Source organism: Lathyrus oleraceus, chromosome 3 (genome assembly GCF_024323335.1).
Source record: "Lathyrus oleraceus cultivar Zhongwan6 chromosome 3, CAAS_Psat_ZW6_1.0, whole genome shotgun sequence".
NCBI lineage: Eukaryota > Viridiplantae > Streptophyta > Magnoliopsida > Fabales > Fabaceae > Lathyrus > Lathyrus oleraceus.
The window spans coordinates 412,750,090-412,894,268 of NC_066581.1; the positions used below are offsets into that span (position 1 = coordinate 412,750,090).

General features: G+C 38.2%; 2 protein-coding genes across 2 annotated transcripts; one reads left to right on the forward strand and one right to left on the reverse strand.

Moving 5' to 3' along the window:
- Positions 1 to 5,846: 5,846 nt before the first annotated feature.
- LOC127127981 (uncharacterized) lies at positions 5,847 to 7,172 on the reverse strand. Its single transcript, XM_051057240.1, has one exon. The coding sequence runs from the start codon at positions 6,972 to 6,974 to the stop codon at positions 6,075 to 6,077; it is 900 nt and encodes a 299-aa protein (XP_050913197.1). The 5' UTR covers positions 6,975 to 7,172; the 3' UTR covers positions 5,847 to 6,074.
- A 9,072-nt stretch (positions 7,173 to 16,244) lies between these two features.
- Positions 16,245 to 119,290, forward strand: LOC127131493 (uncharacterized). Its single transcript, XM_051060411.1, has 2 exons — positions 16,245 to 16,397; positions 118,997 to 119,290. The coding sequence occupies exons 1-2, from the start codon at positions 16,245 to 16,247 to the stop codon at positions 119,288 to 119,290; spliced, it is 447 nt and encodes a 148-aa protein (XP_050916368.1).
- The last annotated feature ends 24,889 nt before the right edge of the window (positions 119,291 to 144,179 follow it).

The window sequence follows — 144,179 nt, forward strand, 5'->3', positions numbered from 1 at the left end:
TCAAGTATCTTTGACATCTTCAGTAGATTATGATGAAATCTTGAATACAACAGCCTTTCATCCACATGAGGGGAAACTACATCAGAGTTTGAGTTTTGCCAGGTATTATGCAGCGGAAATCATAATACAACTCAACCTATGAACACACACTTCACCAGATCAGCCTCCAAGAACATACCAAGTTTGAATATGATTCAATACTAGCACAATTGTCCCACACAAAGGCCAATTGCCAACCTCCAGAGACAGGTACACACAGTTCCTATCATGAATAGTCCATCCACCTACTTCAAGGGACCATTCAGGTAAATCACAGAACCTTCCACAGGTTCCAACAACAGTACTAACATGACGCCTTGCAAGATACCAGAAAGTATCACCCATGGATCTCATCCAGAAACAGACCAAGATGCCTGCTCTGATACCAATTGAAATTCTGGTGTAGTCAGAGTTCAGATGTTCTACTCCAAGTAATGACATCTGATCCAACATTGTTACTAATACAGCAAGACAATTATACAAATTAAAACCCAGTACTGATATGCACACATTCACAGATGTCACGACTTCTGCTACTATATCACCATTGAATGGAAGAACACCCAGTTCTGTCCATCTGGTACAAAGACACAGCAGAGGTCAAACATAGCACTTACTTCTGTTGAGCCTGCACAGTTATCAGCATGATGTCTCAACATTGATTTGAACATCACCTGTTACAACATTACAGGTTGACCCAGTGGACCTTATTTTATAACAGACAGAATTATAACGTGCAGAAGGTAAAAACACAAGTAATTGTTAACCCAGTTCGGTGCAATATCACCTACTCTAGGGGCATACCAAGCCAGGAAGAAGATCCACTATCAGCAGTATTAATTCAGAGTTAAACTCCCCCGTTTACAACTCTTCACTTAATCCCTACCCAATGCAATCTATACCTAGGAACTCCTAGATAGAAACCTCTAGTTTCCATTCCTATCACTACAATTACAATGTAATGCTAAACAACTTGAACTTGCTTCACAGCTTCGTTCAAGACCATAACAAACTCTTACCTACAGGCTTTGAGTTACAAATACTCTCAGCTTTGAACACTGAGAAACACATGGTAACCTTCCCACAGGTTGGGAGGTTTACCTCACACACACCCCTAATTTTTCATTCTATGAGACTTACAAAACCTAGGTTACAATCTGTTATTTATAACCTAAACACCCAACTGGATTTGGGCCTTGTACTTGTATTTCCTAATATTAAGGTTAGGCAAGTTACCTAATTTCCACATATTAGGGTGCTAACAAATAGGCTATTTGTTAGGGCTCTTGAATTCAGATCTTCTGTTAATTTCCTGGATTTTAGCACAGCTGTTAGATTCCTGAAAAACAGCCTTAGATAAATACTGAAACAGAAAAACTAACTAGCCTACACTTTAGCATATGTTGTCAGGAAAGAATGTCACAACATTCAGTTTGACGTCCAGAACATATGCCATATGCTAACTCTGTTATTCTCCTGAAAACTAGTCTGAAAGAAATACTGAGTTGTAATAAATACTGAACTATACCAGAAAAACTAACTGGCCTATAAGTCAGTATCTGCTGTCAGGAATGAATGTCATAACATTCTGTTTGACATCCAGACAATAGGCTGTGTGCTAGGTCTGTTATTCTCCTGAAAAACAGCCTGAAATAAATACTGAACCATAACAGAAAAACCAACTAGCCTATAGTTCAGTATTTGCTGTCAGGGATGAATGTCATAACATCCAGTTTGACATTCAGTAAGTCCTGTATTGAATGACTGTCATAACAGAACAGAAAATCAGCCTGCTGTTAGTTTCCTGAAAATCAGCCTGAGATAAATAACAGAAAAACTAACAAGCCTGTCAGGAATGAATGTCATAACATTCAGTTTGACATTCAGAGAATGCTGTCATGAATGACTGTCATAACAAAACAGAAAATCAGCCTGAACTAAATACTGAACTACAACAGAAAAACTGATTAATCTATAATTCAGTATCTGCTGTCAGGGATGAATGTCATAACATCCAGTTTGACATTCAGTAAATCCTGTATTAGCTAATCCTGCAGCATACTACTTAAGCATGTCATGACATCAGTCAAGACATCTAAGTACAGCAACTGTTTTAACACAAAATGCAGCCAATCAAAACATCTAGACCAAGTATCATGAGTGGTGTTTTAACTGTGTTGCTAAGGAGTTCTACAACATATATTATCTTGTCCTTAGGCACACACATCTTTTTGGGTCCTTTCTGGTTAGTTCTCTCAGAGTTCTTAGCAAACTTGAGTTTTTGTGTAGAATAATCATTTTGTGTACGTGCATAAGAGAAATGGGAATAAAGAGCTTTTGTGTTTGCCTTTGATTTTAAAATAGGTTTTTAGGCACATAACCAATTCCTTTCTTCCATTTCTGCTAACTCCATAGATTATCGAAGTCATTTTACTTCTATTTATGTTTCTAGCCAGAAATGTCTGAAATGATTTGTCATATTTCTTTATGACCTTTTCATAATCCACAGAAACTTCTCAAAGAATTTCTTCCTCAAATTTAGAACTCTTACTTTGAAGTGTAGAGTTATCGTTTTTAAGAATAAAATTTTCTTCATTTAGAGTGAAGAAATCTTTCTTAAACTTACTTTGTACTTCAGATTCAGATATTTGGACTTGTTTCAGGTCCTTATATTTGCTCTAAAGCTTCTGATATTTTTTCAGAATTTTAGATAAGCAAGATTCTAATTCAAAACGAGATAAATTAAAAAATACCTCTTCAGAGGCTAACCCAGATTCTGATTTTGATTCTGACTGTGTCTTATCATCTGATGCTTTTCTGCGTGCCATCAGTGTCACATTAGCTTGCTCTTTCTCATAGTCATCTTATGAGGATTCAGAATCATCCCATGTAGCCATCAAACTTTTATTCTTTCCTATGAAGTCTTTCTTCTTTGGTCCATCTTTTCTCAGCTTTGGACATTCACTTTTATAATGACCTGACTCCTTGCACTCAAAGCATGTAATGTCTTTACCGACACCTGACTTATTCAATCCAAATGTAGATTCAAAGCGACCATCTGTCCATCTTGATCCTCTAGACTTGCTTTGTCTTTTCTTCCAGAGTTGATTAGCTCTTCTAGAAAGGAGAGACAACTCATCTTTTTCTTCAGAATCTTCTTCAAATTCCTCTTCTTCTTCAACTTGAAAGACTTTAGTCTTTTCAGACTTTCCCACAAATTTCAGAGCCACAAATTTAACTTTTCTTTAAAGCTCACCCTCTTCAAACTCCATCTCGTAACTTCTTAATGAACTTACAAGTTCTTCAAGAGTGGTATTGTTCAGATCTTTAGACAACTTTAGCACAGTTACCATAAGTCTCCACCTCTTGGGTAAGCGTTTGATAATTCTCTTATACTCTTGTTTTAGAGTGTTGTGAGGGATAGTTAAATCTTTATTTTGGAGAGTACGGTGTATTAGGACCTTGGAGTGGTAGATGATAGTCTTTGTGTTTTTGACATAGTATTATTCTCTAATTATCATTTGAAAGCATTCGTGATTTTAGAATTTTCATGTTAATCTCTTATATTGTTATTGTATTCCTCTTTTTTTCTATATGCTTTATTTTTTCCCTAACATCTAACCCTTAAATTATAGGACAAGATAATGAATTTAGTTGAATTTTTGAAAAAGTTTACTACAGTTTATTTGATTATGGTTTTTAGAAACATTATGAAATTTTAATGCTTTTCTAATGGATACTACCAACCAAAGAAGATTTGTATACAAACGGTTGAATCAAAGGGTCAAGCGGATCAAAAAAGATGGAAAATAAAAAATAAAAAATAAAAAATAAAAAATTAAAGAATCTAAAAACCTAGGACATAATCAGCAAAACAAAAGTAACACAGTCAACCCGTGTTGCCTCAACCTCAATCGTATTATCCATCAACTTCGTAAACCGTCATATTTTATTCTACTTAATACATCAGCCACTAGTTTATTATGACTTATGATTGTTCTCCAATAAATAAGACACATTCTTCACAAATCATCCTCTCATTAAGCAATTGTATGAGCATACAAACATTTTCTGTTTACGTTTTGTTCTTAGTACATTTATTTCTTGTTTAGCATTTGATCTTCAGGTTTGGAGGTACACCTTCCACCATTGAAAGTTGAAAGTTGCAGTTCAATAGCTGCCATCATTCATTCACTAGTACTCGATATCTTCTAGGTTCAACCAGATCAGTTTTGATTGAAACTATTGTTTTTTTGTTAACCCATATAATAATATTTTTCATGTATAATAATGTTGAGATATAATTTTGAATAGAACATTCACAGAAGCCTATAACATAATGGTGCCGCAAATACAAAACCAAACATTTTTCAGAAACATATCCATCCATACTATATAAAACAATTCATTTTAAATTTTCTTAATAACGCTTTTTAGGATGACTAACATTCACAGCAATATTATCATTTTCTTATGTGTGCTTATATAGATCATTTAGAAAACGGTTCAACTGTGTGAGCTCTTGAGTCTTGACTACCAGATAGAACTTGGAAACCGCAAATTCAAGAATGTACTAAAACTAATGGATCATCATCAATAAATTCAACCTAAAAAACAACTTATAAATTAATGAGTTTATCCCAAATCAACTTAATAGAATAACAGAATGAATAATCAACTTTCACTAATCAAACAAAGATACAAAAGTGTCATAGCTTGAGGATCTTGACCAGAATGCGGTATGTTAAAACAAAGTCTTCATTGCTTGAGGATCTTGAATCCTGATTTGCATACATTCACTAATGAAAGCAAATTCAAACTGGTTTAAATTTGCAGGCATTCAATTATAGAAAGAATATTAGAATGGTTGAAAATTGCTTAAGGTTTCATGTGATACCACTGAACTTGAGCACAGACAAATCACAGAGTACATTAAAATTAGATTGTAGAACTGAATTGATTTGAAACAGAACAAAAATAGAAATGGATTTTGAAACAAATGGCAGAATATTTCAAATCATAGGGCATGCAGGATAAAAAGGGAGGAATTGATTGCGCGGGAGAGGAGGAGAGTATGCTTTATATGTTGTTATATTATGTATAAATAATTCAGAACATGAAGTCTTTGGCAGTTTGGTGGCAAAACTTGCATCTTCAATCAAAATCATTGAGTATCTAATTTAGTAAATGTGAGTTTGAGCGAGTATAAACAAGTCTAGCTAAGTAACTAAAGAAACCAGTAAGAAAGTGAGTTAGCACAATTTATGTATCCGGAATTGTAAACTAGTAAGCATAGTTCTAAATTGCGGTCCATAATTGCAATGTAAATGTTTTAAAACAGCATAGCAATTGCATCTACATAGTCTATATTTGCTCACATTTTTCCACAATATCAAGATTCACAGCGTAACAATAACCACAATTTAGAACCATTCTAGTAAGTTTGACATCCAAATTTATTTCCAAAAAGCATATTATATCCTTCATTTCTGTATAACAAGTTCAATGGTGGCAACAACTAAACCAGTTGTTGAAGGCTCTAAGCTAAGAAATGACAAATATTTAATCATGTTGTAGCAAACCATTTATCTATATGTCTACACAGACAAATCAATAATACAGAAAAGAACTTCCAATCACAGCTACATTGAATCACAGAAATCATATCATATAAGACCTCTTCAAAAAATAGAAATTCATGTCGTCAAATAGCAGCTCTGGTGGTGCTACAACTTGGAGGAATTTGAACAAATCACTATTGTTTTATGCTACACTATTCAGTACAAAATGTTGTAAGAATAACCGGCTAAAGCAGCATTATATATCACCATTGCATAGCAGAATTTGGAAAAAAAAACTGTTCTCTACGATCCACACTACTAGAAATCACATATTATTTGAACCTAACAGCATTATGTTACATAGAGATACACCCAAAACCCAACTAGAAATCAGAAACCCCTCTACACAAAGTGAACAACTAACTTGTCCCATTGCTTTTACCAGAATGTAAACACAACAAACAAGTTGAAGTTTCAATGATAAGAGGAATTACCATTAACACCATTGATCACCTTCTCCCTCCCTGCATTACCATCCTTAACCTCTTGATCATCATCCTCAGAATCCAACGTAAAATTCTCCACAGAACTCTCCAAAGAATGCATCTCAGCACCAAGCGGCGTATACTTCAAACCCTCCGTCGAAGAACGCCCCAAATCTCCGATTTTGCCGCAAGTAAAGGAATAAAACCCAACAAGCACAACAACCATAAGAGCAAGATGACAATTAAACTGAAGCGTAGCAATAGCTCTAGCTCTATGATATTCCGGATGCCCCTTACATCTCAAACTATAATTCCCTTGACTAACAAAATGCAAATTACACCCTTCCGCAACAAAATACGAAGAAAACAGAGAAAATCCCATTTGAACAAACCAAGTCCCTTGCAAAATAAGCCCAATTCCCCGTCCCAATTGCGGTATATTCGATTCATAAGATCCCAATTCAAGCAAAGTAGAGAAAACACAAACAGCAATAGGAACTAACAACAAATCATAATACCGATTCTCGATTCCGGTAGGATCTTTTCTCTGGAGATAAAACAAGAGAAATTCTTCGGCGAAACCGAAGGCGGTGATTAGGTTAAGCAAAGGCGAAGGGAGAAAAGGAAGAAAGAGTGAGAGAAGAGAGTGGATTAGGAAGAGTGATGAGATTGGTAGGGTTTGAAGATGAAGTGGTAACGCAACGACGTCGTTTGAGGTTTTGGCGTTGAGAATTGAAACGATTGAGGATAGTGTGATGAAAGAGGTGAAGATTGAGAGAGTGATGTGAAAGAGTTTGTTGAGTTTGTTTGGTTGAGAAGCGCGGAGAGATTGGAGAGAACCTAGGAGGATGAAAGCTGTGCCTGTTAAGGCAAAGGAGATGATTCCCATTGGTATGAAGGAAATGGAGTTTGTGATGGGTCAACCTTGAAATAGAGGTGATGGGTTTTGGGGAAGAAGGTTCTAAGAAAGGAGGAAGGGATGAAGAGTAAATGTTTCGCGACTATGTCATTTCATTCAAAATTATCGGTGATAGACGGATGTCAATAATTTTTTTGGTACAACCTGTCATTTCATTCAAAATTATGGTGCTTGAAAATTTCTCTCTAAAGTTATTCTTAAATATTAAGGTGTCATTGATACTTTCAATTTTAATTTTAGTTTATTCTTTTTCATTTTGTTTTTATATTTAGGACTAATTCCTATTTTCCTTTGAGTTACTGAAATTCTCCTTAAGAAAAAAGTTGATTTTTTTCTCACCTTTTAAGATTATATTGTTTGAATTTAATTGATATACACTGACAGCGTGAAAACTTTTTACTTTAACAGTTAATCACAACCGTTCATTTATTTAAAAAATTTGACTTTTATTTTAAATATTTAAAAAGTAATACAGACGGATGATTGTGATGCATTGACAGTGTAAAACTTTTTACACTGACAGTGTATAACAATTAATCTCATATTATTTTATCCTTTTATTAAACTCAGTTATCAAAAAAAGTTAATGGGACCATGATATTTTTTAAATTTTTTAAATTTTAATTCATGTGTATATTTAATTCAGATAAATGATAGGTTTATCCGTACTTAAAATTTAAAACATTAATAATCAAAAAATGACTTTTAGAAATCCTAAAATTGAAAATTGTCACCATCTTCTTCGTTTTACACACTAAAAACATGAAAATTATGGTTCTAGTTTTTCAAAGTTAGGTTTTCATTATATGAAAAAAAATAGTGTTTTTGTTCATTAAACTGTGAATGTTAAACATGTTAACTGTACTTTAACCATTGGGTATATCTGTAATTACAGACATAGGCTTATTCAGTGTGATATTTCACCATAGGGGAACTTTATTCTTGATAAGCACATGTTTTACAGGGGAGAGAATGAAACTGTTGTAGAAGGGCAGGACCCCGATAAATGAAGTTTTTTAGGTTGTTAGTTGAGTTAAAGAGTGGGGTTATTATGGACTTAGACTTTGAAGAAAGATACCAGGACTTAATGAAGGGTTTATTCATTTCATTAATGATATACAAGATGAAAAAATTGTTAATCGCAACCTTGATAATAATGTTGATGGTCATATATGGGTTGAACTTAGTGTTAAAGACATGTTAAGCAAGGTGTTGAGGCCTCATGTTGATCAATTCAGTGAAGGTAGTGATGATGATGTTAGAGGCCTAAGTTTTGATGATAGTGAAGAAGAAAGAACTTGTAAAAGAAATGAAGGATTTATGAAAGTTGTAGTAGAAATGATTGATTGTGTGTGTATGCAAATGTCAGGGACTTATGAGTGTATTTGATGAGATGTTTGAAAAAATTGAGCATAGAATATACCTAAGACATTTGTATGCCAATTTCAAGAAGAAGTTTGGTGGTGGAGCTATAGGGACCTTTGGTGAGGGATGTCGGAGCTACTTGTTTTCAAGCTTGGGAGAAAAAGATGAATGAGCTGAATCAACTGAACAAGAACACATGGGAATGACTGATGGAAGTACCTACCAATCTATGGTGTAAGCATTCTTTTAGCTTGTACTAAAGTGTGATATGTTGTTGAACAACCTTAGTGAGTCTTTTTTAATAGTATAATTTTACAAGTTAGGGATAAATCAATCCTCACAATGTATGAGTGAATTGTGAACTATTTAGTGAATAATATTACTAACAATTTAGTTAAGCTTGACAAATGGAAACACGAGGTTATGCCCGTACCTAGGAAAATCCTAGATAATGAAGTTATGTTGAGTGGTTAGTGACTCCCAACATAGAGTATGGGTGACACATGGCAAGTCCATCATCCCTATAATTGACTTTAATTTGTAATGGATATTGGGAAAAAACTTGTACATGTTTATTTTGGGACCTCGTGGGGATACCTTATAGACATGTTGTGTAGATTATGCATTATCAAATTTTGAACCCATAATTATATGTTGATTCCTGTTATATGAGGGAGGATTATAAAATGTGTTATGAAAATGATGTAAGTCCAATCAATGGTATGGACATGTGGCCAAATGTGGATGTTGAAGATATGTTACCACCATAGTATAAGAAGGGTCCATGTAGGCCTAAGAAATTGAGGTTTAGAGAGCATGATGAAACAAGGTCAAAGATGAAGAGTCCTGGTGTAGCTTATAGATGCACCAAATTTTTGGTGTAAGCCCTAGAGGCCAATACTTTTGTTACTTGTATCGAATTATTTATTAATATAAAAGGCTTTTTCTTTATTATGTTTGTTTAATAAAGTCCCTAGAATAGCTAGTCCGTTTAATGTATCAAGTGTGACTTAATCATGAGATCCCATTAAACATAAGGACATTATTATTAAAGTATCTGTAGTCGAGCTTTGTTGTGAAGTGGGATAACATTAAACCATTAAGATTATTATGTATATAGACTGATGATCACATCTCATGAATCATGGATAAGGAGTTATCAAGTCTTAAACATAGGTATGAATATTAAGAGTAATATTTATACTGGATTGACCCTCTATGAGAATACTATATAGAATGTTATGCAATGTGTCATAAGTTATTCTCATGGTGATAATAGTGTATACCACCCTTTGACTTGAAACCACTATGGACCCTAGATATAGAGTCGAGTGTCTTATTGCTAATCAAACATTATCCGTAACTGGATGACCATAAAGACAGTTGATGGGTACTCCATGAAGCATGTTGGAGGACATGAGTGACCTAGATGGAATTTGCCCATCCTACGTAACATGGTAAATATCTACGGGACCAATATTGAACTGGACAAGGATGACATGGTTTATGTCTTGTGTTCAATATAGGCATAAGGGTAAAAGGGTAATTGTACACATAAGTAATATCACAAAAGGATTTGTTAGATCACATGATATTTTCGTGTCTTGGGTAGCAGTGATGTGTTGCTAGATACCGCTAACTATTTATCATCTTAAATATGTGATTTAATATAATTGCCAATGCCGCGAAAACCTATAGGGTCACACACAAAAGGACGGATTGATGAGAGATAAAGTAAATAAGGAACACCATAAGGTACGATGCACTTAAGCGAATTGTAGAACATCGTAAGGTACGGTGCACTTAAGTAGAATACGAAATATGGTAAGGTACCACGTGCTTAAGTGATTTTGGTATATCATAAGATATGGGTCACATACACTTAAGTGGGCTTTTTAGCTTACAACCCACACAAGTGGTTCTATAAATACAACCCTTGTGCATAAGCATTTGTTCATATGAAATCTCTCTCTCTCTCTCTCTCTCTCTCTCTCTCTCTCTCTCTCTCTCTCTCTCTCTCTCTCTCTCTTAAAGCCTTCATTCGTAGCAGCTAGCACTGAGACTGAAGGAATTCGTTCGTGTGGACGGAGTAGAGGCGTTGTCTGAAGGAGACGGGCGATCCAAAACGCAACGGAATTAAAAAAAACTCCTTTAGTGATCCTTACGAATATGCGTGATCAGTGATATAATTGTTACCTCTTGTGACGATTGAAACCTTTGATGCAGATCTACGGAGCGATCACAAACGTCGAACAATGACAACGCCTCTACTCAGTCCACACGAACAGATTCCTTCAATCTCAGTGCTAGCTACTACGATTGAAGGCTTTGCGTGAGAGAGAAAGAGAGAGAGAGAGAGAGAGAGAGAGAGAGAGAGAGAGAGAGAGAGAGAGAAACAAAATTACAACTGCACAAATGCTTCTGCACAAGGGTTCTATTTATAGAACCACTTGTGTAGGCTGCAAGCTAAAAAGCCCACTTAAGTGTATGTGGCCCATATCTTATAATATGCAAAAATCACTTAAGCGCGTGGTACCTTACCATATTTCGTATTCTACTCAAGTACACCGTACCTTACAATGTTCTACAATTCACTTAAGTGCACAGTACCTTACGGTGTTCCTTAGTTACTCTATCTCTCATTAATCCGTCCTTTTGTGTGTGACCCTGTAGGTTTTCGCGGCACTGGCAATTATATTAAATCACGTATTTAACATAATAAACAGTGAGCGGTATCTAGCAACACATCACTGCTACCCAAGACACGAAAATGTCATGTGATCTGACAAATTCTTTTGTGATAATACTTATGTGTATAATTACCTTTTTGCCCCTATGTCTATATTGAACACAAGGCATAGAGCGTGTCATCCTTGTCCAGTTCAATATTGGGCCCGTAGACGTTTATCCTGTTACACAGGATGGGCAAATTCCATCTAGGTCACTCGTGTCCCTCAGCATGCTTCGTGGAGTACCCATCAACTGTCTTTATGGTCATCCAATTACGGACAACATTTGATCAGCAATAAGGCATTTGACTCTACATCTAGGGTCCATAGTGGTTTCAGGTTAAAGGGTGGTATACACCATTATCACCATGAGAATAACTTATGACACTTAGCATAGCATTCTATATAGTATTCTCATAGCGGGTCAATCCAGTATAAATATTACTCTCAATATTCATACTTATGTTTAAGACTTAATAACTCATTATCCATGATCCATGAGGTGTGATCATCAGTCTATATACATAATAGTCTTAATGCTTTAATATTATCCCACTTCACAATAAAGCTCGACTACAGATACTTTAAGAATAATGTCCTTATGTTTAATGGGATCTCATGATTAAGTCACACTTGATACATTAAACGGACTAGCTATTCTAGTGACTTTATTAAACAAACATAATAAAGAAAAAGCCTTTTATTATTAATAAATAATTCGATACAAATACCAAAAGTATTGGCCTCTAGGGCTTACACCAACATTGTCACCATTCAACATTCGTGATCGCTCCTTAGATCTGCATCAAAGGTTTCAATCGCCATAAGAGGTAACAATTCTATCACTGATCATGCCCATTCGTAAGGATCACTAAAGGAGAAAAATTTTAATTTCTGCTGCGTTTTGGATCGTTATTCTCCTTCAGTGGTATCAGAGCCACTTACGAAACCATGCATCTAATAGTTGTTTATTTTATGTATTAATACGATTAAAAGACAGAATGAATCAAAGAATAAACGAGTAATTAAATTTGGCATCATGTGTGTATGATTCGGATGATTGATGTTGACTATGCTTCGGAATCCGACGTTAGTATGGTGAAACAACAATACATCGATCGTCCATAGGTTACACAATTGAGATCGATCAAGTTATGTATATGATATAATTAATTCTGATGCAAAATACGATATATATGACATATTTTTTCTCTTTTGTTCATTCAAACACTTAATGGTTATTTTCCTTTGACTGATAAATAGTCATTTGCTTCGGAATCCGGTGAAAGTATGGTGAAGCAATGACGTGTTGATCAATCATACTGAATTAACAATCGAGGTGTGTTTGACAGTATGAAATTGGTGCATTAGGCTTCATGACGATACAAGGGTTGTGCTATTAAAGAGTTATGTGATTAGGATTGTGACTGCGCAAGAGTTGTGCTTTAAAATATCAAGTGTTGAGGCAAAAATCAACGTCGATTTCAAATGAATTGTTCATTAAAATTTTGCTTAGTGTGATCAGTCGCAGAAATTTAATCTGGTTTATTTAATTAACAGAACTTAAAGTAATAATAATAATAATGTATTTATTATTGTTGTCTTGTGGTGATCGGTTATGGTCTTAGTTTTCCTTTATTTTGTTTTGGGATTTTAAAACACGACTTGCGTGTCGTGCCTCTCTTTTAATCTCTTAATGTAACTTCTTTTCTCATCTCACCCCATCGTATGTAAAACGGATTTCTTTTATGTAATGTAATGTTATGAAGAAAGAGAAGAATATAATATCAAAGGAGGATAACCTTGAAGATCTTTCTTGGAGAAGCTTATATCGTTATTAGGTTAGCTTAGGTTCTCTCATTGGCTTGGGAGAACAATTGTGCTAGGGGCCATAACTGTTTCATTTTGTATGTATGTTGATGCATGTGAATGAATGGTGATGCATGCGAGAGATGATTTATATGATAAATAAGCCAGTGAGATCAGAATAATTGCAAATTCCCTCAAATTAGATATTAAGTTTAGCTTTCCAAGTTTTAACATTCATCAAGACTAGTATCGAATACGGTAGGTTTCGCCTACGCGAGGTGCATGTTCTATATTAGTAAGGTGTGATGGGATAATTGTAATATCCAATTGATAAAACAATGGGTCAAACTTAAGTAAACAAATTATAATAAGATTATATACGTTTAGAAGCAAGAGTTAGAAATGATCCATGTGATGGATTGGAATAAGGAGTTATTCACCCAACTAAAATATTCGAGAGTTATATTAGATACAATTGGAAGGAGTTCCTACCTAAATAACCTAGTTTTGTGTAATCCGCCTACGCGGACTTAAAACAAAGTGAAATGTGGATCTCGACCCACTAGAAAATCTTCCAACGGGATTTTCCGAATCAAATGGTAAGGGTCATTTGGTTTGAGTAAAATAGTGGGAGCATATTTAATTAAAGGCCTAATTAAATATTTTATTGATACTTATATTTTCATTATTTTCATGTAGATTACCATGACAACAAACACCTCTAACAACATTTTACGATCAATCCTTGATAAGGAAAAATTGTTTGGGTCAAATTTTCTGGATTGGCACTGGAATCTGAGGATTGTCCTCAAACATGATAGAAAGCTTTATGTCTTGGAGAAACTTGTTCCTGAAGAGGAACCTCCTAGTTCTGCACCTAAGGCAGAAAGGGATGCTTATAAGAAGCATGTCGATGATGCCAATGAAACTTCTTGCCTCATGCTAGCTACCATGAACTTAGAGTTTCAAAAGCAACATGAGAACATGGCAGCGTTCGATATGATCGAACACCTGAAGAGGCTCTATCAAGAGCAGGCAAGGCATGAAAGGTTTGAAGTTTCAAAATCCCTTTTTCAAGGCAAGTTAGCTGAGGGAGCCCCTGTAGGTCCCCATGTGCTCAAGATGATTGGGTATGTAGAGAACCTTGAGAGGTTGGGTTTGAAGGTTGAGAAAAAGAAGAAAGGGGGTTTAAATTGTTTTAACTGATAATAAAAACTTGAAAATAAAACACACACGAAAATAAAAGATATCAACATAGACTTTTTATCCTAGTTCGCTTGAAATTCAAAGTTACTCCAGTCCATCTGGCCAAGGTGATTTCGCCTTCAATAAGGACTTAATCCACTAATCTTGAAAGATTATAACAAATGTTTGTCTAAGAGGATAAAGATCCCTTAGCCCTCTCAAGTTTACAGACTTCACAAGTCACTTACAGAATATTTAACAATTATAGACAAATTACAGTAGTGCTTAGTGCTTCTAGGTAAGCAGAAATTACACAAGATAAGAACAAAAGAAATGTTCACACTTTAGAGCAACAACTCGTGTGAAAGGAGAATGCATAATAGATATGAGAGAAATTTCAGTATTCTCACGTGTTTCATTGTTTTCTTAGTGAAGAGATCCATCCTATATATAGGGGTTGATGAAGAGACTGTTGAATGAAAGGATCTTTGACAATGATGGATGATTAATGTCATTAATCTCTGTGTTCTTTCCAAAGCAGTTTGGGGCATTATAACTTTCTTCCAAAAATATTTTTTTGCCATAAGTGGAAGTCTTCATAGATAAGTCTTTGGAGATCGTTTCTGAATTAGAATGTTCAGACGTCAGAGTTTTTATTCAGCAAGTACATCTTCAGATAGTTGCTTACAGTTGACTGTCTTCAGAGGTTCTTGATGTCTTCCTGTTTGATTACGTCAGAGTGTAAAAGCTTCAGATCCTAGGGTGCGCTCTTCCACTTCAGAGTGTCTGATATCTCTTTCTTCGTTAAGCTTTGTACGTTTCCTTTATTCAGAGTCAGAACTTCTGCTTGAGTACCTTTTAAGTGGTCATTCTTAACTTGTGTCTGTATCTGATATATGTCTATTTGACTTCTTTTTTATTAGAGTCCTGCACACTTAGATAAATTATGTTAGGGTACCATTTTTATTTCATCCTTTGTTATCATCAAAATCTTAGAGATGAATTATAGATACTGAATTTTTTCTTACAATCTCCCCCTTCTTAATGATGACAAAAACTTCAGAGTGATGATGAAAAAATGATACTATTAGCAAGAATAGAAAATAATATCTCAGATTCATATGATATATGACTCCCCCTGAGATAGATCATAAGGATTTTTCAGAAGTTCTTACCAGATTTTCCTTGTGTGGCAGCTAGTTTTTTACCTTAGTTGTTATCTTGCATAACTTACAGTTTTCATAATAGATTTAATGTGCGCAGTGCAGCAAGAGGCTTAGATATATTTTCATCAGAGCTATTTTTATTCTCCCCCTTTTTGTCAAACTCAAAAATACTTAGCACATAAAAGAGTATGCAAAAGAAGAAGTTCATATATGATAAAGACATGTACAAATAAGCAGCAATTCAAAATAGAGAGCACATAGTACATAGAAGAAAAAAATGTAGAAAAGAACAACAAGCAAAGCCTAAGTGCCTAAGGGTTCGGAGGCGGAGGCATCCTTTGGAATAACTGAGTCAGTAGGTTTTGAATATTATTATTGACGGAGTCCCGTTGATCCAGTATGGATCTTACAATCTGTTGCTCCTTCTGCAGCTCTTCCAGAGTCTTCAGGACAAGAGGAGCAAAATCAAAGTGAGATGGCTCCCCCTGAGTCAGAGCATCGTTGCTTGCCTTTGCAGCTTCTTCTGCAGCTATGTGTGCTGCCTCTTCAGCGTCAACTTTTGCTTTTGCTTCAGCTTCAGCAACAGTCACAACTTCAATAGCAACCTTCTATGCAACTTCTCTAACCCTTTGCTATTCTTCCATACGAGCCTTCTCTTCTGCTTCTCTTCTGGCCTTTTCCTCTGCCTCTCTGACTAGTCATGCCTGCAACCTTTCTCCAGCTTCTCTGATAAAGTCGTTACGGACTTATTCAGAGAGGCCTTTTAGTTTGAAAGCCTCAGAGGTCATCCATCTGATCACTCTTTTCTAGTGAATCCTCACTGCAAAGGGATCGTCACTGATACCAGAGTTCTTAGATAGAGATTTGGTTTTTTCCACCGAAGACTCAGCAAATAAAGGAATTGCCTCTTCTAGGGTGGTGGTGTGTGGGTAGTGTCAGCAGGAGGTTCAGAGGTATGGATAATAATGTTTTCAGAGGGTGGTACGATGGGAGTTTCAGATGGTGGTGGTGTTGGTTTTTCAGGTGGTGGAGTTGGTGGTTATTCATATGGTGGTGTTGTTGGTTGTTCAGGTGGTGGTGTTGGTGGTTGTTCAGATGGTGGTGGAATGTTGGCTTCTGGTTCAGGTTGTTGTTGTGAGGCAAGGGCACAAGCCTGAAGCTGAGCCAAGGTGGGGGATTGGGGTCCAGAAGGTTCTGAGTCATATGAGAGGATGTATTAGGGTGAAGATGAAGGTGTTGAAGAGATTGGTGAAATAGATTCGTTAAGCATTTCAGCTTCAGAGACTGGTAAGGTTGTGGTGGAGAGGCTAAATTTTTGAAAAGGAGGTGATGGTGGATTAGAGATGGGAGTATCAGAGGGTTTGGTGGTAGAGGGTGACGGTTCAGAGTGAGTGTAGATAGGTGTGGTCTGGTGAAGAGATAGGCAATTTGCTTTAAATTTACAAAGCGAGAGTGAGGAGGCAGAGACTTACTTGGAAATTCGATTAGAGGGACCGAAGGTCTTGATATAGAAGGTTCCCTCAGCTTTGCTTTCTTGGCCTTCTTTAACTTCTCAGAGGGTTCTCGTTGTCTCTTTATGAAGTTGGGTGGATGCTCAGGCAGCTAATCCATAGAGAACTCTGAGATGTCCACTCCTTGGCTGGCCAGATCCTGCAGATAGTGTACAACAACCTCTAGAGGATCAATTTTGGAGAAGAGGTAGAGCCCATTAAGAATCTTATTCTGATCTTTGAGTGCTTCCCAGGAGGTATCCAACGAGGTTTTCACCCGAATTTGCTCAATCACCCCAATGCTCTTCATATTGCGAGTGTTTAGAGGCCTTCTAGTGTCAACGATGACATCCTCCATCCGATTATGGTGAATCAGGTGATCCATCGACCCGCTCTCTATCAGAACGTCAGAGATTAGCCTTCCCAGAGGGATGTAGGTTCTGGGCTTCATGTTGTTCCTGGTGTCTCTTACAGTGTCTCTCAGCTATTTGAACAACAACGCTGACAGGTTCAGCTTGAGCCCTTTATGGAGGCAGTAGAGTATGCACTTTCTGATCAGTGTTGATGTAGTTAGAAGAGTTGGAGGCTGGGCGGTTGTAAGACCCTAATTTTGACCCTAAGATCCCTCATGGCATCATATCATTATTCATTGCATTTGCCTCAAGGATCATAGCATCTTGGCTCCTTACCCTTGGGTTGGGACTTGTGTGAGTTGGTTTGAGACCACCAATCATGCTTGAATTGTATATTATTTATTTTCTTATTTTGTTTACTAACCAAAAACTCAAAAATATGTCACTAACTTGTTTTGTTTTGAAGCTTGAGCAATCATGTGATCCAAGGCTCCTAGGAGGCCCCTATGCCCAATGAAGTGGCCAGATGAAGTTGAAAGCAAGCATGAAAATGGTTCCCAAAGCTCTCAATCATCATATATGACTCCCAAGTATCTTAATTTGTCAATTTGATCAAGATAAACCAAAGGGCTTGAGGATTGTTTCCCAAGGAAACCCTAATTCAACTGTGCATTGACTGTGCCTTGCTCATGAAGCAACCTCAACCCATGATCAAATACAATCAAGGGAAGTTCTTTCATTCATCATTTCATGCATATATGAGCATGTGTGAGTATCCTCAATCATTTGTTCATCAAGATTTGAAGTTTGGACTTGAGAAGTTGATCAGTCAAATCATCTAACTATTTTGAAATCCACTGAGACCTAACTTTTGATGTGTTTGTCAAATGAATATGATCCCAAGATAAAAAATGTTCTTAAGAACCATATGAATAACTTTCATGTTCATCAAAAATCCATTTGAAACTTGGAAGGTCATCATTCATTTCAAAACATTATAGGTTATTTTGACTGAAACCCTAATTTTGGGTCAACTTCCCAAGGACTTAACTCCTTCATTTTTTATGATTTTGAGGTGGGACCAAATTTATTGGAAAGTTTAATATGTATACTTCAATTGTTATTTTTTTACAAAATTTCATAATCCTAAAAGAAACACATGTGATAATACAAAACATTATAGGTCACTTTGGACCAAAGTCATTGAAATGTGAAAAAGTCCAACTTCAAGTGCCCATAAATTTCTCATCAAAAATTCAAATGATTCAAAATTTAAGTCCAAATTTATTTTCTTAAAAATACCTACAACTTTTATGTTGAGGGTTTTGTCATTTGAGGCTTGCATCATTAAAACAGAAGGGCTTGAAGTTGGTCCATTTTGGCAAAATTTCCATAGACATGTTTTTTACCTTGAACTGCATGACCAGTTTTCAATATTTTCCCAACTCCAAATGGATTTTTGTTCAACATAACATTTGTTCCTTATGTCAATACCTTTCCAACCATTACCCATATGCCTATGTTTCAATTTTGCAAAGGGCATTTTCGAAGAGGTGAAGTTTTGTGATCATTTATGAAAACCATGTTGAATCTTTGTGCACAAGCTAATACAATAAAATCTGCACGTCCAAACCATCTCACATTCATCCCAGCTTGCATTTGGGCCTCCCATGCGCCTGTACAGGCCCATGCAATTCTGGCCGGAATGGTGAGTCTCACCGGAGAAGACAGTGGTTTCCACCACCGTCCCCACGCGGAAGAGTTCCTGGCCCTTGGATCTTTGGTTCCAGATCTAATCTTAGCCATGTGTAGCGGGGTATTCGTTACCATTAGAGATATTGACTAAATCCAAGGTAAATCATACAAGTCGAGTCGCCACCGCACTTCTATTTATCCAAAGGAATGGTTAGAAAGCGAACAAGAACCTAATAGTTTTAACAAAAACTAGTAAAAGAAACAAAGATCTGGGTAAGGGGGTTGGTTATGTAATGGGAAGGTGTTAGGCACCCAAAACATCCTAGGTACTCCTAGGGAGCCCTTTTCACACTTGTTGTAAAGGTTGTTGTTTTTTTTGTGAAAAATTTGTTTGTGCAAACATGATTGAAGAGATGAGAAGAGAATATACAAGTTTATTTACATTTTGTGTTTGGATGGATAAACCCATTGCCTACGTACCATCTTATAGAAAGATTATGATCAAAACCTCGTAGTTCGGGGTAAAAATCTCAAAACAAGTTGGTGAATTGATTGGTCCAAAAGCCTTAAGGTCTTTTGTTATCAAAGGGAGAAAACTCAACCAAACCACAAATCCACCATGTGAGGATAACTTCAACATGCTAGTGAGGGGTTAACCCCTATAATAAGCATGGAAGACTCATTGTCCATCACTAAGGATATAGGTGAGTATTACATCTACCACAAGGATAACTCAAACCTAATAGCTAAAGGTTATGTAAAATTTGATTAAGAGATTGGCCATTGGAACCACAAAAAAGACATTTGAATGAGTTATTTTTACCAATTAGAAGTATATACAAAAAATGGTCAAAGTTGACTTAAAGATTCAATTCTAAATAAGTGTTATAAAAAGAAAGTTTTGAAAATCAAAAGCATGAGGTTTAGGTTTCTAATGTTTGAAAACAATGGTTAAATGTTTGCACAAAGAGTTTTGGCTTGGGTTAGAGTGGAGAGAAGAAGAAGAAGGGCTAAGTCCTAAGTAAAACAAAAAGGTGAGGGATAAAGAAACAAAACCACAATGGAGTCCCTCTCTTGAGATCATATTGATGATCCAAGTAGCTCCCATCCTTTGGAATAAGCAAACACACAAAGCATAAGCAATCAAACAAGTCTTCTAAGAGATCCTCAATGTATCTTGTGTCTTTCACTTTGGATTATCATGGAAATGGTATTCCAATTTGAGCTCTCATAGAATTCCCTAGCACAAAAAGCAAACACATCAAAAGCTCCATGAAGTAAATCAAGAATGGACAAGAGTGAGTTTAGAGATTTGGTCCTTCTAATCCATCTTCATCATTAAGGTCCATTTACTCCAAATTTGCATAAGGAAGGTCCTAGAATCTAAGTCCAATTCTCCATTTGATTCACAACAATCAAAACAAAACACAAGCATAATAATATATACTCAATTATGTGCTCAAGTGAGCAAAAGGCAAATGGCATTAACATAAACTGTTAGACGGTGTGGCTAGTGATCGAGAGGGGGGGTGAATAGATCACCTCTTTGAAAATGAACGGATTTAAAATTTTATCAGAGTTATTGAAACTTAGCGGAAAATTTCTGTCCCGAATCGACTTTCGTCTATTCTGAACCGCTACTAGAAAACCGGACACGCGAATTTATTGCTGGATTTGAATTAGAGTGACAGAAATTATTAACACTAGAGTCTTATCAAATTGAATGCCCTTATCACTAAATCCTAATTCCAATGAATAAAACTTAGCTAACAGTTTTGTCAAACAGTTGGTGTGTATGTGATCAATGATGAACAATAGTGGACTTTAGTTAAAGAAGTTTTCTTGCCACTATTGTATCGCAGAAAGTACAACCACAACACACTAACTGAAATTGCGAAACTGTTGAAAACGTAAAGAGAGATAAGGAAAGAATACGATACGCAGAGATTTGGTAAGGAAGTTCCCCACGCCGTCCTCGCGTGTGGGTACGTCTCCCTCTCAATTTCAAATGAAATTGAGAACTTTGATTATCAATAATGCCGAATTCGTTGATACAAGGTTACAATACAAAGACAGAATTCTAAATCCCAAGAACTTCTTCTTGTATGAAACCTCCACTTGATCTGAGCACGATCAAGAATTTCCTGCAAGAAATTGCAAACAATTCACCGGTTCCACGACCTGTTTGCGAAATCCCCCGATTTCCAAACGTAACGCTGCGGCTGAATCTGTTCTGCAAACGTGACTGACAAACCCGCAAGAACACTCCAGTTCTTGAAGGACAAACCAATTGGTTTTTCCTCGAAACCCCCTTCAATCTTCAACTCAACTAGATCCTCGATCGTTCCACTGAACACCTCAGCTAGATCCTTGATCGTTACCACTGAACGTTATCTCGTTGATCCTTTAATCCGAAGAAAAAGAATGATTATGTGTTGATGTTCTTGAAGAAAAGAGATTGAGAAGATGGAGAAGATGAAGTCTCTTTCAGGTTTCTAACTGCTCAAAACAATTGCTGCTACACACTCCTTTGATTGGTGTTTCAACTGTTTTTCCTTCTCAGAATTCGTTATATTTCACTACTGTCACAAATACTACTTATATATGAAAAACATAAGCTGTTAGTAGATAAAACAGACTTATGTATTGATACATGAAGTTATGCATCGATACATACTGTAAGGTTGATGAATTTTAGAGAATTTATGTAAGCATGGATCGATACAAAATGTGTATGTATCGATACATAGATCATTTCAACTAACATGGATCGATGCAAGGCTCGTATGGATCGATCCATAGAGCATTTTGCCTGTCCATGTATCGATACATGACTCGTATGGATCGATACATACTGAACAAAAGTGTTTTGTGGTTTTCAACATATTTTATGGATCGATGCATAGGAGTATGTATTGATACATACTGACACAAAATAGTTTTTATGAGTTCTTTTTAAGAGATGTATCAATGTGGATCTTTATGTACAGTCATGAAACAATAGTATGGGATAAAAACACAAATGAATCATGTAAAATAATGCACAACCAACACTTGGATGATGATCACACAATTTGCTATCATTCAAAATTTATTCAAAGTAAAGAATTTGCTCACATAAACATGTGCTCAAGTGAGCAAAGGTAAAAGCAAATGGATAATATGTGCAAGAATAGTAAATTGCATAAAATTAAAGAGAAAAAAGTAAATGTTAATAGTCAATAGTTAGTGTTAGTAGTTAGTGTGCCATAAGGCAAATTTAGCGCTATGTTAAGCAATCGTAATTGGACTTATGTAGAAGTCACAACTATCTGAGGCCGGTCAATAATAATGTAGGCAACAACACAAGTTAGAAGTCTTGATTAGTGAACCAAGTTCCAACAACTTGCCATGCCAAAAAGGAAAAAGAGAATTGATCTTGTATTGGTTTAAGCTTTTTGCATGATTTAGAAAACAACCTATCCTTAATGCAAAACCATTCACTTGATCAATTGATCAAGATGAATTAGATTTGAATCAAGGAAGATTAAGTCTCCTTAATCAATGCTAACTTATCAACCTTTAACTGATTGATAAAAAAGAAAGAAGAAGAATAAGAAGGAGATGGAGAATGGAGATCAAACAATAAGCAAAATATTTTTGGCATTTTCAATATTAAAATAAACCTGAATTAAAAATAATGGAAAGGTCAAACTTCAAAATCACTTCAAATCAACCTTGAAAGGTCCAAGTAATTTATCCCAAGTTCAACAAGGTCAAACAAAGTTTGATAATTTTTTTTAGCATTTTTAAAAGTCAGAAACTATTTTTAATCAATTAAAAATGAATAAAAATAACCTAATTGAACTAAAATCTCAAATAAATCTCAAATCAATTAAAAAATTGATGAGAATATTTTTCATAGATCCATCATCATTCAAATAGGTTAGAAAAATATTTTTTGTATTTTTTGAATATCAAAAACTATTTAAAATGAATTAAAAATAACCAGAAAAGAGAAAATTCACAAAAAATATCAAATGATGAAATAAAAAATATTAAAAATCAGAACTAGAAACTAGAAATTATTTGGAGACTAATGCAATTGGTCCCATATTTTTTGGATTAAAAATAAAGAAGATATTGATTTTGAAATAAAAGGGAATTAAAGAAAATAAAATCAGAATTTAGAAATTGGAAAAAAGGAGAAGCATTGGATGATGGCTCATTAATTGAGCTGGCACATCATACGGTTCTGAAGCGTGCGCTCATGGTGAACCTTAGTCAACCGCGTCACACAAAGAATTAAAAAAAATCATAACAAACAAAGGCTGAGATTGAATCTGGAAATGAGATCCAACGGTCCAGATTCAAACTGGCAATTGGCGGCCACCGAAGCCACCTTCTTCTCCGGTGAGCTTCCAAATTCCGGTCAGATTTGCAGGTTTTCAAACCTCCACCAATTTGCACGATCCTTATACCAAAATGAAGCTGGGGTGATGTACATCACCCCTGTAACCTTGAATCACACTCAAGATTCCTATAAATTGAGAAATCTGAGGTGGAAGATTCAGGTATGGAAAATGCAGATCAAAGAAAAACAAAATTGAAGCTACCACTAGCTTGTCTCTCAAGTGAGGACTTCAGAAAACACTTTGGCCAGGCAAATAGATCAATATATGATGAGTTTCGAAGAAAATACCAGTTGGTGAACAAACTTGAATTCTGGAGATTTAAGCTCGATTCCTTGCTTTCTTTTCCAAAACAGAAGATCAATGAGCTAAATGATGGAGGCCTAGAAGCTTTGGATCCAAAGATTCAACCAGATGTAGTTGAATTTTGGATCTGAAAAATTTGAAGAAAATGAAATTGCTTCTTTGGTGAGAGGTTGGGTTTTGATTTCTGCAGCAATTCAGGTTGAATCAGGTGTCTATTTTGAATGGAATAGGGTCTCTATTTATAGAGGAAATGGCAAGGAGAATGTGATCAAAGCCGTGTGCATGAATTTGGACAATCCTTGCATGGGCTTGCATGATCCTGCACAAGGCCCAAAACCAAAGCCAAATGCAATCTGAAATAAAACCAAGGTGAAATGGACGTGTAATTTGAATGGCAAATGCTTGTGCATGGAATTTTGAAGTGTTATGCATAATTGAACCAAAAGCTTTTCCTCTTCGAAAATACCACTTGCCAAGTCCAAACATGATCATGTGAGTAATGGTTGGAAAGGTTTTGATGTAAGGAACAATTGTTATGTTGGGCAAAAATCCAATTGAGGTGTGGAAATTAGTGAATTTTGAGTTTAAAGTGTAATGTGCAAAACATGTCAAGGCAAAGTTTCTAAATTTGGCCAATGTTCAAGCCCTTCTGTTTTGATGGTGCAAGCCTCAAATGAAAAAAATCTCCAACATAAAAGTTGTAGATCTTTTCAACACAATCAAAATGGACTTAAATTTTGAATCATTTGGATTTTTGATGAGAGAGTTATGGGCACTTGAAGTTGGACTTTTTTGCCTTTTAATGCATTTGGCCCAAAAGGACCTATAATGTCTTGCATTATCACATGTATTTCCTTTGAGATTTTGAAATTTTGTTCAACATAACATTTGAAATAGACATCTTAATATTTCCAATGAATTTGATCCCACCTCAAAATCATAAAAAATGAATGAGTTATGTCCTTGGGAAGTTGCCCTAAAATTAGGGTTTCAGTCAAAATGACCTATAATGTATTGGAATGGGAGATGGCCTTCCAAGCTTCAAATAAATTTTTGATGAACATGAAAGTTGTTCATATTGTCCTTAATAACATTTTTGCTTTTGGAACTATCTCCATTTTACCAACACATAAAACGTTAGGTCTCAGTGCATTTCAAAATAGTCAGATGAATTGACAGATCAACTTCTCAAGTCCATGACTCATACCTTGATGAATTGATGATTGAGGATACTAAAATAAGTTCAAATATGCATGAAATGATGAATTAAAGAACTTCCCTTGATTGCATTTGACCATGGGCTGAGGTTGCTTCAAGAGCAAGGCATTGTGGTGCACAGATGAATTAGGGTTTCCTTGGGGCACAATCCTCAAACCCTTTGACTTGCTTTGATAAAAATGATGAATTGAGATGATATGGAGGCATATTTTATGGATGAGAGATTTGGGAACCATTACCATGCTTGCTATCATCTCTTCTTGACCATGTCTTTGTACCAATGATCTCCTTGAAGCTCTTGACCTGGTGATTGCTTAAGCTACAAATAAAAGATGTTAGTGACATATTTTTGTGCTTTTGGTTAGTAAAAAAACAATGACATACAATTCAAGCATACTTGATGATCTCAAACCACTCACAAAAGGTCCTACCCAAAGGCAAAGGGAACCAAGATGCTAATGATCCTTGAGGCAATGCAAGTGCAATATTATGATGCCATGAGGGATCTTAGGGACAAAATTGGGGTCTTATAGATGCCCCTATTTAAGGTCATTCTAGCCGGAGAAGTGAAGGTTAAAGTCTTCGTCTCGACGGGGTAGAATGGGCTTAAATAATAATAAAGAGACGAGTTTTGGTCCCTAAGAGACCTCATGATGCAGATGTATGCAGATGGTAATACTCTGTGGGGATATGTGTCCACAAAGAAGAAAAAAATCCGGAGAAACCGACAATCCATATGAGTAAGTTATTCTATGGGACAGAGACTTTACCGGGGAATAAAGGGATGAAAATGCGTGAGCAGGTCACAACTTGAGACTTGCTTAGAGACACGGAGAGAATCCATGAAATAAATCAATGGAAGGACTCGAGCTGACTCGAAAGTGCATGTGTTGGGGAATATACCAACACAGCAAAAATTATCCGTAACGGATACTTCAGATAAAAATCCGGAAACGGGTGGGGATGTCCACAAAGGACTCAACTGAGGAAGATCCCAACAGAACTCCTGGGGAAGCAACGGGATGAGGTATTACCGGTTACTGGGTAATAAGCTCAAAGAGACGTGTGATCTGAACACCGGTACAAGGGTGAGAGAACAACATGCCCCGGAAGAATGAATATCTAAGACCGGTATAAGGGTGAGAGATATCAATCGACTAAATCATATGAGGAAGACCTAAAAGGTATATCTCAACTCAGGAAAATCTGACTCCACAGGGGACAAAAAGTCATAATAGGGAGCAGAAGGGAGGAACACCAGGGATGCCGGTTACTGGGCATATAATAGGTGACCAACCAAAGCGTGAATTGGGGAATCTTCCCAAAACACTCATCATCCGAAAAGAGGGCAAAAAGCAAACTCGATTATGGGATGGACATTTGATTCCAAAATAGGGATACAAATCTTACTCAATTGGGGAAGAACAAAAGGCTTCGACCAAATAGTGCATGAGATATATTATCTATTACCGTCAGAACATAAATAATATACTCGCATGGAAGATTATCCACAACCAGTTACTGTGTTAATAAAGGATAGATCGACCGAGAAAGAAAGGCATCGGGATACCAAAATTAGGTATAAAATGATGACCAATCAAGGAGAGCAACAAACATTATCGGCAACCGGTACATGAAAGATGACTTGTCGGGGATAAACTGCCTAATCAGAGCAATTATCCAAGAGAAAAGGGGAATATCAACATCGAAAATTGGATAATTAACCGTCAAGGAGGGGATTACATCTACCGGATACTGGGTAGAAAACCACGGAAGAGTAACCATCATCAACTAGGATGAACAAAAAGATTAACTCTGCAAAGGGGAGAAAATAGGGTTTATAACTACCGATATAAGGGTATAAAACCACAGACTCTGCCAGGGATAAGATGAACGATTACTGATTACTGAGCAATTATTCATTTATACCACAGGGAACCAAAGGAAACAGTTCTCAAGAGGCCAATTTAGGATCAAACCAAAGAGGCACACCGGATCAAGACTCGTCCTAGTGAGGATATAACTCAATAGGGGAACCCATCCCAATATATGTGTTGGGAGGAAGCGAAAACAACCGTCGTCCACGAGGATATAACTCAGTGGGGAATGTGGAAAGAAAGATAAACACTTTCTGCTTAATGGGCTGACTCGATATTGAGGGATCAGACACCGACATCTGCTTGGGAAATGTATTACCAACTAGCAGAGGATAACAAACATAGATATGTGGCAAAGAATGTAATGTGAATATCCGAATGTTTGAAAATTATATGCACACATGCGTGATTTATGTATGATGAATGCTGACAAACAGACAATTCTAACACAAACGGCTCCAAAGAATAAACACACAAACATCCGGTACTACACCTCAAGAGAGAAAGCCAGGTTCACCGGAGAGTATCCAATCTGCCGGGGATCAGAGGTACCTAGAAACAAAGACCTCTGCAGGGGAATGATCATTAGTCATTCCACCTGGGGAAAGGAGTTTTTGCACAAATAAAATCTGCCGCATAAGCAACTCTACTGGGGAACCAATCCGAGGAGGTGAAGGAAATCTGGGGAACAACCACCAAATACCGTACTACCAAAGGTCACATCTGCTGAGGAGGAAAGAGGGATGGATATCTTATCACACACTCTGCTTGGCGGAAAAAAACCACAAGAGGCTCCGGTAGGAAGAGGATACAAACATGCCAGGAATATGAACAAATGTCTTACCCTGTTGGGGATCATACGATCCTTGGGAGAGCATTGAAGATCTCTTAAGTATCCTTATGTCATTGTGAATGTTCATTTTGTTTAAAAACAAATTTATGAAAAATTCGATTATTTAAAACAATGATACTTTTTCAATGAAAACATGTAAAACCTTTGTTGGACAGAAATAAATAAGAGTGCAAATAATTGGATAAAAGGCTCAAATTTATTTGATGGGATGGTAGTCTGCAAATGACAAGACTCCATAGATCTTTACAAATTTGAAATTGGTGATATATATTGGAAAAGGGCTACATTGAACATAATGACCATTTCTCCACCAACTCTGAATCCGATGTATCTGAAACTTCAGTTGACGATGACTGAGCGAGAATCTCTGACAGATGATAGTTGTAGAACAAAGCCTTGTCAGGATGTAGTTACTTGCCAAATCCCTAATTTTTGCCTAGATTGCCCCAGGGTGGGGTACTCAATCTAGCGGGATACCTATATTTTATGTCTCTAGCTTTATCCTGGACCGCCCTTTCGGGTTTTCAATCCACCGAGACGCTCATTTTTGCCTAAGCCGCTCTTTCGGGTTTTCAACTTAGTGAGCTATTCTGTTTTTACTTCTAGGCGAAGTATTTCTTGACTGCATCTGAATTCACAGGACGAGTGAAATCCTCCCCATCCATAGTTGTTAGTATCAAAGCACCGCCTGAAAAGGCTCTCTTAACAACGTATGGACCTTCATAGTTTGGAGTCCACTTGCCCCTGGAATTGGGTGCGAAAGACAAGACTTTCTTGAGCACAAGGTCACCTTCTCGGAACACATGAGGCTTGACCTTCTTATCAAAAGCTTTCTTCATCCTTTGTTGATATAACTTACCATGGCACATGGCAGTCAATCTCTTCTCTTCTATCAAATTCAGCTGGTCATAACGACTCTAAACCCATTCAGCGTCAGTCAACTTGGCCTCCATCAAGACTCTCATTGATGGGATCTCCACCTCTACTGGGAGTACAACCTCCATGCCATAAACAAGAGAGAAAGGGGTTACCCCTGTTGAAGTGCGAATAGACGTACGATATCCATGTAAAGCAAATGGAAACATCTCATGCCAATCCTTATACGTGACAACCATTTTCTGGATAATCTTCTTGATATTCTTATTAGCAGCTTCAACAGCCCCATTCATCTTGGGTCTATAAGAAGAAGAATTATGATGCGCGATCTTGAACTCACTACACAACTCTTTCATCATTTTTTTGTTCAAGTTAGATCCATTATCAGTAATGATCTTATCTGGCACACCATAACGGCATATGAGTTGATTCTTGATAAACTTCACGACCACCTGCCTGGTCACGTTTGCATACGATGCCGCTTCAACCCACTTGGTGAAGTAATCAATTGCTACGAGAATAAATCTGTGTCCGTTGGACGCTTTTGGCTCTATCATGCCAATCATGTCAATTCCCCACATAGAGAAAGGCCATGGTGACGAAATCACATTCAGAAGTGTCGGGGGAATATGAATCTTATCCGCATAAATCTGACACTTATGGCATTTCTTCACATATTTGCAGCAGTCAGACTCCATTGTCAGCCAATAGTAGCCTGCTCTCAACATCTTTCTAGCCATGGCATGTCCATTGGAATGAGTCCCAAATGAACCTTCACGGACCTCAGTCATCAACAGGTCTGCTTCGTGTCTATCCACGCATCTGAGCAGAACCATGTCAAAATTTATCTTATAAAGCACGTTGCCATTGAGGTAGAAACTTCCTGATAATCTCCTCAAAGTTTTCCTATCTTTCACAGATGCCCCAGGCGGGTAAACCTGGTTCTAAAGGAAACACTTGATGTCATAATACCATGGCTTATCATCTTTCGCTTCTTCTACTGCAAATACATGAGCTGGCCTGTCCAAGCGCATCATAGTGATAGTGGGAACTACATTCCAAAGTTTAACCACAATCATCGAAGTAAGTGTAGCAAGAGCATCTGCCATCTGATTCTCATCTCGAGGAATCTGATGGAAGTCAACCTCAGTAAAGAACGTTGAAATCCTCCTCGCATAATCCCTATATGGAATGAGACTAGGCTGATTCGTTTCCCATTCACCCTTAATCTGATTGACAACGAGGGTCGAATCACCATATACATCAAGATGCTTGATCCTTAGATCAATGCATTCCTCCAATCCCATAACACAGGCCTCATACTCAGCCATATTATTCGTGCATTTGAAAGTTAGCCTTGCTGTAAAAGGAATATGTGTGCCCTGAGGAGTAATAATCACTGCCCCAATACCATTTCCATACTGATTCACAGCGCCATCAAACACCATACTCCAATGGGAACCAGGCTCTGGCCCTTCGTCAAGTGTAGGTTCGTCGCAATCTTTCATCTTCAAATACAGAATCTCCTCATCTGGGAAGTCATACTGAACTGACTGATAATCCTCGATCGGCTGATGTACCAATTGGTCAGCCAAAATACTACCTTTAATAGCCTTCTGAGCTCGATATTCAATATCATACTCAGACAACAACATCTGCCAATGGGAAATCCTCCCTGTTAAAGCGGGCTTCTCGAAGATATACTTGATTGGATCCATTCTGGATATTAACCAAGTCGTATGATTTATCATATACTGGCGTAAGCGCTTAGCAGCCCAAGCCAAAGCATAGCATGTCTTCTCAAGCATCGAGTAACGAGACTCACAATCGGTGAACTTCTTGCTCAAGTAGTAGATATCACACTCCTTCTTCCCTGATTCGTCTTGCTGGCCAAGGACACAACTCATTGAGTCTTCAAGAACAGTTAGATACATGATCAAAGGTCTTCCTTCCACGGGCGGAGACAGGATCGGAGGCTCGGACAGATATTCTTTAATACTGTCAAAAGCTTTCTGGCAATCCTTGGTCCAATCATGGGACTGATCTTTCCGGAGGAGCTTGAATATCGGCGTACATGTGGAAGTCATGTGGGATATGAATCTGGAAATATAATTCAAGCGGCCAAGAAAACCTCGGACTTGCTTCTCAATTTTGGGCGCATGCATCTCTTGTATTGCTTTGACCTTTGGAGGATCAACCTCAATACCTCTTTCACTAACAATAAAGCCCAATAACTTACCGGAACGGACTCCAAATATACACTTGTTGGGATTCAGATGAAGCTTATACTTCCTCAAACGCTGAAAAAGCTTCAACAGGTGCTCTACATGTTCAACTTCCGTTCTTGACTTGGCGATCATATCATCAACATATACTTCAATCTCCTTGTGCATCATATCATGAAACAAGGTGGTCATAGCGCGTTGATACGTGACTCCGGCATTCTTCAAACCGAAGGGCATCACTCGATAACAGAATGTTCCCCAAGGTGTGATGAATGTTGTCTTCTCCATATCCTCGGGTGCCATCTTAATCTGATTATATCCGGAAAATCCGTCCATAAATGAGAAGACATTAAATGTAGCTGTATTATCTACCAACATATCAATATGTGGTAGAGGGAAATCATCTTTCGGACTAGCCTTATTCAAGTCTCTATAGTCCACACACATCCAGACTTTTCCGTCTTTCTTAGGCACGGGCACAATATTGGCCACCCATTGAGGATATGTAGAAGTCACCAGAAACCCTACATCAATTTGCTTCTGAACCTCCTCTTTGATCTTCACTGCCATATCAGGATGAGTTCTTCTGAGCTTCTGCTTCACAGGCACGCACTCAGGCTTCAAGAGTAAGAAATGTTGCACAATATCAGTATCTAGACCTGGCATGTCTTCATATGACCATGCAAAGATGTCAACATATTCTCGTAGCAATTCAATCAACCCCTTCTTATCAGATTCTTCCAAGAGTGCCCCAATCTTCACTTCTCGCACACAATCCTCAGACCCTAAGTTGACTGTTTCCAGATTCTTGAGATGCGGCTGAATGATCTTCTCTTCATGCTCAAGTAGACGGGTAATCTCGTCAGGAATCTCTTCAACATCATCTTCTTCTGCCTCAAATACAGGGAATTCAAAGTTGGGAGATGGTGTTGGGTCATTATGTTCAATGGGTTTGATTAACCTGCATAATGATTTTGGATATGAAAAGCTTTAGAATTCAAACAAGGCAATCATTATGCAGATGAAAAAATTGATTTTATTCTATATATATATATATATATATATATATATATATATATATATATATATATATATATATATATATATATATATATATATATAATATATATATATATATATATATATATATATATATATATATATATATATATATATATATATATATATATATTTATAGGTTTTATGTGATCACCAATTTCATGCAAAAAGCAAAAAGGGAAAATAATTGGAAAAACAAACATTTAACATGAATTTATTGAATGAAAATATCATTGTGTTTATGCGCCAACAATGTCATCGCTCCTCCTTTTGGCATGAGAGGATGGTTTTTAAACACAATGAACATTACTTCGACTTATGGATGACTGTTGGAATATCCACAGCGACCCAATTATTGCAGATTCCCCCAGGGATGACGAAGTTGCCAGAATCCTCTGTATCTTCTTCCAAAATGGCAGCAGCTTCCTTCCCTTGACTGGTGTGGATGAACCCTCCACTCTTGAACAACCCTTGTGTGTTGAAAACCCCAGACGAAAAACCTATGCCAGCCCGAGACTTGTTGTCTTCTAGCTTAATCATTTTCCCTAAACCAGCAGTTGCACCACACTCAATGGCCAACTTTGCATCTTTATAGAAAGAAAATGAAGGAGTTCTCTTCTCGATAGGCTCAGCAATAGATAAAGCTTGGAAAGGAGTTCCAACTTCATCCTCAGCATCTATATATGAGAAGGAAGACAAATGGCTAACCAGAAGAGCCTTTTCTCCCCTACCACTACCAGCTTCTTGTTCTTCACAAATTTCAGTTTCTGGTGTAGGGTGGATGTCACGGCGCCTGCCTCGTGAATCCATGGTCTGCCTAAGAGACAGCTATACGATGGGCGAATATCCATAACCTGGAAGGTAATAAGGAAATCACTTGGTCCGATCTTGACTGGGAGATCAACTTCCCCAATCACAGTTTTCCGAGACCCATCGAAAACCTTCACAACTACTCCACTCTGCCTCATGGGAGGCCCTTGATATGACCGTTTTGAAATGAAGGAGTTCTCTTCTCGATAGGCTCAGCAATAGATAAAGCTTGGAAAGGAGTTCCAACTTCATCCTCAGCATCTATATATGAGAAGGAAGACAAATGGCTAACCAGAAGAGCCTTTTCTCCCCTACCACTACCAGCTTCTTGTTCTTCACAAATTTCAGTTTCTGGTGTAGGGTGGATGTCACGGCGCCTGCCTCGTGAATCCATGGTCTGCCTAAGAGACAGCTATACGATGGGCGAATATCCATAACCTGGAAGGTAATAAGGAAATCACTTGGTCCGATCTTGACTGGGAGATCAACTTCCCCAATCACAGTTTTCCGAGACCCATCGAAAGCCTTCACAACTACTCCACTCTGCCTCATGGGAGGCCCTTGATATGACCGTTTTGAAATGAAGGAGTTCTCTTCTCGATAGGCTCAGCAATAGATAAAGCTTGGAAAGGAGTTCCAACTTCATCCTCAGCATCTATATATGAGAAGGAAGACAAATGGCTAACCAGAAGAGCCTTTTCTCCCCTACCACTACCAGCTTCTTGTTCTTCACAAATTTCAGTTTCTGGTGTAGGGTGGATGTCACGGCGCCTGCCTCGTGAATCCATGGTCTGCCTAAGAGACAGCTATACGATGGGCGAATATCCATAACCTGGAAGGTAATAAGGAAATCACTTGGTCCGATCTTGACTGGGAGATCAACTTCCCCAATCACAGTTTTGCGAGACCCATCGAAAGCCTTCACAACTACTCCACTCTGCCTCATGGGAGGCCCTTGATATGACAGTTTTGAAATGAAGGAGTTCTCTTCTCGATAGGCTCAGCAATAGATAAAGCTTGGAAAGGAGTTCCAACTTCATCCTCAGCATCTATATATGAGAAGGAAGACAAATGGCTAACCAGAAGAGCCTTTTCTCCCCTACCACTACCAGCTTCTTGTTCTTCACAAATTTCAGTTTCTGGTGTAGGGTGGATGTCACGGCGCCTGCCTCGTGAATCCATGGTCTTCCTAAGAGACAGCTATACGATGGGCGAATATCCATAACCTGGAAGGTAATCTGGAAATCACTTGGTCCGATCTTGACTGGGAGATCAACTTCCCCAATCACAGTTTTGCGAGACCCATCGAAAGCCTTCACAACTACTCCACTCTGCCTCATGGGAGGCCCTTGATATGACAGTTTTGAGAGAGTGGTTTTTGGCAATACGTTTAGTGATGACCCAGTGTCCACCAGTACATTGGACATGGCGTCGTCTTTGCAACCCATAGATATGTGTAATGCCAACTTGTGGTCTCTTCCCTCCTCGGGGAGATTAGAGTCACAGAAACTCAAGTTGTTACAAGCAGTAATGTTTGCAATAATACTATCGAATTGTTCTATTGTGACATCATGATCTACATATGCCACATCCAAAACCTTCTGCAGAGCCTCTCGGTGTGGTTCTGAATTCAAAAGCAATGATAATACCAATATTTTGGATGGCGTTTGTAGAAGCTGGTCTACAACATTGTACTCGCTCCTTTTGATGAGCCTTAGCATCTCATCACAGTCTTCTTTCATATTGCCGCTTGGGCCAACAGAAGCAGGATTTATCAATGTGGAGGAGGGCTTAACAACAGGTGCCGGATTCGGGGTGCTCACCGCATTCCCAATCGAGCGTTCAACAGAATCAACAGTAGCTTGGGGATTTGAGGGTGCTGAAAATACACGACCGCTACGTGTCAGACCGCTAACATCCGTAATGTTAACAACATAAGGTTTCTACAGCGACAACGTTATAGCGATAGGGAATTTCTTTTTTGGAAGAATATGGTATTGGTCCGGCTGGCTTGATGGTCAATGCAGGAGAAAACTTCTGCTTGCTACTATCATACTTGATAATAACAGGCTCAGGGATCCGAAACACTGGAGAAATTACGTTGACCTCGTCAGCATCTTCGTCAACATTTTTGTTTTGAAGGATCTCAATAACTCCTTCATCGAGCATTTCTTGAACATCTTTGCGCACCTGGCGACAACCTCTTTGATTGACAGAACAAACTCGGCATCTATCGTGGTCATGCTCATAATGACTATAATCACATAGCAAACGATGCATCTCGACCAGCGATTGTCGAATATGACTGACATACTTGACGTTGTATTTGCCCAGGTGGCTGAGAGGACAAGTAGTGGATGAGCAATTGGTCATTGTCGGTCTGAGTCGACATCTTCCTGGCATACATGTCCAGGTGGCTGAGAGGACAAGTATTTCCCTTGTATTTTTCAAAGTCAGGGACCTTGAATTTTACAGGGATCTTCACATTGGGGACCAAGCAAAGTTTGGCAGCAGACTTGCCGAAAAGATCCTTTCCTCTAAGAGTTTTCAATTCCTTGCGAAGCTCAAGAAATTGATCGTTCATAGCGTCCATCTTCTCATAGACATCTGGGCCTTCAGATGGCTCAGAATGATAGATGGTGTCATCTACCCTGGGTATAGTGTGCACGACAAGAGGATGAATAGCAAGGACCGGGCTAGATGCCGGCATAGAAGCAAAGGTAGGAGCAGGACCCTCAGGCATGAAATTAGTAGGCATCCCCCACGGAAATCCGGCTGGCATGGCCGTTGGAGCAAAGTGTGCACTGGCTGTAGGCACAGTCGAGGAGACAATCTCAGAGATGACTGTCCTTTGGGGAGGAGTTGAAGGTGTCGGAGAAGACTGGCTTTGAGCAGCCATGAATGATTCCATCAGGGCACTTAATCTGGCCACTTCCTCTTTTAGCTCGCGGTTCTCTTGTTCCAGATGATCCATCAGTCTTGCAATGTTGGCTCCGGTGTAGTACCGGTGAGTCAGTTTGTCTTCAAAATAAATGAAGAACACAGAGTTAGACCACAGGACAAGAAGCCGGGAACAAAACCTGCTTATGCACATGATGCATGCAATTCTCGTGCATATGATTTGTTTTTTATTTCAAAGGAACTCTTAGGGTTTTATTCGCAAATTTTGGAAATATTAAACATTTATCACATATAGAAATATCTCATCAAATAGTATCAGGGAAAAGAAGTACAGCATTGTCAATCACATACAAGAGAAAAAGGAAAATAATCATCCTATGGACCCCTAGAAACAATCATCTAAAGCTCGGGACATAGGAAGATAGGATGCGCGAAGCCTTTTCACCTCCCTCTCGTAGGCTGCCTCCATATCCGCCTTCTCCTTGGCGAGTCGGTCTTACTTCCTCTTCCAAAACTTGGAAGACTGAGGAAGCAGAGAAGTCCATGCATCATTAGGATCATCAATAACCTGATGTTCGAGGAACTCTATCAAAGCATCCTTCTCCTTGATCTGCTGAAGCAACTCCTCCCTTTCACGGATCCAAGCACGTGATCGGTCTTCGTCTCTTAACTCCTCTACTCCTTGATTAGGGAGGGTTGAAGGCCCAACCATAACCAAAGGTGTAGGTCTTGGATACTCGTAAGGCATGAGATACTCAGACGCTCTCTTCCTAACCCAAGCGGTGTAAGGCTCCATAGTAATACAATTCTTAGGACCCAACTCTTTCCTTCCTTTCCTATGAATCTTGTGCCAAGCGCGGACCATTCTGCCCTTCAAGTTTTAGGGATCTTTACCCTTCTGAAAGAACACACCCTCTAACAGAATGTTATTAGGTTTATCCTTTAGGGGGAACCCAAGCTGACGACGTGCTAAAACCGGGTTGTAGTTAATCCCACCACATGTACCAAGAAGAGGTTGTTGATTCTAAGTGTTGGCAACAATTTTGGTAAAACAAAGAGTGTTCACAAGATGTCTTGTGTGATCTCTTAACATAAGATATCCTATGTACCTGCTGGAGTTAAAGAACATATGCAAGCAGGATTGTTTCAGAATGCCACATACAATGACAAGGCTTCTGATATTAGTTGTACCTGCTGGAGCTTAAATGGAAGATATGTTCATGCAGGATTGTTTCAAATGACATACACAATGTCATGGTATCTGATATGGCTGTACCTGCTATAAAAGGAAATTGGATTATGCAGGATTTTTCCAGGATGTCAGACCCGATGTCATGACATCCTATACACAGAACATTCAATATGAATGTCTGGTGTTTTGTAATTGCACAATTAATGGCAATCTTTGGATGATTGAAGATATGGCTAGCTGGCGCATTCAATCATGGATTACAACCAGATTCACTTATTTTCCAAGGAGATCTATACAGTTGTTATAAAAAGATTTGATTGGAAAATAGATTTAGGGCTTCTGTCTAGTCGTAAGACTTGTAGGTCATTCAAGTCATCCATTGATGATTGAATTGGACTGATTTAATAGTCTGGGATTAGTTAGAATCCTATGTGATGTTATTTGTGGATGTCTTGAAGACTCAATCAGAATATTTGGTGAATATACAGTTTCTAAATATGGAGATATATATGAAGATCTTTTAGGAAATAAAAGATTGAAGACCTTGATTGTAGCAGAAGAATTCTGCCAGCTTTGTAACAACAAAGGAGAAGCTTGCTGCGATTTCTGAAGGCCCAAATCCACTTGGGTGGTTAGGTTATAAATAGCAGATTATAACCTAGGTTTTGTAAGCCTCAAACAATGTAAAAATTAGGGGTATGTGTGAGGTAAACCTCCCAACCTGTGGGAAGGTTACCAGGTGTTTCTCAGTGCTTGAAAGCATGAGATTATTTGTAACTTAAAGCCTGTAGGCAAGAGTTGTTATGTTCTTGAACGAATCTATGAAGCATGTTCAAGTTGTCTAAGCATTACATGGTATTTGTAATGATAGGAATGGAAACTGGAGGTTTCTATCTAGGAGTGCCTAGGTATAGATTGCATTGGGTAGGGATTAAGTGAAGAGTTGTAAACGGGGGAGTTTAACTCTGAATTAATACTGCTAATAGTGGATCTTCTTCCTGGCTTGGTATACCCCCAGAGTAGGTAATGTTGTACCGAACTGGGTTAACAATTACTGGTGTTTTTACCTTCTGCACACTTTATTTTGTCTGTTATAACTCAGTCTGTTTCTAGTCTATTTATGAAGAGAATAACAGACCTGACACATAGCCTGCAGTCTGAATGCAAAACAGAATGTTATGACATTCATCAGTGACTGCTGATACTGATAAACTAGTTGGTCTATTACAGTTCACCCATCTGTAATGTTGGGACAGGTGATGTTCAAATCAATGTTGAGAGATCATGCTGATAACTGGGCAGGATAAATAAACATAAGGGCTATATTTGATCTCTACTGTGTCTTTGCACTAGATGGATAAAAACTGGATGTTCTTCTTTCCATGGTGGTATTTTAGCAGATGTCTTGACATCTGTGACTGAGTGTGTATGAGTACTGGGTTTTAATGTTTATAACTGTCTTGATGTATTAGTAACAATGTTGGATCAGATGTCATGACTTCGTGTAGAACATCTGAACTCTGACTATACTAGAATTTTAGAGGTACATTGGATAATTCACCACAGGAGTCGATGATCTGCACACCATCATACACACGGTTGTACCAAGAGATATCATCATTGGTGAGAGACATGAGTCTCGTGGACCACCGTAGACATCCCTTGTTCTCCTTGAAGGCGACCGTCTGCGGTAAGTGAGAAATAAACCACTTATACAACAGAGGCAAACAACACACAATGACACCACCACCCTTTGCATTCCTCATATGTAAAGAGCAATAAGTATCATCTAACAGAGTCGGAACGGGATTAAGAGTGGAGAAAATCCTAATAGCGTTCACATCCACAAACTTGTCGATGTTGGGGAACAACACTAACCCATAGATGAGAAGTACAAATATGGCTTCAAAGGCGTCCTCACTCATGGCCTTCCCATACACAGTAGCTTGAGTAATGAGGAACTCGGAAGGGAGACCTTGAATTCCACCTTTGGTAGTCATATGAGCACCAATCAGAGATTCATCTACGTGCAATATATCAGCTATCTCTTGAGAAGTAGGAATACTCTCCAAGCCACTGAACGACAACTGGTCTAGAATAGGTATACCCACAAAGTAGGCATACTCCTCAAGCGTGGGCAAAAGCTGGAAATCTGGAAAAGTGAAGCAACGGTACAAGGGATCATAAAACTGCACCAATACACTCATCAACCCTTCATCCACCTGAGTAGTCAGAAGAGGAAGAAGCTTCCCAAAACGAGCCTTGAAACCCAAGGGATCTAGTACATAAGATGTTAGATTCCTTAACTCTTTCAAATCTGGTTGTCTGAAACTGTACTTCTTTGTATTCCTTCTTTGTCTTTCCATGTCTGAAAATTTTGCAAATAAACCCCTTAAGTTCCTTGAAAATTTTCTTCATTATTGATGATATGGATGCAAATGAATGCATGAATGCAACAATCACACTCAAGGATCAAACAAAGCACACCAAACAAAGGTCATGTGATGGATCATATTATCCTTAATATCAATCATCCATTTTGGTGGATTATGGTTTTCACCTTATCTACACCCAAGTTCCATTGATATTAAGGATACATGAACGGATCAACCATGAATCAAGGGTTTGTTGCGAGTCACAAGCATGGAGTCTCAACTAAGAACCACCCAAAGGGAGTGTACTAGGGTTTAAACCTGCCAAACATGTTCTACAAGAGGTTCCCATAGTCATCGTCCCATCTTTCGGATATTATCGGAGAAACGACTACTCGTATTCCAAAAATATTCTCAAGAGAGACTCTTATGAGTGTAGTATCGCGTAACAATCGTATCAAATCTTACATTTGAACGACTTTCGCACTACATCCTAAGAATAGGCCAAGACGAGCTTGGTAAACTAAGGTCCTTGGCTTCTAAGGTCTATATTGGAAAGAGTAATGTCTAACCACAACTTACTTATGTGACATTATTGATCCCAACATGACCTCCACCAAGTGAATGGACTTGCAAGTCAACTTGCTAAGGAATAATTCCACACAAGTCAACAAGACTACACCATTCTCCTATCCTAAGTGCACTCGAGTCCGGGTATAGAACTCATCTCACAAAGGTCACCAAGCACACAAGGAATTAATATCAAGCAAATCAATCATTACACACAATACAATAATCCCAAATTGCACAAAAATATGTCACAAGATAATACAATACAACAAGCATGAAAAGTTGGCAAAACCCACTAGGCAAATACTCCCCAGCAGAGTCGCCACTTTTCTGTAGAGATATTGACTAAATCCAAGGTAAATCATACAAGTCGAGTCGCCAGCGCAATTCTATTTATCCAAAGGAATGGTTAGAAAGCGAACAAGAACCTAATAGTTTTAACAAAAACTAGTAAAAGAAACAGAGATCTGGGTAAGGGGGTTGGTTATGTAATGGGAAGGTGTTAGGCACCAAAAACATCCTAGGTACTCCTAGGGAGCCCTTTTCACACTTGTTGTAAAGGTTGTTGTTTTTTTTGTGAAAAATTTATTTGTGCAAACATGATTGAAGAGATGAGAAGAGAATATACAAGTTTATTTACATTTTGTGTTTGGATGGATAAACCCATTGCCTACGTACCATCTTATAGAAAGATTATGATCAAAACCTCGTAGTTCGGGGTAAAAATCTCAAAACAAGTTTGTGAATTGATTGGTCCAAAAGCCTTAAGGTCTTTTGTTATCAAAGGGAGAAAACTCAACCAAACCACAAATCCACCATGTGAGGATAGCTTCAACATGCTAGTGAGGGGTTAACCCTATAATAAGCATGGAAGACTCATTGTCCATCACTAAGGATATAGGTGAGTATTACATCTACCACAAGGATAACTCAAACCTAATAGCTAAAGGTTATGTAAAATTTGATTAAGAGAGTGGCCATTGGAACCACAAAAAAGACATTTGAATGAGTTATATTTACCAGTTAGAAGTATATACAAAAAATGGTCAAAGTTGACTTAAAGATTCAATTCTAAATAAGTGTTATGAAAAGAAAGTTTTGAAAATCAAAAGCATGGGGCTTAGGTTTTTAATGTTTGAAAACAATGGTTAAATGTTTGCACAAAGAGTTTTGGCTTGGGTTAGAGTGGAGAGAAGAAGAATTAGGGCTAAGTCCTAAGTAAAACAAAAAGGTGAGGGATAAAGAAACAAAACCATAATGGAGTCCCTCTCTTGAGATCATATTGATGATCCAAGTAGCTCCCATCCATTGGAATAAGCAAACACACAAAGCATAAGCAATCAAACAAGTCTTCTAAGAGATCCTCAATGTATCTTGTGTCTTTCACTTTGGATTAGCATGGCAATGGTCTTCCAATTTGAGCTCTCATAGAATTTCCTAGCACAAAAAGCAAACACATCAAAAGCTCCATGAAGTAAATCAAGAATGGACAAGAGTGAGTTTAGAGATTTGGTCCTTCTAATCCATCTTCATCATTAAGGTCCATTTACTCCAAATTTGCATAAGGAAGGTCCTAGAATCTAAGTCCAGTTCTGTAGCGGTGTATTCATCACTTTATGATTTATTGACTAAATCAAAAGCAAAGCATACAAAGATAGAGTCGCCACCACACTTTTATTTATCCAAAGGAATGGCTAAAAAGCGAACAAAAGCCTAAGAAGTTTTACACATAGAAAACTAATGAAAGGTCAGAGATCTGGGTAAGGGGGTAATTATGCAAAGGGAAGGTGTTAGGCACCTAAAGCATCCTAGGTACTCCTAGGGAACCTTTTTCACAAATTGTTGCAAAAGATATTGTTTATGAACATATTTATTGTGCAAACATTGATTGGGAGGATGAGAAAAGAATATACAATTTTTATTATTTTTGTTTTTGGATGGATAACCATTGCCTACGTACCTTTACAGGATCAAAACCTCGTAGTTCGGCTAAAAGATTTCCAAAAAGTAAGTGGGTTGATTTTAAACAAAAGCCCTAAGGTCTTTCATTATCCACAGGATAAAACTCAACCTATACAACCACAAGTCCACCATGTGAGAAAAGCTTCAACTTGCTAGTGAGGGACCATGCCCTATAATAAGCAAGGAAGTCTTACAATTCAATCACTAAGGACAAAAGGTGAGATTCACATCAACCACTAAGATAATTGAGATCTATGGCTAATGTATGAAAACTTATCAAGAATGGACAAAGCCACAAAAACAATTGAGTGAGTGAAATTAATCAATTAGAATTATTCACAAAAATGGTCAAAGTATGATTAGAATTCAATTCAAAAGAAGTATTGTGAAAATGAAGTTTGAAAATCAAAGGCCTAAGGCCTAGGTTTCTAATTTGAAAAGAGATGAAAATGTTTGCACAATATTTTTTGGTTTGAGTTAACATGCAAATGGAGGTTTAAAGAACAAAAAGGGTGAGAGGTTAAGGGATGTAAAACTTCTTAGATGTTCACCTCTTGAGATCATATGTAGATGATCCAAGTGATTCCTTTGAAAAGGCAACAAGCAATAACAAATAAGCAAAGTATCAGGCAAAGCCAACATAAATGGAAACCAGATGCCAATCAATGGACTTACACTAGACTCACAAAACCAAGATGGATACCGGATGCCAATCAATGGACTTACACCAATCTCACAAAACAAAGAGAACATGGATACCGGATGCCAATCAATGGACTTACACTAGTCTCCAAGGAATGATCATAGGAAACAACTGCCAATAGCTGGACTTACAATTGACTCCTCACAAGAAACAAATAATAAATGCAATAAATAAGAGGAAACAAGTTGCCAATAAATGGTCTTACACTCGACTCCAAGGAAATGGGATGCCAATCAATGGTCTTAATCCCAACTCCTACCAGATCATAGGAAACAACTGCCAATAAATGGACTTACAATTGACTCCTCAGTGGACAAAACAAAATGTCACAAAGTATGAACAATGATCATGAAATGATATACAATTAATGTTCAAAGATGAAAGCAATGCACAGAGGCACACACAAACAATTATGCATATATGGGCAAACAAACAACAAGCAACCAATTAGCACACACTATACACAATCAATGGGCTCAAGCAAGGTTAGGCTTTAGAAGCAAGCCAACTGGAATGGGGTGTTTTGAGCTCTTAACCCTAACATTGAGAGTTAGGGTGAAGCAGATGAAATGGAGATGAGGGTTATGTCGCAACGCGAAAAACAACCGGCAGGAAAACAAACAAACAGAGCCGCCACCGTGCGTTATTTATCCCAAAGGAGGGAAAGGAAACGCTCGAAGTAAACCTGGAAAAGACATGGTCTCGCGACCAGAGAAAGATGGGATCGGGAGTCGGTTATGCGAAGGGAAGGTATTAGCACCCCTACGCATCCGTCGTACTCGACGGGATCCACGCTCAGAAAGAATAGAAGAAAGGTTGCTAAAGAAACTGCTCAAAACTGCACAAACACTAGGAGGAAACACAGATGAAAGACGGAAGAAACGGGACTCGGCAGGATATCGCATCCTGGGCCTACGTAGCCTGTCAGACACAGACATCAGAGTCGACGTAGTTCGGGGACAGGGGAAACGTGCTTGCTAGGATGTCGCATCCTATGCATACGTATCTTCTCTAACCGGAGAAGAATCAGAGCACTCGTAGCTCGGCTAACGCACGCCAAAGAAAACACAAATAGGAAACCGACTGCCAATCGCTGGACTTACGTCAGACTCCACACAAACAGGCAAACATGGAAACCGAATGCCAATCGCTGGACTTACATCAGACTCCGAACCAACAAAACACACATAGGAAACCAACTGCCAATCGCTGGGCTTACGTCAGACTCCAAACAAAGAAGCAAACACAGGAAACCAACTGCCAATCGCTGGACTTATGTCGGACTCCAACACAACACAAAGGGTAAAAAAAGAAAAAGGGCGCCCGGAGAGATCTGCTCATCTCCTGCCTACGTACCTCATCTGGTATGAGGATCAGGGCGACGTAGTTACCCTTAACAGGGAAAGAACTTCTAACCTAACCAGAGACAAGGGAGATAACAAGCTACTAGGGAGACTACGACTCGAGCCTAGAAGTTGTCATGCATACGATCCCTATGTTGAGGTCTCTATCCTAACTTGCACAGGAAGCAAGCTAGCCTAAGCAGCACAAAAGCAAACACAAGCACAATAAAGCAAGCACACACACTATATGCAAACAATTGGCTCATACAAGGCTAGGCTGTAGAAACAAGCCAATTGGAATGGGGTGTTTTTAGCTCTTAACCCTAACATTGAGAGTTAGGGTGAAGCAGATGAAATAGAGATGAGGGTTATGCCTCATAGCTCATATCCCTGGCCTGGGAGAGCTCGAATCAAATAGAAAGTGTGGGAGTTCAGAATGAAGGAACTCTTCTCCACATGACTGACACAACAAGATCTTGGGTTCTTATTCACAATGCCTCAACACAGGGTGTGTGAGCAAAGTGACTGACACAACTGAATAGCAGGGGATGGATTACACATCCCTTTTATCTGCCAATTTCCTCTTAAGAGGTCTTTACCTGCTTGGCACAAAATTAAACAAACACAAGCATTGCCTCTTAAGAAGGGTTTCAGACAGGTGCCTGCCAAAGTAACATGACAGGTCTTCCAGACTACATGAAGATCAAGGAATTATACCTTAGTGGTATGTCAACCACAAGCAAGCAAAGCAAAGTTCAAATGAACTTAAAGCAACTTAGGTACCTGTGGAAACAACTAAACCAATTAGTACAAAATCCAGACAATAGTCAACAGTCAATATCCAACAGACAACCCAATATGCAACACATGAGCCATAAACACAAGTGAATTGTTCTCAAAGCCTACAAAACAAGCAAATGTTAGCCAACAACAACAAATGATCAAGCTCAAATGAAGGAGCAACATCAATCATGGGGATGCATACTTGAACCTGAAATCATAACTCAAATGTAAGTAACAAACCACTAGGTCAAAGCCTAGGGTCCAAAGTGAAGAAAAAATCCAAAACAGAACTTGATATTCAACATGGATCATATTTAATCACTCAAGAACAATTCCTAAAAAGGACCAAACCAAAATCAACATGCAAGTTCATGTAATAGGCAAGAGAAGTCAATGACCAATTCAAGGCACACATTTGATCATTATGAATGAAAATTCCCAATCAAAACAGAAATGATTCAAATAATTCTGGAAAAATTCATGAACATTCAACACATCTAACATGATCATCACATAAAAAATCAGAAGCATTAGAGGTCATTTGGCATAGCAATCAAATTGCACAAGTTGATCATCAAATTGTGTGACACAAATTGTCACACCATGCAAACACAAGCATAAAACAGAATTGGTACATGAGAAAAATACCAAACCAAGCCTAAAACATCCATCAATGTGTCTAGAATCAACATGTAAAATTTCAAGTCCATTGGATTAAAAACAAGCATTTCATGATAGTTTGGACCAAGCAAGGTCATACATGCACACATGATCAATCAACCTAGAGCAAATAAAATTCCAGCCATGCACAACTTCCAAATTCATGATCATAAAAAACTAAACATTCTAAGGATCATTTTGCAAAAAAATTGGGAGTGATTTGGAGCATTTTTCAATTTATTATGATTTTTCTAAGTTGGATAAAAAATTGAAATCAAACATGTGAAGCATACATGAAATATGGAGGGAAAAGTGAAAATGATGAACGCATTTGAAAAAGTGGAGCACGCTGGAATCAAACCAGGTACAATTTCAAACGTGAGCGCGCCGGGCTGAAACGGTTAGTGACGGAAAAAAACGGACGCTAGGTTGGTAGTGACGGATTTGCATGAAGATCTTCATCTTCTTCATGAAGATGAAGATGAAGATGATGAATGTTCATACGTATTTTTCCAGATTTTCCAGAATTGCTCAGAATTTTACAAATTATATATCGTTGGAAAGCTCTTTCAATGTAGAATTCAAATATCATATTATCTAAGCCTAAATCTCCATGGATTTTCTGAATCGAAGCAAAGAAGTTTCTAGATCTAAACTTGAAATCATCATATCTCACTCAATTTTCATCCAAATCGCACGAAATTTATATCAGAATTCTCACCACAACAAGATCTACAAGATTATGTACATAAAAACAAGAATTAAAAGATGCGAAAATTTGACCTCTTGAAGAACAACTTATGAATTCTGCAGATCCAAGGCCAAGCAAGCATGCAAATCCACTCCTAACCACTTGTCATGAAGTTTGATGATGAAATTGAGGCTTGGAAACGTGTAGATCTTGCTTAAATCTCAAATGCCATGGTTATGTTCTTGAGCTCCACATGCACAATTCTAGTCCAATCTTGAAGATCCAATGCTTGATCTATGCTAAATCCACACCAAGGAACAAGAATATGGAAGAAAATTGGTATGTTATGTGATGAAAATTTGAATTATAATTAGGAGAAAATTTTGGAGGGAAATGAAAACTAGATCTAGAAATGGTGAATTGTGATTAACCTCTCCAAATTCTGTTACAATTATCTATATATACCATGTCCTAATCTCATTTTAATTAAAATTAATCAAAGTTAATTAGAGATTAAGCAAAATAAGGGTGCATGGCAAAAATTGGAAATTTGGTGGTGCATGGCAATTCCAAACGTGAACAGTACCAAACCAATGATCAAATGCACTTAAAAACACTCCATGCACATATTAGCAATGGTAGAAAGTTCTCATAATGCACCATTTTTAAATTTATGAATTTCCCTCCAAAATCTTCATGGATAAGCAAATGATCATGTGATGGAAATTCATGCAATGTGATGGATGTTTTGGAAAGTTCATGTCATGACAAGCATTTTGCAAAAAGAACCACCAAATTTGGAGTTATGAATCAAAAGTTGTGGCCATTTGAAGTTCCATGTACACTTGGCAATGATTTGATCATATCTCCTCAACCATTCATCATAAATTCATGATCTTGGACTTTTTGGAAATGGGAGAGAGAGATCTTCAACTTTCATGTTTGGAAAAAATTCATTTGAAGCTTCTTTGATGATGTAAGATCAAGTTGAATTTGAACCAAAAACTTTCCATTTTGGGAAACTTTCAATTATAGGTCACTTTCCATTTTTGGAAACTTTTGACTTGACCTCAAATTCTTCAAGATATGCATTTGACATGATGAATAAGCCTCTTTTGAACATGAATGAGATGTTGAAACTCATTTCTCCACCTCCTAGCCCTCAGTTCTTGCACAGTTGACTTTCTTGGTTGACATATGATTTGAACATGCACAGATGATTTTGAGCCTCAACCACTTGATGAAATGGCTCCAAAATGAAACTCTAGCTTGTACAAGCTCAATAAAATCATATGATGATCTCCTTCCAAGAAAATAAACCCCATTTCCTTAAGGAACCCTGACTGATAGAATGCAACTGATCAGGGTTGACCAGAGGTCAAAACCCTAATCCCAAAGAATCTGAGCCTGAACAATAAGCCCCTTGAGGATGACATAACCATGATGATGATGATGTACCCTTGCAATCAAGATAATGGTCAAACTCCTTGAGGGACAAAAAAAACCCTAATTGAAGCACAAACCCTCAGATGGCTGGTAATCAATTTATGAGACCCGCAAGCTTGAATCTCTTAACCTCTCTATCTTCTGAGAAAGACTTAGGAGGATGACTTGTTTATTTCACATGATATGCAATATGCAATGACTAATGCCCTAAAAATGAAATGCAATATGTTAAGCTAGTCCTAAGAAGAGGAGGGCAAATTTTGAGGTGTTACAGGTTATGCCTCATAGCTCTTATCCCTGGCCTGGGAGAGCTTTAAACAATAGAAAGTGTGGGAGTTCAGAATGAGGGAACTCTTCTCCACATATGGTTGACTCTATAAGATCTTGGGGATGGATTACACATGGTGTGAGCAAAGTGAATGACACAACTGAATAGCAGGGGATGGATTACACATCCCTTTTATCTGCCAATTGCCTCTTAAGAGGACTTTACCTGCTTGGCACAAAATTAAACAAACAAAAACATGGCCTCTTAAGGAGGGCTTCAGACAGGTGCCTGCCAATAACAGCAGGTCTTCCAGACTACATGAAGATTAGGGGTTATACCTAAGTGGTATGCCAACCACAAGCAAAGCAAAGCAAAGTTCAAATGAACTTAAAGCAACTTAGGTACCTGTGGAAACAACTAAACAAATCAGTACAATACTCAGACAAACAGACAACAGTCAATAACAAGCAGACAATCCCAATGTACAACACATAAGCCATAGGGCAAACTCAAGTGACTTATCATCAACCTACAAAACAGCAAATGTTAGCAATCAAAAACAAATATCAACATTCAAATGATGAAGCAACATTAACCATGGAATTTGGATGCTTGAACCTGAAATTCAGAGCTCACATGTAAGTACAAACCACTAGGTCAAAGCCTAGGGTCAAAGGTGAAGAAAAAATTCAAAACAGAAGCTGAAATTCAACACAATGCAACTTCAAACACATATTAACATGTCCTAAAAAGGATCACATCAAAATCATCAAGCAAAAGCATTTCATGATCAAAAGAAGTCAAAGGCAATTTTAAAGCTCATCTTTGGACATCATGAATGAAAATTCCAAATCAAAACAGAAATGATTCAAATAATTCTGGAAAAATTCATGAGCATTCAGCACATCCAACATGATCATCATACAAAAAATCAGAAGCATCAAAGATCATTTGGCATGGAAATTAAGTTGCACAAGTTGATCAACCAAATGTGTAACACAAATTGTCACACCATGCAAACATGTGGATAAAACAAAAATGGCAAATGAGAAAAATACCAAACTAAGCCTAAAATATCCATCAATGTGTCTAGAATCATCATGTAAAATTTCATGTCCATTGGATTAAAATCAAGCATTTCACAATAAGATGAATGGAGTAAGATCACAAGTGTACACATGTTCACATATTCTAACACCAATCAAAATCCAGCCATGCACAACTTCAGCAAATATCATCATAGAAAACTAGACATTCTAAGGAACAAGTAGCAAAAACCCAGGCATTTTTTGGATCATTTTTCAATTTTATATGAATTTTTAAAGTTGGAAGAACAATGAAAAAATCAAATGAACATGTAGCATGTAATTTGGAGGGAAAGGATAAAATAATGAACACATTTGAAAATATGCGCTCGCCAGGAATCGATCCTTGTAACAATTCAAAATTAGCGCGCCAACTAATTGAAACGACGCCGTTTCACAAAAACCCTAGCCAGAACCAGTTTGGACGCAAGACCGTCGCTAGGCCGACGCTAACATGAAGATCTTCATCTTCTTCATGAAGAAGAAGATGAACAGTAGCAAGCTCAAGAACAAATTTCCAGAATTTTCCAGAATTCTAAAAATCTTATATCATCATGAAGCTCTCATCACGTACAACATAGATCAACTCATATCTAATCCTAATTCCACAAGATCAAAGAGAATCGAGCAAAAGAAAATTTGTGCACAAAACTTGAATCATTCATATCTCATTCAATAATGCATCATTTCACACGAATTTTAGTTCAGAATCACCAGGAACACAAGATCTACAAGAATATGGCAATGAATTGCAAAATTATGAAGCTCGAAAAACTCACCTCTTGAAGAGCAGTTCCTTGCAATGCACGATCCAATGCTCCAAATGATCCAAATCAGTTCCAGAATGCTTGTGATGATGTTTGATGAAGAAAAGGAAGCTTGAGAACATGTAGATCTAGCTCAAAACAGAATTTCCATCTTCAACTTCAAGAACTTGCTACACTTGATTCTTGCACGAATTCACCAATTCAAAGCTTGATCTGCACAAAATCAAAGCCAGGGAACAAGAATATGGAAAGAAATTGCAATGTTATTTGGAAAAAAATTGAATTATGAATGAGAGAAAATTTTGGAGGGAGAGAGAATTTGGATCTTGAAATGTGAAAAAATGATTAACCTCCTGAAAATTCTGTTAGATTTAGGTATTTATATGCTTTCTTAATCACCTTGCTAATCCATGCTTAACTTGGTTAATTAAAATAAGGTGTTTTGCAAAAAATCAAAAATGCATGGTGCATGTAGTAAACCCACGTGAACAGTACCACTTCCTTCATCAAAGTCACTTAAAATCATCTTTTAAACCCAATGGCAATGGTAGAAAGTTCCCATGATGCACCATTTTTGAATTTTGCAATTTCCCTCCAAAAAAGGCATGGAGTAGCAAATGATCATGTGATAACAATTCATGCAACGTGATGGATGTTTTGAAAAGCTCATGTCATGAGAAGCAAAATGCAAAAAGAACCACCAAATTTGGAGTTATGGATCAAAAGATATGGCCATTTAAAGTTCCGTGCACACTTGGCAATGATTGAATTATATCTCCTCAACCATTCATCAGATGCTTATGATCTTGGACTTTTTGAAAATGGGAGAGAGAGATCTTCAACTTTCATGTTGGAAAAAATTTCATTTGAAGCTTCTTTGGTGTTGGAAAGTTGAGTTGAAGTTGGATCAAAAACTTGCCATTTTTGGAAAGTTGAAATTATAGGTCACTTTCCATTTTTGGAAACTTTTGGCTTGACTTCAAATTCTTCAACCTTGATCTTTGGTATGATGAATAAGCATAATTTGGACATGAATGGGATGAAGAAACTCAATTCTCACATTCAAAACCCACAGTTGACTTTTCAGTTGACTGTATTGGCCCTTGGATGACCTGAAAATGTCCTGATGAATTTGGGGCCTTTGCCACTTGGGAACTTGCTCCAAAATGAATCCATATCTCACATAAGCTCCAAATAATGATCACATGATCCATATCTCAATGGAAACTTCATCTCTCTTTGTACCATGAATTCACCTGATGCCTTGACTTGTTGACTGTCTAAAGCTGCAAGTAACAAAGGTTAATGACATATTTTTTACATTTTGGTTAGTGATTAAAAGAAAAGCAATGATGTACAAATGCAAACAATGCTTGGTGATCAAGAACCACTCTCAAGAAATATCCCACCCACAGGGAAGGAAGCAAGGTGTCCAATGATCCTTGAGGCAATGCAATGTTATGATATGATGTCATGAGGGATCTTAGGGACAAAACAGACATATCTAACACAAACAGGTCCAGGAATCAAACGCCCGGTACTACACTTCCAGAGAAAAATCCAAGAAAACCAACTGGAAAGCCAATCTGCTGGAGATCTGAATGCTAAAAAGCAAAGATCTGCTGCGAAAACCAGAGATATCAAAGAGATCACAAAATCTCTGAGCGATGGATCATCAATCAACCCAACTGGGGATCAGAAGTTCACAACAGGCAGAAACTGCCACCAAAGCAACTCTGTTGGGGAAGTGGAGAAATCACGAGATTTCTGCAGGGGATCACCAGTCTCAGCTGGGAAATAGGAGTTCGCTGCACAGGCAAGAACTTCTACAAAAACAGACCACCCAAGTAGAATCTGGCCGCACAAGCAACTCTACTGGGGATACTGTCAGCAACTCTATTGGGGATAAATCCACTGAGGGAGAACAGATCACACAAGTAGATTCTGCCACACAAGCCACTCTACTGGGGATCAAAAGCATCAGGAAATCACCCAATCTCTGCAAGAGAGAAAAATCATCACAAATACAATCCACCATGCCACAATACTACTGGAGATTTATCTGAGGAAGAGAAGGAGAACTGGGGATCAACCACCAAATACCAAACTTTCCAAAAGGAAACCACAACTGCTGAGGAGGAGAAAAAAATCACTGCTCTGCTGAAGGGAGTGGAGGTGAAAGCCTCAACAAAACACTCTGATGGAGAGATAGCATAGATGAAGTGCATCAAACCCACAACTCCGCTGGCGACTTCACTGAGAAAATGACGTAGTACTGGGGTATCAACCCACCAACCACCGAATCTTCCAAAAGGAAAGCACCCATGCCGGGGAGAGAATATTGCTGGAGAGGAAAACTGAAGTTTCCAACAAGTACTCTGCTCTGGGAACACAAAATCTCAACAGAAGCTCTGCTTGGGGAACAACCCCAACAACAATCTGGAGAAAGAGGATACAACCATGCCAGGAATATGAAAAAATGTCTTACCCGGTTGGAAATCATGCCACCCTTGGGAGAGCACTGAGAAGTTCTTAAGTATCCTTTTATCATTGTGAATGTTCACTTTGTTTAAAAACAATTTTGAAAATTTTTATTGTTTAAAACAATGACATTTTATCAATTAAAACATGCAAAACATTTGTTGAATTGAAACAAATAAGAGTGCAAATAATTGGATAAAAGCTCAAATTTATTTGATGGAATGGTAGCCTGCAAATGGCAAGACTCCATAGATCTGTACAAATTTGAAATCGGTGATATATATTGGAAGAGGGCTACATTGAACATAATGACCATTTCTCTACCAATTTGAATCCGATGTATTTGAAGCTTCAGCTGACGACGAATCAAGAATCTCTGACGAACAGACGGCTGTGAAACAGAAAGTCTTGTCAGGATGCAGTTACTTGCCAAATCCCTAGTTTTTGCCTAGATTGCCCCAGGGTGAGGTACTCAATCTAGCGGGATGCAATTTTTTTTTTTCAAGTCTCTAATTTTTGCCTGGATTTCCCTTTCGGGTTTTCCACCGAGACGCTCATTTTTGCCTAAGCCGCCCTTTCGGGTTTTCAACTTAGCGAGCTATTCTGTTTTACTTTTTAGGCAAAGTATTTCTTGACTGCATCTGAATTCACAGGATGAGTGAAATCCTCCCCATCCATAGTTGTGAGCACCAAAGCACCTCCTGAGAAGGCTCTCTTGACAACATATGGACCTTCATAGTTTGGAGTCCACTTGCCCCAGGAATCGGGCGCGAAAGACAAAACTTTCTTGAGCACGAGGTCACCTTCTCGGAACACACGAGGCTTGACCTTCTTATCGAATGCTTTCTTCATTCTCTGCTGATATAACTGACCATGACACATGGCAGTCAATCGCTTCTCTTCAATCAAATTCAGTTGGTCATAACGACTCTGAATCCATTCAGCATTAGTCAACTAGAGATTTGAGGGTATGCTTTTTCTTTTATTTGTTTTTTTTTGTTTTTTTTTCACCCTCTCTTTTTTTATTACATTTGTAATGCCCCAGTTTGACTGTTTTGCTGATTCTCAGGAGGCAGCTGAATGATCTTCTTTTCGTACTCAAGAAGATGGGTAATCGCGTCAGGTATCCCCTTCAACATCATCTTCCTCTGCTTCGAATACAAGGAATCCAAAATTGGGAGATGGCGTTGGATCATTATGTTCAATGGGTTTTTAGAAAACAACCTGCACAATGATTTTGATATGAAAAGCTTTTTGAAATCAAACAAGGCAATAATTATGCAGATGAAAAGTTTGATTTTATGCTTTTTTTTTCCAGGGTTTTTTGTGATCACCAATTTCATGCGAAAAAGCAAAAAGTGAAAACAATTGGAAAAACAAATGTTTAACATGCATTTATTGAATGAAAATATCATTGTATTAAATGTTGCCAACAATGTCATCATTTCTCCTTTTGGCATGGGAGAAGGGTTTTCAAACAAAGTGAAGCTTTACTTTGATCTATGAATGACTGTAGGAACATCTACAGCGACCCAATTGTGGCAGACCCCACCAGGGATGACAAGATTGTCAGAGTCCTCTGCATCCTCTTCCAGAATAGCAGCAGCTTCCTCAACTTGACCGATGTGGATGAAACCTCCACTCTTGAACAACCCTTTGTCATTGAAGACCCCAAAAGAATAGCCAATGCCAGCCCGGGACTTATTGTCTTCAAGCTCGATCATTTTTCCTAAACCAGCAACTGAACCACATTCAATGGCCAGTTTCGCATCACGATAGGAAGCAAATGAAAGAGACTTCTTCTCAATCGGCTCGGCTATAGATAAAGCTTGGAAGGGTGTTCCAACTTCATCCTTAGCATCAATGTATGAGAAAGAAGACAAGTGGCTAACCAGGAATAAATCCATCAAAAGCACTCAGTCTGGCAAATTCCTCCTTGGGTTCACAATTCTCTTGCTCAAGACGATCCATCAATCTCAAAAAATTGGCTATGGTGTAATACCGGGCGTCAGCGTGTCTTCAAAATAAATGAAGAGCTCCGAAGTCAGACCACAGGACCAGAGGCTGAGAATGAAACCTGCTTATGCAAATGATGCATGCAATGCTCGTGCCTATGCTTTGTTTTTATTTCAAAGGAACTCGAGGGTTTTATTTGCAAACTTTGAAATATTAATCATTTTATTGCATATGGAAATATTTCCTTGAATAATTCTTTGTCTTTCCATATCTGAAATTTTTTGCAAAGAAACCCCTTAAGTTCCTTGAAAAAAAATTTCTCATTTTTCGATGATATGGGTGCAGATGAATGCATGAATGTATGAATGCAGCAATCACACTCAAGGATCAAGCAAAGCACACCAGACAAAGGTCATGGGATGGCTCGTATCATCCTTAATATCAATCATCAACTTTGGTGGATTATGGTTTACACCTTATTAACACCCAGGTTCCATTGATATTAACGATATACGAACGATTCAAGCCTCCTTAATATCAATCATCCGTTTTGGTGGATTATGGTTTGCACCTTATCAACACCCAGGTTCCATTGATATTAAGGTTGTCTGAACGGATCAACCATGAATCACGGGTTTGTTGTGAGTCACGAGCATGGGGTGTCGGTTAAGAACCACCCAAAGGGAGTGTACTATGATTTAAACCTGCCGAACATGTTCTACCAGAGGTTCCCATAGTCATCATCCCATCTTTCGAATATTATCGGAGGAACGAATACTCGTATTCCAAATATATTCTCAAGAGAGACTCTTATGAGTGTAGTATTGCGTAACAATCGCATCCGATCTCACATCTGAACGACCTCCGCACTACGTCCTAAAAATAGGCCAAGATGGGCTTGGTAAACTAAGGTCCTTGGCTTCTAAGGCACATATTGAAAGAATGATGCCTAACCACAAATAACTTGTGTGACATCATTAATCCGAATCAATGAGGGATCTTAGGGACAAAATTGGGGTCTTACACCATGCATTATTATGACTTTCATTTAATCCTTATGTTTCGCTGTTGACTAATCCACACCATGAGCGCGCGCTACACTGCCTTCTCATCAGCCACGTCATTTAATGAGCTTTGATCAGACGCTCCCTGATTTTTCTTATTTTCTGAATTTCCATTTTAATTTCTTTTATTCCATTTTATTTTCAAAATTACAAACTTCTTTATTTGGAATCACAAAAATATGGGACGAATTGCAAAAAATTTCTCTTAAATTCTAGTTTCTAAAAATGATTTTTAATTATTTTTGTGATTCCATTTAATATTTTTTGTGAATTTTCTCTTTTCTAGTCATTTTTAATTCATTTAGAATACTTTCCAATATTCAAAAATGCCAAAAATATTTTCTTAACATCTTTGAATGATGATGAATCTATGAAAAATATTCTCATCAATTTCTTAATTAATTTGAGATTTATTTAAGATTTTAGTTCAATTATGTTATTTTTATTCATTTTTAATTGTTTAAAATTAGTTTCTGTTTTCAAAAAATGATAAAAAAAATTGTCAAACCTTGTTTGACCATGTTGGACTTATGATGATCCAATTGGAATTTTCCAAGTTGATTTGAATTGGATTTGAAGTTTGACCTTTATTTGTTTATTTTAATCCAAGTATTATTTTAATTCTAAAAAATACCAAAAATATTTTTATTGTTTCTTGACTTCTAAGCTTCATCTCGCTTCTGTTTACCATTGATTGATGTTGATTCCATTCATATTTGGTCAATGTGTGTTGGTTATGTCATTTAAATTTCAATTATGTACATTTCATTTCCATCATCTTCTTCTTCTTTTTCTTTTTGACCAATGAGTTAATGATTGATGGTTAGCCTTGACATATGAGGGGCTTAACCTTCTTTGATCCGAATCAAATTCATCTTGATCAAAGATCAAGTGAATTGCTTTGCATTAGAGATAGGTTGCTTCTTGGTCAAGCAAAAAACCTAAATCCATACAAGGTCATTCTTCTTTTCTTTTGGCATGGCAAGTTGTAGGAGCTTGGCTTACTAGTCATGATCTCTAACTTGTGTTTGTTTGCCTATAGTTTTATTGACCGGCCTCAGATAGGTGTGACTACTACATCAGTCCACTTACGATTGCTTAACATAGCGCTAAATTGCCTTATGGCACACTAACACTAACTACTAATTACTAACTTTTAATTCAAGCATTTAATTCTTGCAATTTTCTTTAATGCAATTGTAGCGGGGTATTTGTTACCATTAGAGTTATTGACTAAATCCAAGGTAAACCATACAAGTCGAGTCGCCACCGCACTTCTATTTATCCAAAGGAATGGTTAGAAAGCGAACAAAAACCTAAAAGTTTTATCGAATCAAAAACTAGTAAAAATGTCAGAGATCGGGGTAAGGGGGTTGGTTATGCAATGGGAAGGTTTTAAGCACCCAAAACATCCTAGGTACTCCTAGGGAGCCCTTTTCATACTTGTTGTAAGGTTGGTATTTTGTGAAATTTTTTTTGTGCAAACATGATTGAAGGGATGAGAAAAGAATATACAAGTTATTTACATTTTGTGTTTGGATGGATAAACCAATTGCCTACATACCATCTTAAAAAAGATTAGGATCAAAACCTCGTAGTTCGGGGTAAAAATCTCAAAATAAGTTGGTGAATTGATTGGTCCAAAAGCCTTAAGGTCTTTTGTTATCCAAGGGAGAAAACTCAACCTAAAACCACAAATCCACCATGTGAGGATATCTTCAACATGCTAGTGAGGGGTTAGCCCTATAATAAGCATGGAAGACTCATTGTCCATCACTAAGGATATGGGTGAGTTTTACATCTACCTCAAGGATAACTCAAACCTAATAGCTAAAGGTTATGAAAAAGTTTTAATTAAGTGAGTGGCCATTGAAACCATAAAAAGGTATTTGAATGAGTGGTATTTACCAATGAAAAGTATTTACAAAATATGGTCAAAGTTGATTTAAAAGTTCAATTCAAAATAAGTGTTATGAAAAAGAAAATTTGAAAATCAAAAGCATAAGGCTTAGGTTTCTAATGTTTGAAAAGAAGTGTTAAATGTTTGCACAAAAGTTTTGGCTTGGGTTAGAGTGGAGGGAAGAAGAAGAATGGCTAAGTCCTAATCATACAAGAGGTAAGAGATAAGAAACAAGACCACAAATGGAGTTCCCCTCTTGAGATCATATTGATGATCCAAGTAGCTCCCATCCTTTGGAATATGCAAGCAAAATAAGTAAGCTCAAGCAATCAACATAATCAAACAAGCTTCTTAGAAGATCCCCAACGTCTCTTGTCTCTTTCACTTTGGATGAACATGGCAATGGTTCTTCAATTTTATCTCTCATAGGATTCCCTAGCACAAGAGCACAAACATCAAAGAGTTTTATGAAGCAAATCAAGAATGGACAAGAGTGAGTTTAGAGGTTTGGTCCTTCTAATCCATCTTCAACATTAAGGTCCTTTTTACTCCATTTTGCATAGGGAATGTCCTAGAAACTAAGTACATTTTTCCATTTCTTTGCATTTGGTCCACAACAATCAAAACAAAACACAAGCACAATAATATATACACAATTATATGCTCAAGTGAGCAAAAGGAAAATTGCATTAACATAAACATGTGCTCAAGTGAGCAAAGAGCAAAACAAATGAATAATATGTACAAGAATAGTAATTGCATAAATGTAAGGAGCAAGAATTAAATGTTAATGGTTAGTGGTTAGTGTTAGTAGTTAGTGTGCCATAAGGCAAATTTAGCGCTATGTTAAGCAATCGTAATTGGACTTATATAGAAGTCACAACTATCTCAGGCCGGTCAATAATAATGTAGGCAACAACACAAGTTAGAGGTCTTGATTAGTGAATCAAACTCCAACAACTTGCCATGCCAAAAAGAAGATGAGAAATGATCTTGTATTGATTTAGGTCCTTTGCATGATTTAGGAAGCAATCTATCCTTAATGCAAAGCCATTCACTTGATCATTGATCAAGATGAATTAGATTTGAATCTAGGAAGATTAAATCTCCCTAATCAATGCTAACCACTGTAAGACCCCAATTTTGTCCCTAAGATCCCTCATGGCATCATAATATTGCATTTGCATTGCCTCAAGGATCATTAGCATCTTGGTTCCCTTTACCTTTGGGTGGGTTTTCTTGTGAGTGGTTTGAGAGCACCAAGCATGCTTGAATTGTATATTATTGCTTTTATTATTTTGTTTACTAACCAAGAGTACAAAAATATGTCACTAACATCTTTTGTTTGTAGTTTGAGCAATCACAAGGTCAAGAGCTTCAAGGAGATCCTTTGTGCAGAGATATGGTCAAATGAAGATGAAAGCAAGCATGGTAATGGTTCCCAAAGCTATCATCCATCAAATATGCCTCCCTAGCATCTCAATTCATCATTTTGATCAAGGCAGGTCAAAGGGTTTGAGGTTTGTGTCCCAAAGGAACCCTAATTCATCTGTGCACCATAATGCCTTGCTCTTGAAGCAACCTCAGCTCATGATCAAATACAATCAAGGGAAGTTCTTTAACTCATCATTTCATGCATATTTGAACTTATTTGAGTGTCCTCAGTCATCAATTCATCAAGATATGAGTCATGGACTTGAGAAGTTGATCAGTCAATTCATCTGATTATTTTGAAATGCACTAAGGCCTAACTTTTTATGTGTTGGTCAAATGGAGATGATTCCAAAAGAAAAAATGTTCTTAAGGACAATATTAACAACTTTCATGTTCATCAAAAATTGATTTGAATCTTGGAAGGTCATCTCCCATTCCAATACAATATAGGTCATTTTGACTGAAACCCTAATTTTGGGTCAACTTCCCAAGGACATAACTCATTCAGTTTTTATGATTTTGAGGTGGGATCAAATGAATTAGAAAGCTTAAGATGTCTACTTAAAATGTTATGAATTGGAAAGCTTTATGTTATGATTTGAATCTTGCTATAAATACACTTGCCTGCTTCACTTGAAATGCAACCTAATGGCGCCTGAGATGCTGCATAACTGAATTCATAACCATTACCAAATAAGCTATTTCACTTTTCTTCAATTTTTTCAGATCCAAAATTCAACTACATCTGGTTGAATCCTTGGATCTAAAGCTTCTAAACCTTCATCCTTCAGCTCATTGATATTCTGTTTTGGCAAAGAAAGCAAGGAATCAAGCTCAAACCTTAAGAATTCAAGTTTATTCTTCAACTGGTATTTTCTTCGAAACTCATCATATATTGACCTATTTGCTTGGATCTTGTGTTGGCTGAAGTCCTCTCAATAGAGGCATCATGACTGTGCATTTAATTTTTGAAATCCATTAAGTTCATGATGAAAACCACAAAACTTCCATCTTTGATTTCTCTCAATATAGAGATCTAGAGTAGAATTGAGTGGCACAGGGATGATGTACATCATCCCAGCTTTCCAAAGATGTATAGATCGTGTATTTTTGTTAAGATTTGGTTGTCTGCAATTTTGGCCGGAAAACACAAGGTCACCAGAGAAGAAGGTGGTTCCGGTGGCCGTCCCATTGCCAGTTTGAATGTGGATCGTTGGATTGAGTTTTCCAGATCTAATCCTGGCCCTCGCTTGTTATGACTCATTTTTATTCATTGTTTAGCGCATTGACTTTGGTCTATGGTGGAAGCGCGCATCTGGAGCGCATGATCTGCCAGCTCAATTAATAAGCTCAGATCTAACGCTCCTGGTTTTTTTAAATTTCCAATTTTCTGATTTAATTTCTTTTATTCCAAAAATTTTCAAAAATCAATATCTTCTTCGTTTTAAATCCAAAAAATATGGGACCAATTGCATTCTTCTCCAAATAAATTCTAGTTTTTGATTTTGATTTTTAATATTTTTTATTTTATCATTTGATATTTTTTGTGAATTTTCTCTTTTCTGGTTATTTTTAATTCATTTTAAATAGTTTTTGATATCCAAAAAATACAAAAATATTTTCCTAACCTACTGGGATGATGATGAATCTATGAAAAATATTCTCATCAATTTTACAATTGATTTGAGATTTATTTGAGATTTTAGTTCAATTAGGTTATTTTTATTCATTTTTAATTGATAAAAAGTAGTTTCTGACTTTTAAAAATGCTGAAATTTTTTGTCAAACTTTGTTTGATCTTGTTGAACTTGGGATTAATTACTTGGACCTTTTAAGGTTGATTTGAAGTAATTTTGAAGTTTGACCTTTCTTTTATTTTTAATTCAAGTTTATTTTAGTATTAAAAATTCCAAAAATATTATACTTATGCTTTGATCCCCAATCTCCATCTCGTTTCTGATTTCTTATTATTTGACTTTGACTTTCAATGTCATTGGGTCAATACATATGGATTGGTACATCTTATTTAATCTTATGCATTTTGATCTTTCCATTTTCTTATCCATTCTTCATCTCCTTCTTCCTTCTTCTTCTTCTTTCTTTTGATCAATGAGTTGAAGGTTGATAAGTTAGCATTGATTAGGAAGACTTAATCTTCCTTGATTCAAATCTAATTCATCTTGATCAATTGATCAAGTGAATGGCTTTGCATTAAGGATAGGTTGTTTTCTAAATCATGCAAAAGGCTTAAACCAATACAAGATCAATTCTCTTTTCCTTTTTGGCATGGCAAGTTGTTGGGACTTGGTTCACTGATCAAGACTTCTAACTTGTGTTGTTGCCTACATTATTATTGACCGGCCTCAGATAGTTGTGACTTCTACATAAGTCCAATTACGATTGCTTAACATAGCGCTAAATTTGCCTTATGGCACACTAACTACTAACACTAACCATTAACCATTAACATTTACTTTTTGCACTTTACTTTAATGCAATTTACTATTCTTGCACATATTATCCATTTGCTTTTCCCTTTGCTCACTTGAGCACATGTTTATGTTAATGCCATTTGCCTTTTGCTCACTTGAGCACATAATTGTGTATATACTATTGTGCTTGTGTTTTGTTTTTGATGGTTGTGAACCAAATGCAAAGAATTGGACAAGTGGACTTAGATCTTAGGATTTTTCCCTATGCAAAGAATGGAGAATTGGACTTAGTTTCTAGGAAATTCCCTATGCAAAATTGGAGCAAAAGGATCTTAATGATGAATATGGGCCAAGCCTCTAAACTCACTCTTGTCCATTTTTGATTTGTTTCATAAAACTCTTTGATGTGTGTGTTCTTGTGCTAGGGGTTCCCACTTGAGCTTAATTGAAGAACCATTACCATGAGCTCCCAAGAGAGAGAGATCCAAGATGCATTGAGAAGTTTTCTTCCAAGTTCACCTTGATTGATGATTGCTTGAGTTTATGCTTTGTATGATTGCTCCATTATGGTTTTGTTTCTTTATCCCTCACCTTTTGCTTTACTTAGGACTTAGCCCTTCTTCTTCTTCCTTCCACTCTAACCTAAGCCAAGACTTTTGTGCAAACACTTAACATTTGTTTTCAAACATTATAAACCTAAGCCTTATGCTTTAGATTTTCAAACTCTCTTTTCATAACACTTATTTTGAATTGAATCTTTAAGTCAACTTTGACCATTTTATATACACTTCTAATTGGTAAATATAACCCATCAAAATGTCTTTTTGTGGTTCCAATGGCCACTTCTTTAATCAAATTTTTTCATAACCTTTAGCTATTAGGTTTGAGTTATCTTTGTGGTAGATGTAATACTCACCTATATCCTTAGTGATGGACAATGAGTCTTCCATGCTTATTATAGGGTTAACCCCTCACTAGCATGTTGAAGCTATCCTCACGTGGTGGATTTGTAGTTTTAGGTTGAGTTTTCTCCCTTTGATAATAAAAGACCTTAAGGCTTTTGGACCAATCCATTCACCAACTTGTTTTTGAGATTTTTATCCCGAACTACGAGGTTTTGATCCTAATCTTTTTTTAAGATGGTACGTAGGCAATGGGTTTATCCATCCAAACACAAAATGTAAATAAACTTGTATATTCTCTTCTCATCTCTTCAATCATGTTTGCACAAACAAATTTTTCACAAAACAACAACCTTTACAACAAGTATGAAAAGGGCTCCCTCGGAGTACCTAGGATGTTTTGGGTGCCTAACACCTTCCCATTGCATAACCAACCCCCTTACCCAGATCTCTGTTTCTCTTTTACTAGTTTTTGTTAAAACTTTTAGGTTTTTGTTCGCTTTCTAACCATTTCTTTGGATAAATAGAAGTGCGGTGGCGACTCGACTTGTATGATTTACCTTGGATTTAGTCAATATCTCTAATGGTAACGAATACCCCGCTACAACCACCAATCTTTAACTCATTGATCAAAAAAGAAAAATAAGAAGGAGAAGAAGAAGATGTAGAATTAAAGTGCATTAAATGAAATGGAATGAGATAATCAACAAGCATTGACCAAAGATAGAGAAGATCAAGGTCAAACAATAGAAAATAGAAGCAAAAAGAGAATTAGAAGTCAAGAAACAAATAAAATATTTTTGGCATTTTTAATACTTAAAATAAAACTTGAATTAAAATAATAAAGAAAGGTCAAACTTCAAATTCACTTCAAATCAACTTTGAAAAGTCCAAGTGAATTATCCCAAGTTCAACAAGGTCAAACAAAGTTTGACAAAAAATTTCAGCATTTTTAAAAGTCAGAAACTATTTTTAATCAATTAAAAATGCATAAAAATAACCTAGTTGAACTAAAACCTCAAATAAATTAATAAATCGATGAGAATATTTTTCATAGATCTATCATCATTCAAAGAGGTTGAGAAAATAGTTTTGTATTTTTTGGATCTCAAAAACTATTTAAAATGAATTAAAAAATAACCAAAAAAGAGAAAATTACTAAAAAATAGCAAATGATGAAATAAAAAATATTAAAAATCATTTTTAGAAACTAGAAATTAAAAGAGAAATAATGCAATTGGTCCCATAATTTTTGGACCAATAATGAGTGAGATATGAATTTTAGAAAATGAAATGGAATTAAAAAATAGAATGGAAATTAAAAATCAAAAATAAAAAAGATGGAAAAGCGTAAGCCATTGGATTTGAGCTTATTAATTGAGCTGGCAGATCCAAGAGTCCACAAACGCGCGCCCAACGTGTTCCTCAATCAACTGAATCACATGGCGTATTAAAATAAGTCATAAGTTTGGACAACCATGATTAAATCTGGAAAAGGAAATCCAGGGTCACGATTCAATATGGAGACCAGACGGTGGCCAGCGCCACCGTCTTCTCCGGCCAACCTCCGGCCAAACCAGAATTTGCAGAAATTAAAACATCAACCAAAATGCACGATCTAGGTACCGTTCGAAAGGTGGAGTGATGTACATCACTCCTATGCCACTCAATTCCACTTTAGATCTCTAGATTGAGAGAAATCAGAGATGGAAGTTTTGTGGTGTTCAAGTGAACTTGCTTGATTTCAACAATTCAAAGCTCAGAATGATTGCCTCTATGAAGAGGACTTCAGACAACACCACAATAACAAGAAACAAGCAATGTATAATGAGATTCGAAGAAATCAAAATCTGAAGTAAGCCTCTGAAATGGAGAGTTTGAGTGCACGATTCATTGATGCTTAAGCTTGCAGTATGATCTATGGATGAAGGAGAAGCAGGCTAAGGAACTTTAGATCTGAAATTTCAATCGAGGAAATCAAAATTCAGATATGAAATTTGAGAGAAAATTGAGATTGTTCCTTTAGTGTGGGTGTGGGATTCAATTCAGCAGAGGTTCAGGCGCCTTCAGGTTGAAGAAATGAGAGGCTATGGCATGGTATTTATAGGCAATGCAATGTTGAATGCATGATTTCAATTTTTCATGAATGGAAAGGGCCTCCATGCATGGGCATGTACAAGCGCATGGAGGGCCCAAATCCACTTGGTTTTGGAAGATGATCATCATCATGTGCAAATTAGACGTGCAGATTGTGTGTTAATGGATCATGCAATGCAAATTTAAATAATTTTTCAAAATATGCTATAATGTTCAAGCCTTCAAAAATACCATGTCCAAACTTGAAATGCTACCTCATGAGTAATGGTTGGAAAGCTTGTTGCATAAGGAACAAATGTCATGTTGATCAAAACTCCATTTGGACCTTGGAAATTAATGAAAATTGAGCTTGAAGTGTAAGGTGCAAAACATGCATATGTGAAATTTCCAAAATTGGCCAATGTTCAAGCCCTTCTGTTTAAATGATGCAAGATCCAAATGATAAAATCTTCAACACAAAAGTTGTAGATCTTTTCAAGACAATCAATTTGGACTCAAATTTTGCATCTTTTGGATTTTTAATGAAGAAGTTATGGGCACTTGAAGTTGGATTTTTTCACATTTCAATGCATTTGGTCCAAAGTGACCTATAATGGTTTGCATTATCACATGTATTTATTTTGAGATTTTGCAATTTTGCTCAACATAACATTTGAAGTAGACATATTAATATTTCCAATGCATTCGGTCTCACCTCCAAATCATGAAAAATGAATGAGTAATGTTCTTGGGAAGTTGACCTAAAATTAGGGTTTCAGTCAAAATGACCTATAATGTATTGGAATGGAGGATGACCTTCCAAGCTTCAAATCAATTTTTTATGAACATTAAAGTTGTTAATATGGTCCATAAGAACATATTTTATCTTGGGGTCATCTCCATTTGCCAAAGACATAAAAAGTTAGGTCTCAGTGTATTTCAAAATAGTCAGATGAATTGACTGATCAACTTCTCAAGTCCACATCTCATATCTTGATGAATTGATGATTGAGGACACTCAAATAGGTTCAAATATGCATGAAATGATGAATTAAAGAACTTCCCTTGATTGTATTTGACCATGGGTAGAGGTTGCTTCATGAGCAAGGCACAGTTGATGAATAGATGAATTAGGGTTTCCTTGAGAAACAAACCTCAAACCCCTTTGATTTGCTTGATAAAAAATGATGAATTGAGACACTTGGGAGGCATATTTGATGGATGAGAGCTTTGGGAACCATATCCATGCTTGCTTACATCTTCTCTTGGCCATATCAATGCACAGAGGATCTTCTAGAAGCCTTTAGACCTTGTGACTGCTCAAGCTACAAACAAAAGATGTTAGTGACATATTTTTGTGCTTTTGGTTAGTAAATGAAATAAGAAAAGCAATGATATACAATTCAAGCATGCTTGGTGATCTCAAACCACTCACAAGAGATCCCACCCAAAGGCAAAGGGAACCAAGACGCTTATTGTCGCAAAGCGAAAAACAACCGGCGGGAAAATACAGAGCCGCAACCGACGCTATTCATCCTATGACGGAAAGGGAGCGCAGGACTAACCTAAGAAAGGGAAAGGAACGGTCTTACGACCAGAGATTACAAGGTACGGGAGTCGGTTACGCAAGGGGAAGGTGTTAGCACCCCTCACGTCTGCCGTACTCGATGGGATCCACGCTCAAAAGATAGCTCAAAGGGAAGGAAAAGGCTGCTGCTAATAAACTGCTCAAAGAAACTGCACAAAATGGAATGATAAACAGGTGGGGGAGAGAAAGAAGACGGAGGAAGTGGACTCGGCAGGATGTCGCATCCTGGGCCTACGTAGTTTGTCAGAAACAAACATCAGAGTCAACGTAGTTCGGGAAAAGAAGACATGCTCACTAAGACATCGCGTCCTATGCCTACGTATCTTCTCTATCCAGAGGAGAATCAGAGCACTCGTAGCTCGAATAACACACGCTGAAACAAGACACCAAAAGGGGACGCTGAGACGTCAAAAGAAACAACCAAAAGGAAACGGAATGCCAATACATGGACTTACACCCGACTCCTAACAACAAAAAGGAAACAGAATACCAATACATGGACTTACACCCGACTCCCAGCAATGGCAAAAAGGAAACAGAATGCCAATACATGGACTTACACCCGACTCCCAACAACAAAAAGGAAACAGAATGCCAATACATGGACTTACACCCGACTCCTAACAATAACACACGCTAACCAGCGAACACCAAAGATCAACCCCAAAGATGAACCCCAAGTAATAACAACCATCACAAATGAACCCCAAATGAATGACAATCGTCACGAATGAACTCCAAAGATGAACCCCAATATGAATAACAAAAGAAATTCCCCAAGGTATGAACATACCACACACGCCCACGCTGGATAAACAAATACTCACACCAAAACAAAGAAGAGGGTGAACACACACAAGATAAAGAAAAGGATGAATAAACACACGAAAACAACACAGCAAAAAAAGAAAAAGGGTGCCCGGAGAGATTGCTCACAACCTCCTGCCTACGTATCTCATCTGGTATGAGAATCAGGGCGACGTAGTTCCCCTTACCAGGGGTAAAACACTCTCCTAACCAGAGACTAGGGAGACTACAAACTAATAGGGAGACTAATACTCGAGCCTAATAGTTGTCATGCAATCAATATCCCTGAGTTGAGGTCTCTAACATGCATTCAACTTCCTCAGAAATCAATCATACAACTCCTACAGAAATGGAGATGAGAAGAGGAAAGCAGATAAACACATCACCACAAGTAAACAAACATCACACTCTATATCCATACAAGAGGCTCAAACAATGGGTGGGCTTTAGTCAAGAGGGGTCATATCAACCTCGACAAACAAGCCAAACTGTAATGGGTAATTTGTAGCTCTTAACCACTAACATTGAAAGTTAGGGTGAAGCTGATCAAAGTTTAAATGAGGATGAGACCTCATGCTCTTAACCCTAGCCAGGGTGAGCTCATGACACAGAAAGCGTGGGGATCTTGAAAGTGGGATCCTTTTCCACTTGACAGACTTGAAAGTGGGATTCAGAAGCATCAGCACGTAGTGCGAGCATAAAGAACGACACACTGAATAACGGGGGATTGGCTACTAATCCCTTCTATCCGTCAATTGCCTTTTCTCTTGGAGGTCTTATCAAATATAACATGCCTCTTCTTGGAGGTCTTTGGGCACAATTTTAAACAAACATAAACAGAGCCTCTGAAGGAGGACTTGCCAGCAAAATGCCTGCCAAAAAGGTGACAGGACTTCAGACTACATGAAGTAAGAAGCTAACTACCTGAGTGGTGTGTCAACCATAATCCAATGCTCAAGCAAGAGCTAAAGCAAGCAAGCAACTAAGGTACCTGTACAAAGACTAAACAGTTAGTACTTCAATCATACAACCAGAAAACAAGCAATGAAACCCTCTAACAGTTACACAATTCAATGCATAAGTGCCCAAGCACTCAAATGAACTCACGAGCTCACCACATCAATTAAAACCCTATAAAACACAGATAGGTCAGAACTCAATTCATTTTGTATCTCAAAGTGAGAACAACCCAATCATCAATGCTAAGTATCCAAACCTGAAACACAAGACAAAGTTAGTCTATATACATCTAATCAACACAATAAAGCATAAACAACCAATGACATGAGATGAATCAAATCACAAGCCTTAAACATAACCATATGAACCCCTAAACATCAATCACCATGGTTAAAGATCCACCATACTCCAAACATCATTCAATCACTTCAAAAGCCCCAAAAATATACACAAAATGAACTTCCAACTTAGAAAATTCATACCAAATCAGAAATGCATGCAATGACTTTGACATTTTTTGTAAAACTTCCTTATGCCATGAATGTTCAATATGCAAAAGATCAAATCCAGAATGATGCAAATGCTATGTGAACTAAAATGCACCAATTCAATGTCAAAAATGTGGCACAAATTGTCACATTTTTCTCCATGTGCCAAAAATGATGATAATATGTGAGAAAAATTCCAAACCAGTGACCAAAAATTCATGTCATGTATGAATGTCAAGCATGCAAAAAATTGGATCAAAAAGCTCAAAAATGAGGATTTCACAATGCATTGAATGCACTATAGCAATTTGGCACCACATTGATTCAAAAATCTCCACATAAATATCAAGACATCCAAAATTCATGAGTTCAACACCATAAAAAAGTAGAGATCAATACAAAACTATGAAAAAAAATTGGGACTCATTTGGACAATTTTTGTATTTTTCATCAATTAAACAAAATAGGAAAAATAATTGAAATATAATATAAAAATGGAGGAAAATGAAATCATTTGAAATAAAGCAGAAAAAACAACAACCACACGATATGGCGCGCTCATCAGATCAATGGTCCACGTTTAAATGAATGAAACGCTGCGTTTCATTAAATCTAGTCATCGCTCAGTCAGCATTTCAACGCTTGCATGGCCTGGTCAAAGAACTCCTATCCAATCGCTCTACCACGCATGAAGCCACATGGCGCCAGTTCAGCCTAACCCTAACCAACACACAGACGCCGGAGCTACAGCTCCGGTCGTCTTCTCCGGCGAGCCCCACGGTGGCGCCACCGTACATTTTTCCAGAATTTCACCAGGCTTACATCATTTCACTCGTTTTCCAACGCTGGTTCCAAATATGACCTTATTTTTCCCTAATTCCTCCTAGGTTTGGCAAATCGAAGAGAAGAAGTTTTGAGATCCAAACTTCCAATCAACATAACATCCTCAATATTCACTCAAACTCAAATCTAAACACATATCCATGACCTACACTACACGATCTACTAATCTATAACTTAAAAACAGCAAAAGGAGAAAGTGAAATTCGAGTCACCTGGAAATGGAGCTTTCTGGAATCGCGTCCTCACAAGCTATGAAGCTCCAGATCAACTCTTATACACTTCCTTTGAAGCTTTATGCAAAAAGAATTGGATGAAACTTCTTGAATGCACCTCAATTTCCAAATCCAATCCACTTGATCATGCTCTTGAACTGCTTGAATACTTGGAGAATTGCACCAAACAATGGATGATTCTTGATCAGTGAAGCATGAGGATCAAGAATATGCAAGAATATATGAGGTTTGTGTGGAGAAGATGGAAATTCAAAGAGAGAGAAAATTGAGAGAGTTTCTTGAATTTTGATCTGAAAAGTTTGTTATGGCAGTTATGATTAGGGTTTCCGTATTTATATTCCTTGCTAATGATGCTGAAAACCAATTTAGCCTTTCACTAAACATGATTAGTGAATTATGAATCTATTTGCAAAAAATGAAAATTGACACTTCATGGCCATAATACACGTGAGACATCCCATGCATGGCTTCTAATTCACTTATGGACATCCAAGGATCAAGATTGAAGTGTTATTTTGCTTGTATCTTAAGCCAAAAATGAATGGTGAAGATTCACTTTAATTTGAACATGTGTGAAATAATGAGCATACACACTTTTCCCATGCATGGCAAAGCTCATTTTGAGATGTCTTGAACATGAGAAGCATTTTTCCAAAACAATGAACCAATTTGGAGCATTGTAATAAAAGTTATGCCATTTTGAATTTCCATGCACATCTTGTGATCAAATGGCCATAACTCCTCAACCATTCATCATATGGACATGAATGAGGGCTTTTTGGAAAGGGGAGACAAAGATCTACAACTTTCATGTTCACCAAAAATCCATTTGAAACATCTTTGATATTGAAAAGTCAAGTTGAAAGTGGACCAAAAACATGCCAGATTTGGAAACTTTGAATTATAAGTCATTTTCCATTTTTAGTAACTTCTGCCATGACTTTTGAATCTTCAAGATGGAAGTTTAAAATGATGAATAGACCCCATTTGAACATGATTGAGGTGTCTCAACTCATTTCCCCACCTCATAACCCTCAGTTGACTGCACAGTTGACTTTTTTTGGTCCTCAGATGACCTTGAAATGCCTTGATCAACTTGAGCCTGTACCACTTGGGGAAATTGCTCAAAAATGAAACCCTTGATGATGATAGAACCATGATGATGGTAATATATCCTTGCAAACAAGATGATTCTCAATACCTTTGAAGAATCAAGAAACCCTAATTGAAGCCCATGCCCTCAGATGGTTGATGATCAATTCATAAAGACCCTCGGGCTTGAATCACCTAACTTCTCCATCTTTTGAAAAGACTTTGGAGGATGACCTTCTCCTTTTCACATGAGATGCAAAATGCAATGCCTAATGTCCTAAAACATGAAATGCAATTCCCCAAGCTAGGCTCAAGAAGAGGAGAGCAAATTTTGAGGTGTTACACTTATGATCCTTGAGGCTATGCAATGCCATGTTATGATGCCATGAGGGATCTTAGGGTCAAAATTAGGGTCTTACAGATGCCCCTATTTAAGGTCATTCTAGCCGGAGAAGTGAAGGTTAAAATCTTCGTCTCGACGAGGTAGAATGGGCTTAAATAATAATAAAGAGACGAATTTTGGTCCCTAAGAGACCTCATGATGTAAATGTATGTATGAAAAAAGGTAATACTCTGTGGGGATATGTTTCCACAAAGCGAAAAGAAATCTGGAGAAACTGTCAATCCATATGAGTAATACACTCAATGGGACAGAGACTTTGGGACTCTAATGGGGATAAGGAAGGGAATAAATTGCGTGAGCAGGTCACGACTTGAGATTTGCTGAGAGACACGAGAGGGATTCCATGAAAAATCAATGGAAGGACTCGAGCTGACTCAAAGATGCATGTATTGGGGAATATGCCAATACAACAGAATTATCCGCAAACGATACTTCGAATGAAAATCCGGACTCAGGCGGGGAAAATCCACTAAGGGACTCCACTGAGGAATGTCCAAACAGGACCCCTCCGGGGAAACACCAGGGTGAGGTACTACCGGTTACTGGGTAATAAGCTCAAGGAGACATGTGAACAAAACACCAGTATGAGGGTGAAAAAACAACATGCTCGGGGATAATGAATATCTTAGACCGGTATAAGGGTGAGAGATATCAAACATCCCAAAATAATCTGAGGAAAACCTAAAAAAGTATATTTTAACTCAGGAAAATCTGACTCCACAAGGGACAAAAAGTCATAATAGGGAGCAGAAGGGAAGGAACACCAAGGATACCGGTTACTGGGCATATAATAGGTGACCGACCAAGCGTGAATTGGGGAATATTTCCAAGACACTCATCATCCAAAAGAGGGCTAAAAAGCAGACTCGATTATAGGATGGGCATTCGATTCCATAAAAGGGGATACGAATCTTACTCGACCGGGGAAGAACAAAAGACTTCGACCAAAGAGTGCATGAGATATATTATCTATTACCGTCAGAACGTAGATAACACACTCGCATGGAAGATTATCCACAACCGGTTACTGGGTTAATGAAGGATAAATCATTCGAAAGAAAAGGGCATCGGGATACCAAATACTAGGTATAAAATGATGACCAATCAAAAGGAGAAACAATCATTATCGACAATCGGCAAATGAAAGATGACTCGCGGGGGATACATTGACAGAGGCAATGATCCGGGAGATATATCACCGGTTACTGGAAGATATACTCAAAAGGTGAAGGAATATCAATACCGATATTGGATAAAGATAACCGTCAAAGAGGGGATTACATCTACCGGATACTGGGTAGAAAGCCACGGAAGAGTAACCGCCACCGGTTAGGATGAACAAAAATAAGGTTAACTCTGCAAAGGGATAAAATAGGATTTACAACTACCGGTATAAGGGTAGAAAACCAAAGACTCCGCCATGGAAAAGATGGATAATTGCTGGTTACTGAGCAATCATTCATTTAAACCTCGGGGAAGCGCAGGGACAACTCAAGAAACCGATCTAGGGTCAAACTAGAGAGGTGCAATGAAACAAGACTCATCCCTATGAGGATATAACTAAGGGGAGTAATCCCATCCCAATATATATATTCTGGGAGGAAACTGAAATAACAATCATCCACGAGGACATAACTCAGTGGGGAATATGGAAGAAAGGATAAACACTTTCTGCTTATGGGGCTGACTCTTCATGGGGAGATCAGACACAAATATCTGCTTGGGGAAATATATTACCAACTAGCAGGAGATATCAAACAAAGATATATGGAAAATAATGCAACATGAATATCTGAATGTTTAAAATCATATGCATATATGTGTGGTTTATGTATGATGAATGCTGACAAAACAGACATATCTACCAGAAATAGGTCCACTGATCGATGAACAAACATCCGGTACTACATCTCGATAGAGAAAGCCTAGGCCCACTGGAGAACATCCAATCTGATGGGGGCAAGAGATACCAGGAAACACAGATCTCTGTAGGGGAATGGACATCACTCAATCTAGCTGGGGTCAGGATTATCGCACAGATAAAATCCGCCGTAGAAACCACTCTACGGGGGAAATTATCAACGGGGATAATGGAAACTCTGTGGGGGAACAACCACCAAACAACAAGTTCACGGGTCACCATCATACAACACTACCAAATAGATCACATCTGCTGAGGAGGAAGGATCACTACTCTGCTGAAGGAAAGAGGGATGAATATCTTTACCAACAATTCTGCTCGGGAGAAAAACCACAAAAGGCTCCGGAGGAAGAGGATACAAGCATGCCATGAATATGAACAAATGTCTTACCCTGTTGGGAATCATACCATCTTTGGGAGAGCACTGAAGCCATCCCAAGTGTCTTTTCATCATTATGAATGTTCACTTTGTTTAAAAACAAATTATGAAAAAATTTATTTGTTTAAAACAACGATATTTCTCAATTAAAACATGCAAAACATTTGTTGAATAGAAACAAATAAGAGTGAAAATAATTGAATAAAGGCTCAAATTTATTTGATGGGATGGTAGTCTGCAAATGACAAGACTCCATAGATCTTTACAAATTTGAAATTGGTGATATATATTGGAAAAGGGCTACATTGAACATAATGACCATTTCTCCACCAACTCTGAATCCGATGTATCTGAAACTTCAGTTGACGATGACTGAGCGAGAATCTCTGACAGATGATAGTTGTAGAACAAAGCCTTGTCAGGATGTAGTTACTTGCCAAATCCCTAATTTTTGCCTAGATTGCCCCAGGGTGAGGTACTCAATCTAGCGGGATACATATTCATTTTTTATGTCTCTAACTTTGGCCTGGATCGCCCTTTCGGGTTTTCAATCCACAGAGACGCTCATTTTTGCCTAAGTCGCCCTTTTGGGTTTTCAACTTAGCGAGCTATTCTGTTTTTATTTTTAGGCGAAGTATTTCTTGACTGCATCTGAATTCACAGGACGAGTGAAATCCTCCCCATCCATAGTTGTAAGTATCAAAGCACCGCCTAAAAAGGCTCTCTCAACAACATATGGACCTTCATAGTTTGGAGTCCACATGCCCCTGGAATCGGCCGCGAAAGACAAGACTTTCTTGAGCACGAGGTCACCTTCTCGGAACACACGAGGCTTGACATTCTTATCAAAGGCTTTCTTCATCCTTTGCTGATATAACTGACCATGGCACATGGTAGTCAATCTCTTCTCTTCTATCAAATTCAGTTGGTCATAACGACTCTGAACCCATTCTGCATCAGTCAACCTGGCTTCCATCAAGACTCTCATCGATGGGATCTCCACCTCTACTGGGAGCACAACCTCCATGCCATAAACAAGAGAGAAAGGGGTTGCCCTTGTTGAATTGCGGACAAATGTACGATATCCATGCAATGCGAATGGCAGCATCTCATGCCAATATTTGTACGTAACAACCATCTTTTGGATAATCTTCTTGATATTCTTATTAGCAGCTTCAACAGCCCCATTCATCTTGGGTATGTAAGGAGAAGAATTATGATGTGCTATCTTTAACTCGCTACACAGCTCTTTCATCATCTTGTTTTTCAAGTTATATCCATTATCAGTAATGATCTTATCTGACACACCATAACGGCATATGAGTTGATTCTTGATAAACTTCACAACCACCTGCCTGGTCACGTTTGCATATGATGCTGCTTCAACCTACTTGGTGAAGTAATCAATTGCTACGAGAATAAATTTGTGACCGTTGGACGCTTTCGGCTCTATCATGCCAATCATGTCAATTCCCCACATGGAGAAAGTCCATGGTGATGAAATCACATTTAGAAGTGTCGGGGGAATATGAATCTTATCCGCATAAATCTGACACTTATGGCATTTCTTTACGTATTTGCAGCAGTCAGACTCCATTGTCAGCCAATAGTAGCCTGCTCTTAACATCTTTCTAGCCATAGCATGTCCGTTGGAATGAGTACCAAACGAACCCTCATGGACCTCAGTCATTAACAGGTCTGCTTCGTGTCTATCCATGCATCTGAGCAGAATCATGTCAAAGTTTCTCTTATAAATCACATCACCAATGAGGTAAAAACTGCCTGATAATCTCCTCAAAATCTTTCTATCTTTCATATATGCCCCAGGCGGGTAAATCTGGCTCTGAAGAAAGCACTTGATATCATAATACCATGGCTTATCAGCTTGCACCTCTTTAACTGCAAATACATGAGCTGGCCTGTCCAAGCGCATCACAGTGATATTGGGAACTTCATTCCAAAGTCTAACCACGATCATCGAAGCAAGTGTAGCAAGAGCATCTACCATCCGATTCTCGTCTCGAGGAATATGATGGAATTCAACCTCAGTAAAGAACGTTGAAGTCCTCCTCGCATAATCTCTATATGGGATGAGGCCAGGCTGATTCGTTTCCCATTCACCCTTAATCTGATTAACGACAAGGGCCGAATCATCATAAACATCAAGATGTTTGATCCTAAGATCAATACATTCTTCCAATCCCATAATACAGGCCTCATACTTAGCCATATTATTCATGCATTTGAAAGTTAGTCTGGCGGTAAAAGGAAAATGTGTGCCCTGAGGAGTAATAGTCACTGCCCCAATATCATTTCCATATTGATTTACAGCGCCATCAAACACCATGCTCCATCGGGAACCAGGCTCTGGCCCTTCATCAAGAGTAGGCTCATCGCAATCTTTCATTTTCAAATACAGAATCTCCTCATCTGGGAAGTCATACTGAACTGACTGATAATCCTCAATAGGTTGATGTGCTAAGTGGTCATCCAAGATACTACCTTTTATCGCCTTCTGAACTCGATACTCAATGTCATACTCAGATAATAACATCTGTCAACAGGAAATCCTTCCAGTCAAAGCAGGCTTCTCAAAGATATACTTGATTGGATCCATTTTGGATATCAACCAAGTTGTATGATTCAACATATACTGGGGTAAGCGCTTAGCAGCCCAAGCCAAAGCACAACATGTTTTCTCAAGCATCGAGTATCGAGACTCACAATCAGTGAACTTCTTACTCAGGTAGTAGATGGCATATTCTTTCTTCCCTGATTCGTCTTGTTGACCAAGGACATAACCCATTGAGTCTTCAAGAACTGTCAGATACATAATCAACGGTCTCCCTTCCACAGGTGGAGACAGAATCAGAGGCTCAGACAAATACTCTTTAATACTGTCAAAGGCCTTTTGGAAATCTTCGGTCCAATCATGAGACTGATCTTTTTGGAGGAGCTTGAATATCGGTGCACATGTGGCAGTCATGTGGGATCTGAATCTAGAAATATAATTCAAGCGACCAAGAAAACCTCGGACTTGCTTTTCAGTTTTGGGCGCAAGCATCTCTTGTATTGCTTTGACCTTTGCAGGATTAACCTCAATACCTCTTTCGCTGACAATGAAACCCAATAACTTGCCGGAACGGACTCCAAATGTACACTTGTTAGGATTCAATCGAAGCTTATACTTCCTCAAACGCTGAAAAAGCTTCAACAAGTGCTTAACATGTTCAACTTCCGTTCTTGACTTTGCAATCATATCATCAACATATACCTCTATCTCCTTGTGCATCATATCATGAAACAAGGTAGTCATAGCTCGGTGATACGTGGCTCCGACGTTCTTCAAACCGAAGGGCATCACTCGATAACAGAATGTTCCCCAAGGTGTGATGGATGTTGTCTTCTCCATATCCTCGGGTGCCATTTTAATCTGATTATATCCGGAAAATCCGTCCATAAAGGAGAAGAAATTGAATTTAGTTGTATTATCTATCAACATATCAATATGTGGCAGAGGGAAATCATCTTTCGGACTAGCTTTATTCAAGTCTCTATAGTCCACACACATTCGGACTTTTCCATCTTTCTTAGGCACAGGCACAATATTGGCCACCCACTGAGAATATGTATGAGTCACCAGAAACCCCGCATCAATTTGCTTCTGAACTTCCTCTTTGATCTTCATTGCCATATTGGGATGAGTTCTTCTGAGCTTCTGCTTCACAGACACGCACTCAGGCTTCAAAGGCAGGAAATGTTGCACGATATCAGTATCCAGACCAGACATGTCTTCATATGACCAGGCAAAGACGTCGACATATTCTCGTAGCAACTCAATTAACCCCTTCTTAACAGACTCTTCCAGGAGTGCCCCAATCTTTACTTCTCGCACATAATCTTCAAACCCGAAGTTGACTGTTTCCAGATTCTCAAGATGCGGCTGAATGATCTTCTCTTCATGCTCAAGTAGACGGATAATCTCGTCAGGAATCTCTTCAACATCATCTTCTTCCACCTCAAAAATAGGGAATTCAAAGTTGGGAGATGGTGTTGGATCATTATGTTCAATGGGTTTGATCAACCTGCATAATGATTTTGGATATAAAGAGATTTTAGAATTCAAACAAAGCAAATCATTATACAGATGAAAAGATTCATTTTATTCTATTTTTAGGATTTTATGTGATAAACAATTTCATGCAAAAGCGAAAAGGGAAAATAATTGGAAAAACAAACATTTAACATGAATTTATTGAATGAAAATATCATTGTATTTATGCGCCAACAATGTCATCACTCCTCCTTTTGGCATGGGAGAAGGGTTTTTAAACACAAATGAACATTACTTTGACTTATGGATAACTGTTGGATGAATCCTCTTCATCCTCTTCATCCTCTTCCAGAATGGCAGCAGCCTCTTCGTCTTGACCGGTGTGGATGAATCCACCACTCTTGAACAACCCTTGCTTGTTGAAGACACCAGAAGAATACCCTATGCCAGCTCGGGATTTGTTGTCTTCCAACTTAATCATTTGCCCCAATCCAGCAGTTGCACAATGCTCAATGGCCAACTTCGCATCTTTATAGGACGCAAATGAAGAAGTTCCCTTCTTAACAGGTTCAGCAATAGATAAAGCTTGGAACGGAGTTCCAACTTCATCCTCAACATCTATATAAGAGAAGGAAGACAAATGGCTAACCATGAGAGCCTTTTCTCCCCCTACCACCACCAGCTTCTTATTCTTGACAAATTTCAATTTGTGGTGTAGGGTGGATGTCACGACGCCTGCCTCGTGAATCCATGGTCTGCCCAACAGACAACTATACGATGGGTGAATGTCCATAACCTGGAAGGTGATCAGGAAATCACTTGGTCCGATCTTGACTGGGAGCTCCACCTCTCCAATCACAGTTTTACGCGACCCATCGAAAGCTTTAACTACCACTCCACTCTGCCTCATGGGAGGCCCCTGATATGATAATTTTGCAAGAGTGGACTTCGGCAACATATTCAATGATGACCCAGTGTCCACCAACACATTGGACATGGCATCATCTTTGCAGGTCATGGAGATGTGTAGTGCCAAGTTGTGGTCTCTTCCCTCCTCGGGGAGATCAACATCACAAAAACTCAAATTGTTACAAGCGATGATGTTTGTAACAATACTGTCAAATTGTTCAATTGTGACGTCGTGATCCACATACGCCACATCCAACACCTTCTGTAGAGATTCTCGGTGTGGTTATGAATTCATCAACAAGGATAGTACAAAGATTTTTGATGGCGTTTGTAGAAACTGATCTACCACGTTGTACTCACTTCTCTTGATGAGCCTCAACATTTTATCATAGTCTTCTTTCGTATTGCCACTCGGGCCAACAGAGATAGAAGTTTTCAACGTAGAGGCAGGTTTGGCGACAAGTGTCGGATTTGGAGCATTCATAGCATTCCCAACCGGGCGTTCAGCATAATCAGCAGTATCATTCTTTCGAACATCAGCTTGAGGTTTCGGCGGAGCCGAGAAAACACGACCGCTACGGGTCAGGCCGCTGACGTCGACAATATTAACAACAGATGTAGAGGGCAGGGGCACCTCTTTCCCATTCTTCAATGCTACTGCATTGTAGCGATAGGGAACCGCCTTTTCAGAAGGATATGGCACAGGGCCAGCTGGCTTAATGGTCAAAGCAGGAGAAGCCTTTTGCTTGCTACCATCATACCTGATGATAACAGGCTCAGGGATCCGAAATACTGGAGAAATTACATTAACTTCATCAGCATCTTCATCAACATTTCTATTTTGAAGTATCTCAATAACTCCTTCATCCATCATTTCTTGAACATCTTTGCGCACTTGGCGACATCCTCTTTGATTGACAGAACAAACTCGGCATCTATCGTGGTCGTGCTCGTAATGACTATAATCACACAACAATCTATGCATCTCGACCAGAGATTGTCGAATATGACTGACATATTTGACCTTGTACTTACAAGGGCAACCCTGGACCATGTTGACAGATTTCTCATGCTCGGGCAATGGGTTCTTCTTTACATTGGGACCTACGTCCTCGAAACACAGAATACCACATCTCACAAGGTCTTGAACCTTGGTCTTCAGCGTGTAACAGTTTTCCACGTCATGTCTGGGAGCACCAGAATGATAAACACAATGTAATTCGGGCTTATACCACCACTAAAGGTTGGTAGGTATAGCCGGCGGGTCTCGTGGAGTAATCAACTTCCTCTCTATCAAAGAGGGATATAATTCTGCATATGTCATTAGAATAGGATCAAAGGTGACTCTCTTCCTCTCGTAGTTTGTACTGGCTTGATTACTGTTTCGAGGTTGGTAGGCTTGCTGTAGAGGACGATGCTGCTGTTGTTGATATTGTGGTTGTTGCTGGTTATTGTTGTGATGCTGATACTGTTGATTATCTCTGAAAACAGGTGCTATGTGAGCCACCTGATGTTGGTTACCGGCAGGACGCACGGTCTTCCTCCTCACTAAGGGTCTTCTTGGTTTCTCATGGGAGGTCACAACATGTGCCTCTCCATCTTTCTTCTTCCCAAACGTCCCATAGCGTTTGGCAGAAGAGCCTTCTTATCTGGTCAGGCGCCCTTCCCTGACTCCTTCTTCCAAACGCATCCTCATATTCACCATCTCGGTGAAGTCAGAAGGAGCGCTGGCAATCATCCGCTCGTAATAAAAAGAACTCAAGGTCTTTAGAAAGATCTTGGTCATCTCTTTCTCCTCCAGCGGGGGCACGATCTGTGCTGCTAACTCTCGCCACCTCTGGGCGTATTCTTGGAAATTTTCCTTGTCTTTTTGGGACATGGCTCTCCATTGATCCCTATCGGGAGCCATATCCACGTTGTATTTGTATTGCTTGACGAAGGCCTCGCCAAGGTCATTGAAGGATCAGATGTTCGCACTGTCGAAGCCCATATACCAACGTAGGACAGCACCGGACAAACTGTCTTGAAAGTAGTGGATGAGCAGTTGCTCGTTGTCGATCTGAGTCAACATTTTCCTGGCATACATGACCAGGTGGCTGAGAGGGCAAGTATTTCCCTTGTACTTTTCAAAGTCAGGGAACTCGAACTTTACAGGGATCTTAACATTCGGAACCAGACAGAGTTCAGCAGCAGACTTGCCAAAAATATCCTATCCTCGAAGAGTTTTCAATTCCTTGCGAAGCTCAAGAAATTGATCATTCATAGCATCCATCTTTTCATAGACATCTGGGCTCTCAGACGACTCAGAATGATAGATGGTGTTGTCTACTCTAGGCATAGTATGCACGACAGGAGGAGGAACAGCAAGGACCGGGCTAGATGCCGGCAGAGAAGCAAAGGTGGGTGCAGGACCCTCAGGCATGAAGTTGGGAGGCATCCCCCATGGAAATTCGGCTGGCATGGCTGTTGGAGTAAAGTGTGTGCTGGCCGCAGGCACAGTTGAAGAGACAACCTCGGGGATGACCGTCCTCTGGGGAGGAGTTGAAGGTGCCGGAGATGACTGGCTCTGGGCAGCCATGAATGACTCCATCAGGGCAGTCAATCTGGCTACTTCCTCCTTAAGCTCACGGTTCTCTTGTTCCAAGTGATCCATCAGTCTTGAAGTGTTTGCTCGGGTGTAGCACCGAAGAGTCAGCTTGTCTTCAAAATAAATGAAGAACACAGAGTTAGACCAAAGAACCAGAAACCTGGAGCAAAACCTGCTTATGCACATGATGCATGTAATGCATATGATTTAATTTTTTTATATCAGAGGAACTTTAGAGTCCTATTTGCAAATTTTTGGGAATATTAATCATTTATCACATATGGAAATATCACATCCAATAATATTTGGAAAATATTTTTTTACACCAAAGAAGTACAGTATTAGTAACCAAATACAATACAAGAGTGAAGGAAAATGAACATCCTATGGAACCCTAGAAGCAATCATCTAAAGCTCTGGAGACTGGAAGATAAGATGCATGAAGCCTCTTCACCTCCCTCTCGTAGGCTGCCTCCATGTCTGCCTTCTCTTTGGCAAGTCGATCATACTTCCTCTTCCAAAACTTGGAAGACTAAGGAAGTAGAGAAGTTCATGCATCATCAGGATCGTCTATAACCTGGTGTTCGAGGAACTCTATCAAAGCATCCTTCTCCCTGATCTGCTGAAGCAACTCCTCTCGTTCACGGATCCAAGCACGTGAACGGTCTTTGTCTCTCAACTCCTCTACTCCTTGGCTAGGAGGGTTGAAGGCCCAGCCACAACCAAAGGTGTAGGTCTCAGACACTCATAAGGCATGAGGTATTTGGAAGCTCTCCTCCTAACCCAAGAAGTATAAGGCTCAAAAGCGATACAGTTCTTCGGACCTAGCTCCGTCCTTCCTTTCCTATGGATCTTGCGCCAAACGCGGACCATCCTGCCCTTCAAGCCTTAGGGATCTTTACCCTCCTGAAAGAACACACCCTATAACAGAATTTTATTGGGTTTATCCTTTAGGGGGAACCCAAGCTGACGACGTGCCAACATAGGGTTGTAGTTATTCCCACCACATGTACCAAGAAGAGGCACATTGGAGAATTCACCACAAGAGTCAATGATCTGCAGACCATCATATACACGGTTGTACCAAAAGATATCATCATTAGTGAGAGACATAAGTCTCGTAGACCACCGTAGACATCCTTTGTTCTCCTTGAAGGCGACCGTCTGTGGCAAGTACGAAATAAACCACTTGTACAACAGAGGCAAACAACACACAATGGTACCACCACCCTTTGCATTCCTCATATGCAAAGAAAAGTAAGTGTCACCCAACAGAGTCGGGACGGGATTAAGAGTAGAGAAAATCCTAATAGCGTTCACATCCACAAACTTGTCGATGTTAGGGAATAACACTAGCCTATAGATGAGAAGTACAAAAATGGCTTCAAAGGCGTCCTTACTCATGGCCTTCCCAAACATAGTAGCTTGAGCAATGAGGACCTCAGAAGTGAGACCTTGAATTCCACCTTTGGTAGTCATATGAGCACGAACCAGAGATTCATCTATATGCAACATGTCAACTATTTCTTGAGAAGTAGGAATACTCTCTAAGCCACTGAACGGCACCTGGTCTAGAATAGGTATACCCACAAGGTAGGCATACTCCTTAAGCGTGGGAAAAAGCTGAAAATCCGGAAATGTGAAGCAACAGTATAAGGGATCATAAAACTGCACCAATACACTCATCAATCCTTCATCCACCTGAGCAGTCAGAACAAATAGAAGCTTCCCAAAACGAGCCTTGAAACCCAAGGGATCTAGTACATAGGATGTCAAATTCCTTAGCTCTTTCAAGTCGGGTTGTCTGAAACTGTACTTCTTTGTATTCCTTCTTTGTCTTTCCATGTCTGAAAATTTGCAAATAGACCTCTTAAGTTCCTTGAAAAGTTTCTTATTGTTGATGATATGGATACAAATGGGTGCATGAATGCATGAATGCAACAATCACACTCAAGGATCAAGCAAAGCACACCAAACAAAGGTCATGGGATAGATCATGTTATCCTTAATATCAATCATCCATTTTGGTGGATTATGGTTTACACCTTAGCAACACCCAAATTCCATTGATATTAAGGATTCAAGAACAAATCAACCATGAATCAAGGGTTTGTTGCAAGTCACGAGCATGGAGTCTCGGTTAAGAACCACCCAAAGGGAGTGTACTAGGGTTTAAACCTACCAAACATGTTCTACAAGAGGTTCCCATAGTCATCATCCCATCTTTCGGATATTATCGGAGAAACGACTACTCGTATTCCAAAAATATTCTCAAGAGAGACTCTTATGAGTGTAGTATCGCGTAACAATTGTATCAAATCTTACACTTGAATGACTTTCGCACTACATCCTAAAAATAGGCCAAGATGGGCTTGGTAAACTAAGGTCCTTGGCTTCTAAGGTCTATATTGGAAAGAGTAATGTCTAACCACAACTACTTGTGTGACATTATTGATCCCAACATGACCTCCACCAAGTGAATGGGCTTGCAAGTTAACTTGCTAAGGAATAACTCCACACAAGCAAACAAGACTATGCCATTCTCCTATCCTAAGTGCACTCGAGTTCGGGTATAGAACTCATATCACAAAGATCACCAAGCATACAAAGAATTAATATTCAAGCAATTCAATCATTACATACAATATAGTAATCCCAAATTGCACAAAAATATGTCACAAAATAATATACACAACAATACAACAAACATGAAAAGTAGGCAAAACCCACTAGGCAAAGTTCCCCAGCAGAGTCGCCACTTTTCTGTAGCGGGGTATTCGTTACCATTAGAGTTATTGACTAAATCCAAGGTAAACCATACAAGTTGAGTCGCCACCGCACTTCTATTTATCCAAAGGAATGGTTAGAAAGCGAACAAAAACCTAAAAGTTTTATCGAATCAAAAACTAGTAAAAATGTCAGAGATCGGGGTAAGGGGGTTGGTTATGCAATGGGAAGGTTTTAAGCACCCAAAACATCATAGGTACTCCTAGGGAGCCCTTTTCATACTTGTTGTAAGGTTGGTATTTTGTGAAAATTTGTTTGTGCAAACATGATTGAAGAGATGAGAATAGAATATACAAGTTATTTACATTTTGTGTTTGGATGGATAAACCCATTGCCTACGTACCATCTTAAAAAATAGGATTAAAACCTCGTAGTTCGGGGTAAAAATCTCAAAATAAGTTGGTAAATTGATTGGTCCAAAAGCCTTAAGGTCTTTTGTTATCCAAGGGAGAAAAGTCAACCTAAAACCACAAATCCACCATGTGAGGATAGCTTCAACATGCTAGTGAGGGGTTAGCCCTATAATAAGCATGGAAGACTCATTGTCCATCACTAAGGATATAGGTGAGTATTATGTCTACCTCAAGGATAACTCAAACCTAATAGCTAAAGGTTATGAAAAAGTTTTAATTAAGTGTGTGGCCATTGAAACCACAAAAAGGTATTTGAATGAGTGGTATTTACCAATGAAAAGTATTTACAAAATATGGTCAAAGTTGATTTAAAAGTTCAATTCAAAAAAAGTGTTATGAAAAAGAAAATTTGAAAATCAAAAGAATAAGGCTTAGGTTTGTAATGTTTGAAAAGAAGTGTTAAATGTTTGCACAAAAGTTTTGGTTGGGGTTAGAGTGGAGGGAAGAAGAAGAATGGCTAAGTCCTAATCATACAAGAGGTAAGGGATAAGAAATAAGACCACAAATGGAGTTCCTCTCTTGAGATCATATTGATGATCCAAGTAGCTCCCATCCTTTGGAATATGCAAGCAAAATAAGTAAGCTCAAGCAATCAACATAATCAAACAAGCTTCTTAGAAGATCCCCAATGTCTCTTGTCTCTTTCACTTTGGATGAACATGGCAATGGTTCTTCAATTTGATCTCTCATAGGATTCCCTAGCACAAGAGCACACACATCAAAGAGTTTTATGAAGCAAATCAAGAATGGACAAGAGTGAGTTTAGAGGTTTGGTCCTTCTAATCCATCTTCAACATTAAGGTCCTTTTTACTCCATTTTGCACAGGGAATGTCCTAGAAACTAAGTCCACTTGTCCATTTCTTTGCATTTGGTCCACAACAATCAAAACAAAACACACGCACAATAATATATACACAATTATGTGCTCAAGTGAGCAAAAGGCAAATTGCATTAACATAAACATGTGCTCAAGCGAGCAAAGAGCAAAACAAATGAATAACATGTACAAGAATAGTAATTGCATAAATGTAAAGAGCAAGAATTAAATGTTAATGGTTAATGGTTAGTGTTAGTAGTTAGTGTGCCATAAGGAAAATTTAGTGTTATGTTAAGCAATCGTAATTGGACTTATATAGAAGTCACAACTATCTGAGGCCGGTCAATAATAATGTAGGCAACAACACAAGTTAGAGGTCTTGATTAGTGAATCAAACTCCAACAACTTGCCATGCCAAAAAGAAGATGAGAAATGATCTTGTATTGATTTAGGTACTTTGCATGATTTAGGAAGCAATCTATCCTTAATGCAAAGCCATTCACTTGATCATTGATCAAGATGAATTAGATTTGAATCAAGGAAGATTAAATCTCTCTAATCAATGCTAACCACCAATCTTTAATTCATTGATCAAAAAAGAAAAAGAAGAAGGAGAAGAAGAAGATGAAGAATTAAAGTGCATTAAATGAAATGGAATGAGATAGTCAACAAGCATCGACCAAAGATAGAGAAGATCAAGGTCAAACAATAGAAAACAGAAGCAAAAAGAGAATTAGAAGTCAAGAAACAAATAAAATATTTTTGGCATTTTTAATACTTAAAATAAAACTTGAATTAAAATAATAAAGAAAGGTCAAACTTCAAATTCACTTCAAATCAACTTTGAAAAGTCCAAGTGAATTATCCCAAGTTCAACAAGGTCAAACAAAGTTTGACAAAAAATTTCAGCATTTTTAAAAGTCAGAAACTATTTTTAATCAATTAAAAATGCATAAAAATAACCTAATTGAACTAAAATCTCAAATAAATTAATAAATCGATGAGAATATTTTTCATAGATCTATCATCATTCAAAGAGGTTAAGAAAATAGTTTTGTATTTTTTGGATCTCAAAAACTATTTAAAATGAATTAAAAAATAACCAGAAAAGAGAAAATTACTAAAAAATAGCAAATGATGAAATAAAAAATATTAAAAATCATTTTTAGAAACTAGAAATTAAAAGAAAAAAAATGCAATTGGTCCCATAATTTTTGGACCAATAATGAGAGAGATATGAATTTTAGAAAATGAAATGGAATTAAAAAGTAGAATTGAAATTAAAAATCAGAAATAAAAAAGATGGAAAAGCGTGAGCCATTGGATCTGAGCTCATTAATTGAGTTGGCAGATCCAAGAGTCCACAAACGCGCGCCCAACGTGTTCCTCGGTCAACTGAATCACATGGCGTATTAAAGTAAGTCATAAGTTTGGACAGCCATGATTAAATCTGGAAAAGGAAATCCACGGTCACGATTCAATTTGGAGACCAGACGGTGGCCAGCGCCACCGTCTTCTCCGGCCAACCTCCGGCCAAACCAGAATTTGCAGAAATTAAAACATTAACCAAAATGCACGATCTAGGTACCGTTCGAAAGGTGGAGTGATGTACACCACTCCTATGCCACTCAATTCCACTCTAGATCTCTAGATTGAGAGAAATCAGAGATGGACGTTTTGTGGTGTTCAAGTGAACTTGCTTGATTTCAACAATTCAAAGCTCATAATGATTGCCTTTATGAAGAGGACTTCAGACAACACCACAATAACAACAAAACAAGCAATGTATAATGAGATTCGAAGAAATCAAAATCTGAAGTAAACCTCTGAAATGGAGAGTTTGAGTGCACGATTTCTTGATGCTTAAGTTTGCAGTATGATCTATGGATGAAGGAGAAGCAGGCTAAGGAACTTTAGATCTGAAATTTCAATCGAGGAAATCAAAATTAAGATCTGAAATTTGAGAGAAAATTGAGATTGTTCCTTTAGTGTGGGTGTGGGATTCAATTCAGCAGAGGTTCAAGCGCCTTCAGGTTGAAGAAATGAGAGGATATGGCATGGTATTTATAGGCAATGCAATGCTGAATGCATGATTTCAATTTTGCATGAATGGAAAGGGCCTCCATGCATGGGCCTGTACAGGCGCATGGAGGGCTCAAATCTACTTGGTTTTGGCAGCTGATCATCATCATGTGCAAATTAGACGTGCAGATTGTGTGTTAATGGATCATGCAATGCAAATTTAAATGATTTTCCAAAATGTGCTATAATATTCAAGCCTTCAAAAATACCATGTCCAAACTTGAAATGCTACCTCATGAGTAATGGTTGGAAGGCTTGTTGCATAAGGAACAAATGTCATGTTGATCAAAACTCCATTTGGGCCTTGGAAATTCATGAAAATTGAGCTTGAAGTGTAAGGTGCAAAACATGCATATGTGAAATTTCCAAAATTGGCCAATGTTCAAGACCTTCTGTTCTAATGATTAAAGCTTCAAATGATAAAATCTTCAATATGAAAGTTGTAGATATTTTCAAGACAATCAATTTGGACTTAAATTTTGCATCATTTGGATTTTTAATGAAGACGTTATGGGCACTTGAAGTTGGACTTTTTCACATTTCAATGCATTTGGTCCAAAGTGACCTATAATGTTTTGCATTATCACATGTATTTGTTTTGAGATTTTGCAATTTTTCTCAACATAACATTTGAATTAGACACATTAATATTTCCAATTCATTTGGTATCACCTCCAAATCATGAAAAATGAATGAGTTATGTTCTTGGGAAGTTGACCCAAAATTAGGGTTTCAGTCAAAATGACCTATAATATATTGGATTGGATGATGACCTTACAAGCTTCAAATCAATTTTGGATGAACATGAAAGTTGTTCATATTGTCCTTAAGAACATATTTTCTCTTGGGTTTATCTCCATTTTCCAAACACATAAAAAGTTAGGTCTTAGTGTATTTCAATATAGTTAGATGAATTGACTGATCAACTTCTCAAGTCCAAACCTCATATCTTGATGAATTGATGATTGAGGACACTCAAATAAGTTCAAACATGAATGAAATGATGAATTAAGGAACTTCCCTTAATTATATTTGACCATGGGTTGAGGTTGCTTCATGAGCAAGGCACAGTTGATGAATAGATGATTTAGGGTTTCCTTGAGAAACAAACCTCAAATCCCTTTGATTTGATTGATCAAAAATGATGAATTGAGACACTTGGGAGGCATATTTGATGGATGAGAGCTTTGGGAACCATTGCCATGCTTGCTTACATCTTCTCTTGGCCATATCAATGCACATATGATCTTCTAGAAGCCTCTTAGACCTTGTGACTGCTCAAGTTACAAACAAAAGATGTTAGTGACATATTTTTGTGCTTTTGGTTAGTAAATGAAATAAGAAAAGCAATGATATACAATTCAAGCATGCTTGGTGATCTCAAACCACTCACAAGAGATCCCACCCAAAGGCAAAGGGAACCAAGATGCTTATGATCCTTGAGGCTATGCAAATGCCATGTTATGATGCCATGAGGGATCTTAGGGTCAAAATTAGGGTCTTACAGCAATTTAATTTCTTGCTCATTAATTCATTTGTCTTTTCCCCTTTGCTCACTTGAGCTCACGTTTATGTTAATGCAATTTTCCTTTTGCTCACTTGAGCATATTATTGTGTATATACTATTGTCTTGTGCTTTGTTTTGTTTTGTTTGTGTGAACCCAATGCAAAAGGAGAAAGGACTTAGATTTAGGACCTTACCTATGCTAAATGGAGTTTGAAGAGCAACTAGGCCTCATGCCTTTAGAATGCTAAAAATTGTCAAAGAGCAACTAGGCCTCATGCCTTTAGAATCCCTAATCTTGAAGATGAATTGAAAGGACCCCTAATTCTTAACTCACTCTTGTCCATTCTTTTATTGCATTGTGGAACTTTTTGATTTGTGTGTTCTTATGATAGGGATCCCAAACTTGAGCTACTTAGAAGAACCATTGTCATGAGCATCCAAAATAAGAGAGACAAAAGCCAATTGGAAGATTCCTAGGATCTTGATTGAATATTTGCTTGGTTGCTTGAGTTAATTGCTTATTGATTGCTAAGTCCAAAGGAAAAGACCAACTTGGATCATCTCTATGATATCAAGAAGGGAACTCCAAGTGGTTTTATTTCTCTCCCCTCATATTTGCATGTTTAGGACCTAGCCATTCTCTTCTTCTCTCCACTCTAACCCAAGCCAAACTTTTTGTGCAAACATTAACATTGTTTTCAAAATTAGAAACCTAGGCACTATGCCTTTGATTTTTTCAAACTCTTTTCATAACACTTATTTTGAATTGAATCCTAAGTCAACTTTGACCTTACTTTGTGAATACTTTTCATTTGTAAATACAACTCACTCAATTGTTTTTGTGGTTCCAATGACTATGTGTGTTAAAGCTTTTCATAAACATTAGCTATTAGGTTTGAGTTATCCTAGAGGTTGATATAATACTCACCTATATCCTTAGTGATGGACTATAAGTCTTCCATGCTTATTATAGGGTTAACCCATCACTAGGATGTTGAAGCTCTCCTTACATGGTGGATTTGTGGTTTTAGGTTGAGTTTTCTCCCTTTGATAACAAAAGACCTTAAGGCTTTTGACAAATCAATTCACCAACTTATTTTGAGATTATTACCCCGAACTACGAGGTTTTGATCCTACCTTTTTAAGATGGTACGTAGGCAATGGGTTTATCCATTCAAACACAAAATTGTAAATAACTTGTATATTCTTTTCTCATCTCCCCAATCATGTTTGCACAAATATTTTCACAAATACCAACCTACCTTACAACATTTGTAAAAAGGGCTCCCTTAGAGTACTACGGATGTTTTGGGTGCTTAAAACCTTCCCATTGCATAACCAACCCCCTTACCCAGATCTCTGACATTTTTATTAGTTTTTTATTTGATAAAACTTATCGGTTTTTGTTCACTTTCTAACCTTTCCTTTGGATAAATAGAAGTGCGGTGGCGACTCGAATACCCCGCTACAGAAAAGTGGCGACTCTGCTGGGGACATTTGCCTAGTGGGTTTTGCCTACTTTTTACCTTTGTTGTATTGTATGTTTATATTATTTGTGACATATTTTTGTGCAAATTTGGGATGACTGTATTGTTTGTAATGTATGAATTGCTTGATATATCAATTACTTGTGTGCTTGATGGTCTCTTGTGAGATGAGTTATATACTCGAACTCGAGTGCACTTATGATAGGAGAATGGCATAGTCTTGTTGACTTGTGTGGAGTTATTCCTTAGCAAGTTGACTTGCAACCCCATTCACTTGGTGGAGGTTATGTTGGGATCAATAATGTCACACGAGCAGTCGTGGTTAGGCATTACTCTTTCTAATATATGCCTTAGAAGCCAAGGACCTTAAACTACCTAGATCATCTTGGCCTATTTTTTGGACGTAGTGTGAAGATCGTTCAAGTGTAAGATTTGATATGATTGTTATGCGATACTACACTCATAAGAGTCTCTCTTGAGAATATTTTTGGAATACAAGTATTCGTTTATCCGATAATACCAGAAAGATGGGATGATGACTATGGGAACCTTTTTAAAACATGATCATCAGGTTTAACCATAGTACACTCCTTTTGGGTGGTTCTTAACCGAGACTCCATGCTCGTGACTTGCAACAAACCTTTGATTCGCGGTTGATCCGTTCTCGTATATCCTTAATATCAATGGAACTTGGGTGTTGATAAGGAGAAAACCATAATCCACCAAAATGGATGATTGATATTAAGGATGACTTGATCCATCCCGTGACCTTTGTATGGTGTGATTTGCTTGATCCTTGAGTGTGATTGTTGCATCCATGCATTCATGCATTCATACACATCCATATCATCAACAATGACAAAATTTTCAAGGAACTTAAGAGGTCTATTTGCAAATTTTCAAACATGGATAAGCAAAGAAGGAATACGAAGAAGTACAGTTTCAGACAACCCGACTTGAAAGAGTTAAAGAGTTTGACATCCTATGTATTAGACCCCTTGGAGTTCAAAGCTCGCCATGGGAAGCTTCTGTCTATTCTTGCTACTTAAGTGGATGAAGGTCTGATGAGTGTGTTGGTGCAGTTCTATGATCCCTTGTACCGTTGCTTCACTTTTCCGGATTTCCAGCTTTTGCCTACGCTTGAGGAGTATGCCTATCTTGTGGGTATACCTATTCTAGATCAGTTGCCATTTAGTGGCTTGGAGAGAGTTCCTTCTTCTCAAGAGATTGCTGATCTGTTGCATATAGATGAATCTATTATTGGTGCTCATATGACTACCAAAGGTGGAATTCAAGGTCTCCCATCTGATTTCCTCATTGCTCAAGCTACTATGTTTGGGAAGGCCATGAGTGAGGACGCTTTTGAGGCTATATTTGTACTTCTCATCTATGGGCTAGTGTTATACCCCAACATCGACAAGTTTGTGGATGTGAACGCTATTAGGATTTTCTCTACTCTTAATCCCGTTCCTACTCTGTTGGGTGACACTTATTTCTCTTTGCATATGAGGAATACAAAGGGTGGTGGTACCATTGTGTGCTGTTTGCCTCTGTTGTACAAGTGGTTTATTTCACACTTGCCACAGACGCTCGCCTTCAAGGAGAACAAAGGATGTCTACGGTGGTCTACGAGACTTATGTCTCTCATTAATGATGACATCTTTTGGTACAACCATGTATATGATGGTGTGCAGATTATTGATTCTTGTGGTGAATTCTCCAATGTGCCTCTTCTTGGTACATGTAGTGGGATTAACTACAACCCTATTTTGGCACGTCGTCAACTTGGGTTCCCCTTAAAGGATAAACCTAATAGCATTTTGTTAGAGGGTGTGTTCTTTCAAGAGGGTAAAGATCCCCAAAACTTGAAGAGCATGATAGTCCGCGGTTGGCGCAAGATTCATAGGAAGGGAAGGAAGGAGCATGGTTCAAAGAATTGTATTGCTTTGGAACCCTATACCTCGTGGGTTAGGAAGAGAGCTTCTGAGTACCGCATGCCCTATGGTTACCCGAGACCTACACCTATGGTTATGGTTGGGCCTTCAACCCTCCCTAACCAAGGAGTAGAGGAGTTGCGAGATGAAGACCGTTCGCGTGCTTGGGTCTGTGAGCGAGAGGAGCTACTTCAGCAACTTAGGGATAAGGATGCTTTGATAGAGTTTCTGGAGCATCAGGTTATCGACGAGCCTGATGATGTGGTGACTTCTCTTCTTCCTCAGTCTTTCGGGTTTTGGAAGAGGAAGTATGACCGACTCGCCAAGGAGAAGGTAGAGATGGAGGCAGCCTATGAGAGAGAGGTGAAGAGGCTTCGTGCAGCTTATCTTCCGGTCTCAAGAGGTTTGGATGATTGTTTCTAGGGTTCCATAGGATGTTCATTTTCCTTCTCTCTTGTATTGTATTTGGTTACCAAGACTGTACTTCTTTGGTGTAAATTTTTTCCAGATATTATTGATATGATTATTCCATATATGTCTAAATGATTAATATTTCCAAATATTTGCAAATATATCTCTAAAGTTCCTCTGGTTAAAAAATAAAATCATATGCACAAGCATTGCATGCATCATGTACATAAGCAGGTTTTGTTCCAGACTTCTTGATCAAGTGGTCTAACTCTATGTTCTTCATTTATTTTGAAGACAAGCTGACGCACCGGTACTACACCAGAGCCAACTCATCAAAGCTAATGGATCACCTCGAGAAAGAAAACAGGGAACTCAAGGAGGAAGTGGTAAGATTGACTACCCTGATGGAGTCATTCTTGGCCGTCTAAAGCCAGTCTTCTCCAACGCCTTCAACTCCTCCCTAGAGGACAGTCATCTCAGAGGTTGCTTCCTCAACCGTGCTTGCTGCCAGTGCTCACTTTGCTCCGTCTGCTATGCCAGCCGGGTTTCCCTGGGGGATGCCCGCTAAGTTTGCTCCAGAGGGTCTCGCCCCTACTTTTGTTTCTCTGCCTGCATCTAGCCCAGTCCTTGCTGTGCCACCTCCAGTCGTGCATACTTTGCCGAGAGTTGATGACACCATTTACCACTCTGAGCCGTCTGAGGGCCCAAATGTGTATGAGAAAATGGACGCTATGAATGATCAATTCCTTGAGTTGCGCAAGGAACTTAAAACTCTTAGAGGGAAGGACCTTTTTGGCAAATTTGCTACTGAGCTATGCCTCGTGCCGAATGTCAAGATTCCTGTCAAATTCAAAGTCTCTGACTTTGAAAAGTACAAAGGAAACACCTGCCCGCTCAGCCATCTTGTGATGTACGCACGCAAGATGTCGACTCAGACCGACAACGATCAACTCCTGATCCACTACTTCCAGGACAGCCTATCCGGTGCCGTATTGAGATGGTACATGGGTGTGGATAGTGTGAACATCCGCTCCTTCAACGACCTTGGTGAAGCTTTCGTCAAGCAATACAAGTACAACATTGATATGGCTCCCGATAGGGACCAACTGAGGGCTATGTCCCAGAAGAAGAAAGAAACATTCAAGGAGTACGCCCAAAAGTGGCGTGAATTGGTTGCACAGATTGTGCCCCCGCTCGAAGAGAAAGAAATGACGAAGATCTTTCTCAAGAATTTAAGCTCTTTCTACTACGAGCTGATGATTGCTAGCGCTCCCTCTGACTTCACCGAGATGGTGAACATGGGGATGCGACTAGAAGAAGGAGTCAGGGAAGGGCGCATGACCAAAGAAGAAGGCTCTTCTGCCAAACGTTATGGGGCGTTTGCCAAGAAGAAAGATGGAGAGGCACATGCTGTGACCTCCCATGTTAAATCAAGAAGACCCTCTATGAAGAGGAAGACTGTGCGTCCGGCTAGTAACCAGCACCAGGTGGCTCATATAGCACCTGTTTTTAGAGAAAACCAACATTATCAGCATCAGAATCAACAACAGCAACACCAACATCATCGTCCGTAACAGCAGGCCTACCAGCCTCGACACAACAATCAAACCAGCACTAGCTATGATAGGAAGAGGGTCACTTTTGAGCCTATTCCAATGACTTATGCCGAGCTATATCCTTCACTGATTGAAAGGAAGCTGATTACTCCACGTGACCCACCTGCTATACCGACCAACCCTCAATGGTGGTATAAGCCCGAGCTTCACTGTGTTTATCATTCCGGTGCTCCCGGACATGATGTGGAGAACTGTTACCCTCTCAAGACCAAGGTTCAAGACCTTGTTAGAAGCGGTATCTTGTTTTTCGAGGACGTAGGTCCTAACATGAAGAAGAACCCATTGCCCGAGCATGGGAAATCTGCTGTTAATATGGTTTAGGGTTGCCCTGGTAAATACAAGGTCAGATATGTCAGCCATATCAGACAATCTTTGGTCGAGATGCATAGATTGTTATGTGGATACAGTCATTATGAGCATGACCATGACAGTTTCCGTGTATGCACTGTCAATGAGAGAGGATGTCGTCAAGTCAGGAAAGACATCCAAGAAATGCTGGATCAGGGTGTGATTGAGATACTTCAGAATCGTGATGAGGATGAAGTTAATGTTATATCCCTTGTGTTCAGAATACCTGAGCCTGTTGTCGTCAGATATGATGGCAACAAGTAGAAGGCTTCTCCTACTCTCATCATTAAGCCAGCTGGCCTTGTTCCATACTCTTCTGACAAGGCTGTTCCCTGTCGATATAATGCGGTTGTATTAGAAGATGGGAAGGAGGTGCCTCTACCCTCCACTCCTGTGACAAGTATTTCTGATGTCAGTGGATTGACCCGTAGTGGTCGTGTTTTCTCGGCGCCGCCGAAACCCTAGGTTGACACCAGAAGAACTGATGATGTTGATAGTGTTGCCCGTCTTGTGGGGAATTCTTCTTCTTCTCCGAATCCGGCACTTGTTGTTGACAGACCTGCCGCTGTTACTAGAGCTTCTGTCCCTGCTGGCCAGAATGGCATGTTAAGAGAGGACTGTGATGAGATGCTAAGGCTCATCAAGAGAAGCGAGTATAATGTTGTAGACCAGCTGCTACAAACACCTTCAAAGATATCAGTGATGTCTTTGTTGATGAATTCCGAGCCACACCGAGAAGCTTTGCAGAAGGTGTTGGACGTGGCGTACGTGGATCACGATGTCACCATAGAACAGTTTGATAGAATTGTTGCAAACATTACTTCTTGTAACAACCTGAGCTTCTGTGATGCTGATCTTCCCGAGGAGGGAAAAGACCACAATTTGGCACTACACATCTCTATGGACTACAAGGATGATGCCTTGTCTAATGTGCTGGTAGACACAGGATCATCGCTGAATGTGTTGCCAAAGTCCACTCTGGCGAAATTGTCATACCAGGGGCCTCCCATGAGGCAGAGTGGAGTGGTCGTAAAAGCTTTTAATGGATCCAGGAAGACTGTGATTGGCGAGGTTGAGCTCCCAGTCAAGATAGGACCTAGTGATTTCCAGATCACTTTCCAGGTCATGGATATCCACCCATCATATAGCTGTTTGTTAGGAAGACCATGGATTCACGAGGCAGGCGCCGTGACATCCACCCTACACCAAAAATTGAAGTTCGTTAAGAACAAGAAGTTTGTGGTGATAGGGGGAGAGAAGGCTCTCTTGGTAAGCCATTTATCTTCCTTTTCTTACATTGATGCTGAGGATGAGGTTGAGATTCCGTTCCAAGCCTTATCTATTGCTGAGCCTTCTAAGAAAGGAACTTCTTCATTTGCATCCTACAATGATGCGAAGTTGGCCATTGAGCATGGTGCAACTACTGGTTTAGGACAAATGATAAAGCTGGAAGACAACAAATCCCGGGCTGGCATAGGGTACTCTTCAGGCACTTTCAACGAGCACGATCTGTTTCAGAGTGGTGGTTTCATCCATACAGCCGAAGACCAAGAAGCTGCTGCTATAGTGGAAGATGATGCAGAGGAAGATTCTGGCAACTTTGTCATCCCTGGAGGAGTCTGCAATAATTGGGTCGTTGTTGATGTTCCAACAGTTGTCCATAAGTCCACGTAATGTGTTCACTTTTGTTTAAAAACCCTTCTCCCATGCCAAAAGGAGAAGTGATGACATTGTTGGCACATAAATACAATGATATTCATTCAATAATTAGATGTTAAATGTTTGTTTTTCCAAATTATTTTCACTTTTTGCTTTTTGCATGAAATTGGTGATCACAAAAAACCCTAAAAAGAGAATAAAATCAATCTTTTCATCTGCATAATGATTTTCTTTGTTTGAATTCTAAAATCTCTTTTATATCCAAAATCATTATGCAGGTTGATCAAACCCATTGAACATAATGATCCAACACCATCTCCCAACTTTGAGTTCCCTGTATTTGAGGCCGAAGAAGGTGATGTTGAAGAGATTCCTGATGAGATTACCCGTCTACTTGAGCACGAAGAGAAGATCATTCAGCCACATCTTGAGAATCTGGAAACAGTCAACTTGGGGTCTGAAGATTGTGTTCGCGAAGTGAAGATTGGGGCACTCCTGGAAGAGTCTATGAAGAAGGGGTTGATTGAGTTGCTACGAGAATATGTCGACGTCTTTGCCTGGTCATATGAAGACATGCCTGGTCTGGATACCTATATCGTGCAACATTTCCTTCCTTTGAAGCCTGAGTGTGTGCCTGTGAAGCAGCAGCTCAGAAGAACTCATCCTGATATGGCAGCGAAGATTAAAGAAGAAGTTCAGAAGCAAATTGATGCGGGGTTTCTGGTGACTTCTACATATCCTCAATGGGTGGCCAATATTGTGCCCGTACCTAAGAAAGATGGAAAAGTCCGAATGTGTGTGGACTATAGAGACTTGAATAAAGCTAGTCCGAAAGATGATTTTTCACTACCACACATTGATATGTTGGTAGATAATACAGCTAAATTCAATGTCTTCTCATTTATGGACGGATTTTCCGGATATAATCAGATCAAAATGGCACCCGAGGATATGGAGAAGACAACATTCATCACACCTTAGGGAACATTCTGTTATCGAGTGATGCCCTTCGATTTGAAGAACGCCGGAGCCACGTATCAACACTCTATGACTACCTTGTTTCATGATATGATGCACAAGGAGATCGAAGTGTATGTTGATGATATGATTGCAAAGTCGAGAACGGAAGTTGAACATGTAGAGCACTTGTTGAAGTTTTTTCAGCGTTTGAGGAAGTACAAACTCCGTCTGAATCCGAACAAGTGTACATTTAGAGTTCGTTTCGGAAAGTTATTGGGCTTTATTGTCAGTGAGAGAGGTATTGAAGTTGACCCTGCCAAGGTCAACACAATACAAGAGATGCCTGCACCGAAAACTGAGAAGCAAGTCCGAGGTTTTCTTGGCCGCTTGAATTATATTTCCAGATTTATATCCCATATGACTGCCACATGTGCGCCAATATTCAAGTTCCTTCGGAAAGATCAGCGTCATAATTGGACCGAGGATTTCCAGAAGGCCTTTGACAGCATTAAAGAGTATCTGTCCGAGCCTCCGATTCTGTCTCCGCCTGTGGAAGGGAGACCCTTGATTATGTACTTAACAGTTCTTGAGGACTCTATGGGTTGTGTTTTGGGTCAACAAGATGAATCAGGGAAGAAATAATATGCCATCTACTATTTGAGTAAGAAGTTCACTGATTGTGAGTCTCGATACTCAATGCTTGAGAAAACATGTTGTGCTTTGGCTTGGGACGCTAAGCGCTTCCGCCAGTATATGTTGAATCATACGACTTGGTTGATATCCAAAATGGATCCAATCAAGTATATCTTTGAGAAGCCTGCTTTAACTGGGAGGATTGCCCGTTGGCAGATGTTGTTATCTGAGTATGATATTGAGTATCGAGCTCAGAAAGCTATTAAAGGTAGTATCTTGGCTGACCACTTGGCACATCAACCAATTGGGGATTATCAGTCTGTTCAGTACGACTTCCCTGATGAGAAATTCTGTATTTGAAAATGAAAGATTGCGATGAGCCTACGCTCGATAAAGGGCCAGAGCCTGGTTCCCGTTGGAGCATGGTGTTTGATGGTGCGGTAAATCAATATGGAAATGGTATTGGGGCAGTGATTATTACTCCTCAGGGCACACATTTTCCTTTTACAGCAAGGCTAACTTTCAAATGCACGAATAATATGGCGGAGTATGAGGCATGTATTATGGGTTTGGAAGAGTGTATTGATCTTATGATCAAGCATCTTGATGTTTATGGTGATTCGGCCCTTGTTGTTAATCAGATTAAGGGTGAATGGGAGACGAATCAGCCTGGCCTCATCCCATACAGAGATTATGCGAGAAGGATTTCAACGTTCTTTACTGAGGTTGACTTCCATCATATTCCTCGAGATGAGAATCGGATGGCAGATGCTCTTGCTACGCTTGCTTCGATGATTGTGGTGAAGTTCTGGAATGAAGTCCCCAATATCGCTGTGATGCGCTTGGATAGACCAGCTCATGTATTTGCAATGGAAGAAGTGAAAGATGATAAGCCATGGTATTATGATATCTAATGTTTCCTTCAGAGACAGATTTACCCGCCTGGGGCATTTGTTAAAGATAGGAAGACTTTGAGGAGATTATCCGACAGTTTCTACCTCAATGGTGATGTGCTTTACAAGAGGAACTTTGACATGGTTCTGCTCAGATGCGTGGATAGACACGAAGCAGACCTGTTGATGGCTGAAGTCCATGAGGGTTCATTTGGTACTCATTCCAATGGACATGCCATGGCAAAGAAGATGTTGAGAGCAGACTACTATTGGCTGACAATGGAGTCTGACTGCTGCAAATATGTGAAGAAATGCCATAAGTGTCAGATTTATGCAGATAAGATTCATATTCCCCCGACACTTCTAAATGTGATCTCATAACCATGGCCTTTCTCTATGTGGGGAATTGACATGATTGGCATGATAGAGCCAAAAGCGTCCAACGGTCACCGATTTATTCTCTTAGCAATTGATTACTTCATCAAGTGGGTTGAAGCGGCATCATATGCAAACGTGACCAGGCAGGTGGTTGTGAAGTTTATCAAGAATCAACTCATATGCCGTGATGGTGTGCCAGATAAGATCATTACTGATAATGGATCTAACTTGAACAATAAGATGATGAAAGAGTTGTGTAGCGAGTTCAAGATTGCACATCATAATTCTTCTCCCTATAGACATCAAGAAGATTATCCATAAGATGGTTGTTACGTACAAAGCTTGGCATGCGATGCTTCCATTTTCTCTACATGGATATCAAACATTTGTCCGCACTTCAACATGGGCAACCCTTTTCTCCCTTATATATGGAATGGAGGTTGTGCTCCCCGTGGAGGTTGAGATCCCATCAATGAGAGTCTTGATAGAAGCCAAGTTAACTGAGGCTGAATGGGTTCAGAGTCGTTATGACCAATTGAATTTTATAGAAGAGAAGAGATTGACTACCATGTGCCATGGTCAACTATATCAGCAAAGGATGAAGAAAGCCTTTGATAAGAAGGTCAAGCCTCGTATGTTCTGAGAAGGCGACCTCGTGCTCAAGAAAGTTTTGTCTTTCGCGCCCGATTCTAGGGGTAAGTGGACTCCAAACTATGAAGGTCCATATGTTGTTAAGAGAGCCTTTTCAGGCGGTGCTTTGATACTTACAACTATGGATGGGGACGATTTCACTCGTCCTGTGAATTCAGATGCAGTCAAGAAATACTTCGCCTAAAATAAAAAACAGAATAGCTCGCTAAGTTGAAAACCTGAAAGGGCGACTTAGGCAAAAATGAGCGTCTCGGTGGATTGAAAACCCGAAAGGGTGATCCAGGCAAAAGTTAGAGACATAAAAAAAATGAATATATATATCCCGCTAGATTGAGTACCTCACCCTGGGGCATTCTAGGCAAAAATTAGGGATTTGGCAAGTAACTGCATCCTGACAAGACTTTGTTGTTTCAACCGTCGGCTGTCAAAGATTCTCGCTTAGTCATCGTCAACTAAAGCTTCAAATACACTGGATTCAGGGTTGGTGGAGAAACGATCATTATGTTCAATGTAGCCTTTTTCCAATATATATCACCAATTTCAAATTTGTAAAGATCCATGGAGTCTTGCCATTTGCAGACTACCATTCCATCAAATAAATTTGAGCCTTTATCCAATTCTTTGCACTCTTATTTGTTTCTGTTTAACAAATGTTTGCATGTTTTAATTGATGAATATCATTGTTTTAAATAAACAAAGTTTTTATAAACTGTTTTTAAACAAAGTGAACATTCATAGTGACTCAAAGGATAAATAGGATGTCCTCAGTGCTCTCCCAAGGATAGTATGATCTCCAAAAGGGTAAGGCATTTGTTCATATTCCTAACATATATGTTATCCTCTTCATCATCTTTCAGGTTTGTTTCCTCAATGAGCACAGAGAAGGATGATACACTACCAAATCCCTAGAGCATTTGGAGTTTGGTCTCAGTCTTCTAACTCCCCAATGGGTCTGGATCTAGCATCTGTGTTTCATCAACTATATGCTTCTCATGCCTTGTGTGGATTGACCTAAAATCCCTTATGGGTTGATAAATTAACATGCTATCTTCTTTCGAGGAAGTTGGTTTTCCCTCATTCAGATTGGAAATCTCCCGCAGAGTGAGTAGGAAATCCCAGCATGAGTGGAATTTTCAACAAGTTGATTTGTAGCTTATCCCCAGTGGATTCACATACATTGATCTCCAGCAGGTTTTCTTACCGTTCATCCTCAGCAGGGTTTCTACCATTAGACTTCCCCAGTCTGGTCACCAGCAGGTTATCTCCAGCCTATCGCCTACAGATAGTTTCCTCCTAGCGGAGCGGGTGATGAAAATGTTTATTTTCTATCCCCCCGGCGGAGTGGTGTTTCTCTTCTCCTCGGCAGAGATTGTTTCTCCAGCAGTATGAGGAATTGTGATGGTTATTGGAACTTTTGTTCGGTGGTTTTTCCCTGCAGTGTTTCTTATCTTTCTTTGGTTTTTTTCCCAGTAGAGTTACTTCTGCGGTGGATCTTATCCGTGTTTAGTTCCCCAGCTAAGGCTTTACCTAACCCTAGTTGACTTTGGAACTCTGAGGAGGAGGTGTTTGTCTTTTTCCCCAGCGGAGTATTTGGTGTTATCTCTGTAGCAGAGATATTCCTTCCGTGTTTAGAAGAGAATACTTGTTTGATGTACTTCTGTTTAGTGGTTGTTCCGTCACAGAAGATTTCTTCTCTGACTGATCTTATCCTTGTTTCTGCGTACTGTTGGAAGATCCCTAGCTTTGATGGTTGTGATTCTTTGTTTATTCCCAACAGCGGTCTCTGATCCTCGGTGATCCTGCTTGCTCCCCTAGAAGTGGTCTTTGTCCCTGGTAGCAACTTCGCTCGATCCTCAATGATGATTGGTTTCCTGGTATTTGTTGCCCCCCCACCAGATTAGATTTCTCCTGTGGGCCTGGATTTCTCTTTTGAGATGTTGTACCGAATGTCTGTCCATTGATTCTTGGACCTGTTTGTGTTAGATATATCTGTTTGTCAGCATTATTCATACATAAACCATGCATATACATGCATAGTTATAACATTCAGATATCCATGTTGCATTCTTTGCCATATATCTTTGTTTGTTATCTCCTGCTATGTGGTGAAATATTTCCCCAAGCAGATGATTGTGTCTGATCTCTCCATATAGAGTTGGCCCCATAAGCAGAAAGTGTATATCCTTTCTTCCATATTCCCCACTGAGTTATGTCCTTGTGGATGATTTATTATTTTAGTTTCCTTCCTAAACATATATTGGGATGGAATTACTCCCCTGAGTTTGTATCCTCATTGGGTTGAGTCCTGTTTCATTGTGTCTCTCTAGTTTGTTCCTAGATTGATTACTCTTGCTATTTCCCCTGCAGCCCCATGTGGTTCAGGTGACCAATTGCTCAGTAAACAGTAATTGTTCATTCTCTCCTTAGCGGATATTGTGGCCTTCTATCCAGTAACCGGTAGTTGTAAACCCCATTTTGTTCCCTTGCAGAGTTAATCCTTGATTTTGTTTGTCTTAACTGACGACAGGTATTCTCTTCTATGGTTTTCTACCCAGTAACCGGTAGATGTAATCCCCTCCTTGTTGGTTATCTTTATCCAATATTCGGTATTGATATTCCTTCATCTTTTTTAGTATACCACCCAGTAACCGGTGATATATCTCTCAGATAATTGCCCTAATTATGCAATTTATCCCCATCGAGTCATCTTTCATTTACCCTTGTTTGGTAATGATTGTTTCTCCCCTTGATTGGTCATCATTTTATACCTAGTAGCCGGTATCCTGATGTCCTTTCTTTTCGGTCGAGATAGATCAGAAAATACCTCTTCAGGATCAGATTCTCTCTCTGATGAGTTTCCAGATATGGTAGCCATGAATGCCAAATTTGCCTGTTCTTCTTCAGAGTCTGAGTCTGAGGAATCAGATTCAGAGTCGCCCCAGGTGGCCATGAGTCCCTTCTTAGTTTTGAAGGAATTTTTCTTGAATCCTTCTCTTTTGGAGCTTTCCTTCTTGAGCTTTGGACATTCGTTCCTGTAATGACCTGTTTCTTTATATTCAAAGCATGTTACCTCTTTGTTTGATTTGCTTCTAGAAGTTGATTTTGAGCGATCTCCCTTGGGTCTTGGTCTTCTTAAATTGTTATTCCTTTTTCTCCAAAGTTGTTTTACTCTTCTGGTCAGAAGGGATAACTCTTCTTCATCCTCAGAGTCTTCCTTTTCAGAGTCGTTATTGTCTTTTTCTTCACCTTGGAGGGCTTTGTTCCTTTCTGGTTTACATCTCTCAGATCTGGATTTCAGGGCTACAAATTTGTTCTTCTTTTGGGGCTCATCTTCCTCAAGTTCTATCCCGTGACTTCTGAGGGAGCTGGTGAGTTCTTCTAGGCTTATGTTGTTCAGATCCTTTGATAGTTTTAATGCAGTGACCATGGGTCTCCACTTCTTTGGCAGGCTTCTGACAATCTTTTTGACATGATCTGCAGTTGTGTAGCCTTCGCCCAGAACCTTGAGTCCTGCAATTAAAGTTTGAAATCTAGAGAACATTACCTTTATAGCTTCATCGTCCTCCATCTTGAAGGCTTCGTACTTCTGATTTAAAGCCAAAGCCTTTGTCTCTTTGACTTGTGAATTTCCTTCATGAGTCATCCTCAGGGAGTCAAGTATTTCTTTGGCAGTTTCCCTGTTGGTGATCTTTTTATATTCATTGTAGGAAATGACATTCAACAATATTGTTCTGGTTTTATGATGATTCTTGAAGTCGCACTTCTGATCATTTGTCATCTTGTTTCTTCCAATAGCAATACCAGCATCAGATACATGAGGTATATAGCCAATAGTAACTATGTCCCATAGGTCAGCGTCATAACCTAGAAAGAAACTTCTGATTCCGTCTTTCCAATAATCAATTTTTTCTCCATCAAAGATTGGAGGTTTAGCATTCTAACTCTCTCTTTCATTGGTGTTGGTCATAGTGTTTTTCTCACGCTGTATCTCTCTACACTATTAAGTGTTCGATTAGAAAATCAATAACAGAGCCGAAGCTATGATACCAATTAAAGGTTGAGAAAACCAATAAAGGGGGGTTTGATTTGTTTTAACTGATAATAAAAACTTGAAAATAAAACACACGCGTAAATAAAAGATATCAACGCAGCATAAAGCAAAAAGTAAAACAAACATCATAGATGTGGATGAATAGAATTAATTTTATTAATGATCAATTTGAAAATGCCCAAACAATGTGAATTTCCTTCATGAGTCATCCTCAGGGAGTCAAGTATTTCTTTGGCAGTTTCCCTGTTGGTGATCTTTTCATATTCATTGTGGGAAATGGCATTCAACAATATTGTTCTGGTTTTGTGATGATTCTTGAAGTCGCACTTCTGATCATTTGTCATCTTGTTTCTGCCAATAGCAATACCAGCATCAGATACAAGAGGTATATAGCCAATAGTAACTATGTCCCATAGGTTAGCGTCATAACCTAGAAAGAAACTTCTGATTCCGTCTTTCCAGTAATCAATTTTTTCTCCATCAAAGATTGGAGGTTTAGCATTCTAACTGTCTCTTTCATTGGTGTTGGTCATAGTGTTTTTCTCACGCTGTATCTCTCTACACTATTAAGTGTTTGATTAGAAAATCAATAACAGAGCCGAAGTTATGATACCAATTAAAGGTTGAGAAAAACAATAAAGGGGGGTTTGATTTGTTTTAACTGATAATAAAAACTTGAAAATAAAACACACGCGAAAATAAAAGATATCAACGCAGCATAAAGCAAAAAGTAAAACAAACATCATAGATGTGGATGAATAGAACTAATTTTATTAATGATCAATTTGAAAATGCCCAAACAATGTTCGCTTCTCCCTTAGGCATAGGAGAAGGATTTTGAAAACATATAAAAGCAATTACTTAGATCTATGCAAAATAATAGGAACATCAACAGCAGTCCAATTGTTGCAAGCCTTTCCATGCGTCACAAAATTGGTGCAGTCTTCCTCTTCGTCATCCTCTAGCACAACAACTAAGTGTTGTTCATTGTCATGAATGAACCCTCCGCTACGAAAGCTAAGTTGCATATCTTCAGACCTTGCAGTTGATGAACCTCGCTGAAAACCCAGACCGGTTCTGCCTTTGTTGTCGGAGACCTCTACCATGCGCCCCCACTGATCAACATTGCCTTCTTCTACAATCTTCTTTGTGTCCTTCAATGAGGACATAAGTGCCCCAACTCTCTGTTCAGCAGCAATAGATAAGGCTTGGAACGGAGTTCCAACCTCGTCATCATCTTCAACATAAGAGAAAGATGACAGGTGGATAACCAACAATGCCTTCTCCCCGCCAACAATTACAAGCTTTCCATTTTTCACAAATTTGAGCTTCTAATACAACGTGGAGGTAACAACTCCCGCTTCATGGATCCATGGCCTTCCCAACAAACAACTGTAGACCGGGTGGATATCCATTACTTGGAAAGTAATCTAGAAGTCACTCGGACCTATCTTAACTGGAAGGTCCACTTCACCTATCACTGTTTTGTGCAAACCATCAAAAGCTTTGATGATTACACCGCTATACCTCATAGGCGCTCCTTGATATGATAGCTTTGACATAGTTGACTTTGGTAGCACATTCAACGAAGACCCGGTGTCAACAAGCACATTCGATAAAGCATCATCTTTGCAGTTCATAGAGATATGTAAAGCCAAGTTATGATTTCTGCCCTCCTCAGGGAGTTCTTCATCACAAAAGCTGAGATTGTTGCAGGAAGTGATGTTAGCCACAATATGATCAAACTGATCCACCATAACATCATGTTCCATAAAAGCTTTCTCAAGAACTTTTTGCAGTGCTTCTCTGTGGGCTTCTGAATTCATGAGCAGAGACAACACTGATATTTTTGAGGGGGTTTGGAGAAGCTGCTCCACCATATTAAACTCACTTCTCTTGATCAATTGAAGTACCTCATCATCATCATTAGCCTTCAAATCACTGGATTCACCAAACTTACCCTTTGAAGCACTAATCGGATCCACAGCAGGCACTTCCACCTTCTTACTGACAACTGATTCTTCTTTATCCTTTGGGAACACCGACCCAAACACACGACCACTTCGGGTCACCTTGGTAACATCAGCAATGCTCACCACAGAACTGGTCATCGGCAACGGGACATTTTGACCGTCCTTCATCATCGTAGCATTATACTGATATATAACAGCTTTATCAGATGAATACGAGACTGGACCTGCTAACCGTATAACCAACGACGATACTGATCTATTGCTGACATTGTTATTGTTGCTTCTATCATATCGAATTACCAATCTCTCTGGCTGCTTGAAAATGGGCACTATGACATTTACATCATCATCTACATGACGAGATTGAACAACCTGAATCATGCCTTCATCCATCAGCCGTTGAAAGTGTGAATGCTTTCACTGTCCAACCCCATATACCAACGGAGCGCAGCACCAGTCAAATTGTCTTGGAAGTAGTGAATTAATAGTTGATCATTGTCAGTTTGGGTAAATATCTTACGGGCATACATTGCTAGATGACTAAGTGGACATGTATTCCCTTTATAGTTTTCAAAGTCAGACACTTTGAATTTCACTGGAATCTTCACATTTGGCACTAAACATAACTCACCAGCGCTTTTCCCAAACAAATCCTTACCCCTTCGTGTCTTCAAGTCCTTGCGCAACCCAAGAAACTGATCCTTCATTTCGTCCACTTTATCGTAAACATTCGGGCCCTCAGACGGCTCGGAGTGATAAATGGTATCCTCTACACGAGGTAAGGTGTGCACAATGGGAGGTGGCACAAACATGATCGGGCTAGATACCGGAATGGAAGCAAAGGTAGGCGCGAAGCCTTCAGGCATGAATTTCGGCGGCATTCCCCACGGGAATCCGACAGACATAGCAGGTGCGAAGTGAGCAGCAGCAACAAGCATGGTAGAGGTATCCACCTCTGAAATAACCTTCCTCTGAGGAGGAGGAGTTGCGGGCATTGGAGAAGATTTACTCTGGGCAGCTAGCACTGACTCCATCATCGCAGTCAATCAGGCAATCTCGTCCTTCAGTTCTCTGTTCTCTTTCTCCAAATGTTCCATGATTCTCAGGTTATTGGCACGAGTGTTGTACCGATGAGTCAGCTTGGCTGAAGCACAGAAGAAACACCATACAATAATTTCAACAATTTGATATGACCACAAAAATGATGCATGAAATGCAATGCTTGTTTGTTTGTTTTCTTATTTTCAAGGAACTTACTATATAATTTACAAATATATAACAATAATTGCAACAATTTGATATGACCACAAAAATCTCTTTTTATTTATATAATTGGAAGGATTACACTGAGTACAATTTTAGAAACCAAATAAAAATACAAGAGAAAAGGAGACTAGTCATCCTAAGGATCCCTAACAATCATGTGAGAAGATCTAGCTGTAGGCGCGTACTTCCTTCGAATACGTCGAATCTCGGTCTCAAAAGAAGCCTTCATCTGAGCCTTCTCGAGGACAAGCTGGTCAACAATCTTCTTCCAAGCAACGGAAGGCTGTGGCATGCTAGAAGATGAAATCTCTGGCTCTCTCTGTCTCTTTTGAAGGTGAGAAAAACAAGAAAGGGGGGGGGGGGTTGAATTGTTTTGGAAAATAAGCGCTTTTGCAAAATAAAATCACACAGGATTTTATACTGGTTCGCTTATAACACAAAGCTACTCCAGTCCACCCGGCCAAGGTGATTTCGCCTTCAACAAGGACTTAATCCACTAATCTTGAAAGATTATTACAACCAACGTCTAAGAGAAAGATCTCTTAGTCCTCTCAAGTATACAGACTGCGCAGAGTCACTTGAAGAATTAAAACAATTGAGGTAAAAACAGAATATGTAATCTAGAGTGCTTCTAGTATAAAGCAAGTATTACAGCAATTAGAGCAGATAAGAAGTTTCACGTTATGAGCATAAGCTCGTGAAAGATTAGAGAGAGAGTAGAGTAATTCTGTGCGTTCAGGTGTATCTCTCAATGAGGTTCGTCGTTCTTTATATAGAGGTGAAAACGACCGTTTGTAGTAATGGCAGATATTTAGTCTTGATGAGTGTTTAATGCCATAACTTCGTTGTTTCTTGCCAGAACAAGTTTGTCTCCATGAATAACTTCTTTCCAAATATAGTTTCTTTCTATTTGAAGTTGAAGTTACCGTTACTCTTTCTGGATAAGGAAATCCATTATTAGAGTCTGTGTTACTCTGTTAGACTGAGATCTTGAGATGTGGCTTCAGAGCTTCTGATAGTCCTCATCTTTTAGATTTCCAGTGTTGTCTTCAGATGATCTTGAGACATCTGGAATTTTTGATATACCGTTACTCAGAGTCAGAACTTCTGGAGCGCGCTTCTTCTTCAGATGCTTCTGATATACTGATATGCTATTTTGCTCAGAGTCAGAACTTTTAGAACGCGTTTCTACTTCAGATGCTTCTGATCTTCTGGTAATTTGTATTTGATTTGATTCTGTATCTGATGACGCGATCAGATTCCTTTCTTTTTGTTTAGAGTCCTGCACACTTAGAGACTTTTCGTTAGAGTGCCATTTTTGGTTTCATCCTTTGTTATCATCAAAATCCTGGAATCTGTTGTAGAACAATTTTTCTTCTTACATCTTTGTCACTCGGTCTTCAAGTAGCTTAATAAGTGCATCTTTGTCCTTAGACTCCAACTGCAAGTCTTCATGCTTTTTGCTCAAAGCACGGAAGCGCTCTTCCCACATATCCTTCTCTTGCTTCATCTTGGTGAGTGCGTCTTCCAACTCTTCTACATCTTGGTTAGGGAGAGTTAATGGCTCAACCACAACCATAGACATAGGTCTTTCACAAGGATAAGGAATCTTTAACTCCAAAGCTCTCTTCTTCACCCAAAGAGTGTAAGCTTCCAAAGCTACACAATTGTGTGGACCAAGCTCGGATCTTTCTTTCCTATGCACATTATGCCAAGCATGCACAATCTTCTGCTTCAAATGTTGGGGATCTTTACCCTCTTGATAGAAAAGACCTTCTAACAAAGTGTTATTAGGTTTGCCTCTCAAGGGGAACCCAAGTGGACGACGAGCCAAATCAGGGTTGTAGTTAATTACTCATTGTGTACCAATGAGAGGCACATTAGAGAATTCACCACAACTATCAATAATGTCCAAACTGCCCAAAGAAAGATCATACCAAACTATATCATCATTAGTGAGAGACATAAGTCTCTAAGACCACCGTAGACATTGTTTGTTCTCCATAAAAGTAGGCGTATGAGGCAAGTGCAAAATAAACCACTTGTACAGAAGAGGAATGCAACAGACAATGGTTCCACCACCCTTAGAATTCCTTAGATGCAAGGAGAAATACATATCACCCAACAAAGTAGGCACAAGATTCCCAATCAAGAAAAGTCTAATGGCGTTAACATCAACAAAACCGTCAATGTTAGGGAACAAAGCTAATCCATAAATGAGCAACATAAAGATAGCTTAAAAATCATCCATACTACTAGCTTTAGCAAAAGTAGTAGCTTCCTTGATGAGGAAATCAGATGGCAACCCAAACAATCCTCCTTTCTTCACCCAATGAGCCTCTATCTCAGACTTCTTCAAGTGAAGAGCTTCAACAATAAGATGAGATCTGGGAATCTCTTCCAATCCACTAAAAGGTACTCTAATAGAAACAGGTATCCCCAAAAGATGAGAATACTCCTCCAATGTAGGCAAAAGCTGAAAATCTGGGAAAGTGAAACATCGGTAAAGAGGATCATAGAACTCAACTACTACACTCAAAAGTCCTTCAATCACATCAACAGACAAGATAGACAGAAGCTTCCCACGGTGTTGTTTGAAGTCCAAGGGATCTAATACAAAAGATGCTAACTTCTTTAACTCTTTCAAGTCGGGACATTTGAAACTGTACTTCTTAGTGTTCCTTCGTCCATAATCCATGGTCTGAAATTTTTTGCAAATAATACCTCAGTTCCTTGAAATTTCCACGTGATGAATGTTATGATGCGCATGAATGCATGAATGCAACAATCACAAATAAGGGATCATACACAAGGCAACAAGCAAAGGTCAATGGATGAATCAAGTCATTATCAAGATCAATCATCCATTTTGGTGGATTATGATTTACACCTTATCAACACCCAAGTTCCATTGATATTTATAAGATTTGATTGGATCAACCAAGAATCAAGGGTTTGTTGTAAGTCACAAGCATGGAGTCTGGGTAAGAACCATCACAAAGGAGTGAACTAAGGATAAAAACCAGTAGATCATGTTCTAAAAAGTTCCTAGAGTTTTAATTTCATCTATCAGATATTACAGGTTAAGATGACTGACTCATCGACCCATAATATTCTCAAGAGAAACTCTTCTGAGTGTAGTATCGCGTAACAACCGTTATCAAGTCTACACTTGAACAGTCTCCGCACTACGTCCTAAATAGGCCAAGAGGGGGTAAATGTTCTACGATCTATAGCTTCTCAGACCCAAATTAGAGATAGTAATGCCTAACCACAAATAATTGTGTGACATTTCCAAATCCAAAAGGGTCTCCACTGAGCAGATGGATCTCAAGCCAACTTGTTAAGGACTAATCCACACAAGTCGAACATGACTATACCATCCTTCTATCTTAATTGCACTCATATCTAAATATGTATATATATACATACATATTTATATATATATATATATATATATATATATATATATATATATATATATATATATATATATATATATATATATATATATATATATATATACAATTATATCCACACAAAAAAGTAGGCTAAACCCATTGGAGACTACTCCCCAGCAGAGTCGCAACTTAATTTCTGTAGCGGTAAATTCATGATCATCAACTTAATTTCTGTAGCGGTAAATTCATGATCATCAAGTTATGGATCATCAAGAGTTGCCACCGCGCTTTTATTGTTTCCAAGGGAAAAGGGAAAAAGTACGAACAAAACCCAAAAGTAAGAAGTTTTCAAATCAAAACTAATAAAATGTCAGAGATTACAGATAAGGGGGTTGGTTACACAGAGGGAAGGTGTTAGCATCCAAAGTATCCTAGGTACTCGTAGGGAGCCCGTTTTTGTGTGCATGTGTATTTTGTACAAAAGTTATGTTTACAAACAAATAGAGTGAGGGGATGAGAAAAGAATTCATTAATTATATTTTTGTGTTTAACAAGACCTTCGGACTTGTGCCTACGTACCAACATAAAAATGAGGGATCAAAACCTCGTAGTTCGTGATACAAATTTCAAAGTGGATGCATTGCTTTTAACAAAATTAAGTTTGAAAGGCACAAAGGCCTGGAAATGGTTGAATGAGTTAATTCTTTTCGGATTTTGAAAATTTAGGTCAAGTATAGTTAAGTCTATTTACAAGTTTGATTAAGAAGAGAAGTTTGAAAATGCAATGGCATAAGGCCAAAGTTTCTAGTTTGCAAAGTGGTCAAAGTTTAGAAAAATAACAAGTTCAAACAAAGAAGTTTTTTTAAAAAGGAGGGAGAGATTTTGAAATTAAAGAAGTGGGGAGGAGATGAATAGGCTAATCATATGCACAAAATTAAAAGTTAATAGTTGAAAAGATCTGACCGATGGGTAGCAATCCAATAGACAAAAGTGTCTTATACAAACCTAAATTCCCTTGGATATTAGAATCAAGCAACAAACAATGCACAAATATATCTTGAAGAGCAAGGCATCAAATAAAGATAGCCACATCCAAGCTTTAGCCACTCCATGATCTTCTTCAAATTAGGCCCATGTAACAGATGAATTCCATAAGTCACAGGTTCAAAATAAGAGCTTCACAATGATCATGTTGCAGATGAACTCAAAGGGATCTTGAATGATGTTTCAGATGAAGTTTCAAATTGCAATCATTTGGTTTCACAAAATTGGCATTGGCCAAGTCCTTTAGCATAGGAAGGTTGCCTAAATTCTAAGTTCAATTTGTCCAAGATCAAGTCAACAATCCACACAAAAGTTTTTTATGATTTTTGTTCTTATTATGTACATTAATGGTCCAAGACCACACAAACAAACAAAATATACACAAGCAAGATATATCACACAATATGGTCCAAATGGACTAAGGGAAAATAACATTAACATAAATAATTAGAATGGTATGAATAATGTCAAATGAATAGAACTTAAAGATTAAAGTTCATTAAAAATAAAGGACTTGAAATTAAATGTTAGTTGTTAATGAGTTAGAAGTTAGTATTGTTTTGCTTTTGCTTTTCATTTTAAGTCATTCTTTGGAGAACACTCAACCCACTTATCACAAGCATGGATTCTTGAGCCAAGACATCTTCCAAAGGAAGGAAAAAAGGCCAAGTTTCCACACAATACCATGAAAGAGGGGAGACTTACAATCTCACTAACTAGAATGTTATGCCTTTTGTATCAAAAATTTAGCGCTATGTTAAGCAATCGTAATTGGACTTATGTAGAAGTCACAACTATTTGAGGCCGAGCACTAGAATTTTGGTGTTAATGCATGTCAGAGACATAGTATAATGGACTATGCTCATGAAACATACTACACACAAAAAGAATATGCAAAAGAGGTAGCCTAATCTCATCCATACTTATGTTGATTTTGCAATTAACTAGCCTTAGGACTTAGAGATGTCATAGGCTAAATGAGATGAATGCATAAAGAAGGGGAACAACATGAAGAGGGAAGGGAATGGATCAAAACTCAAATTGGTCAAAGGAGGACTTTTACCAAATTAATATCATTCATTCATTTTGGGAGATGGAATGTACATTGCATCAATCCCCTAAATCCAATGATATTAACTTAACAAAGTCAAATCAACATTGACCAAGGCCCAACAACATGAGTCAAACTTACACAAATCATCACAATAAGTCAACATAATTATTTGGCATTTATTCAAATTAAAAATACTAAAATAAGACATTTAAATTAAATATGGTTTTCCAAATTCCTAAAACCTCATCAAAACACCAAAGAAATGGCCATGAGATTTATCATAGGTCAAACAAGGTCAAAGGACCTTGGCGAAAATTTTTCAGAATTTTTAAAGACTTAAAAGTATTTTTAAACAATTAAAAATAATCACAAAACTAATTAAATCATGAAAAATATTAATAATGATCCAAAAAAATAATTTTAATTCTTAATATGAAAGAGGAAATTTTTTGGTGAAACTCTCATATTTTTTGGATCAATATTAAAATTAACATGAATTAATGAAAATCAAATGAATAAAAATTAAAATTAGAAAATCAAAAAAACGTGAGCCACTTGATCTCCCTCATTAATTGAGGTGGCAGATCAAGTCGTATGAAACGTGTGTTCCACCAAACACACGAGTCAGCGCGTTGTACCAAGGGTAATCACAATGGGCGCTCAGGATTAAAACATTTTAAAAGGATCCTATGGCTGGGAGACGTGCTAACGCACCGCCGGAGTTGTAACTCCTGTCTTCTTCTCTGTTGGACCTCACCAGACTGGTCCACCCTCAACCATCACCAAAATAAAAAAGGAGGACATGATCTGAAAGAAAAAATGGCATAGAGCACGAATCTGACCTCAATTTTAACTTACTCCACATATATAGAAAGATATGAGGAGTTGAATTTTGAGGTGTGTCACTGAGTTGCTTCGATTTGACCTCTAAGCAATTCAATCTTCTTGCCTACATTGGTAGGACTTCAGACAACCAAATATCCAAGAGAATTGATGAGAATTGAGTGAGAATCGAAGAGATGAAGTTTTCTGAAAATTACCTTCAATGTTGTGCAGAACTTGAACTTGCTTGCTTGAAACACGATCTGATCACACTTGAGAAGCTTGCAGGTAGTGGTTAGCAATGGTGCAAGGCTTTGGATCCTGGAGTTCTTGAATCTCCAAACAGTTGAGATTCAAACTCAATTTTCAGATTGAAAATTATCAGGTTTTCCTTTAGAATGAGAGGGTTTCAATTGGGGGGCAAAGTTGGCGCGCAAGGTGTGTTTGAATTGAGCTCCAAGGGCCTGTATTTATAGCATTTGGGATTGATAATTACACACATGAAAAATTGCTAAATTTGGCAATGTGATGCACAAGCTCGCATGGCCGTGTACATGCCCATGAAGTAATCCATTTTGACCCAATTGCAACTGTACTAAAGTTCAAATGATGCTTGATTGGCAAGGCAATGTGAAAGGGAGTTTTGGACATTTGATTTCCTCCAATGGTGCAACTCTATTAAAGCCATGCGCAACCCTAGCAAACTTCATCCAAAATGCATAAACTTGGGTTCTTTGGAAAGCTTGGATCAAGGGGAACAAGGTTGATGTTGAACACTTTTTCATTTGGAGCTTTGATCATGGTGAATATTGATGTGGAAGTTTCCAAATTTCAACATCTTGAATTTTTTTCTAAGTGTCAAGCCATATATCTCAATATTCCACCTTGGTTAACTTTTTATGTGAGATTCAAATCAGAAAAGTGTATTCATAAAAGTTGTAGGTATTTCAAAGACCTTCAAAATGGTCACAAATTTCATGTAATTTGGATTTAGAATGATAGAGCTATGCATTTTTGAAGTTTGGAAAAATCACTTGTTCACTAGTATAGGTAAAAAATGATCTATAATGTATCCTCATATCACATGCTCATAAAAGTTAAATTAGCTCTCACTCCAAACATAAACATTGAAGTAGACATCTTGAATTTGATTTTTAACTTTGAAATATTTCATATCATAAAAATTGAGCAAGTTATGGCCTTGGGAAATTGACTTTCAAATTAGGCTTTAGACAAAATGACTTATAATGTTTCAACATAGAAAATGATTTTCCAAGAAAAACTAGCTCTAGGTCTCAACATGAAAGTTGTTTGGAATATTATTTAGAGTAAAACTTCTCTTGGAATAATTTTCATATGGTGAAAATTGTAGGAGATAGGGCCTAGGGAGACCCAATTTTGATCAGATGAATTCATCTGGCCAACCACCATCAACCAACTTGCTAACCTTCAATTCTCTTGACTTTATTGGCTCATGGTAGATCATATATGCATAATATGATGAATTTTGAAGTGTCCCTTGAGAAATTTGATCAATTGGTGAGATGGCTTGTTGGAGAAGTTACTCAAGATACCCAGTCAAACTAGGGTTTCCAAGGCAAATCACTTCCAAACTCTTGAAGAATAATTGATCAATATAACATGTAGAGATCAATGGGACTCATATATGATGCTTATAACCATTCTTGGATCAATCCTTAGTTATGCTTTTAGCCATGAGTGTCTTAAACCCTAGGTATGAACTTGATAGATCAATGAGGATCATGCCCTACCTACAAAAAGTTAGGCATATATAAAGACATATTTTTGGTATTTTGGTTAGTAAAATGATAATATACAAGTATGACACAATCACATGGTGCTTGGTGATCTCTCCCAAAACAAACCCAATGAAAGAGGGGTAAGGAGGATGCTAAGGTGTGATCCCAATGCTAATGCATATGATGAAATTGCATGAGGGATCTTAGGGTCAAAATTGGGGTCTTACATGGTCATTCTTAACTTGTGTCTGTATCTGATATATGTCTATTTGACTTCTTCTTTATTAGAGTCATGCACACTTAGATAAATTATGTTAGGGTACCATTTTTGTTTTATCCTTTTTTATCATCAAAATCTTAGAGATGAATTATAAATACTAAATTTGTTCTTACAGGGTTTTCCCCTCGGAAAAGAACTTGCGACTGATTTGATCTTGCAATTGTTGCCAGATAGATTCAGTCAATTTGTCCTTAATTTTAATATGAATGATATGGATAAATCTCTTCCTAAACTGCTAGCCATGTTAAGAACTGCTGAGCAGAATTTGAAGTCAAAAGGGAAGTCCATTCTGATGATCGAAAATAGAAAGAGACAGAATAAAAGACCCATCAAGCAGGGTGGTAAAGGGAAAGGCAATGAAGTTGTGAAACCCAATCCCACTGCTTCCATTGCGGTAAGACCAGACACTGGAAGAGAAACTGCCCAAAGTACCTGGAAGATAAGAAGAATGGAGTAGAGACTTCAACTTCAGGTATTTTTGTTATTGAAATTAATTTATCTACTTCTGCATCATGGGTATTAGATACTGGATGCGGTTCTCACATTTTTACCAATGTGCAGGGGCTAAAAAGGAGTAGAGATTTGGCAAAAGGTGAAGTTGACCTACAAGTTGGCAATGGACCAAAGGTTGCTGCTTTAGCTGTAGGAACTTATGTATTGACTTTACCTAGTGGTTTAATAATTCAATTAGAAAACTGTTATTATGTACCTGAAATTAGCAGGAATATTATTTCTGTTTATTGTTTAAACAAGTTTGGTATTTCATTTGTAATAAAGAAAAATTGTTGCTCCATTAATTTGAATGATATATGTTATGCTACTGCACAAATGAACAATGGACTATACGTCCTTGATCTTGAAATGCCTATTTATAACATTAATACTAAAAGGATGAAATCCAATGAGTTAAATCTAATTTACCTTTGACATTGTTGATTAGGCCACATAAATGAGAAACGCATTTTCAAAGTCCATAAAGATGGACTCTTGGACTCTTTTGATTATGAATCATATGAGACATGCATATCTTGTTTAATTGGAAAGATGGAAAAGTCTCCATTCAGAAGAAGATGTGAAAGAGCTAATGATCTTTTGGCCCTCATACATACTGATATATGTGGACCATTCAACATACCAGCCATAGGAGGTTATCAGTACTTCATCACATTTACTGATGATTTCAATAGATATGGTTATGCGTATTTAATGAAACACAAATCAGAGTCCTTTGAAAAGTTCAAGGAATTCAAGAATGAAGTACAAAACCAAATAAGTAAGAATATTAAAACTCTTCGATCATATTGAGGTGGTGAGTATTTAAACTTAGAGTTTGACGACCATCTAAAAAAGTGTGGGATCCTATCCCAACTTACTCCTCCTGGAACACCCCAATGGAACGGTGTATCTGAGAAAAGAAATCGAACCTTGTTAGACATGGTCTGATCCATGATGAGTCACGCCGATCTTCCAAACTCCTTTGGGGGACATGCACTATTAACAGCAGCTTGCACACTTAACCATGTTCCATCCAAAAAGGTTGAGAAGACACCATATGAGATATGGAGTGGTAAGAAACCACATATGTCTTACATGAAGATTTGGGGTTGCGAAGTTTATGTGAAACGACAAATTTCAATTAAGCTTGAGCCCAAATCTGAAAAATGCTTATTTGTGGGATATCCTAAAGAAACAAGAGGGTATTACTTCTACAATCCTTCTGAGGGCAAAATGTTTGTCGCTCGAACTGGAGTTTTCCTAAAAAATGATTTTATTTCCAAAGGAATAAGTGGGAGGAAAGTATAGCTTGAAGAAATTCAAGAATCACAAAGCATTGATACACCTAAGGAGGAATTAGAGTAGGAAACATAAGTAGTTATGGAAGAGAAACCTGCTCAAGTACAACAAGAGAAACGTAGGTCAAGCAGGATACGTCACCTACCTGAGAGATATGGATATCTCATATCTGATCAAGGTGATGTATTACTCGTGGATCAAGATGAGCTTGTGACCTACCAAGAGACCATAAGTGGTCCCGAGTCTGAGAAGTGGCTAGAAGCCATGAAATTTGAAATGGATTCCATGTACACAAACCAGGTTTGGACCTTGGTAGAGCCTCCTATATGAGTTAACCCTATAGGATGCAAGTGGGTATTCAAAAAGAAGACTGATATGGATGGTAAGGTACATACCTATAAGGCAAGACTGGTTGCAAAAGGATATAAACAAATTCATGGGGTTGACTATGATGAAACCTTTTCACCAGTTGTAATGCTTAAATCTGTTCAGATTTTACTTGCTATCGCTGTATATCATGATTATGAAATATGGCAGATGGATGTCAAAACTGCTTTCCTTAATGGGGATCTTCTTGAGGATGTGTACATGACACATCATGAAGGATTTGAAATACCAGAAGAAGCCCAAAAGATATGTAAGTTACAGAGATCAATCTATGGATTGAAGCAAACTTCCAGAAGCTGGAATCTTTGTTTTGATGAAACAATAAAACAATATGGATTCATCATGAATGAAGATGAGCTTTGTGTCTACAAGAAGGTTAGTAGAAGCATGATCGTCTTCCTGGTATTATATGTAGATGACATATTACTCATTGGAAACAATGTCCCTACCCTGCAACAAGTAAAGTCTTGGTTGGGGAAATGCTTTCTATGAAGGACCTAGGTAAAGCAGCCTATATATTAGGAATCAGGATCTATAGAGATAGATCATAAAAACTGCTTGGCCTAAGTCAGAGTACATATATAGACAAAGTGTTGAGACGCTTTAATATGCATGATTCCAAGAAAGGATTCATACTTATGCACCATGGCACGTGTCTATCAAAAATATAATCCCCTTTAACTAAGGAAGAAATGGATCGCATGAATAAGATTCCATATGCATCTGCAATAGGATCTATCATGTATGCCATGTTATGTACTCGACCAGATGTCTCGTATGCTTTAAGTGCAACGAGTGGGTACCAATCTGATCCCGGTGATGCTCATTGGGTAGCTGTCAAAAATATCCTTAAGTATTTGAGAAGGACTAAGGACTCATTCTTGATATATGGAGGCCAGAAAGAGCTTGTTGTAATTAGATACACTTATGCTAGCTTCTAGATAGCTAAGGATGACTTTAGATCACAATATGGTTATGTGTTTTGCTTAAACGGTGGCGCTATGAGCTGGAAAAGTTCAAAGCAAGATATAGTTGTTGATTCTACAACCGAGGTCGTGTATATTGTTGCCTCAAGTGAAGCAAAGGAAGTTGTTCGGATGAAAAAGTTCATTAGTGAAATTGGCATAGTTCCTAGCATTGTGGATCCCATTGATCTCTATTGTGATAACAATGGTGCTATCACACAAGCTAAGGAGCCTAAATCTCACCAACAATCCAAACACAGACTTAGGCATTATCACCTCATTCGAGAGATAATAGATAAAGGAGATGTGAAAATATGCAGAGTACCTGCACTTGACAATATTGCTGACCCACTGACAAAGCCTCTTGCGCAACAGAAGCATGATGGCCATACTAGATTTATGGGCATTAGGGGTATGCCTGATTGGCTCTAGTGCTAGTGGGAGATTGTTGGTGTAAGCCCTAGAGGCCAATACTTTTGGTACTTGTATCGAATCATTTATTAATAAAAAAAGTCTTTTTCTTTATTATGTTTGTTTAATAAAGTCCCTAGAATAGCTAGTCCGTTTAATGTATCAAGTGTGACTTAATCATGAGGTCCCATTAAACATAAGGACAATATTCTTAAAGTATCCGTAGTCGAGCTTTGTTGTGAAGTGGGATAACATTAAAGCATTAAGACTATTATGTAGATAGACTGATGATCACATCTCATGGATCATGGGTAAGGAGTTATCAAGTCTTAAACATAGGTATGAATATTAAGAGTAATATTTATACTGGATTGACCCGCTATGAGAATACTATATAGAATGTTATGCAAAGTTTCATAAGTTATTCTCATGGTGATAATGGTGTATACCACCCTTTGACCTGAAACCACTATGGATCCTAGATGTAGATTCGAGTGCCTTATTGTTGATCAAACATTGTCCGTAACTAGATGACCATAAAGACAGTTGATGGGTACTCCATGAAGCATGCTGAGGGACATGAGTGACCTAGATGGAATTTGCCCATCCTGCGTAACAGGATAAATGTCTACGGGCCCAATATTTAACTAGACAAGGATGACACGGTCCATGCCTTATGTTCAATATAGACATAAGGGAAAAAGGGTAATTATACACATAAATATTATCACAAAAGGATTTATCAGATCACATGATATTTTCGTGTCTTGGGTATCAGTGATGTGTTGCTAGATACCGCTCACTATTTATTATGTTAAATACGTGATTTAATATAATTGTCAATGCCGCGAAAACCAACAGGGTCACACACAAAAGGACGGATTGATGAGAGATAAAGTAAATAAGTAACACCGTAAGGTACAATGCACTTAAGTGAATTGTAGAACATCGTAAGGTACGGTGCACTTAAATAGAATACGAAATATGGTAAGGTACCACATGCATAAGTGATTTTGGCATATCATAAGATATGAGCCACATATACTTAAGCGGATTTTTTAGTTTACAGCCCACACAAGTGGTTCTATAAATAGAACCCTTGTGCAGAAGCATTTGTTCATATGAGATTTCGTTTCTCTCTCTCTCTCAGCCTTCATTCGTAGCAGCTAGCACTGACACTGAAGGAATTCGTTCGTGTGGAGTGAGTAGAGGTGTTGGCACTATTCAACGTTCGTGATTGCTCCTTAGATCTACATCGAAGGTTTCAATCGCACAAGAGGTAACGATTCTATCACTAATCATGCCCATTCGTAAGGATCACTAAAGGAGAAAAATTTAATTTCTGTTGCATTTTGGATCTCTATTCTCCTTTACAAATGTGATCGATTTGTCCATAATTCAAGGAAACTCCAGAGCTATGAATAAGATCCTAATGCATTGAAATTAAAGGTAAATTTTTTCATGATTGTTTAGTATTTGTCTTGTGTATTATTAATGAACTGATAATTGACTATTGTATACCATTTATTGCATTCTGATTGTGTGCAGATGAAAACACTACAGATCAATGCCTCATCAAATGCTACTAAAGGGGTGTCATCAACTGCTACTGAAGGGGTGTCAACAACTCTTAATGATGATCCAATCAATGACTCAAATTTAGATGCAATGATGGAAGATATGATGGCGGATTTTAAAGATCAACCTTCTCAAGATTCACAATCTCAAGTGTGTAATCCTACACCTGTTACTGAACAAGTTAATCCCAAACAAAGCTCTCCAAGTAAGGTGATGACACAAGCAAAAGCAGAGAAGACTAAACAAACTGAGAAGAAAAAATAATTTGAGAAGAAGAAACAAGTTCATAAGAAGAAACAAGTTCAGAAGAACAAACAAGTTGAAAACAAGAAATCTCAAACACCTAAGAGGAGTAGTGATATGTTGAAAATTGTTTGGAGGTCTAAAAACAATGTTGGCCCATGCACCATTGGAAGTTGATGACTCTCATGGTCCTAGCAACAAAAACCCCAAATTAGGTACTTGTGTGAAGAAAATTAAGTCATGGGATACAATTTCTAGGCAAATGACTCAGTAATGCTTATTATGAAACAATTTGTATTGTAATGCTTATTATGAAATAGTTTGTAATGTAATTTAAAAACATCTATGTTATGCAGAATGTGTGCTAATTTTGGAACATCTTTGTTATGCACAATATGTGCTCATTTTGGATCATCATATAATGCACAATATGTGCTCATTTTGGATCAACATGTAATGTAATTAATATTAATGTTATGTAATGTAATTATTTATGTTGTTATATAAATTTATGTTTATTATCAGAATGTCAAAGTTATGTTTACTGTCATGGAAGTTTGATAATATGCGCTCATTTCCTATCAAAGTTGGCATTCTTGTGTCATGGAAGTATGTTTACTGTCATGGAAGTATGCCAATATTATGTCCAACTTCCAAAAAATTCATCATCCCAATGGAATAATTCACATACTTCTTTTTTATCCAAATACTTGCACCTCTAGCATTTTCCCTCTGGATTTGCATTAGACTAAAGCAAACATCTTCATAGAAAGATTATGTCCACATTTGAGAGTGATTCTTCCATTTTAAGACATGTTTGACTTGGAACTTTATGAGATTTTCATTCTCGATGGAGGAATAGGGAAGATGGTTGGACTTTGACACAAAATTAAAGGAAAACGAAAGACAACTATAAGAAGAAGGAATGAGAAGATGGAAACGTTGTAGAAGAATGATGGAGCCGACAAGAACAATGAAGAAGAAGGAATGAGTTATATCATATTAGGGTTTTTTTAATTTAATTGGGTTAAGAAATAAAAATAGGATAAATTGGGTTACTTGGGGGTAGGTTGGTCATTTACTTGAGTTAAAAACCCGCGCGAATTAAATTTTAAATGGGAAATGGAAAAATGTCTCTACCACGTCATATTTTTTAATGATTGGACTTAATGAGGGGATAAAACAGAAGAATCTTCAAAAGTTAGGGAGAAAATTCAAATCTTTTTATTGGAGTGTTTTTCAAATTTGATCCAAATGATAGGGAAAATAGATATTAGGTTTGTTTCATTTAACTGAAAGATTGAATAAATTTAAAATTATTTTAAATCTATTTGTCTCTCATGTGTAAGTTTTGTATGAAAGCATTTTTTTTATCATTGTGGTATTTTGGTTGGTTTTTTTATCAAAAATATTATTTTAACACTAAAATTTTATACTACACGATATATCATTGTTCACAAATATGGTGACTTCTATATTTTTTCTTTCTCTCTCTAAAACAAATTTTATTAATGGTGTGTAAAAAATTGATTAATATAATTTATAATTTGGTTAATAATATCTTGATAATAAAAATAATTTTATGTAGGTAAAAAATTGATTAGTTGAGTATAATAACTTGGTTAATATAGTTAATTGATTATTAAGTATTTTGACATTAAAAAATAAAGTCTTAAGTTATGAATTTACTTTGATTAATGATACATATAAAGTTGATTAATGCAGTACATAATTTGGTTAAAGTAGATTTTCGTGGTAAATTTATTTTAGATAATGATATTATAAGGTTGATTGATGCCATTCATAATTTGATTGAAGAGTTTTACAAAAAAAAAATCCTAAATGGTAAAATAAAGTTGTTTAATAGAGTCAAAATATTGATTAATATATTTTATAATTTAATATTTAGAAATGGTTAGGCTTCGGTGCAATTTTGGTTTTTTTTTTCATTTTTTTTTTAATTTTGGTTCTCTTCATTTTAAAATCCGGTTTTTAGTCCCTCTATTTTCTGGTGATGTGTTGTGGCTTAAGTGGTACAATTCAATTATCATGTTTTTTATAATTATTTTTTAATAATAATATAAATTTTATATTAAAAATAAATAAAAATTAATAACCTAAATTAATTAAATAATAATTTTTAAAATTTAAAGAATGAGAAAGGTAGGACTGAACTACAACCCTCCATAGTAAAAACCTTTGTTAATGCTACTTTGCTACTTTGCCAATCGAGCCTTTCCAATATTGTTGAAACAATTTGAAAACCTTTTCCTTTATATGTCTTTACTACCATTTTTAGAACTGCAATGTATAAATCAATATTATCATTTTTAAAATTGCAATGGATAAATCAAATATTCTGCAATTTCTTTATGTTATAATTATATTTCTTCTACATATTTTTGATTTTTATGTTGCCTTATCAAGTGAGTCCATTTATGTAACTTCAATGTCTTAAAAGCAACACAACACCACAAGATCAAGTTTCCAATATAATTTATGCCCAATACAATATAGTTTATATCCTAACAAGTCAAACATCATTAGTTCAACAAATGTAGTTTAAAGTGATAGTTCCTATATTAAAGAGGATTTGCTTTATGTTTTATCAAGAAAGTACATTGATACATGGATCCTTGATTTTAGGTGCTCTTACCATATGACGTTGCACCGAGAGTGGTTTAACTATTTTAAATCAGATGACTTTGGTTTTGTCTATTTAGGTGATGATGAAACTTGTATCATTACAGGAAAAAGGCAAATTACAATTGCTTTAGATGATGGTGGCGTGCGCACGTTGAGTGAGGTGCGTTATGTTTCAAAATTGAGGAAGAATTTAATTTCTCTGGTACTCTTCAAGCGAACGGTTATTCATTCTGGTCAGACGAAGATAAAGACATCATAAGGGTTAACAAGGGTGCAATGATAGTAATTAGAGTAAAGAGGATTGCAGACAACATTTATAAGTTGTCAAGGAGAATAATTATGGGTGATGTAGCATATGTTAAAACTGATAATGACGCAATCAAACTGCGGCACATGCGATTCGGTCATCTCAGTGAACGTGGGATGATGGAACTACATAAGAGAAATTTTCTAAAGGGGGTTCGCAATTACACAATTGGATTGTGTAAGTATTGTGTTCTTGGCAAAAAACAATGTAGAGTTCGTTTCAAGATCGGGAAATATAAGACCAGTGGAATCTTAAATTGTGTTCATTATGATGTCTAAGGGCCTCCAAAAGAGCCATTTGTTGGAGGTTTCAGGTTCTTTATGACATTCATTGACAATTTTTTTTGTAAGGTATAGGTTTATTTTATGAAATTTAAATATAAGGTGTTCACCAAGTTAAAATTGTGGAAGACAGAGGTTGAGAATCAGATTGGGAGACAAATAAAGTATTTGCAGTTTGGTAATGGAACTAAATACATTAGTAAGAAGTTCATGCATTTCTCTAAGGAGAATGGAACTCGGAGGCACTTTTTTGTGAGGAAGACTGATGACAGACTGTCATTGCATGAATTCGATCGAAGAAACTGATCAAAACAAGTTAAAGAGGAGAAAAATGAAGAAGAAAGACTAAAGAATGAGGAAAAAATAGCTAAGTGTGAAGAAATTGGGACTTAGTGAAAATCAGGTGAAAAGGGGAGCAAAAACGTGTAACTACTTGAATAATCACGCATAGCATCGCTCGCGTGATAGGGATGTGTCAACTGCATCATACGCGCGATGTAGGTTAACACACACGTTATGGCCCATTTTTATGGGGGGTTTTGACGTGTTCTGATCCATTCTGAAGGCTTCTTAAAGGGGATTTTAACACTTTTTCAAGGGTTATAAAATTTGACACAACAAGTACGAGTTTTACATCACTAAACGTTATTTTTAGAGCATTTAAAGTCATTGGAGGTCAATCCTTCAAGGGATCTCATATGCAATGCTTCTTAATTGTTTTGGTAGTATATTTTGAGTTATGAGTAGCTAAATCTCTCTAGGTTAAGTTGAGTTTGATGAACCTGTTTCGATATTGTTAGGACATATGTTTGATTTGATATTGCATAAGCATGTTGACCTATAACTCTATTCAATTGCTTCTTATTCGTAATGCTTTTATGTGAGATAGTATTTTAATATGATTTTAGCTACATAGGGAATACTGACCATTAGTCTATATGTTGGACCCAAGGCAGTTGTTGTGCTTACACTAGTTGAATATGGATAGGAGACCCCGAGTAGTGGCTAGTGAATTAATGATATGTTGCATTGCCTAATCTCGCTTACGCTGGTGGAATAGGCATAGAAAACTCTTAGTAGTGATTAGTGAGCTATATCGCAAGAGATTTATTATAGCATTTTTGTTAATTCGTCGTGTGATTATAGTGTCAATATTGTCATACCCCAAAATTTTCCCTCCCCTTTTCACTTTTCATCTAACCTATGACTTGAGACTCATTCATGCCTCATTCATGTGCATCATTCATTCATGATTGACACTTTCTAACAAGCATCATAGATTTAAGATTTGTGGTTAGTAAAAACCAGGGTTTTTCTTGGAGATTATGGTATAGCTCATCATATGGAGAGAAACTCTAATTTCTTGATTCTTTGGGACCTTGATTCTTGAAGTTTATACCATGACATTATTTTGTTCATCCAACCCCTAATTCTTGACTATGCTCTTATAGGATCTTGTGCTTAACCTTCTATGCATCTGACTTGATTTCTAAACCCTAATTGTGGACCAATGATTTGAGATGTTGTTGGTGGAGCCTTGTGTTTTGTTTGAGACCGTAATCGGGGATGGCTAATGCTTGAGTGCCATGGTGGTTGACTGTTGGATTTGGGATTCATCAAAACCTTAGATGTTAGATGCTTGAGGCTTGGATCTTGGAGTTCAGTCCATAATAAACCCTAGTCCTTGGTGCCTTGTGATTGGTCTAAGGGCATGCTTACATTCATATTCCATGACATATTGTCATTAATTTCGTTTGATTTAAGTCACTTCATCCATTGTTTCTCTTGGTCATCATCTGGTCCAAGTTTCATGCATGGGTTCCATAGTGTGTCAAGTTGTGCTTGAGGTCCATTGATCCAAGTTAATTGATTCCTTTTGGTCAAGTCATGTCATGACCATCAGAGTTCATTATCAATCATTTATCCAAGTTATCTGTTTCCATTTGGTGGTTTTGAATTGGGGAAGTTGGTAAATCTGAATCCAATTGGTTCATGGTTCCATTTGAACATGCATTTTTAATCAGAGAAGTCTATTTCATCACCTTGTTGAACATGCATTTCTGATGAGTGTGTTGGTAAAGTTCTACGATCCTTTGTATCGGTGCTTCACTTTTCCGGATTTCCAGCTTTTGCCTACATTGGAGGAGTATGCTTATCATGTGGGTATACCTATTCTTGACCAGTTGCCATTCAGTGGTTTAGAGAAGATTCTGTCTTTTCAAGAGATTGCTGACATGCTTCACGTGGAGGTATCTGACATTGTTGCTAATATGACTACCAAAGGTGGAATTCAAGGTCTCCCGTCTGATTTTCTGATTGCCAAAGCTACCTTGTTTGGGAAGGCCATGAGTAAGGAAGCTTTTGAAGCCATATTTGTACTCCTCGTCTATGGGCTAGTGTTATTTCCCAACATCGACAACTTCGTGGATGTGAACGCTATTAGGATTTTCTCTTCCCTTAATCCCATTCCGACTCTATTGGGTGACACTTATTTCTCTTTGCATATGAGGAATGCAAAGGGTGGTGGTTCCATTGTGTGTTGTCTTCCTCTGTTGTACAGGTGGTTTATTTTGCACTTGCCTCAGACGCTTGCCTTCAAGGAGAACAAGGGATGTCTACGGTGGTCCACGAGACTTATGTCTCTCACTAATGATGATATATTTTGGTATAATCGTGTTTATGATGGTGTTCAGATTATTGATTCTTGTGGTGAGTTCTCCAATGTACCTCTTCTTGGTACATATGGTGGAATTAACTACAACCCTGCTTTGGCTCGCCGTCAGCTTGGGTTCCCCTTAAAGGATAAACCTAACAACATTTTGTTGGAAGGCTTCTTCTTTCAAGAGGGTAAAGATCCCCAAAACTTTAAGGATAGGATGGTCCGTACCTGGCACAAGGTTCATAGGAAAGGGAGGAATGAGCTTGGGCCGAAGAACTATATTCCTTTGGAACCTTACACCTCTTGGGTAAAGAAGAGAGCCCTTGAGTACCGCATTCCGTACGAGTATCCGAGACCTACCCCTATGATTATGGTTGGGCCTTTAACCCTCCCTAATCAAGGAGTAGAGGAGTTGAGAGACGAGGACCGTTCGCGTGCTTGGGTTCGTGAGCGTGAGGAGCTTCTTCAGCAACTCAAGGATAAGGATGCAATGATAGAGTTTCTAGAGCATCAGGTTATTGATGAGCCCGATGATGTGGTTACTTCTCTCCTACCTCACTCATCTAGGTTTTGGAAGAAGAGATATGATCAGCTCTCCAAGGAGAAGGCCGACATGGAAGTAGCTTATGAGATAGAGGTAAAGAGGCTTCGTGCTACGTATCTTCCGATGTCGAAGGCTTTGGACGATTGCTTCTAGGGCTCCATAGGATGTTTATTCTCCTTTTCTCTTGTATTGTATTTGGTTATCGATATTGTACTACTTCTTTGGTGTAAAAAGTTTCCAAATATTATATTGCTATGAGTATTCCATATATGTCTCAAAAAGTTCAATATTTTCAAAACATTTGCAAATAGATCTTTATAAAGTTCTTCTGATAAAAATAAATCATATGCACAAGCATTGCATGCATCATATGCATAAGTAGGTTTTAGTTCCGAGCTCTTGATACAGTTGTCTAACTCTTTTCTCTTCATTTATTTTGAAGACAAGTTGACGCACCGGTACAACACCAGAGCTGATCATCAGAAGATCATGGAACACCTTGAACAAGAGAACAGAGATCTGAAAGAGGAGATTGCCAGGCTGACTGCCACGATGGAGTCAATTCTTGCTGTGCAGAGTCAAGCTTCTCCAACTCCTGCAACTCCCCCTGCGAGGACAGTTATCTCCGAAGTGGTTACCTCAACAGTGCCTGCTGCCACCGCTCACTTCGCTCCGCATCTGCCTGCTGGGTTCCCTTGGAGAATGGCACCAAATTTTGTACCAGAGGGTTTCGCTCCCACTCTTGCTTCTATGTCGGCATCTAGCTTGGTCCTGTCTGTGCCACCTCTCGTTGTGCACACTTTGCCGCGTGTTGAAGACACCATCTATCATTCGGAGCCATCTGAGGGCCCAAACGTTTATGAAAATATGGACGAGATGAAAGACCAATTCCCTGAGCTGCGCAAGGAACTGAAAATGCTGAGAGGCAAAGATCTGTTTGGGAAGAGTGTTGTTGAATTGTGCTTAGTGCCCAACGTGAAAATCCCAATCAAATTCAAAGTGCCTGACTTTGAGAAGTACAAGGGAAACACATGTCCACTCAGTCATCTTGTGATGTATGCCCGCAAGATGTCGACTCAGACAGATAATGATCAACTGCTGATTCACTACTTTCAGGATAGCCTGACAGGTGCTGCGCTCCGCTGGTATATGGGGCTAGAGAGTGCAAGCATCCGTACTTTCAATGATCTTGGAGAGGCCTTTGTGAAACAATATAAGTACAACATGGACATGGCTCCAGACAGAGATCAGTTGAGGGCAATGTCCCAGAAGGACAAGGAGACCTTCAAGGAATATGCCCAGAGGTTGCGAGAATTGGCAGCTCATATAGTGCCACCCTTGGAGGAGAAGGAGATGACAAAGATCTTCTTGAAGACTTTGAGCTCTTTCTACTATGAGCGCATGATTGCTAGTGCTCCCTCGGACTTTACCGAAATGGTAAATATGGGGATGAGGCTAAAAAAGGGGGTCCGCGAAGGACGTCTGTCCAGTGATGATAATTCGGCAAAGAAATATGGAGGATTTTCCAGGAAGAAAGAAGGGGAGACTCATGCTGTTTCTTCGCATGTCAAAAGAAGACCCTCTATGAGAAGGAAAGAATTGCGACCCGTCGTCAACCAACACCAGGTGGCTCATATAGCACATGCTTTCAGAGAAGCTCAACAACCACAACAACAACATCGTCAACAACAACAGGCTTACCAGCCTCACAATAACAACAACATCAGCACCAGAAACTATGAGAGGAAGATGGTGACTTTTGACCCAATTCCTATGACCTATGCTGAATTGTATCCTTCCTTGATCGATAGGAAGTTGATAACTCCACGTGATCCTCCTGTTGTGCCAGCCAATCCTCAATGGTGGTACAAGCTTGAACTTCACTGTGTGTATCATTCCGGTGCTCCCGGACATGACGTGGATAACTGTTTTCCATTGAAGACCAAGGTGTAAGACCTTGTGAGGAGTGGGATACTGTTCTTTGAGGATGTAGGCCCGAACGTCAAGAAGAACCCATTGCCTGAGCATGGGAAGGCAACTGTCAATATGGTTCAGGGGTGCCCTGGCAAATATAAAGTCCTTTATGTGAATGACATAAGGCAGTCCTTGGTAGAGATGCATAAGCTGTTGTGTGAGCACAGTCATTATGAGCATGATCATGATAGGTGTCAGGTGTGCATTGTCAATGAAAGAGGATGCCACAAGATTAGAAGGGACATCCAAGAGATGCTAGACCAATGGATGATTGAGATACTTCATAATCGTAATGAGGATGAAGTCGATGTTATTACCCCAGTGTTCAAAATTCCTGATCCTGTTGTCATTAAGTATGATGGTAACAAGAAGAAGGTGGTGCCAACTCTTGTGGACAAGCCAGCGGGCCCTGTCCCGCATGTGTCAGATAAGGCGGTCCCGTACCGTTACAATGTTGTTATCCTGGAAGATGGGAAGGAGGTGTCGTTGCCCTCAACCTCTGCCGTAAGCATATCTGACGTTAGTGGAGTGACCCGTAGTGGTCGTGTTTTCTCGGCTCATCCGAAATCCCATGAAGACGTCGTGAAGAGAGATGTTGTCAGTTATGCCGGTCCCGTGGGGACTTCTTTTTCAAATCAATCTATTCCTGTTGTGAAGGGTGTTGACCCTGTTGTTGTTAAATCCAATAACACTCCTATCCTGGTTGGCCAGTCTGGCATGTTAAGAGAGGATGGTGATGAGATGCTGAGGCTCCTCAAGAGGAGCGAGTACAATGTTGTGGAGCAGTTGCTTCAAACTCCACCAAAGATATTTGTCCTATCTTTGCTGATGAATTCAGAGCCACACCGTGAAGCGTTGCAAAGGGTGTTGGACGTGGAATACGTGGATCACGATGTGACGATTGAGCAGTTTGACAGCATTGTTGCAAATATAATTGCGTGCAGTAATTTGAGCTTCTGTGATGATGATCTTCCTGAGGAGGGAAAATACCACAATTTGGCCTGACATATCTCCATGAATTGTAAAGACGATGCCCTGTACAATGTGTTGGTGGACACAGGGTCATCACTTAATGTATTACCAAAGTCCACTCTCGCCAAACTTTCATATCAGGGGCCTCCCATGAGGCAAAATGAAGTGGTAGTAAAAGCTTTTGATGGATCACGTAAAATCGTGATCGGTGAATTAGACCTCCCGATCAAGATTGGACCTAGTGATTTCCAGATCACTTTCCAGGTTATGGATATACATCCGTCATACAGTTGTTTGCTTGGTAGACCATGGATTCACGAGGCAGGCACCGTGACATCTACCCTACACCAAAAGTTGAAGTTCCTCAAGAACAAGAAGTTGGTGGTGATAGGGGGAGAGAAGGCTCTCTTGGTCAGCCATTTATCTTCCTCTTCCTACATTGATGCTAAGGATGAGGTTGGAACTTCATTCCAAGCCTTATCTATTGTTGAGCCTTCTAGGAAAGGACTTTCTTCATTTGTCTCCTATAATGACGTGAAGTTCGCCATTGAGCATGGCGCAACTGATGGTTTGGGGAAAATGGTCAAGATGGAAGATAATAAGTCCCGGGCTGGTATAAGGTATTCTTCTGGTGTTTCCGATGATCTTGGGTTGTTTCAGAGTGGAGGTTTCATCCACACCATTGAAGATCAAGAAGCTACTGCCATCTTTGAAGAAAATGAAGAGGAAAACCTTGGCAACTTTGTCATACCTGGAGGGATCTGTAATAATTTGGTCGCTGTTGATGTTCCAACAGTTATCCATAAGTCAATGTAATATGTTCATTTTGTTAAAAAACCCTTCTCCCATGCCAAAAGGAGAAGTGAAGACATTGTTGGCATAATTGATTAATACAATGATATTCATTCAATAATCGCATGTTAAATGTTTGTTTTTCAAATTATTTTTCATTTTTGCTTTTCGCATGAAATTGGTGATCACCATAAAACCCTAAAAAGAGAATAAAATCAATCTTTTCATCTGCATAATGATTTGCCTTGTTTGAATTCTGAAATCTCTTTTATACTCAAAATCATTATGCAGGTTAATCAAAGCCATTGAACATAATGATCCAACACCATCTCCCAACTTTGACTTCCCTGTATTTGAGGCAGAAGAAGATGATGTTGAAGAGATTCCTGATGAGACTACCCGTCTGCTTGAGCACGAGGAGAAGATCATTCATCCACATCTTGAGAATCTGGAAACAGTTAACTTGGGGTCTGAAGACCGCATTCGTGAAGTGAAGATTGGGGCACTCCTTAAAGAGTCTGTTAAGAAGGGGTTGATTGAGTTGCTACGACAATATGTTGACGTCTTTGCCTGGTCGTATGAAGACATGCATGGTCTAGATACTGATATCTTGCAACATTTCTTGCCGTTGAAGCCTGAGTGTGTACCTGTGAAGCAGAAGCTCAGAAGAACTCATCCTGATATGGCAGTGAAAATTAAAGAAGAGGTTCATAAGAAAATTGATGTGGGGTGTCTGGTGACTTCTACATACCCTCAACGGGTGGCCAATATTGTGCCTGTGCTTAAGAAAGATGGAAAAGTCCGAATGTGCATGGATTACTGTGACTTAAATAAAGCTAGTCCAAAAGATGATTTTCCTCTACCACACATTGATATTTTGGTAGACAATACAACTAAGTTCAATGTCTTTTCATTTATGGACGGATTTTCTGGTTATAATCAGATTAAAATGGCACCCGAGGATATGTAGAAGACAACATTCATCACACCTTGGGGAACATTCTGTTATCGAGTGATGCCCTTCGGTTTGAAGAACGCCGGAGCCACGTATCAACGTGCTATGACTACCTTGTTTCATGATATGATGCATAAGGAAATCGAGGTGTATGTTGATGATATGATTGCAAAGTCGAAAATGGAAGTTGAACATGTAGAGCACTTGTTGAAGCTTTTCCAGCGTTTGAGGAAGTACAAACTCCGCTTGAATCCGAACAAGTGTACATTTGGAGTCCGTTCCAGCAAGTTATTGGGATTTATTGTTAGCGAGAGAGGTATTGAAGTTGATCCTGCCAAGGTCAAAGCAATACAAGAGATGCTTGTGCCCAAAACGGAGAAGCAAGTCCGAGGTTTTCTTGGCCGCTTGAATTATATTTCGAGATTTATATCCCACATGACTTCCACATGTGCGCCTATATTCAAGCTCCTCCGGAAAGACCAGCATCATGATTGGACCGAGGATTTCCAAAAGGCCTTTGACAGTATCAAAGAGTATCTATCTGAGCCTCCGATTCTGTCTCCGCCTGTTGAAGGGAGACCATTGATTATGTACTTGATAGTGCTTGATGATTCCATGGGTTGTGTCCTTGGTCAGCAAGATGAATCAGGAAAGAAAGAATATGCAATATACTACTTGAGTAAGAAGTTCATCAACTGTGAGTCTCGGTACTCAATGCTTGAGAAGACAAGATGTGCTTTGGCTTGGGCTGCTAAGCGTTTACGCCAGTATATGTTGAATCATACAACTTGGTTGATATCCAAAATGGCTCTGATCAAGTATATCTTTGAGAAGCTTGCTTTAACTGGGAGAATTGCCCGTTGGCAAATGTTGTTGTCTGAGTATGATATTGAGTATCGAGCTCAAAAATCTATTAAAGGTAGTATCTTGGCTGATCATTTGGCGCATCAACCAATTGAAGATTATCAGTCTGTGCAATATGACTTCCCTGATGAGGAGATTCTGTATTCGAAGATGAAGGATTGTGATGAGCCTAGGCTCGATGAAGGGCCAGAGCCTGGTTCCCGTTGGGGTATGATGTTTGATGGTGCTATCAATCAGTATGGAAATGGTATTGGGGCAGTGATTATTACTCCTCAAGGCACCCATTATGGCAGAGTATGAGGCTTGTATTATGGGTCTGGAAGAATGTTTTGATCTTAGGATCAAACATCTTGATGTTTATGACAATTCGACCCTTGTTGTTAATCAGATTAAGGGTGAATGGGAGACGAATCAGCCTGGCCTCATCCCATATAGAGATTATCCGAGGAGGATTTCAACTTTCTTTACTAAGGTTGACTTCCATCATATTCCTCGAGATGAGAATTGGATGGCGGATGCTCTTGCTACGCTTGCTTCAATGATTGTTATCAATTATTGGAATGAAGTCCCCAATATTACCGTGATGCGCTTGGATAGACCAGCTCATGTGTTTGTAGTTGAGGAAGTAAAAGATGATAAGCTATGGTATTATGATATCAAGTGTTTTTTCCAAAGTCAGACTTACCCGCCTGGGGCATCTGTTAAAGACAAGAAGACTTTGAGGAGCTTATCTGGGAGTTTCTACCTTAATGGTGATGTGCTTTACAAGAGGAATTTCGACATGGTTCTGCTCAGATGCGTGGATAGACACGAAGCAGACCTGTTGATGACTGAAGTCCATGAGGGTTCATTTGGTACTCATTCCAATGGACATGCTATGGCAAATAAGATGTTGAGAGCAGGCTACTATTGGCTGACAATGGAGTCTGATTGCTGCAAGTTTGTGAAGAGATGCCACAAGTGTCAGATTTATGCGGATAAGATTCATGTTCCCCCGACACTTCTGAATGTTATTTCTTCACCATGGCCTTTCCCCATGTGGGGAATTGACATGATTGGTATGATTGAACCTAAGGCGTCGAACCATCACAATTTTATTCTCGTAGCCATTGATTACTTCACCAAGTGGGTTGAAGCGGCATCGTATGCAAATGTGACCAGGCAGGTGGTTGTGAGGTTTATCAAGAACCAACTCATATGCCGATATGGTGTGCCAGAAAAGATCATTACTGATAATGGATCTAACTTGAACAATAAGATGATGAAAGAGCTGTGTAGCGAGTTCAAGATTGCACATCATAATTCTTCTCCCTATAGACCCAAGATGAATGGGGTTGTTGAAGCTACTAACAAGAACATCAAGAAGATTATTCAGAAGATGGTTGTTACATACAAAGATTGGCATGAGATTCTGCCATTTGCTTTGCATGGCTATCGCACATTTGTCCGCACTTCAATAGGGGAAACCCCTTTCTCTCTTGTGTATGGCATGAAGGCTGTGCTCCCCGTGGAGGTCGAGATCCCATCAATGAGAGTCTTGATGGAAGCCAAGTTGGCTGAAGCTGAATAGGTTCAGAGTCATTATGACCAACTGAATTTGATTGAAGAGAAGAGATTAACTGCCATGTGCCATGGTCAATTGTATCAACAAAGGATGAAGAAAGCCTTTGATAAGAAGGTCAAGCCTCGTGTGTTCCGAGAAGGTGACCTCGTACTCAAGAAAGTCTTGTCTTTCACACCCGATTCTAGGGGCAAGTGGACTCCAAACTATGAAGGTCCATACATTGTTAAGAGAGCCTTTTCAGGCAGTGCTTTGTTGCTCACAACTATGGATAGGGAGGATTTCACTCGTCCTGTGAATTCAGATGCAGTCAAGAAATACTTCGCCTAAAAATAAAAACAGAATAGCTCGCTAAGTTGGAAATCCGAAAGGGCGGCTTAGGCAAAAATGAGCGTCTCGATGGATGGAACCCCGAAAGGGAGATCCAGGCAAAAGTTAGAGACATGAAAAAAAAAGAATATATATATCCCGCTAGATTGAGTACCTCACCCTGGGGAAATCTAGGCAAAAATTAAGGATTTGGAAAGTAACTGCATCCCGACAAGACTTTGTTCTACAACTGTCGTCTATCAAAGATTCTCGCTCAGTCATCGCCAACTGAAGTTTCAAATACAGTGGATTCAGAGTTGGTGGAGAAACGGTCATTATGTTAAATGTAGCGCTTTTCCATGTATATCACCAATTTCAAAATTTTAAAGATCCATGGAGTCTCGCCATTTGCGGACTACCATTCTATTAAATAAATTTGAGCCTTTATCCAATTCTTTGCACTCTTATTTGCTTCTGTTTGACAAATGTTTGCATGTTTTTAATTGATGAATATCAGTCTTTTAAACAAATAAAGTTTTCATGAATAAACTACTTTTAAACAAAGTGAACATTCACAATGACTGAAAGGATAATTAGGATATCCTCAGTGCTTTCCCAAGGATAGTATGATCATCAAAGGGTAAGACATTTATTCATATTCTGGCATTCTTATATCCTCTTCATCAGTATTCAAGTTGTCTCCCCAGTGAGCGCAGAAAGAATAATACATCATCAGCTTCCCAAAGAGTCTGGCACTAACATTTGTGTTTTATCAATTATGTGGTTGTCATCCCTTGTGTGGACTGACCTAAAATCCCTTTCAGATTGATAAAAGTTGATATGCTTTAAGTGGAGAATATTCCTTATCTCTTTATCCTGACTCTCTACTCACGAGGAAGATTGTCTTTCCCAGCCTGAGTAAGAATCTCCAGCGGAGTATCCCCATTATGTCGCTTGTCGATGGAGGAATCATTTCCAATTTCCCCAGCCAGGGTAGTTTCCTCAAGAGCATTTGCAGCTTGTCCCCAGTAGGGTTGCCAGATCAGAGTTTGATGTTTGTATCTCCTCTGAGTCTGAAGATTTCTTCTAGTATTGAGAGCTAGTGGTGAAGATGCTTATTTCCTTCCACAGTGGAGAAAAATGCTATTATTCCCCTTTGCAGAGTTTCCTTTCCGGCAGATAGAAGGGAGTGTGTTGATGGATGTACATATGGTTGGTGGTTGTTCCCCAAAGAGTTTCCCATCATTTCTTAATAAGTTTCCCCAGTAGAGATTCTTCACCGGCGGATCTTATTGTGGTTTAACCACCTGTCCTCAAGAGAGTTGATGGAAACTCCCCGACAGATCTTCTGCATCTTCCTTATGTCAGGATTCTTTGCTCCTGGAAGACTTCTCCTGTGTAGAGTGTTATTTCTTGCAGTTGGAAGCTTTGACTTTGCCTATTCTCAGCTATGGTTAAAGTTTTCCCTTGGTTACTCTTGTTTCAGAGATCATCCCCATCAGAGTTGAGTTCTCTGTTTGATTCTCTTCTTCCGCTGCTCCTGAATACATCTTCTCTGTATCCACAGCGAGTGTAGCTTTGGGATAGGGTTGATATCCCCGATGATTTATTTTCATCCTTCTCGGGTTGTTCCCAAGCTGAGTTCTCCGGTGGGCTTCGACCTTCTTGTCGAGATATTGTGCCGAGTGTCTATTCGTGATTCTTGGACCCGTTTGTGTTAGATATGTCTGTTTGTCAGCATTAATCATACACAAATCATGCATATACATGCATAATCATAGCATTCAGATTCATGGTTGCATTCTTTGCCATATATCTTTGCTTGTTATCTCCTACTATTGGTAAAATGTTCTTCCCCAAGCAGATGTTTGAGTTTGATCTCATCATACAGAGTCAGCCCCATAGGCAGAAAGTGTCTATCATTCCTTCTTTCTTCCCCACTTAGTTATGTCCTCATGGATGATTATTGTTTCAGTTTCCTCCCCAATTGTGTATCGGGATGGAATTACTCCCCTGAGTTATATCCTCATTCAGGTTGAGTCTTGTTCGATTGTGTCTTTCTAGTTTGTTCCTAGATTGATTTCCTTTCTTGTTATTCCCCTGCAGTATTCCTGTGGTTTCGGTTGTTCAATTGCTCAGTAACCAGTAATTGTTCATCCTTTCCCCATAGGATCTTGTGGCCTTATACTCAGTAACCGGTAGTTGTAAGTCCTATTTCTGTGGTTTTCTATCCAGTAACCGGTAGATGTAATCCCCTCTCTATTGGTTATCTTTACCCAGTAGTCGGTATTGATATTCCTTTGTTTTTGAGTATACCACCCAGTAACCGGTGATATATCTCTTGGATAATTGCGTTTGTCAGGCAATTTATCCCCGGCGAGTCATCTTTCATTTACCCTTATTTGGTGATGATTGTTTCTCCTTCTGATCGGTCATCATTTTATACCCAGTAACCGGTATCCCGATGTCCTTTATTTTCGGTCGATTTATCCTTTATTAACCCAGTAACCGGTTGTGGATAATCTTCCATGCGAGTATGTTATCTACGTTTATAACAGTAATAGATAATATATCTCATGCGCTCTTCAGTCGAAGTCTTTTTCTTCCCCAGTCGAGTAAGATTCGTATTTCCTTGTGGGATCGAATGTCCATCCTGTAAGTCGAGTTTGATTTTTCAACCCTCCTTTCGGATGCTGAGTGTCTTGGATATATTCCCAATTCACGCCTGGTTGGTCACCTATTATATGCCCAGTAACCGGTATCCCTGGTGTTCCTTCCTTCTGCTCCCTATTATGACTTTTGTCCCTTGTGGAGTTAGATTTTCCTGAGTTGAGATGTGCCTTTTGGGTCCTCCTCAGATGTTTCGGATGATTGATATCTTTCACCCTTATACCGGTCTGAGATATTCTTTCTCCCTGAGCGTGTTGTTCTCTCACCCAGTAACCGGTGTTTTAATAACATGTCTCTCCATGAGTTTATTACCCAGTAACCGGTAATATCTCGTTGTTTCTTCTTAGGATGAGTCCTTTATGGACATCCTCGTCTGATTCCGGATTTTTATCCGATGTATCCTTTGTGGATAGTTTTGCTGTATTGGCATATTCCCCAATACATACATCTTTGCATCAGCTCGAGTCTTTCCATCGATTTATTTTCGTGGAATCCCTTCGTGTCTCCCAGCAAGTTTTCAAGTCGTGACCTGCTCACGCATTTTTACCCTATTCCCCCCAGAGTCTCTGTCTCCTTGGTGAGTGTGTTACTCCTATGGATCCTCAATTTCTCTCAATTTCGTTTTCTTTGTGGCAATTATTCACCATGAAGATTTTATTTTGCATGCATACATTTGCATCATGAGCTCTCTTAGGGCCCAAAATTCGTCTCTTTGCTATTATTTAAGCCCATTCTATCTCGTCGAGACGAAGATTTTAACCTTCATATCTCCGGCTAGAATGACCTTAAATAGGGGCATCTGCAAGACCCTAATTTTGGCCCTAAGATCCCTCGTGGCATCATGTTATTGCACAAGTGCATTGCCCAAGGATCATAGCATGTTTAGCTCCTTAACCCTAGGGTTGGGACTTGTTTGAGTGTTTTGATACCACCAAACATGCTTTTATTGTATATTATTGCTTTTCTTATTTGATTACTAGCCAAAAGCACAAAAATATGTCACTAACTCTTTTTATTTTGAAGCTCAAGTGATCATGTACTCCACAATGTTCCTAGGAGGCTCCTAAACCCAACGCAATGACTAGATGAAGATGAGAAAAAGCATGAGAATGGTCCACAAAGCTCCTAATCATCATATATGTATCCCAAGTATTTCAATTTGCCAATTTGATCAAGATAACCCAAAGGGCTTGAAGATTGTTTCCCAAGGAAACCCTAATTTCACTGTGTTGTGACTGTGTCTTGCCCATGAAGCAATCTCAACCTTTGATCAAATTTAATCAAGGTAAGTTATTTCATTCATCATTTTATGCATATATGAGCCTATTTGAGGCCCCTCAATCATTTATTCATCAAGATTGAAAGGCTGGCCTTGAAAAGTTAACCAGTCAAAGTCATCTGACTAAGCTGAGGTCCAATGAGATATAACTTTTGATGTGTTTGTCAAATGAAGATGACCCCAAGAGTGCGAATCGAGTTCATCCATTCTATCACAAATAAATAGACACTTAAGACTCCCATGCTCGAACATAGAAGAAAGTTGATAGTAGAACGCGAACGTTAATACTATTCAGTAAAAACAACAAAATTTCATAATCCTGAAAGAAATACATGTGATCATACAAAACATTATAGGTCATCTTGGACCTAATTCATTGATTTTGAAAAAGTACCCAACTTCAAATGCCCATGACTTTGTCATAGAAAATCCAAATAATGCAAACTTGGAGTCTAGATTGACCATCTTGAAAAGATCTACAACTTTGATGTTGAAGATTCTTTCATTTGAAGCTTGCATCATGAAAACCAAGGGGTTTGATTAAGCTTGTTTTTGGTGAACTTTTTCAAAGTGACTTGAATATGTTTTTTACTTGAATTTTCACAGCCAGTTTTCATCAATTTGCACATGCCAAATGAATTTTTTCCCAACATGACTTTGGTTCCTTATTTCAAGAGCTTTCCAACCATTACTCACAATTGTCCTTGGGGTCTACCATTTGTGAGTTTCGAATTTATTTCCATTAAGGTGCATTTTTGATATTGTATGCTAAAATTTGAAATGCAAGCTTTCTCCATTCAAAGTGCACGACCAAATGCTCTTCATGTGAGCTCAACAAACTTCTGCAATCATCACTAGGCCTTCCACACGCTTACACAGGCCCATGCAATTCAAATTCCCTTTGCCATGCACATGAACAAAGCATGATCAGCTGATGCAATCAATTATAAATAGAGGTTCCCTATCATTCATTTGCGAACCTTTTGGAGATCCCTTATGCTGCTGCCCTGAAATCCTAACCCTCACCAAAGGAATTACTCATTTTCTTCATTACTTTCGAGCTTGAAATTCAGTATCATTAGCTGAGTTTTAAAGCCAAATTCCTTAGCCAATCACTTTCATTACACTCATGGATCAAAGAGGAGCAAAGATCTTGAGGGAATTTGTGGCCAAAAGTGCATCAATTCAAAGGTTTATTCTCAAACTTTTTGGATCTAGAACTCTTAATTCAATGTAGTATCCTTGTGCTTTTGTGGTTTTCTGAAGTCCTCATACTTGAGGTGAGTTGTTGATGCTTTCAATTCTTCATTTCATGAACTTTCAGTATGAACACCATGATTTTCTCCTTCACATTTCTCTCAATATAGGAAGAGTGAGGGAGATCCATTGGTACAGTGATGATCTCAATCACACGAGCTACATTTCCATGGCCTTGTTTTTAATTTTCATTAAGTTTTATTTTCCTGCAACTAGTGACCGGAATTTGTTGTCTGGCTGGAGAAGATGGTGGTTTCCACCACCACCACCACGTGTGTCACTTCCTGGCTATTAGATCTCCTTGCCACGATCTAATCTCACACGTCCGTTTCAATTACTTCATTTAAGGCATGTTGTTCCGCGTTTGACTCAAGCCCAGCGTGTGTCCTCAGATCTGGACCATCCATAAGCGCCACGTCAATCAATGAAATCCATCATGTGGCTGTGGCTTTTTCGCTTATTTTCATTTTCCATTTATTTTCTATTAATTCCTTTTATTTTCAATAATTCATTAAAAATTCATTTGAAGTCAGAAAAAATATGAGACCAATTCCAAAATTTTTCTTGAAAAATATAGTTTCATATTATGATTTTTAATTATTTTTGTGACTTCATTTGATATTTTTTAGGAATTACATGGTTTTTAATGGTTTTAATTCATTTTAAAATACTTTCTGACTTTTAAAAACTACAAAAATATTTTTGTAGCATCTATGGATCATGATTTCTTATTTGATTTGAGATTATTTGAGATTTTAATTCATATTATGCTATTTTTAATTGTTTTTAAGTGATTTTAATTACTTTCTGATTTCAAAAACTTGTGAGAAAATTAGTCAAAGTTTGTTTGACTATGTTGAACCTATGAGAATTTAATTGGACTTGTTGAAGTTGTTTTGAATTAAATTTGAGGTTCAACCTTATTTGTTTATTTTTATTTGCATTATATTTTAATTCAAAAAACTACCAAGAAAATATGATTGACTTCTTGACTTGTTATCTTCATTTTTCTCTTCTGTTTGGTGTTGATTGAGGTTGGTTTAATTCAACTTTGATCAATTGGAATTGATTGTTGACTTCTTATTCCCCTCCCTTTCATTTTCATCCCTTTCTTTCCATCAATGGCCAATGAGTTAAAGTCTTGAGGTTGGTCTTGACAAATGAGAGGTTTAACCTTCTTTGACCCAAACCAAACTCAACTTGATCCATGATCAAGTGAGTTATTTTGTGTCAAAGATAGGTTGCTTCTTGGTCAAGCAAATAACCAAAAGTCAATACAAGGCCCTTCCCCTTTTGTTTTGGCATGGCAAGTTTATGGAGCTTGGCTTACTAGTCATGACCTCTAACTTGTGTCTTTGCCTATATTCTTATTGACCGGCCTCAGATAGGTGTGACTACTACATTAGTCCACTTATGATTGCTTAACATAGCGCTACATTGTCTTATGACAAGCTAACATAATCTTACTAACTACTAACTTTAATTTGAGCTTTTAACTTCTTTCCATTTACTTTTAATTCCATTTATTTCTTTCTCATTATTCATATTGATTTTCTCTTTGCTCATTTAAGCATATATTTTATGTTTATGCCATTTTTTTTGCTCATTTGAGCCCATTATTGTATATAAATATATTGCTATTTTGTGTTGCTTTGTGTTTGTTTTGTGTGAACCAAATGCAAAAGAAGAAAGGACTTAGAGTTATGGCTTACCCATGCTTAAAGGAGTTCAAGAGAAACTAGGCCTCATGCCTTTAGAATGCAAAATTTGTTGAAGAGCAACTAGGCCTCATGCCTTTAGAATGCTAAAACTCAAAGTTAAACTCAAAGGACTTCTCCTCAAACTTATTCTTTGTCCATTCCCTTTATTGTGTTGTGAGCTTTTTGATGTTTGCTTTTGTGTGATAGGGATCCCACCTTGAGATTGTGAAAAGAGGACCATTGTCATGAGTAACCAAGTTAAGAGCCAAGCCAATTGGAGATCCTAGGAGCTTGACTTCAATTATTGATTGCTTGTTTGTGTGCTAAGTCCAAAGGAAAGGAGCATCTTGAGTCATCTCTATATGACTTCAAGAAAAGGAACTCCAAGGGTTTATTTTCCCCCTTTTATCTTTGTATGCTTTAGGAATAACCCTTCTCTTCTTCTCCCCACTCTAACCAAGCCAAAAATCATTTTCAAAACTTTGACTTTATTTCAAATTAGAAACCTAGGCCTTATGCCTTTGACTTTTCAAAACCATTTTCATAAACACTCATTGTAAATAAACTTTAATCCAACTTTGACCTCATTTTGTAAATAAACTTAACTTGTAAATATAATCCATTTTAAGTTGTTTTGTGGTTCCAATGACCACTTGTTAAAATCTTTTCAAAACATTAGTCATAGGTTTGAGTTATCATAGTGGTTGATGTAAATCTCACCTCATCCTTAGTGATTGGGCTATAAGACTTCCATGCTTATTATAGGGTTAACCTCTCACTAGCATGCTGAAGCCTTCCTCACATGGTGGATTATTGGTTTAGGTTGAGTTTTCTCCCTTTGATAACAAAAGACCTTAAGGCTTTTGATCAAATATATTCACCAATCTTTGAGATTTTTACCCCAAACTATGAGGTTTTGATCCTCCTTTGTGATGGTACGTAGGCAATGAGTTCATCCATTCAAACAACAAAATTTGTAAATATAATCTATTCTCTTCTCATCCCTCCAATATTTTGTGCAAATCTTTTCACAAATACCAACCTACAACACATATTTGCAAAAAGGGTTCCCTTAGAGTACTAAGGATGTTTTGGGTGCGTAAAACCTTCCCATTTCATAACCAACCCCCTTACCTAGATCTCTGACATTTTTATTAGTTTTTGATTTGAAAAACTTCTTACTTGGCTTTTGTTCGCTTTTTAGCCTTTCCTTTGGACAAATAAAAGTGCGGTGGCGACTCGAATTGTATGTTGATTTTTAGTTTAGTCAATAAACCTAAAAGTAACGAAAACCCCGCTACAGTGTGACCATCAGATCTTCCACCTCAATTAATGAGGGAGATCTGATGACCCTTGTTTTTTCCATTTATTTTATTTTTCTGATTCTTATTTTAAATACTCCTATATTGTTTAATTTATATTAAATTCATTTTTAATCCAAAAAATATGGGACCTTCAGCAAAAAAATTTAAATAGTTTCCTCTTCCATATTTTGAATTAAAAATATTTTTTGGATTTTTTTTGATGTGTTTTGTGAATTAAATGATTTTTGACTTGTTTTTAAATATTTTTAATACTTTTGACTTTCCAAAAATTCTAAATTTTTTTGTCTAAGGTCTTTTGGCCTTGTTTGACCTAGGATAAATCCCTTGGTCATTTATTTGGTGATTTGAAGGGATTTGAGGTTTTGACTTTTGAGAAATACATATTATTTCATTTTAAAATTGATTTTTAATTTGTTTAATTATTTAAAAATGTTGTTGAGCCATTTGGTTGACCTTGTGATGTTTAACTTTATGTTTGGCCTTGATCATGGTTGATTTGAACTTTCATTTGATCAATACTATTGGATTTAGGGGGTTGGTGAAATGTACATTTCATCCCTCAAGATGAATGAATAGTATTGATCAGATAAAATTCCTCCTATGATCAATTTGAGTTTCTATTTCCCTTTCCCTCTTCATCTCCATTCCTATTCTTCCCCAATCCATTCATTGACCAATGAATTCTCAAATATCAAATTCTAGTTGATTCATCAAAGACCATGTGTCAAATGAATCAACATGAGTCCTATTGAGATAGGTCCATCCCATTCTATTTTTGTGTGTGGTATGTTTTAGGAGCTTGGTTCTTTGTACCAAGTCTCTAACATGTATTAACACCAATGTTTTTATTGCTCGGCCTCAGATAGTTGTGACTTCTACATAAGTCCAATTACGATTGCTTAACATAGAGCTAAATTTGTCTCCAAAGGAATAACATTCTTATAAGTGAGATTGTAAGTCTCCCATTCTTCATGGAATTATGTGAAGACTTAACTTTTTTTCCATTTGTGAGAGATAGTTGCATACTTGTTGATTTATCCAACTTGGAGCCCTCCTCACAGATGATGTCTTGGTTTATGTCTTCATACTTGTGAATGGATGGTTGAGTGTTCTCCAAGGAATTACTTCAAAAATTAAAACTCTTAAACTAACACTTCACTAACTTATTCTTATTATTGTTTTAATTCCAAGTCATTTACTTAATGCAATTTAAATTTCAGTATCTTTATCATTCATTGCCATTTACATTTCATTCAAGATGTTTATGCTTCATTCATTTTAATTTTTGCTCACTTGAGCCGTATCATTTGTGCTTGTATATACTGTATGTTTATGATGTTGTTCTATTTGTGGCCTTAGGACCTTAAAATACCTAATAACAACAAAAACCCTAAAAAGTATGTTGGTGGACTGGTTGACATCTGCCCTTGGCTTTATCTGAGCTCTTGGACTTAGAAGTAGGAAACACTCCCTATGCTTTGAAGGACTTGGTCAATGCCATTATTTGAGACTGAGCTACCCTTGACAGTGTCTTTTATCTGATGCAAACCTTGAGTTCCATTGGTTCATTTGATACTTTTTCTCTATGCTTAATTATTATACTATTATTATTGTTCATGTTTGATGATTGTTTTTATGAGTTTGCCAAGGAATATTTCATCTGATACATTTGAAGACTGCTTGTTATTGGAGTGCTTGTTTGGATATTATGGTCATCTTTATTTGATGCCTTGGTCTTCATATTACTTTCTTGGATGTTGCTTATGCTTATTGCTTGCTCAAAAGTCCAAATGAAATGGATTTCTATCTAACATTCTTGTCTTGTGGATTGCTTCCCATTGGTCAGATCCTTTCAACTCTTAACTTTTAATTTTTGACTAGGGTAGTCCCTTCATCTCCTCCCCCTCTTCTTAAATTTCAAAATCTCTCCCTCTTTTAAAAACCTTCTTTGCTTGTTTTTTCAACTTATAGATGTTTAAATGAGTAGAAACTTTGGCCTTATGCCATTGATTTTGAAGACTTTTTCTTAATCAAACTTTTGAATAAATTTAATCATATTGACCTCAATTTCAAAAGACAAAAAGAATTAAAAAATTCATTTAAATATTTTGGCTATTTTTGTGCCCTTTTCCTTTTAAACCTTTGTTAAAATCAATCCACCAACTTCTTTGAAATTTTTAGCACGAACTACGGGGTTTTGGTCCCTCATTTTTATGTTGGTAGGTAGGCATAAGATCGAAGGTCTTGTCAAACACACAAAAAATATAATAAATGAATTCTTTTCTCATCACCCCCATTCTATTTTTATCAAACGTCTTTTCAACTAAAACACTTGCACACAAAAAAGGGCTCCCTATGAGTATCTAGGACACTTTGGGTGCTAATACCTTCCCTCTGTGTAACTAACCCCCTTACTTGTGATCTATGACATTTTATTAGTTTTGATTTGAAGACTTCTTATCTTTGGGTTTTATTTGTACTTTTCCCTTTTCCTTTGGAAACAATAAAAGCGCGGTGGCGACTATGATTTTCAATGTTGTCGGGTTTATCCATAGCTCGATGGTCACGAATGTACCACTACAGAAATAAAGTGGCGACTCTACCAGGGAGTAGTGCTTAGTGGGTCTAGCCTGCTTTTTTCTATGCAATATTTATTGATATTTGATGTTTGTTTGTATATACTATTATGTGATACTCTGCCTGTTGTGCTTGGTGATCTCTGAGTGATGAGATAAGTTCTAAACCAAACTTGAGTGCAATTAAGATAGGAGGATGGTATAGTCATATTTGAAGTATAGAGTAGTCCTTAACGAGT

Coding starts and splice junctions, on each gene's coding strand:
- LOC127131493 (XM_051060411.1), top strand. CDS start 16,245: ATGGGAGTTTCAGATGGTGGTGGTGTTGGTTTTTCAGGTGGTGGAGTT. Junction 16,398..118,996: donor GTTCAGGTTGTTGTTGTGAG/GCAAGGGCACAA, acceptor GATTGTGTGCAG/ATGAAAACACTACAGATCAA.
- LOC127127981 (XM_051057240.1), bottom strand. CDS start 6,974: ATGGGAATCATCTCCTTTGCCTTAACAGGCACAGCTTTCATCCTCCTA.